The 144179-nt window shown below is 47.1% G+C and overlaps 1 protein-coding gene across 3 annotated transcripts; it reads right to left on the minus strand.

Annotated features, from left to right (window-relative positions):
• Positions 1–8944: 8944 nt before the first annotated feature.
• On the minus strand, positions 8945–97394 carry NTF4 (neurotrophin 4). 3 transcript variants are annotated; one of them, XM_083162259.1, is made up of 2 exons: positions 97231–97394; positions 8945–13473 (listed from the first exon to the last, which is right to left on the minus strand). In XM_083162259.1, the coding sequence occupies exon 2, from the start codon at positions 13450–13452 to the stop codon at positions 12745–12747; it is 708 nt and encodes a 235-aa protein (XP_083018385.1). In that variant the 5' UTR covers positions 13453–13473; positions 97231–97394; the 3' UTR covers positions 8945–12744. The 3 variants fall into 3 exon arrangements, with proteins under 3 accessions (XP_083018385.1, XP_083018383.1, XP_083018384.1); XM_083162257.1 differs by lacking the exon at positions 97231–97394 and adding an exon at positions 94751–95279; XM_083162258.1 differs by lacking the exon at positions 97231–97394 and adding an exon at positions 23718–24421.
• Between the last annotated feature and the right edge of the window lie 46785 nt (positions 97395–144179).

The following is a 144179-nucleotide window of genomic DNA, read 5'->3' on the forward strand; positions in this document are numbered from 1 at the left end:
TTAGGTCGACCCCGGAAGGTCGACTTGCTCTAAGGTCGACAGGGTTAAAGGTCGACATGTGTCAAGGTCGACATGACTTAAGGTCGACATGGGCCAATGTCGACATGGGTTTAGGTCGACAGTCATTAGGTTGACATGCGTTTTTCACCTTTTTTTTAGCCGACATGTGCCGACATGCAGTATTTCATGCCCTACCATCCACCAGGGCGTGGTGGGAGAATAAAATAGTGTGCCGAGCGTAGCGTGCCCGAATCATTGCGAGCGAAGTCCATGTCAGCTAAAAAAAAAGTGAAAAGCTCATGTAGACCTAATGACTGTCGACCTAAACCCATGTCGACCTTGGCCCATGTCTACCTTAAGTCATGTCGACCTTGACCCATGTCGACCTTTAACCCTGTCGACCTTGGGGCAAGTCGATCTTCTGGGGTCGACCAAATGACTGTAGACCTAAGTCTGTTCTGACAGATGTACCGCTTCCAGACAGACAAGGTTTAGCCGCAAAAAAGGACTACACCCATGTAAAGTCCTGCTTTGGGTGTCCGAACTCCTGTTTGGGTGCCCAAAGCGCAGACTTAGCCCACGTTTCTCTCACACCCAGGAGGCTGCGAGAACAAATGTGACCTCCGCAGCTGTCAGGCGTCTAAATGGAGGAACAAAAGAATTGCTCTGTTTTGCGCCCCCTAGTGGTAACTGCATATAAAAGCCATTGATTCTGACTTTTACCACCCAGGAGGTGTGACCACACATACAAAAAAGTAGGCGTTTCCAGGTGGCAGTGTAGGCACCTCGTGGTGACAATAACATTACCCGTCCATGATGTATGATGCGGTTACTGATGGCGAAAGGGTTCCCTCCAAACTGAAAGTAAGCCCTCTCAGGCTGCTCAATGAACAGTTAACTCCACCAGCGACTGCAGCGCCGTTAAGGTGGAGGTTAAGGCAGCGGGGCGCAGGAGTTAAGGTGCTCATACATTAGTCCGATTTGGACCGATTTCACAATATCAGGACGGATTGGCCCAAGAAATCGTCCAGAACCAGATGCATTTGACATCCGCCTTGGGTGCGATGTGTGGTCTGAGATCTGCTGCCCATCCAACCTCCGACTCGGCCCCCCTTGTGGCGGTGTGTGACGGGGTTACATGCCATACACCGCATTTGAAAAGACATATTACATATGATCCTGCCGCTCAAGAAGGTCCTGGGTGGCTCAGAGGTGGTCAGATGGCCACCTTTAGAGTTATGCACTAGTGGGGAGAGTTAGAGGGGGGGGGGACACACGGTCATTTGGTCTACAGCATGATGGTCGACAGTCATTAGGTCGACAGTCATTATGTCGACACCATTAGGTCGACATGGAAAAATGTCAACATTGGTCTAGGTCGACATAGGGAAAGGTCGACATGGTTTTAGGTCGAAAGGTCATTAGTTCGACAGGTCGTTAGTTCGACAGATCATTAGTTCGACAATGTCTAGGTCGACAGTCAAAAGGTTGACACAGTTTTTCACAGTTTTTTTGAGCCGACATGTGCCAACAGGCGGTATTTCATGCCCATGCGTGGTGGGAGAATAAAATAGTGTGCAGAGCGTAGCGAGGTACCGAGCCTGATGCATAGCGAGCGATGCGAGGGGATGTGGTACACTTGAAACTGTGTCCATGTCGACTGTGTTGACATTCAGGTAAAAAAACAGAGATAAAATGTCGACCTTTTGACTGTCGACCTAGACATTGTCGAACTAATGACCCGTCGAACTAACGACCTGTCCAACTAATGACCTTTCGACCTAGACTCATTTCGACCTTTTCCCATGTCGACCTTTTCCCATGTTGGGTACTTGTGTACTAGCACGGCGCCCATCGCATCGCAGACCATATCGGGTGCCTTTCGGGATTCGGAATACGGAGCCCCTGGTGGGATTCATAGAATTGTCCAGCATAATTATCGTATCGCCACTATAATATGTCTCCCGATGCTGCAATGCTGGCCGGGTGCGTCCTACAATATTGTTCTTTGCTAGACAGCTGACATCGGACAACATTTGGGTCACCAAGGTGCTCTCCGTATTTGGTGATGAAGGGGTTATGTGTGTCCCAGATGGACAACAACAACACAGGGTTAGAATCAAGAATCTCCTTAAATTAAACCGTCTGGATGCACTCGTTACATCCTAATGAGGGACACATTATTATCCCGTGGAAGGAATGCTGTAATGTGTTGCAGATTAATGGGCAAGGCATTGGGCGGGCATACACGGGCAACTTTTTCCATTCATAACACTGGCAGTGCCAAGTCCAGCATGGAGGATCAGTTATGTACTCATAGTAGGCTGGGCACTCAGGGACTGGCTTGTGGGCATCCAGGCAGTAGTTGCCCTTGCCATGCCACCCTCGCCACTGCTGCCCTGTTTACAGAAACCTCTGTATGTAATCAAGTTGGACAACAACATTTTAAACAAGAGTCCTCAGAAGGTATTTGGTATGGGACACCTCCAAATCTAAAATCGGGCCCAGTCCTCAAGAGCATCTGCAGAGCATATATATGGTTTGTTTTACGAGTCTGGGCTGTAACTAACCAGACTATTCGAAAAAGTGTTAAAACGGTCGTAAAATTCGCTGTTAAACTTGCAGAAAAGAAGTGAACATACCGGGAACTTCAAAGACCCTCCCTAGGTGCACACACCGGCTGGCACACGGCCACACACCAGTATCAACAGTGACAGCACCCTCCACCGCTGAAGCCGCAGGGAATAATCCAACAATCTTTGGCTAGTGCGATACAAAGTATGTAGACATCCTTCTGTTCCAAGGAGCAGAAATAAAATGCCCAGGTCTGTCTTTCTTGCTAAGCTTTGCCCCATAATTCATTCAAAATACTTTTCGGAATGTCTGCAGCGGGTTCTGAGAAGCCGATCGCATTCTGCGCCCTATAAAATCTTGTTTATATATTTGCTTGCTGCGTAAAAGATCCTGGCACCATTTAGTAAATACTATTAAACTGTTAATGATTAAACAATTTGGAGAGGTTTAAAAAAGGTGTTACATGCCAAGGGGCATTGTGGGCATGGTAATACCCCTTTCATTACCCTGAAAATAAATATGCAAATGTCTCTTCGGTGTGGTAAGACCTACAATGCATTCTGTGTTGTCGAAGATGTGAAATTGGAGCTTTTTTAATTAGAAACGCCAGAGCCGTTAAACAATTGTATTTTACTTCCGGTATACGACATGTATTGGGTTGACTACTGAAGGTTGACATGGCTTACGTCGACACATAAAAGTTTGCCATGGCTAAGGTCGACAGAGTTGGAAGGTTGACTAGCATTAACTCGACAATGGCTAGATCGACAGTCAAAAGGTCGACATGTGGGTTTCCATGGATTTTTTTAGCCGACATGTGCCGACAGGCGGTATTTCATGCCCTACCATACACATTACGGCGTGGCGGGAGAATAGAATAGTGTGCCGTGCGTATTGAGGCACCGTGCCCAACGCATGGAAAGCGCAGCGAGCCATGCGAGGGGACGTGGTCTACTTTGACGGTGTCCATGTTGACCATGTCGGCATTCGGGACCAAAAAAAGTGAAAAACCAATGACATTTTGACTGTCGATGATTGTGTCGGCGCCCCAACCCTGTCGACCGTAGCCATGTTGACAGATTCCAACTCCCCAATTTATCTCGGTCCCAACGTTGCTAAATCTCCCCCATTGTACTCTATCGTGTTTCTTGTGAAGTATTAATTAGCATTTTGTTTATTAACATTTTAGCAAGTTACTACACAAGTCTGTTCCAGCTTTAACATTGTTTAACTTACTGAGTCCAAGAAGATTACACAACTTGTGCTGGCATACACACTTGATGTTTTGTAACATGAATTATCATGACACGGTAGGAAACATGATAATTATCGTTATACAGGATGAGTCTCCAATATCCAAAATTCCAGAATCTGAGACTGTGACGCCTTTGCTTTCCATTGGTTTGGTGAACACAAACTTTATTTCATGCACAAAATCAGTAAAGATATTGGGGGTTATTCTGGTTGATTCGCAAAGCTGCGAATTCGCAGCCTTGCGAGTCCACCACACCGCACCTTGCGAACGGTGGCCGGGCCGCTACCCATTCGCAAGGGCGATTCCCTCGCAGGGCCTGCAAATGGCATGTTCTTACACAAAACATCACTTTCTGAACCAGAATAACCCCCATTGTACACAATGACCTTCAGGCTGGTGTATAAAGTGTATATGAAACATAGATGCATTTTGTGTTTAGATTTGGGTCCCAGTGGTGGATCTTGCTGGTGGTGAACCCATGAGCAAAAATATTATTTGGGCCCCCCTCATCCATCCCAAACCAGTGTGCAAGTTACAACCTTAGCGGAGAGGAACTGGGTAATTCCATACTTGAAAAGGATCTAGGAGTCCAAATAGACAGCAAACTGGGATGTAGTGACCATTGTAATGTAGCTACAAAAAAGGCCAACAAAATTCTGGCATGTATTAAGAGGGGAATGGAAACTAGGGACTCAAGAGTAATTATGCCACTATATAAAGCATTGGTGCGACCTCACCTAGAGTACGGAGTACAGTTCTGGGCCCCACACTATAAAAAGGACATCATAGAATTTGAAAAAATCCAAAGGCGAGCAACAAAGCTTATTAGGGGAATGGAGAATTTAAGCTACGGGGAGAGATTAAGCAATTTGGGACTATTTACATTAGAAAAGAGACGTTTAAGGGGGGACATGCTCAACATGTACAAGTACATCAAGGGCCAATATAAGGAACTGTCACACACCATCTTTTCTACTAGAAAGGAATCTAGGACACGAGGGCATGAGTATAGATTAGAAGAAAAAAGATTTCATTCAGCTAGTAGAAAGAATTTCTTTACAGTCAGAGCAGTCAAACACTGGAACTCTCTTCCCAGAGAGGTGGTAACGGCTGGCTCATTAAATGCGTTCAAGGCAAAGTTGGACAAACATTTACTGGATAAAAACATCCATGGGTACAAATAAGAAATATAATTTGTCTGTAAAATACCAGAACCTACCAAATCAGCAATGGATATCTATACCAGGTTGAACTAGATGGACGCAAGTCTTTTTTCAGCCTTACCTACTATGTAACTATGTAACAATACGCAACATGCCAGTGGGTGACAGGGAGAGGCAGAGGGAGGCAGAGTGTGACAGGGAAAAACAGTGGGTGGCAGGAAGAGGGGGACAGGGGCAGCAGTGGCCCCCTTAAGGGCCCAATATACCACAACAATTTAGCATGATTTCATGCGATTCCAAACTTTTGGGCCGAAATATTGATTGTAAAGTGTCAAATCTTATGTGGTTTCCATCCGATCCGATGCGCGGTCCTGTGGGTGTCAGTTCAGAGCCATTACATTGCTAGTGTTGCACTACTGATTTATCAGAATCGCACAACAGTACTAAATCGCATGGAATCGGATGGAAAAATGGAGAGTTCTTTTGTGTATGCATGAAGGTAGACTGTCATTCCCCCCCTATCTATGATGAGCCAGTGCTAGAGACGTGTTGGGTGGGTGGAGGCACACTAGCAGATGACCCTGGTCACCGGTTTTTGTCCCCCTTTTCCTTAATTCCGGATACGGGAATGGAGGACTAGGTTTTTTCTCACCTGTGGTGTTCAATTTTGGTTTTATGGATTGTTTTTGAACCGTATATTTTTATTATTTATTTATTATATTTTGTATGCTGTTTCTTTGGACATCTACGTTTGGAATAAGAAACATCTTTATGGATGGAGTGGTGATCTGAGCCCTTTCTTTTAGGCCTATCAAAGAAACCTTTGATAGGCCTAAGAGTACCCAAAACTCACCTCATATAGAGGTGAGTTTTGGGTACTCTTTACCTAGCACGGCGCCCACGATTTTAATCGTGGGCATCGCAGGTAAAAAAATCGCGGGCATTGAATGCACTAAAAATCGGGTGCGACGCGACCGACGCGATGCCCGCGATTTCCCATAGGGAACAATGTTAAATGTCTCAATTGACCCGATTTTCATGTTCAATGCCTCAATTGACCCGATTTTTCCATAGGAAACAATGTTAAATGGCCCACAGAGGCCAAATAGCCACCCTGAAGTGTGAAATGGCCCCCACAATTGTTAACGCCACCCCACGATCAACGTCAACCCGAAGCGTGGCGAGCGCAGCGAGCCCGCGAGGGGCGGCGGTACGCGTCCTACGACCTTTTCATACCCCCACTATCCACGTCGGCGTGGAGTTGAGAATAGAATAGTGTGGTGAGCGCAGCGAGCCATCGAGCACGAAGCGTGGCGAGCGCAGCGAGCCCCGCGAGGGGACGCGGATACCTTCACAGGTAAACGCGTCCCTTCGCGGGCTTCACAGGTATCCGCGTCCCCTCGCCACGCTTCGGGCTCGGTGGCTCGCTGCGCTCGCCACACTATTCTATTCTCAACTCCACGCCGACGTGGATAGTGGGGGTATGAAAAGGTCGTAGGACGCGTACCGCCGCCGCTCGCCACGCTTCAGGTTCACGTTTATCGTGTGGTGGCGTTAACAATTGTGGGGGCCATTTCACACTTCAGGGTGCCTATTTGGCCTCTGTGGGCCATTTAACATTGTTTCCTATGGGAAAATCGGGTCAATTGAGGCATTGAACAGGAAAATCGGGTCAATTCAGACATTTAACATTGTTCTTTATGGGAAATCGCGGGCATCGCGTCGGTCGCGTCACACCCGATTATTTAGTGCATTCAATGCCCGCGATGGGCGCCGTGCTAAGTAAAGAGTACCGAGTTTTGTTTTAAGGGGAATCCATAGAGAAGTATATAACCACCATTTGAAGTTTAAGGGAACCAGAGACACTATCAACCCCAAAGAAGCCTTTATGTGTCGACATAGGGCCTCATATAGAGGTGAGTTTTGTTTTAAGGGGAATCAATAGAGAAGTATATAACCACCATTTAAAGTTTAAGGGAACCAGAGACACTATCAACCCCAAAGAAACCTTTATGTATCGACATAGGGCCTCATATAGAGGTGAGTTTTGTTTTAAGGGGAATCCATAGAGAAGTATATAACCACCATTTGAAGTTTAAGGGAACCAGAGACACTATTAACCCCAAAGAAACCTGTATGTGCACATAGGGTTTATACCGAAGGTCAGGGTGGAATATTACCATTCTGTTTCACGTAGCAGGTTATGCATTGTATATACTAACAAGAAGGGTTTGCCGACAGGTCAGTCGGGCCCTAGTAAAATGAAGGGGGCATGGCATGGCAACCGGGTGTCCGCTGGGAGGCGGTGTGGCCACGCCCCACAACAAAAAATTGTAAACGAGGGGGCTAGAGAGGACAGGCTGCCGCTGCAGCTGCCTCTCCCCCAGTTCAGCACATGGCACTGAACAGCGTCTGCTGAGCTGGGGAGAGAGGCTGTGCTGCGGTGGCAGCTTGTCCTCTCTCTCTCTCTCTCTCCCCAACACCTGGCTCCCTGCAACAGGGGAGGGGGGAGCCCGACCTGAGACCCTACAGCATACCTGGGCAAACATACCCGCTACCCCCCTCTTGACGCCACCGCTAACAAGATACATCCTTAAGTCTCTTGCTGAGATAGAGACCATTGGGCGGACGGGGAACACAGTTGGATCAAGTAACCAGCTCCTCGCCTTTCATATTAGGACAGCACTTGTGAGTTTTATTCACTTGTATTGTTGTGATGGTGTTTTTAGGGTTAGTAACCCAAGGCTACACACATAGCTGCAGTCTGGGGGCGCAAGCATAATCTCCTATATTTTTTGTAATGTATCTTAATGTCCTGCATGAGGGCCTGAATCCCACCTCTGGTCCACCATCACTACCTCCAGAGGAGTGGTGTTTGTAACAGTAGCACTCTGTTCGTGTGAGCTAACACTTTGATCTGTCTCCCGACTGTCCTACACTCAGCCCAGCGTCCTGCTTCACTCGTTCCCATCAGCCCTGATCCAAAGTAAGCAGTAGAGAGGTTCTGCAGCAGCTGCTCTACCCGGTACACAGAAATGTGATACACCTCTTCCTGCTCCTTTAATAGCTGTCGCTTTGCTGTCATCAGCGTCTATGAATAATGATGACAAGGCTGTCACTGGCTCAGTACACTGAATAGTTCCAGCGTTTCAAGGCATTTTTAATGGACCTGCTTAAATTATGGGCGCTATAATGCTGGTCTTTATCACCCAGTATGGTGTGTGTGTGTGTGTGTGTGTGTGTGTGTGTGTGTAAATAACCACTAGGGTGAAATTCAATAGGATGAGAGATTCAGAAAGTGAGATATTAACAAGTCTCCAGTTTTTTTTTTACAAAACTGGAGATTTCTTACCAAATCTCTCACTTTCTGAATCTCTCATCCTATTACATTTCACCCCTAGTGTATGGTCTGGGCCTCTTCAGAAATATATAAAGATTAGATAGATAGATAGATAGATAACAGCAATGTACTGTAGGAATACACAATAGTCCTGTGCAGTTTAAGGTATTATACCGTATGCATGAGATATGATTCAATAACACAGTCTGGAATCTGATCCCCGGACAAGTAGTTGGGCCCCCAGGCTGGGGTGTACCCCTGTGGGCTAGTCCAGTAGTTGAGCCCCCAGGCTGGGGTGCACCCCTGTGGGCTAGTCCAGTAGTTGGGCCCCCAGGCTGGGGTGTACCCCTGTGGGCTAGTCCAGTAGTTGGGCCCCCAGGCTGGGGTGTACCCCTGTGGGCTAGTCCAGTAGTTGGGCCCCCAGGCTGGGGTGTACCCCTGTGGGCTAGTCCAGTAGTTGGGCCCCCAGGCTGGGGTTCACCCCTGTGGGCTAGTCCAGTACAGACTATAAAAGCTGTAGGTCCATAGTGGATGTCCCGAGGTTCCATCCGGATTTCATTGGTGCTCTACCTTCGTTGTTGGTCACAAGTAAATAAGAATAAAAACATGAAATATAGGAAAAAAGTGTTTTATTTGTTTCGTTTTCATTTGAAATTAGTTTCATAAAACAACAAAGAAACATATCAGACTATTTGTCATAGAAAATAGTAACACAAATAAGTTACGATGGAGGAAAGGAGGGGCGCGGAGTCTGTGGAACGCATACATTCAGGATTAATACAACTTTGGGTTTGTTATTGATGACATTTCCCTAATTAACGTTAATTCTTAAGTATTATTGCTAAGCGCTGATCATGAAGAACATGCACTTTATAAATCGCTATTTGGACAGTTGTAGGAACCAAGTGATACATTAAGGTGTTTGTAAAGGAATATTTTAGTGGTCTAATGGGAAATTCCCCGAGATGTCACACGACCGATAGCGCCAGCCCTTTTCCACCTAAGTACCAGGTCCGGACCGTGATTTGGAAAACATTTCCAAACAGGGTCAGACCCATTTCCACCACTCTGGGTGCCGTGCTGGACCTTGGAGAGGATATCATATACCTTCCCCCAGGATCTCCCCATGCCGTGAATGGGTCCCTGGGCGATCCGGATTACCTATTACACCGTTGGATACCCTGCTCACTGGACCAGGATGTACCCTTTTCCAGTGAGCAAAACCCGGGTTGATGCCCATTTATTTACAATAACCACGGAAGGGGTAATTAGTCATATGGTCGGAATAAATTCTATAATGTTCTGCATTTTTGCATTAATCAGTTCTGAGGAATTAATCTGTGCACCAAGATAACAAGAGAGCGTTCTTTATCAGCGGAGACCGCGGTGATAGATCGGTTATCACGGCAATATACTGTGCAAAATACCCTGCGGGGAAAATGTATAAAGAATATTATTATAGAAATCCTAAAGTCTTCTTTAGAATTGTACTGTATAATGTCTTATATTGGAAGTTATAAATGTTGAGGTTTTAGTTATAGCCCTTTTGCACCTACTCTAAGTTTTTGGAACTGGTATTGGCAACACAGTTCCAAACTCAGTCAAACCTAGGAAAGACCTCTTTCCACTGTTGCAGTGTTGCACTACACACGGATATAGTACCGGCTCTTAGATATGACATCATTTCCTTACATCGGGAAGGGGCTCTCCCAATGTGATGAATGGTCCTGATCGGACATCACTGGCTACCCGTATTCACTGCAGCTCTCCTTACTAGCTACTAGGGATGTAAATCCTGGGCATTTTTTAAATCCTGGGATTCGGGATTGAAAAATGCTCAATCCCGGCATTCCCCCCAAACCAGAATCCAGGGACATTTATTCACACGGCCAAGAGTAGGACGCACAGGAGCAGCGGTGGTGCGGAAGTAGCAGAGCAGTCGGGAGCGGCAATATGTGTAGGAGTGGTGCGGCTGTGCAAGAGAGCAGCGGAGACAGGAGCAGCAAGGCAGTGTCTGAGCAGGTGCCCAGCATTAGACTGCACATGCGTAATCTAATCCCAATTTCTCAGGACTAAAAACTAAAATTTCAAGATTGAAATCCCCACAATTTAAGGGCCAAATGCGGGATCCCGCCAATCCTGTAATTCGCCACCCTACTAGCTACCAGTAGGGAGAATAGCCCCTGTCAGCCGGGATCTCGACTGTTGGGCATATGAACAATCGGAATTCCAATGTCAGGCCTTTATCCAGCACCCACAGGAGGGGGACTACAATGGGTACATTTCTAAGGGCTGATCTAACCATGGGAGATTTTGTACATAAAATAAAATCACCCAAAATAAATTAATCGATTCCCTGAACTGCAATCTAAAGTCGATATTTAAAATCAAATGATTTTGTGAGATCTACAAATTTATTCCCAGTTTTTAGGATAGGCAATACATTTCCATCACAGTAAAATCCCATTAAAATGCACTGTGAATAGAAATCAATGGGAAAATCTTAGCCAATCACAAGCTATAAAGACACACTAGGTACTTTTGATTGGTTGGACTACAGGCATACCGCTGCAACAAAATACTACAGGGGAATTTCCAGATTATCCGGTCTCCAAGATTCCATGATGTCCATGATTTGTAGTCCCGCAATACTATTTTATCTTTAATTGTAATTGTATTTATTTATTTATTTACTTCACAGAGAACATTCCCATTTAGCCAGGTTTATATTTGTGATGCCCATTGTCATTGTGTAAAAGCAACCCCTAAAAGACACCCCTTGTTCTACAGAGATCTATGGCAGTTTCTTAAAGTGGGGATTTGTACGGTGAATTGCTATTGTTGTATTTGTGCTACAGAAATCAGATCACACTGTGATAGACCTACACTGCGTTCATCTTATAGACATCTTCCCTGGCAGCGACTGTGAGAACATCAGAAGGACTTACAGTACCTGACACACAGAAAGGGGGTGACATACCCAATACACTTAATAAAATATACATGATTATTTCTCCAATGAGGTAAATCCAAGTATACAGATGCAGGGGAGGCTCCTGAGGGGGAGCTGCAGCACAGTTCAAAATTCAAATAGGGCAGGGACAGCAACTGCCACCAACTGCCATTCCAAACTGACTCTCTGGTAGTTGGTGGGCTCCCTATTTGAATTTTGGACTGTGCTGCCGCTGATTGGATGTTTTACAGAGGAAGTTTGAATAATAATCCCGGGGATATACCCTTACCCCAAACCGGTTACTGACCATTAATAATGGAGACATATACACAGTGATATACAGTACGTGACAAAGACGGGGGAGGGGTACTCTGGCAGTGAGTAAGGGGTTAATAAATATGGGGCAGAAAGCAGCTTTGATGGGCGGGAAGCAATGATGGGGAGACAACGGTCACATGCGGTTTATAAAAAAGAAAATTACAATAAGTTATATTTCTCAATATATATACACATATATATATATTTATAGATATATAAAATTTACAAATAGAATAACAACTTTATAATAGCTGACAATGTAAACTGCCTAGTACCTGGGGACAGGGAAGATAAACACATTCTCCAACAGTTCCACAATCAATAATTAATAATCAAATGCAAATAGGTCTCTCATTGAAAACGTCGACATGGTCTGACCTTATGCATAACAACGATGTGTAAGTCGGATTTTCAGATGCAGGGGGGATTCAGTGTTGGTAGCAAAGTAAAAAAAGGAACAAGTGCTTTCCACCTGGGCAATACCATGCTGCACTGCAGGGGGGCAGATGTATAATGTGCAGAGATTTAGGAGGGACTCTAAATTGTGGTGTTGAAATGAAGCTTCCCAACATTCGTAGGCTACATGCAAAAGCAGCACATATTTCCCCTGCATGCAAAATATCTAAATGCATTTGCACCTCTTATATTCCAATATGGCTTGTTCTAGGTTGTAACGCTTGTTTTGCTTTGATCTCAACTCTGAATCAGCCCCTTTAACGGTAACCCGTAGGCGGTTGTCCAGAAGCCGCTTCTGAAGCAGTACCGGTTGATAGTATCCAACCACCGTCTCACTGTTGACTTTACTGTGCAATTCGAAGTGAAAAGGCACTAAACTGTAGAAAGCACGGAGAGGTGACGCCTTAGTCTCGGCTGCGCCGACGTGGGCAGCTTGTCTATTTGTATCCAGTTTTTGTGCTCCCTTCTGACATGGAAAAGTTACAACCACCCCAGGTGGCAGCTGTTGCGTCATATCTCGTCCATCCCCCAAACATATGTGTTTGTGGCGTGACTCAGGAATGTGTTGTGAAGGCCACTGTGCCGTATTGTAAACAGCTTAAGGAAAACCAAACAAGCTCCATCCGCTTGCCCTAACCACAGAAAACCACGGAGAGGACCACTCTCTGCCTTCCCCAATTTTTTTTTACGTCCTTCCACTTCTGCTCAACAGGGTGCAGACACATGCCGTATCTATCCGGATCCACCGCCAGCCAACCATCTTCTCATCCACGGTCAGTGCCCGGACATAGGATTGTTTAGGTTTGCACTCGGATATCCACTGTCTTTTATCCACCCCTCGGCAACCATTTGTGGTACCACCTGCGGGATTACACTTAGTTTCAAAAAAGTACTGCTTCAGGGGTCCTGTGACGGTCTGAATTTCAGACATGATCGTTACGGTCTTACCCCGAACATCCACAGCTGTGCGCTTGTCAGTAACCCAGACGTTCACGCTGTCACACACAGAAAGATCTCCCCTCCGAGTGGGGCTAATAGACTCCGACCCCTGTGCCCGTTTTACCCGAGAAGTTCTATTAGCCGCTTCTGAATGCGAAACTAGATCCTCAGCCAAGAACAATAGAGGGGGTCCTGATGGCTCCTGACTGGAGAGGGCCACTCTTGGGGAATAAAGGTTCCAATCTTTACCAGACATGTTGCCATGTGTGGTTGCCATGTCTGGGAAGATGCCTTCATGTAGACCTTCAGTGAGATTATAGGGTTCCTGTGGTCGGTCTGAGGTGTAGGTGGAATTGTCTGGGCCATAATCCCGGTCAGTGCTCTGGTTTTGGAAGGGGGCAGCGCTGATGGCACAAAGGTATGAGATCACCATGACATAAAGGCGGAGTAGCATTACTTAATCCACCTCAAACAACTGCAAAAGAGAAGAAAAAGACAGTTAGGAAATCTCAAATGTCACCGAAACAACTTTATTTGTCCAGATTTGCACAATACACAAGAGCACAAGACAGCAGGACAATAGACCTTACCACCACCAGAGGCATCTAATTCTACTGTATACCCTCCATAGCTGCCTGTGCATTTCACCTTTCCACTTGCTCCTCAATATTCCTATGAGGTCTACTCAGAGCATACCTCCCAACAGTCCCGATTTCAGCGGGACAGTCCCGATTATCAGGGCCTGTCCCGCTGTCCCTCCCGCGGCCGGCAGTGTCCCGCGGTGAGGGGGGCTGTTGGGAGTCCCCCCTGTCGGCTGCTAAGCAGCGGGGAATAAACGCTGTGCGCATGCATGGGCTAGTGGCATGGCTAGAGGCTCACAGAGCCTCTGGGTCATGCCCCCATAGCGTCAAAATGGGGGCATGGCCTCGCGGAGGAGCCGCAAGTATAGGCCACGCCCCCGGAATTAGGCCACGCCTACGGCGCGCAGCAACAGTGTCCCGGCTCAGGCACATCAAGAGTTGGGAGGTATGTACTCATACTCCTGTGGTGGAACATCACAGAGCCAACCAGATGCACGCAATAAAGCCTAAGGGCAGGCATGTCCAAACTATGGCCCCCCAGCTGTTGTGAAACTACACATCCCAGCATGCCTTGCCATAGTTTTAGCATTCCCTAATAGCAAAACTGTGGCAATGCATGATGGGGCTTGTAGTTTCACAACAGGTCTGTAACACCATCCATGTGGATAACATTTTGGGTATCTGGTGCCTAGAACTAGACCCATGACATACAGTAAGAGCATAGGGCTAGCTGACTACGGTATCCAGTCACTGGGTAGACAATGTCTAGGTTGACAGTCACTAGGTCGACCACTAATGGTCAACACCTAAAAAGGGTTAACATAACTTAGATCAACACTGCTTATGTTCAAGCTTATAGGCAAGGTCGACATTCAAAATGTCAACATGAGTCACTGTCGACCATTAGTGGTCAACCTCGTGACTGTCGACTTAGACATGATCTATCATCTATACCAGTGATGGCTAACCTTGTCACTCCAGCTGTTGTTGAACTACACATCCCAGCATGCCCTGCTACAGGTTTACTATTTGGCCATGCTAAAACTGATCCAGGGCATGCTGGGATGTGTAGTTCAACAACAGCTGGCAGTTAGCCATCATTGATCTATACCATAATTGCTGTGTGCCCCCCGAAAGGGTCAAATTAACCCACAAGGCTGACATCCATTCCATGAGCGGCCGACTAGGTGGGCACAATGATAGCAGAGAATGGTAACCAGAGGAACTTACAATTCAACATAAACCTTTAGCACCCTGCTCCTCTGGAGCTTACAATCTATATTGGGTTCCGCTAGAGTAGACACACAGTCTAGGGTTCATTTCATCCAGATAACCTACCAAGCATGTGTTGCAGAGTGGGAGGAAGCTACAGTACTTGGGATGAACCCATAAAAACAGGGGAGCACATACAAACACTACACATACGCCCCTTTATCCCCAGCGTTGTGGCAGTAATGCAGAAAGTGTGAACATACGGTATGACTGCATTTAGATGGGCAAACAATAAGAACACCCATGGTCAGAGTACTGTACTGTGCGTGTCCGCATGGTCAGAGTAATGTACTGTGCGTGTCCGCATGGTCAGAGTAATGTACTGTCTGCATGGTCAGAGTAATATACTGTGCATGTCCGCATGGTCAGAGTAATGTACTGTCCGCATGGTCAGAGTAATATACTGTGCATGTCCGCATGGTCAGAGTAATGTACTGTCCGCATGGTCAGAGTAATGTACTGTGCATGTCCGCATGGTCAGAGTACTATACTGTGCATGTCCGCATGGTCAGAGGAATGTACTGTGCATGTCCGCATGGTCAGAGTAATATACTGTGCATGTCCGCATGGTCAGAGTAATGTACTGTCCGCATGGTCAGAGTAATATACTGTGCATGTCCGCATGGTCAGAGTAATGTACTGTCCGCATGGTCAGAGTAATGTACTGTGCATGTCCGCATGGTCAGAGTACTATACTGTGCATGTCCGCATGGTCAGAGGAATGTACTGTGCATGTCCGCATGGTCAGAGTAATATACTGTGCATGTCCGCATGGTCAGAGTAATGTACTGTCCGCATGGTCAGAGTAATGTACTGTGCGTGTCCGCATGGTCAGAGTACTGTACTGTGCATGTCCGCATGGTCAGAGTACTGTACTGTGCGTGTCCGCATGGTCAGAGTACTGTACTGTGCGTGTCTGCATGGTCAGAGTACTGTACTGTGCGTGTCCGCATGGTCAGAGTACTGTACTGTGCGTGTCCGCATGGTCAGAGTACTGTACTGTGCGTGTCCGCATGGTCAGAGTACTGTACTGTGCGTGTCCACATGGTCAGAGTACTGTACTGTGCGTGTCCGCATGGTCACAGTAATGTACTGTGCGTGTCCGCATGGTCACAGTAATGTACTGTGCGTGTCCGCATAGTCAGAGGAATGTACTGTGCGTGTCCGCATGGTCAGAGGAATGTACTGTGCGTGTCCGCATGGTCAGAGGAATGTACTGTGCGTGTCCGCATGGTCAGAGGAATGTACTGTGCGTGTCCGCATGGTCAGAGGAATGTACTGTGCGTGTCCGCATGGTCAGAGGAATGTACTGTGCATGTCCGCATGGTCAGAGTAATGTACTGTCCGCATGGTCAGAGTAATGTACTGTGCATGTCCGCATGGTCAGAGTACTATACTGTGCGTGTCCGCATGGTCAGAGGAATGTACTGTGAGTGTCCGCATGGTCAGAGGAATGTACTGTGCGTGTCCGCATGGTCAGAGGAATGTACTGTGCGTGTCCGCATGGTCAGAGGAATGTACTGTGCGTGTCCGCATGGTCATAGGAATGTACTGTGCGTGTCCGCATGGTCAGAGGAATGTACTGTGCGTGTCCGCATGGTCAGAGGAATGTACTGTGTGTGTCCGCATGGTCAGAGGAATGTACTGTGCGTGTCAGCATGGTCAGAGGAATGTACCGTGCGTGTCCGCATGGTCAGAGTACTGTGCATGTCCGCATGGTCAGAGGAATGTACTGTGCATGTCCGCATAGTCAGAGGAATGTACTGTGCATGTCCGCATGGTCAGAGGAATGTACTGTGCATGTCCGCATGGTCAGAGGAATGTACTGTGCATGTCCGCATGGTCAGAGGAATGTACTGTGCATGTCCGCATGGTCAGGGTAATGTACTGTGCATGTCCGCATGGTCAGAGGAATGTACTGTGCATGTCCGCATGGTCAGGGTAATGTACTGTGCATGTCCGCATGGTCAGGGTGATGTACTGTGCATGTCCGCATTCTGCACGTGTATCAAATTGGAAGCTTTAAGCATTCTTATCTGAAACCGTGTTATACGGAAGCTGCTGAAAGATTGTCTCTAGTTAAAAATCGATTGTAGAGCAACCTTTAGCACCCTGCTCCTCTGGAGCTTACAATCTATATTGGGTTCCGCTAGAGTAGACACACAGTCTAGGGTTCATTTCATCCAGATAACCTACCAAGCATGTGTTGCAGAGTGAGAGGAAGCTACAGTACTTGGGATGAACCCATAAAAACAGGGGAGCACATACAAACACTACACATACGCCACTTTATCCCCAGCGTTGTGGCAGTAATGCAGAAAGTGTGAACATACGGTATGACTGCATTTAGATGGGAAAACAATAAGAACACCCATGGTCAGAGTACTGTACTGTGCGTGTCCGCATGGTCAGAGTAATGTACTGTGCGTGTCCGCATGGTCAGAGTAATGTACTGTCCGCATGGTCAGAGTAATATACTGTGTATGTCCGCATGGTCAGAGTAATGTACTGTCCGCATGGTCAGAGTAATGTACTGTGCATGTCCGCATGGTCAGAGTACTATACTGTGCATGTCCGCATGGTCAGAGGAATGTACTGTGCATGTCCGCATGGTCAGAGTAATATACTGTGCATGTCCGCATGGTCAGAGTAATGTACTGTCCGCATGGTCAGAGTACTGTACTGTGCGTGTCCGCATGGTCAGAGTACTGTACTGTGCGTGTCCGCATGGTCAGAGTACTGTACTGTGCGTGTCCGCATGGTCAGAGTACTGTACTGTGCGTGTCCGCATGGTCAGAGTACTGTACTGTGCGTGTCCGCATGGTCAGAGTACTGTAGTGTGCGTGTCCGCATGGTCAGAGTACTGTACTGTGCGTGTCCGCATGGTCAGAGTACTGTACTGTGCGTGTCCGCATGGTCACAGTAATGTACTGTGCGTGTCCGCATAGTCAGAGGAATGTACTGTGCGTGTCCGCATGGTCAGAGGAATGTACTGTGCGTGTCCGCATGGTCAGAGGAATGTACTGTGCGTGTCCGCATGGTCAGAGGAATGTACTGTGCCTGTCCGCATGGTCAGAGGAATGTACTGTGCGTGTCCGCATGGTCAGAGGAATGTACTGTGCATGTCCGCATGGTCAGAGTAATGTACTGTCCGCATGGTCAGAGTAATGTACTGTGCATGTCCGCATGGTCAGAGTACTATACTGTGCGTGTCCGCATGGTCAGAGGAATGTACTGTGCATGTCCGCATGGTCAGAGTAATGTACTGTCCGCATGGTCAGAGTAATGTACTGTGCATGTCCGCATGGTCAGAGTACTATACTGTGCGTGTCCGCATGGTCAGAGGAATGTACTGTGCGTGTCCGCATGGTCAGAGGAATATACTGTGCGTGTCTGCATGGTCAGAGGAATGTACTGTGCGTGTCCGCATGGTCAGAGGAATGTACTGTGCGTGTCCGCATGGTCAGAGGAATGTACTGTGCGTGTCCGCATGGTCAGAGGAATGTACTGTGCGTGTCCGCATGGTCAGAGGAATGTACAGTGCATGTCCGCATGGTCAGAGGAATGTACCGTGCGTGTCCGCATGGTCAGAGGAATGTACTGTGTGTGTCCGCATGGTCAGAGTACTGTGCATGTCCGCATGGTCAGAGGAATGTACTGTGAGTGTCCGCATGGTCAGAGGAATGTACTGTGCATGTCCGCATGGTCAGAGGAATGTACCGTGCGTGTCCGCATGGTCAGAGGAATGTACTGTGTGTGTCCGCATGGTCAGAGTACTGTGCATGTCCGCATGGTCAGAGGAATGTACTGTGCATGTCCGCATAGTCAGAGGAATGTACTGTGCATGTCCGCATGGTCAGAGGAATGTACTGTGCATGTCCGCATGGTCAGAGGAATGTACTGTGCATGTCTGTATGGTCATAGGAATGTACTGTGCATGTCCGCATGGTCAGGGTAATGTACTGTGCATGTCTGCATGGTCAGAGGAGTGTACTGTGCATGTCCGCATGGTCAGAGGAGTGTACTGTGCATGTCCGCATGGTCAGGGTAAAGTCCTGTGCATGTCCGCATGGTCAGGGTAATGTACTGTGCATGTCCGCATTCTGCACGTGTATCAAATTGGAAGCTTTAAGCATTCTTATCTGAAACCGTGTTATACGGAAGCTGCTGAAAGATTATCTCTAGTTAAAAATCGATTGTAGGGCAATTTACATTCCATATCCACCCATACAGTATGTCACTATGCTTGGTCAGAATGCCTGTTAAGTAGTTTGCCATTGATAACATTTGGCCTAATTCCGATGTACTGGAGTTCCTTGGAAGCAGCAGCGATAGCGCTGTATGCTGATGCAGCAGGAGGCGTCTATTACACGCAGGTGCCTCCCGCTGGACTAGTGATCCTCTCTGCATCGTCGGATCACTTTGGCACCATTGGGAATCTGACGGACCCTGTGGTACAGCACAAGCCACCCATCGCAGAGGCCAGAATGGCATTGACAAATAAAGGCGTTGCCACCCCTTCCCCCGCCACAAACTGCATAAGACTGTCAGTCAGATGCTGGGTTACTTGCTACATCGCAGGACCTGTTCATGAGTCGGCACCCTCCATTATCTTACACATCTCTTCCAGTCGTTGCGACCGGCTTTTGCAATACCATCTCGGCACACCCACGGTGTGACTAAACGCATACACAGTGGGAGCAACAATTGCTCCACAGGGTACAACATCCACATTGCGTCTTTGAATCAGGCCTTAGGGGGTTATTCAGACCTGAGCACACGGCTGCAAATATTTAGACCGGGCGATAATGTGTAGGGCCCTTAGTACGCATGAGCGAGGCATCCTGCAAGAAAATCCTGCTACTTTTTGCCGCTGGCCATACACAAGTTGATTGACAGGAAGACGGCGTTTGTGGCCATTTTCTGGGAGTGTCAGGGAAACTGCAGGCGTAACCAGGCATTTGAAGGGAAGTTGTGTGACAGCACTGGTCTCGATCAGCCTGTTTCTATCGCACACACACAGAGTAAGTCCTGGGCTACGCAAAAGCTGCACACAGTGGAAAAATCATTTGACTGTGAGAGATTGTGAATGGACAAAACTTTCACGGGACTGAGCATCGAATCAGAAGTAAAGGACATAAGACTTCACATTTTTCACACAATTTACCCAACCCGATGCATCAAATTTGTGTAAAATAGCACTAGGTTGCCTTTAGGGAATATGGAATATGCTACTATGTGGGAGATGCATAAAGAAGCGAAGAGTGGAGAAGTGGGTCGATGCAGACGTTACCGAAGGTAACCAATCAGCTTTGGCAGAACACCTATCAAGTGCATTCTAGAATATTCTGAGGGGTAAGGGGAGCGGCTGCCATGCTGGCTATGTCTAGCGATATCCCCAGTGGTCTCCTATGTACAGATGACGGAGGATGTCCTGACGCGTGGGTGCACGCAACGTCAGTGACACTAAACTACATTTACATTTTGTCTTTCCGACCTGTCGTCGCAAGTAGGATGGCCATCGACTGAGAGACCAGGCAGGCCACCACCAGTGCGCACACACGCACAAACTTCAAGACAGTCCCGACTCCCAGTGCCGCTGCGCCGCATGACATGATGCATTGATGACATCATTCATCAATTAAGAAAGAGTGTCACAGTCTAGGACTCGGAGAGGGTAGTATAGCTGGGCAGCTTGCCAGCAGGGGAAAAAAAAAATCGCCATCGGATGCCATCCATCGATGGCATCAAACTATTCAACCCTCGCCTATCGATGCCCAAAACATCAAGCACTAGGTCCCGACCATCAATGTTTTGGGAACATAGATAGTCGATGGCCATCCCTAGTCGCAATCGGAAAGTGATTTACAAACCCGTCCAGTGTGTACTCAGCTGAAGTCTATAACACCAAAGAAACACAAACGTGCTTCATATCATTCTGCCCTATTTTGCTGTCATTTTTTAAGTCCATCTATTGTGATCTCTCCGCTGAGGTAAAAAAAAAAAAGGATAATAAACGTAGAAATGTGACTTATCTGTGGACGCCACTCTCACTGACCCGTGTATAAGGGAGATGGCAAAATGTGAAATAATTCGCAGTAATTTTCTAGTAGTTTGGAAATGAAATCCTGCGTTTAGCGCGTTCCGCCGTCCACAGTCACAGGAGCTGAACTTCACAGGGTAAGGGGGGCCGGGGGGGAACATGTTCTTCTGCTTCTGACATAGTTGGATAATGTGTACAACAATTAAGTCAAATCCGTACTTGACTGGAGCTGCAGGGACTCAGCAAGCAATGCGGCTCTTTAGTACAGATCTGTAAGCCTGCTAATCCCGAAACACAGATGGGGAAAGCCTAAAGAGTGGGAAGGGAGGATCTCATGCCAAATAGGAATAGTCATTTTTCTGGGCTGTGCACAGGAGATATACTCTTTAACTACCTCAGAATATTCTGTAGTAACTAAGCACTACCGTATGTACAACCAGGCAGCAGCGGTGTGGGAATACAAGGCCTCCAACGTTAAATGGAGGGGGGGGGGGGCTACTTCTAGGGCGCAACAGAACTCTGGACAGGGCAGTAGTCAATTAAAAAAAGATCAGATGTCACTCATTGGTCAAGTGGATGAGCAGAAGACAGGACAGCAATCACCTTTATGTACTTCAGGGTTGAAAAACACTCCCTCTCAGTCCCCCTGATACCCAAACACGCCACCATTTTCCTCCTCCCCCCACCCCCACTCCGCCCAGTCAAAATTCAGCAGCTCAAGAAGGTGGATGGAGATAACCTATTAGGCCTATTTCACATGCTCTGACTCCTGCCAGGCGGGGAAACCCTGCACAGCCAAGCCGCCGTGCCACACTCAGAAGTTTTCAATGGTGGGGATGGTCACAGCCCGGCATCCATCCCTTCCAGTGGTGGGATCCGGCTGCAACGGGGCGGCCGGGCCGTGGCCGTCCCGTGTGAATGGACACAATTGTGTCCATTAACAACTACTGTGTGCGGCACGGCATTTGGCCGTACAGGTTATCGCCACCGGCAGGAGCCGGAGCGTGTGAAATAGTCCTTAGGCTGTGGCCACACATCGCGAAGCAGCAGATCCTGTTCAGCAGGATCGGCGGCGCTGCAATGAGACTGCACACAGGCTCTTATGTGGCTGGCCACACATAAGCGGTGCGGCTGCAGCATAATGCACATAAAGTGCAGGTTGAATTCTAGGGTTGGCCGACCGGGGTTCTTCACTTTGGTGCTTTCACACCGCACCTTGACCCAGGTTATAAGTGCAGTGCGAAAGAGATATAAAAAAAGAACAAAAAAAATATGTTCTAATACCCCTTTCACATCGCAAACGCCGAGTGGCTCGGGTCCGTCCCGGGAAGACGGGAGCGACCCGGCATTTGTGAGGTTACGCTCCCCTCAGCGACCCAGCAATAATCCGGGTCGCTGATCAGCTGGGGGCAGGGTGGAGCGACGGCACATCATCGGGGCAGGGGAGGAGGCAGCCCCAAAAACTGTGTAACCATAACTGTGTACGGCAGTGGTGTAACAATAGCCCCGCTGACCCCACAGTGGCGGGGAGGCGCAGAGTAAGTGTGGGCACCGGGGGTCTGCAGGGCTATTACTGCACTGCTGCCGGGACCTGCAGATCTACTTTGCCTGCGTTCCCAGCGCTCCTCCTGCTAATGAAAAATGTCCCCCCCTTACAGCAGACAGGTTCTGAGGATGTTATGGGAAGGCGGGACCACAGGCAAGTAGATCTGCAGATCCTGGCCACAGCGTGAGGGTTAACTGTACGGGGGGGGGGGGGGGGGGTTATACTGCTGCTTATAGGTACATGGGGGGGGGGTATACAATTAGCCCAGATAACTGCTATCTATTGGGGGTTAATGCCAGAGGCGGCTGCAGCGCTGACCAAGTAGTCCCACGTGGGATCGCTCGAAGCACATGTATTACATGCATGTTAACATGACGAAAACTATTTTTCAGCTAAAAAAGGGCTATAATTTAATAGCCTGATAATGACCATCTAGCAAAAATTGTGATAATTGTTTGGCCCAAAAAACGGGTTCTCGTTTATTTGTACACCTCGTACTTAATGTAAACCTTTCAAGAAAAGAACAATATGGGTCACCATCGTTAACATTTCAGGGTATACATTTTACAAAAGGATACCAGAATCTGTGTCGATGGTGAGCTGGGAAGGAACAAGTTGATCTGGTTCTCTAGTGAGGTTAGTAAATCATACAGGGTAAATGAATGGAAAGGACAATGAGTTTGGTGTGATCTAGCTGGAGTATGACAATTAAAGCAAATGTTTGTTTAGTTGCTAGGGGTTACTCGCATTTATACACCGTAATCAAAATGACCGACACTACCACAAATAAGATGAACAATGGAATAAATTTATAATGAAGATAAATAAACATTTTCCATTGGCCTTCCCTTTTTCTAGACATTTCTGTAATGTTGCACAAATGTGCCGAGTTCAATTCCGACACTTATTTTGGGTTCTGTTCTTGTTGAAGACAGCAGCACGATGAACAATGTAGGCCAGGCATGTCCAAACTGTTTCCCTCCGGCTGTTGTGAAACTAAACATCCCAGCATGCCTTGCCATAGTTTTAGCATTCCCTAATAGCAAAACTGTGGAAAGGTATGATGGGACTTGTAGTTTCACAACAGCTGGAGGGCCATAGTTTGGACATGCCTGATGTAGGATCACAACATGAAATACAGATGACGTGTTTAAAAATAGCCGCTTTGATATTGTTTTTCCCTTGTCAGTTGTCTGTAAAAGGTGAACCACAGTGTCCAGGGCTTGGTCTTCAACAAGATGGAGTCTACAGCAAGATGGAGTCATGTCAACTGGTACCTGGTAAACTCTGGTCATCTGCACTGGTCAATATGGCCAATGACGCGTACTCGCCAAAGCAATGGATGACATATTCGCCTCATACCACAGAGTAGCATTGTGTGTAGATGTACGAGACCTGCTGCTGAAACCAGTACGTATGTTTCAAATGATCTTCTCTCCCGTGATATTAAGAAACCGATACACACTTGCACACAGGCAGAGACTTTGGAAGAGATCACATTGCCTTTCATCCACACCAGCTTGGTCCTTGGCCAAAAACCTGAGCACACTCCTCCGGCACAGATCAAATAGACTTCTGTAATTCCACCCCAGGCTCAAGTTAATCCTCACGCGGGGACTGAAGAGCAGATCGGAACCCGCCCGCCTCTACTCTCAGGCAGATATTGCTGATAAGCGCCATGCCACCCAGCTGCTGCCTAGCTGGCGTGCTGACATGGACTGGCTCCCCCCCCGGGGACAGGCTTCTCCTCTAGCTGGGCCTCCAGCTGTTTTTACTGGCATGGATATGAGTGCAAGTGAGCTGTGCTGCCCTTCATGGCTCAGTCCTTCTATGTCGGGCATGCTGTGTTGTGTATACAGCGCTGTCTGTCAGTGTTAACCGTTTGCTTGTTCTTTGCAATGTAAGCTCTAGCAATCGACACCTCGGCCTCCGTTCTCACTGCATGTCCCTGTGTTGTGGGCACAGGACGTTCATTCGCTGCAAAGTATAATGGCAATGTACAAATTAATGATATTACTCTGAACACTCGGGTGGCTTGTAGCTTACATACGCTGGATACAGGATGTGACCATAGCGGCTAGCCTTGACCTTATCCCCTGGTTACTCTGAGCAGCTTTTTATGAAAATTAAATTGGAAAAACAAGGGTGCGCAGAAAGTAGGAGAACGCTGCTGGAAGTATACAGACATTGCACAAGGTCCATTAAGGTCCATACACACTGGGCGACTATGCCCAGCGTGTATGGATCACTGCGGGGAAAGCTGTTCAGTACATACACACTGAGCGCCTTCCCACCTGCCCGGCGGAGGACGGCGGTGCATAGCGCAGAGCTATGCAAAGTTGTCCTCAACGATCAGCAGATGAGCGGCTTTCCCGGCGATGATGCGGACGCACGCAGTTCCATACGCACTGGGCGGCTTTCCCCCTGCCCGGCGCCGACGGAGTGGGTGGGGGGTTGCGGCGTTGCATAACGCAGCGCTATGCAAAGCCGTCCTGAAAGACGCTCATCTGCTGGTATTACCAGCAGATGTACGGATTTCCCGGTGATGTTGCGGGAGCGCGCAGCACCACTCACCGCTCATTGCCGGGGCATACACACTGGGCGGCTTTGAGCTGAAAGCCGCTCAAACTGGGTGTTTTGAGCGACTTTCAGCTCAAAGTCGCCCAATGTGTGTATGGGCCTTAAGTCTGACTGCAATACAATGTGAGCCAATATGTTCTATTATTATTTTTGGTACTTGTTTCCTATCTGGGCGCCCAGGTTTTCAACGTACGGCACCGTAATGAAATCGTATCGCATCGCATCGGATTCGGTACGCGATGATGTACGATGGCATACGATGCTATCCGATCCGATTTCATTTTAAATCGGATCGCATCGCATGCGGTGACGCGATCAACCCCGATTTTTACATTGGAATCAATGTTAAATGGTCCCTGAGACCCGATTTTACATTGATTTCAATGTAATAACCCCGCAAACCCACGATTTGTATAGGAACCCCCCCCCCTGATGGTTTAAAATGCGCCTCTATTGTTAACGCCACGCCAGTATTGACGTCAACCCGAAGCGTGGCGAGCGCAGCGAGCCCCGCGAGGGGCGGCGGTACGCGTCCTCCGACTTTTTCATACCCCCACTATCCACGTCGGCGTGGAGTTGAGAATAGAATAGTGTGGCGAGCGCAGCGAGCCACCGAGCCCGAAGCGTGGCGAGCGCAGCGAGCCCCGCGAGGGGACGCGGATACCTGTGAAGCCCGCGAGGGGACACGGATACCTGTGAAGCCCGCGAGGGGACGCGGATACCTGTGAAGCCCGCGAGGGGACACGGATACCTGTGAAGCCCGCGAGGGGACACGGATACCTGTGAAGCCCGCGAGGGGACGCGGATACCTGTGAAGCCCGCGAGGGGACGCGGATACCTGTGAAGCCCGCGAGGGGACACGGATACCTGTGAAGTATCTGCGTCCCCTCGCCACGCTTCGGGCTCGGTTGCTCGCCACACTATTCTATTCTCAACTCCACGCCGCCGTGGATAGTGGGGGTATGAAAATGTCGGAGGACGCGTACCGCCGCCGCTCGCCACGCTTCGGGTTGACGTCAATACTGGGGTGGCGTTAACAATGGAGGCGCATTTTAAACCATCAGGGGGGGTTTCCTATATATCCTATGGGCCAACCATAAAAGCGGGAACGAAATCGGATCGCATCGCATCGCATCGTTCAATATCGTGTATGTGCATTTGTGGTATCCGATGCGATGCGATGCGATCCGATTTTTATACGGAGAATAGCATGGTGCGCTATTAACGTAGCGGGCGCCCAGATAGGAAACAAGTACCTTATTTTTAATATTATACTTTATTAAGAGTGCTACAATGTCACGCAGTAGTAGTTGGAAAGTTTTAAAAGTCTGGGATATATTTTTGGGGCCCCTTGGGACCTGCTGGTTGCATTGTGGATCATGTGCCTTTGATTGCAGTCCAGCCCCCTCCCTACAGGCTAAAGATTTATGGTATTATTTCCTCGGGTATGGATCATTGGGTAGCAGCAGGATGGTGGACAAGCATTAGGTCGACATGCATTAAGGTCGACATGGGAAAGGTCGACAGTCAAAAGGTTGACATGGGGTTTTTCACATAGCTTTTGTCCCGAATTTCTACACAGTCGACATGGACACTGGAACGTAGCACCGCGCCCCCCCCCCCCCGCATGGCTCGATACGTTCGGCACACTATTTTATTATCCCACCACGCCCTAGTGGATGGTAGGGCATGAAATACCGCCTGTCGGCACATGTCGGCTCAAAAAAATGAGGAAAACCCCATGTCTACCTAATGCTTGTGTCGACCTAATGGTGTTGACCTAATGCTTGCCGACCATCCTGCTGTAGACCTAGTGACCGTATCCCTATTCCCTGCCCTGCCTACTACACTAGGTGCACCCACAACTTCCAGTAGAACAGACAAGTATGGTAGTAATCTGTACCCTCTTGATGCACCAGCATGAACCTTCATCATTACATGCATGTCTGTCAGGAAGCAGTGAAAGTTACCCATGGCAACCAATCAGCCTTTTAGTAACATTTATACAATTATAAATAGTAGATGACCGGTTTCCAGAGGCAACTACCCCCTGGCTCACTCCTCCACTCTTTTTCACTGTGTCATGAATAAACTTCCTTATCTCCTTTAAAAAATATATATATATATTTTTTTAATAAAGACTGAAGAAATACAGTAGTTAGACCACGCAGAAATGACCGGTGACTGAACGGCCAATGCCGGTAGGCGAACAGTAGCTAACTTTAATAAAACAAAATGAGACACTTGTTGTGATTGGCTGAGAACCTTAAAGCTTATGCACTTGTGTTAATATATGAATATGTCTAAAACATGTTCATTCGTTCATCAAACACTAACCTGGAAGAGTTTTCCCATGTTTTTTAAAGCAGCAATCAATTACACTGCAAAACCAGGTTGATTTTGCCATGTAATTGATTGCTGCTTTAAAAAATCTGGGAAAACTCTCCCAAAATCTCTCACTTTCTAAAACTCTCACCCTATTACATTTGGCCCTAAATGGGACGGACGGTGATGTCATCAACAAAATTTGTGAGAGGGGCTAAAATTAGGCAAAATTATGCAATTTGCATAATTTTAGCCCCGCCCCTCGCTGCAGACCCGCAAAAAAAAAGTAAAGGGGGTGCGGGGGCTGCGTGGCCAATGCAAGAGGATTGCCCTCCTTCTCGGGGGGGCGGGAGGGGGACCCGATTTTTGTGAGCCTCCCGGCAATTCCGGCAGGCTAGGCAAGCCTGCGTTTACCTGATCGCTGATTTGCAGCCCAGCAATCAGGTCTGAATCAGGCCCTCTGTTCTGAGAGGCTGCCATCTTGAGACCCACTGCGGAAAGCTAATGGCTGCCGCACACAGCCAGATCACTAGGCTGCTTTTAAGTTTTTATTTGCAGCAGTCACCAGAGGGGAGCAGTAAACGAAACCAAATCCCATCAAACGACCGCCTTCAACTCCTATAAACAGCCTAAGCCTTGTAAATCTGGTGTTGGCAAAGTACAGGTTAACGCAGGATATTTCGGAGATCTGTGAGGAGCACAGTCCAGCAGGAAGTTAGGATCTTGATATAATTATATTTATTATTACTACACCGCTGGATTGCTTTTGTTTTTTTTTAATGCATCATTAACTTGAAGCATGTGTGCAGGGTGAAGCCAGCAGGTTTATATTGTTTAAACAATTTACCTTTGTCAATCCCTGGAAACGCTGGATCATCAAAGAAATACAGAGCCCACATTGAATACCCCACTCAGACTGTTACTTATAACAGCCACCACTAGCATCATGCATTTAGATCGAGCGACCAAGGTCCCGTTCACACTATAGGATGGAGTGTTTTCTCCAAGCGCTTCCCCCTGGATAATGCGCTGCTGCTCCACCCACTTTCTGATGTCCGACTCAGGGGCTAAACATCACAAATGCCGGTGGCTACTGGGGCAGACTCATGTCCAAATCCTGTGTGCGACCAGGCATTTGCAATGTGAAAGGGGTATAAGGTGCTCAGATCCCAGACAAGTATTTGTTTAAAGGAAAACCCTCCAAAACATTTCCCTTTGAAATTTCCCCCCAAAGTTTTGGGGCGGAATGTATTGCTGCCTGAGTTCAGCGGTGGTGTGAACTCTGACTTTTTTTTTAAAGGGGCCATTGTTTACAAGGCATGGTTTTGACCTGTAAGTGATTGCCCCTTTAAAAAAAAAAAAAAAACGTATTACATACCGCCCTTGGAGTGGAACTAATCCAACCAATAACATGGGGTCATTTATCTAGATCCCCATGTTTTTACGCAAAATGGCTTTAATCGCTATCTATCTTCGAATAAAGAGAATGCCAAGGGCAATGTGCAAAAAGACCCATATTTTTTAAAAGTTATATTATGACATTTTATTTTGGAGGCATCAAAAGTGGTTCACAGGGCCCTACATATATGGCAAAAGTAGGACAATTGATACTACACAAAACGTTACATTACAGTAACATCAACGGAGCACAGGTAACAATAAGCACCACGATTCTCAGTACACAATACAGCTTGGGAGCAAGCTGAGCGAGTGTGCAATTGGTGAAGGGTGGAACCGGTCTCCAATAGCGACGGCATGATAGGAGGAGCAGAGCCAATGGAACACCGGAACAGCTATGAGGAATTCTCAGCGAAATGGCCGCGGTGTAGGTGAAGGCTGTCATTAAGGGGCTTAAACACGGGGTGACTGCTCTCAGTGATGTAGATTGCTCAGTATGATCTCTCAGCACACAGCGCTGCACAGCAATGTGTCAGCGATGTGTGCTGAGCAATCTATCAGGGCGAGTGTCCTCCGTTGAGAACACTGGTCTTGACTGGCGATTAACTAGATTTATCCAGCATGCTGGGTATTAATCGCCAGGCGATAGTGATGTGCCAGGCCGCGCATTTCTATTGCTATGGCCCCTACACAAGGAGCGATGTAGGGGCATTTTCTAAGCAATCTAGGGAGATTACTTAGAAAGTGCCCTAAAATCACCCCGTGTGTAGGGCCCAATAGAGAAGAGGGCTGTGCGAACAGGAGGGAGGACCCTGCTCCAAGGAGCTTACAATCTAAGGGAGAGGGGAGACTGACAGATGACAGGAGGCATGAGAATATGGACAGGGACACGAGAGCAGGAAGTAGGCCAGAGATGACGGAGGTAGGAGGTTGGGGTGTATTCAGGGTACATTAGGAATTATGCCCCATGTGATTATTATTATTATGACACCACCTTTGGTAGTGATTTTTATATTGTAGTTTTTGTTTAGTGTTTATCAGTATAGTCTAGTACCTTGATGGCTAACCTTGACACTCCAGCTGTTGTTAAACTATACATCCCAGCATGCTCTGCATCAGATTTAGCGTGGCTAAATAGCAAAAGTGAAGCAGAGCATGCTGGGATATGTAGTTCAACAACAGCTAGCGTCTCAAGGTTAGCCATCATGGGTCTAGTATAACATATCTCACCTGGAAAAGGACATGACTCTTACATGTATTATCACCTGCCTGCCTCATAATGACTAATGTCAGACCATAGCTCCCATGCCAGGAACATAACATTAGTCTGGTTTGTTTTGGATAAGCTATCAGGGGAAGGTAATTGTCTGTGACTATTTGCTTCCCTAATACATCTGCTCACTGATATGCCGGCAGCCGCTGCACTCACGGACCTACACACTCTCATCACAATGTATAGGAACTATTTTATTTTTAACGTATTACAATAATGAACAATTTGTGTATATGGAAAAAAGATATACAGTATATTTGAAATAGATGCAAAGATTTCTACATATATATTGAATATACAAATGCAAATAAATAAAGTGCTGGTCAATGAATACAATTTTTAAGTGCAATTAATCGCATGATTTTTCTGCAATTATTCGTATTGTTGGTGCTGCTTACCTACATGCTCATTGCCAGGGTTCCATGCTCATTTCCAGGGGGATTACATGCTTTTTTCCAAGGGGGATTACATGCTCGTTGCCATAGGGGGGTTTACATGCTCATTACTCAGGGGAAGGTAAATGCACATTGCCCAGGGGAAGGTAAATGATTTTGTTGTGGGGGGGAGGGGGGAGCGGCACCATGGAGGCGCGGAGTCTCTGACAGCATTAAAGACCCTGCGTCCCTCCAAAAATGTCTGCCGCTGTGAAGGAGACAGCCGCTAGAGGTCCTCCTGCCCCTCTAGCATCTGCCAGAGTGACATACACTAGAAGTGCAGTAGTACCTCTATCGAAAATGTCTTCTCTGTGGCGGTGGCCATTTTCGGAGGGGAGCAGGGTCTTTGTAATGCTGTCAGAGAGACCGTGCCTCTGCGGCACCCCCCACAGCTCGTTACTGCATAAAAATTTTTTTGTAGGCGTTATAGTGCTGCAGCATTGCCGTGATAATAGCACATTATTTTGCTTTGCACTAAAATATATATATATATATATATATATATATACACATACATACACAAACACGCAGATACAAATAAACTGTATTTAAATACATAAATTAAATAAATTAAATAAAGTTTCTTACAAGTACGTCTAGTGGGGGGGGAGGGGGGGGTGGTGGTTTGTTGGAGGGAGATGCGGGCTCCAGGGGCGGGGGTAGAATCACTCACCATGCTCCCATGTGCTTTCCTCCTGGCTCCTGCTCTCCTCTGCACCGCAGGGCCCTTCCTGTTCCTGTTGCTGCTGCGCCTCTTGGCTTCTACAGCTCATTTCCACCCTCCAGTGGCCTGGCACTACCATTATATCTGATATTCGTGGAATCAAACGGTATCAGGACATTACCAAGGGACTGTCGCATAGCTAACGTAGAACCAATATGGGATAAAGGTAGCAAATCTAACCCTGAAAATTATAGACCGGTCAGCCTTACATCCAGTGTGCGGAAAATATTAGATGTAATAATAAGAGATAGTATCCAAAACAGGAGAAAGTGATAAGCATGCGTCCGTCAAAAATAGATCATGTCAGACTAATTTAATTAGCTTCTATAATGAAGTCAGTAGGGGGCTGGGCTCATAAAAAGGTTTTTTAATGAAACTAGGTAATTTAGAGTTAGGAGATAAAATTTGTAATTGGATAAAAAACTGGTTGCACAATAGGGGACAGAGAGTGGTGGTAAATGGCATACATTCCAGCTGGGGTAAGGTCCAAAGTGGAGTCCCACAAGGTTCAATATTGGGACCCACCTTGTTTAATATATTCATTAATGATATTTGAAGTGACATAGTGAATAAAATTGAAATATTTGCTGACGACACAAAATTGAGTAAGGAAATTAACTCAGGAGAGGATGTGGAAACACTACAAAGCGACTTAAATAAACTGGAAATGTGGGTGGAAAGGTGAAAAATGCAGTTTAATGTTAAAAAATGTCAAGTAATTCACTATGGGAACAAAAATGAACAAGCTACTGTACTTATAGGCTAAATCAAGTTATTATAGGGAATTCCGCTGTAGAGAAGGACTTGGGGGTCATCATAGATTAAAAAAATTGGGTAATAGTGCACACTGCTCAAGTGCAGCAGCAAAAGCAAACCAGACACTGGCATGCATTAAAAGGGGTATAAATTCAAGGGATGCCAATGTGATAGTGCCTCTTTACAAGGCATTGGTGAGACCGCACTTGGAATACTGTGTTCAGTTCTGGGCACCATACCTAAAAAATGACATAAATGAATTGGAATAGGTACAGAGAAGGGCGACAGCTAGTAAAAGGTCTCAAATCACTAGAATACAAAATAGGTTAACCAGGGTGAATAAGTTTTCACTGGAGAGACGGAGGTTGAGAGGTGATATGATCAGTATGTTTGAATACAGGATTGGGAATCATATGGAACTGGGAGATGATTTGTTCACGAACAGGCCTATACTTAGGACTTGCGGGCATGTACTGAGGCTCGAGGTAAATAAATTCCGTACTGAATTAACAAGAGGATTCTTTACCATTAGAGCAGTAACATTCTGGAACTCATTTCCGGTGGGGGTTGTTACAGCAACTACTGTTAATGAATTTAAATCAAAACTGGATGCATTTTTGGCCACTAAGGGAATCCTATAGATAGGACTTACTCAAGTCAGTAGTTACAAGTTAGATAGGTTGAACTCGATGGACTAACGTCTTTTTTCAGCCTTAATTACTATGTTACTGTTACTCGGCACACTATTTTATTCTCCCTCCATGCCCTAGTGCAGTGGTTCCCAACCCTGGTCCCCAAGTACCCCTAACAGTGCATGTTTTGCAGGTCTCCACACAGAATCACAGGTGACATAATTAGATCCACCTATGGATCTTTTAAAATGTGCCTGAATAATGAGTGCACCTGGAAACCTTCAGTGGTCGACCCATTTTTACATTATGTATTTTTTTTAGTAACCAGATCGAATTTGCCATATTACAATGGGAAATGTGATCTGGCCCAAATTTACTTACAAAAAAATAAAATAAAAAAAAGCTGAAAACAAAAATCACATTTGGCCCAGTGATAATAATGCCATCTTCAGCTGGCAAATCACAGGGCTCAGATGCAAATACTGAGCTTGCTTCTAGATCAAGGTTGCCTACCCTCCAAGAATGGTCGGTAGGGTCCCGTGCATCGGGTACCCCTCCCGGCCCCCCTGAATATGTACAGTCTCCCGTGACCCCCCCCCCACCACAATCGGCAGGGGGGGGGGGTCAGTGGGAGCAAATGCAGTGAATCACGTCTTTGTAGCCCTGCCTGAAGTACCGGCATTGCACGTCAGTGGGGGGTGTGGCCACAGAGTCACAGTTGTTCAGACCGTGCCCACTACGGACGATCTGCCATCCGCCCCGTCCCACCCCATCAGCGGCCCCTCCCCCCCTCGGCCTCATTGAACTGGCTGCCCTCTCCGGGAGCGGACAGCCAGAAAGTAGGCAACCCTGTTCTAGAGCCACAAGTTGCCTGAAAACAATTAACTGTTGGTAGACCTTGGACCCCTGAGTTTTGGTTGGCTCCCGCACTGGATGTTCCACCACGATTGCAAATATTTGTATCGTAATAATCAGGTGGAATAAATTTGGTTAATTCAAATCCTCAATTTATAGTCGGACAACCGTCAGTGTTCTATTATAGGAGGTTGGAGGTGGGATAACATAGGTTAATACAGAGAAAAAGAAAACTCATTTGTGGGGGCACACTAAAGGGTACTTGTTTCCTAGCACGGCGCCAGTCGGGGTTAATTGCATACCTTAAGTTAAGGTTCTTAAGGTATGCGATCAATGCGATTTTCTGTCAATTACCAGCCTTTATTGCCGGCAAAGAGAAAATCGCGTTGATTGAGTCCATCGCATGCCATTATAATGACATGCGATGCGACCAACACGATTTTACATAGGATACAATGTTAAATGGCCCCCAGACCCCATTTTTTATTGTATGCCCCCCATTGTTAACGCCACCCCCCTATTGACGCCAACCCGAAGCGTGGCGAGCGGTGGCGGTACGCGTCCTCCGACCTTTTCATACCCCCACTATCCACGTCGGCGTGGAGTTGATTTTATATAGTGTGGCGAGCGCAGCGAGCCACCGAGCCCGAAGCGTGGCGAGCCCTGCGAGGGGACGCCTAATACCTGTGAAGTAATGCGCGTGCGCTCGCCACGCTTCGGGCTCGGTGGCTCGCTGCGCTCGCCACACTATATACAGTAGACTCCACGCTGACGTGGATAGTGGGGGTATGAAAAGGTCGGAGGATGCGTACCGCCGCCCCTCGCGGGCTCGCTGCGCTCACCACGCTCATCGTGGGGTGGCGTTAACAATGGGGGACCCTTTCACCCATGAGGGGGGCTATGCAATTAGAATTGGGGTTTCGGGGGCTTTTAACATTGGGCCCAATGGTAAAATGGTCTCAGGGACCATTTTACATTGATTCCAATGTAAAAATCGCGATTTTTTTTGGACCCGATGCTTAAGATAAAATTTGCTGGCGCCGTGCTAGGAACAAGTACCCACTAAAGATATATATACATATTGATCAAAGAGGTGGTGAAAAGTATCAAGTCCTAAATAAAATGTAACTTTTAATAGTTATTTTTAAAATGGTAACAAATACACACAACAGAAATACAAGATTAAATGACTAAACAAACAGCCCTTTGTTACAGACAGTGGACGTATACCTATACCGATCGATAGAAAACCACAAAAAAGACACAAAAAAAGCCACATTATATCTACTCCCTAAAGTGCATACAAATCCTGTGACACCAAAACCATGTGCATTGCAGTTGGGGCAGATGTTACTTGTGCACAGAGAATTAGATTTGGGTGGGGTTCTACTTCAAAGTGAGATCTATATTGCAGTGTAAAAATAAAGCAGCCAGTATTTACCCTGCACAGAAACAAAATACCACCCAACCCAATTCTCTCTGCACATGTTACATCTGCCCCCCCTGCAGTTCACATGGTTTTGTCCATCTAAGAAGGAATTTGACAGAAAGAGTGAACTAGAATAAGGCCCATTGTCTCAGGTATCGGGTGCCTTTCGGAAAAAGCATATTTTCAGACTTACATCTGAGAAAACTCTTTTGAGTGTTGATTCATATTTTGATTCTATGATATCAAGTGGATTGAGCATTATGGGTCTATAGCAGTCTACGTTATTGAGTTGCTTGTATGACTCTGTGATGTATACATTTTTGGGGCACATCAACACATTACCCCCTTTATCTGAAGGTTTGATGACTACATCCGGCCATCCCTGAATATTTTTTAGGCCAAGCCATTCTTCCTTACAAAGATTCTAGGGGATCTTGTGATGTTTGCGGTTGATGTAGATTTTTATCAAATTCCTTAGAGACAAGGTTGATAAATATTCCCACTCATGGGCAGGTAGAATCTTGCGGGGTAAACGTAGATTTTTTTCTCACAGGTGGGTCTCCTGCCTGGGGTTGCAGTAGGTGTCTCCTCTGATTCTTCTAGGTCAGTGGTTCCCAACCCTGGTCCTCAAGTACCCCCAACAGTGCACATTTTCCAGGTCTCCTCACAGAATCACATGCAAAATAATTAGCTCCACTGGTGGGTCTGACCTGGAAAACGTGCACTGTTGGGGGTACTTGATTACCAGGGTTGGGAACCACTGTTCTAGGTGGTTAGTGCCATTATTTCCTCTTCCGAGAGGTCTGTACTGTTTATACTGTATTTCTCCAGTTTTGCGATTTGTTGGCAAAGAATTTCTTTAAAAGTCATTTGTGTCCAAATAGTTTTAAATCTTTCTCGATATTGGATTGGTTGAGATTATTCGTTGGTGAGAAGGAAAATCCCTTACTTAGGACATCCTTTTCTACATCTGTGAGGACATGGTCAGAGAGGTTGATTATTTGTAGGGCATCTTTTAAAGGTCCTTTCTCACCCAAAGTGGGTACCTGTTTGGGATGGGGGGTCCCCATCTTCCTCTTCGACCTCCTTGTCTTCCTTTTGCACCTTGTAAGAATTGCCAAGGATTTTGGGGGTTCTCTAAAAAAAAAACCCTGTTCTTTGTGCCTAGTTGGTGGTCGTGTTAGGGTTGGTGCTTTCTTCACCAGAGGATTCTAATTCTGAGGAGGAGTAATTGTACTCATATATATTGTCCAGTTTTCTTGTTTTTTTTTCGAGGAGCTGTTTTTCCAGATAAAGATCTGACCTGTTGAAAAAATCTTTTTTGTCTCTCTAGAATTTGTTTTTCTTCCATTCGGTCATGGTTTGTGCGTATTTATCGAACTCTTATACCTGGCGTAGTAACATGCAGTGTTCCCGCATCCCGGTACGCTTGTTCTTGCATAATGGGGGAGCCTGGGTGTCCTTTAATGACCTCCTGAATGAGAGTAAAAATGCAATACATTTTTCAGCTTAGCTTGTCTCTCTGTGAATTACACGGTGTAATTCAATTGTAACCCAAGACACGTGTATGTACGGTGCATGACTGATAACACAGAACTTAAATGCGTGTTTTCTGCATAAATACATGTTACAGGAGAAAGGGTTCCCGCTCTGAATGATCCTTAGCTCTGTTTACACGTCTCTCTTATTCACTTGTTATCACCATTGTAAATCCGTCCTACAGCAAACTCTGCAAACATTAATGCCCTTTTCATCTACGCTGCATTAATGCTTCCTTACAATGCTGGAACAAAATCTGCTGAAAGATCACAGGCAAGTGTCAGACAATGGGAGATTTCTGTATTCTTTACACTCATTCAGTGGCAGATGCTATTTAACTCAACCACAGACACACAGGAGTCACCTCGCAGGTGCTCGGGTCACATGACCACCGGTATCAGCTGCTCTCCCAGGGACAGAATGGTCACATGATCTTCCACAGCAGAGACACATCATCTGCAGAACCATCAGATGCAGCTATATACTCATTTAGAAAACTTACTATAGAACAGTGGTTCTCAAACTCGGTCCACAGTTCAAATTTTCCAGGTTACCCGGCCGGTGCACAGGTGCACTCATTACTCACTGACACATGTTAAAAGATCCACAGGTGGAGCTAATTATTTCACGTGCAAAACATGCACTGTGTGGGGTCCTGAGGACCGACTTTGAGACCATGTGCTATAGAAAATCTGCACAATTAGAGGCATACAACTAGAATGTTAGCTGTATGATTTTGTATTGTTTGCATGTCATCCTGTGCTCCACGCATGTTAATATGTCAGTTTGGTGCCCGTTGACATCCGGTGTTGATGAGGTCACACGCCTGCGATGTGATGTCATCAACACCCGATTGTAGTAGGGTGCAGTAAGGGAACCCTGCAGTGATCAGGGCTAATAACTTCCTGTGAGGTGTGACAGAGCTGCTTCAGCAGCTGCTTGCAGATTATACAGGTGGTGGTGTAAGCGCAGGTACGGGCGGAGCAGACACGGCGTGACAGGCGTTACACTTCCCCTGTCAGCGGAACATGATTGTAGTACAGGAAAGAAAAACAAAACAGATGACAGCTATGATTTAAAGATAATTAAGTGATTTGTACATAGTTTAAAATGATATACAGTACAACCATGGCTAAAAACAATATAAGGGATTACACTTCATTCATGTTAGCAGCAGTCTGACGGTTTATTCATCTCATACTAGTTCCCAGCACGTCATAAAGACGGGACAATATAACCGTAATATCAGCGCCATCGACTGTGCATCCCAGAATAGACCAACACTTAAGGTGCGTACACACCGGACAACAACCGCTAAGATTTTGCCGATTCCAACTAGAGAAAGCGGCAAAATAGAAATATCATCCAGTGTATACAGACAATGGCGCTGTCACCGCGCCCTCTTGCGCTTCATCAGCGACATCCTCAATCCATCCTGCAGGGCTGACAGGAGACCTTGCTAGCAGGGACCATGCTGTGGAATACAGCATGGCCCCCGCTTCCTCCCTGTTCCCATGCTACACACTTCATTTAGTGTGTACCGAGCTTTACTCAATACACACAAAGCCCCTTATTCAGATCTGATCGAAGTACAAATTTGTTTGGAAAATGGGCAAAACCATGTGCGCTGCAGTTGGGGCAGATGTAACATGCGCAGAGAGAGTTCAATTTGTGTGGGGGGTGCTGAAACTGATATCTTAATTGCAGTGTAAAAAAATGCAGCCAGTATTTACTCTGCACAGAAACAAAATAACTCACACAAACCTAACTCTATCTGCACATGTTACATCTGCCCCACCTGCAGTGCACATGGCGATTGGGAGGTGTTCCCTTTCTCCTTGTTACCTCTATGGTCTGCTTCGGCTGCAGCCCATAGAATCTGGGCACATGCACATTATCGAGGCCGATACTGCGCATGCGCTAGTCCCAGTGCCTGTCTTCTGCACAGTACAGGCGCTGGGACCATGATGTGGCTTTTATGGGCTGCAGCCGAAGCAGCCCAGAGAAGTTGGAGGTACTGTATGGGCATGCGCAGTACAAAGGTTGATACTGCACATGCACCGGTCTTTATGCCTGGCATCTGCATTCTACAGGCGCCTGGACCACGGTGGTGAGAGCAGCAAGTGATCAGCTGCGGGGAGGGGATTGTGGCCAGCGGCATCCCCCCTCCTGCAATCAGGCATAAGCTGCCGCTGCATATAGGTAATATAGGGAAAGAAACTACAATTATTTGGGGGTATTTTTTGCAATCCACCATATAGCAAATTTATTTGGTCATCTTGCAACAGATCTGTTACCGTGTAGCAATCATAACGCAGGGATACACTGTACACAATCTTATTTCATCCCTGTTCTTCTCTCTCTTTGGCCTCCACAATAATAATAGTGTATTTTACAGACCACCAGGTGACACCAGATTATTACTATAAAACTGTCGATATTGCTGTAGATATCCCTCAACAATGTCTTGTGTTAAAAAAACATTTCCATTTTAGACATTGTCAACTATTTTGAGATATTCGCGGATTACCCTCCGTACAGAGGTGTCTCTCTAATATATCTTTCACTGCCAATTGGCAGTTACAAAAGTGAACCCTGATCAAAAACTGGTTTATTTAAACACCAGACAAATTTGTACATTTACCGACAGCGTTCACCTAGTACCACTTGTTATATGTATATGTCTTGTGTGTTATGTATGTATTGTATTATGTCCAAAATACTTTTATAGATACTAATTAAACGTTAAGTTTTAAATAAGAGTGCCCCCAAAACAAAGAGAGTACTTTTTCTTCTCCCTTTTTTTTAACAGATCTGTCACCACAGCTGCAAATGTGTGCAAGATGGGTAACACAACTATTCTATTCTATTCAATGAAATATTACAGATGGGGATCAATAATAGCGCATAATCCCGAGGGGAAGACTATTTCCTTATGAAGCATGAAGATCTGCAATATGGTCACTGGACTCTGTGATATGTCCATTAAATCATGCAAAGCTGTTGGCCAACGGATGGGTGTATCAGGTCACTGGCCGGCCACATGCTGCTGACATGCTGTCTGCATAGGGCACTAATACACAGTGATCTGCTCTACGCACTAGCTTGGACCATGGCCTATGCACAAGCTGGTATGCAATGACATAACCGCTCAGAAACTATAATCTTATTGGTCACAGGTCTTAACTTTGCTCTGAATAATCAGTAGGAGCAGCAGGACAGATGTTTGCCATGGATGCCCGATGACAGGAGGATGATTAATTATATATTTATGCTTGGAAAATGCTTAGCTGGGAACAAAAAATAAAATAAAATAAACTTTTTAAATGTAACTTTTTGAAGCCGGTGCTGAGAATTTATGACGTGAATGGCTTCATGCCAACCTGTATTTCATTGCTGCCTCTATAACAATCGCAGGTAACTGGCCTCTGTCAAGCTTATGGTAAGAGTCTATACGGAAACGTATGCAAACCAGATGGTTTCAGGATATCTCCGATGGTGGGGAGAATGCTCAGAATGGCCCCTACGTTGTCACACACAGAGCCCTACCAAAACTGAGAGGTGTACTGCTGGGAGGGGAGAGGGTGGAGCTTGCAGAGTTCCCGAGAACAGGGCCCGTTTTCTGGGAGTGCAGAGGTCAGGGGGTTGTGTATTCCAAAGCCGAATTCCTGGCTGTGAGGGCCAGTTTGAGCCGAATTCCTGGCTGTGAGGACCAGTTTGAGCAAATTCATGATTGCAAAGATGGCTGCCGTATGAAAGTAGTAGCCACAGACATCATACTTCTCTGGTTTTACCCTACTTACCACACTGGTGAACTCTCAGGTTTATAGGGAATACAGTTTCACTGTATTTACCAAGTGGTTAAAAGCTCGTTTTGAGATTTACCTACCTAAACTCAGACTGTGGTCGACAAAAGGGACTGAGCATTTCTCATTGACACCCCCACCATCAGCAAATGCCAGAAGAGAACACTGCCAAAAAGGAGGACACCGCCACACTTTGCTGGACAGGTGCGTATATCAATATTCCGCGATGGAGAGCGTTTCTCGTATGTTTTCTTGCTGGCAATGCTCTGAAACTCTGCAGGCTAATTAGAGGCAATGCGGAGGCCAACGCATTTCGCACACATTTACACTTAGGTCTGTAATGCAACATTCTCACTTGTTCAAAGTTCAGTGATCGCATGTAGATTCAACCACTGTCTAGGGCAGGGGTGGCCAAACTTTCTGCGACGAGGGCCAGATATGGTGACGTGAAAATGTGTGGGGGCCGACCATTCAGCCTGACATTCTTTGAATCATTAATCACATCAGAATGGTCCCCCACTCACTCTATGTCCCCCAGCCTGCCCCTTCACTGTATTTCCCCCAGCCTGCCCCCGTTCACTGTATGTCCCCCAGCCTGCCCCTCCTTCACTGTATGTCCCACATTCACTGTATGTTCCCCACTCTGCACCCATTCTCTCTGTCCCCCAGCCTGCCCCCCTTCTCTTAATGTCCATCAGTGCCTCCATTCATTGTATGTCCCCAAGCCTGACCCTCCTTCACTGTATGACTCCCATTCACTGTATGACCCCCATTCACTATGTACCCCACTCTGCCCCCATTCACTCTATGTCCCCCAGCCTGCCCCTTCACTGTATTTCCCCCTGCCTGCCCCATTCACTGTATGTCCCCCAGACTGCCCCTCCTTCACTGTATGTTCCCCCATCTGCACCCATTCTCTTTGTCCCCCAGCCTGCCCCCCTTCTCTTAATGTCCATCAGTGCCTCCATTCATTGTATGTCCCCAAGCCTGACCATCCTTCACTGTATGACTCCCATTCACTGTATGACCCCCATTCACTATGTACCCCACTCTGACCCCATTCACTGTATGACCCCCAGCCTGCCCCTGCTCCTCCTTCTCTGAATGGCCATCACTGCTTTCATTCACTGTATGTCCCCCAGCCTGACCCTCCTTCACTATATGTCCCCCACTCTGCCCCCTCCCTTCTCTGTATGTTTACCAGCCCCTTGTGTGCGCCAGAGGGAGGAGAGGCAAAGCAGGCACTGCAAGGACAGGAGATGCTTGGGCCCCCACTGCTGCCCTCCTCCGCTCTGCATGTTATGGGAGCAAGCTTCCCCCTTGCTACCCCTCTCCCCAAACACTGCTGTCACTGTGATTGTGGAGTAGGGTGATATATGATTGCAGCAGCAGGGGTAGGATGCTAAACACAACTGACTCCTCACTGCAGCAGAAAGCAAGGTAAAGGCGCGCTCGCCGGGGCCCCAACTTTAGTGCCCTGTGCTGTGCTTCCCACATCTGATGCTCTGCCTGCTTCCAGCTGGAGGCTGTGGGCCGCTTGAAATGACAGCACGGGCCGCATTTGGCCCCCGGGCCTGACTTTGGACATGCCTAGTCTAGGGAAACCGTAATCCAGGCATTTTCGGGTAAAAACAAGACAGGAAAATATACCCAATGCCAGCAGATTTGCACAGGGACTGGTGCCTCATTTGCGCCAGGCCACTCACTTGACACGGCATAATGAGGCTGGTTGTATGAGGGCAGATCTGTAGACATTTTTGTTGCATTCAGTTTATTAACAAAATGTGAATTTGATTAGAATTGTTTTTATGGATTATTCATAGCATCATAGAATTTGAGCATTTATGATCATTGAACTACAGTAAGTAACTTTTCCAGGTATATTTATGTATCTACTTATACAACCAATTAAAAAAATAAACCTGCTCATATGATTAATAGATGACGTCTATTGAGGCATCGTCAAACAATCAAAGCTTTGGCAACCAGCCTACCAATGTATTCCTGCCTACACATGTTCCTTTGTTCTTAGGAATTACAAATTTAAAATGCTTATTTTAATTATATGCCTGGCGCTTAGGATGCACAGAATGGAAGGTGAGGTAGGCTACCATACACAGACATGGACTTCGCAAGGAGAATGGTGCTGTTGTGCACACTCCAGGACCCCCGGAGTGACGAAATGGGAGTTTGTGATATGTTGAGAAGCCACACCCCCTACATGTGATGTCACGCCCATTACCCGTTAAGCCAAGCCCTCTTTTTATCAGCACTTTTGTTTCAGAACACTGGGTGTCACCACTACGAGTTACATCCCTGAGAAGGAGAATGAAAAAAACATTTGGCGAGAGGATCTTAAAATGCGTGTTCCCAAGATAAAGCTTTCTAATAATATGACAGTAATCATAATAAGTAATCAGGATATCAGAAGGGACTTGCGATGCATTCCATTGCTACATGCCATAGAAGCAGGTGCCATCGCTGCGCTGCATAATAGATGGCATTTTAATGAAAAAACAAAATGGTGGCCTTTAGAGGTTTTCTAGACCTCTCAGATTACGAGTTATGGTCATATGCAAAGCGCACACACGCGCACACACACACACACACACACACACTGCTCTACTGTGTGCCGGGGAGATTACATGGGGACCAGCTCAGTGAGGAATATGCCCACAAACATACACACTCACACCGCATTAGCCCAACCAGATGACATCACAGTTTCACAGAAGATGGGATCGGGAGAGCATCAAGCAGAGTGTCTGGCAGCTCTCCAAGTTGCAAGCGCCTAGTTATGGCATGGGGCAAAGTTTCCACAGTGTACAGGATACTCCCTGCGATGTTCAGGGGTTCTTGAAAGGCTTATGTAATAACTGGGCTGGGGTGGGACATTCAGGTGATAAGCTAGACACATAGGGACAGTAGTGTTATATAGTACAGCTGTAACTAAGGGGTTAAGTGGGTTACATCGTCACAGCCCCATGGCCACTGCAACTGGCTTTTAGGGTACCTTGGACTGCTGCACTCCTTTGGACACTCCAGTCAGGCACACTGCAGCCTGTACAGCCCGCAACCTCAGCATGATGTCATGAGCTCAGGGGGTGTGGTCAGCACAGGGCGCTATGATGCTCTGTTATGGTTCTGTCCTAGAGACCTGTAGCCCCGTGCATCACTCTCGTATGACCCTGATAACAAAGCCCCCCAGGAGTGGGCAGCCGGGTCAACACAACAGGTGGCGGGGTACCAACATAGGTAGGTGGTGCGGGGGAATGAACAGGTCATCAAATCACTGCAAAGAAGGGGGTGGGGCCACGATGATGCCATTCAACGCTAATCAAATCATCGCCCTGTCCACTTTCCCTCAGCAAGCGGGCAGCTGGAGGCCAGCAGCTCCAGGTCCCTTGACTTGTATTCCGGCTCAGTCAGGAGTGCCACCCGTGTATGGTCTTATTTCGCTGTCTTAAAATCTTATTTGTAGCATATTTATCACTTTTATATAATTATTTATTTATTAACATTGTCTTATATAGCGCACTCATATTCCGCAGCGCTTTACGGAGAATAGTTAAACATTCACATCAGTCCCTGCCCCAGTGGAGCTAACGGGGCAGATGTATTATCGTGCACTTTTCGACTGTAAAATAATGTGTCCCGCTTCTCCTGCATCACAAGGAGAAGCGGGCACCTGTAGCGGGCGAATATATTAACCCCCTTGCAGCCAATAAGTAGAGCCGTTATGCCCAGCATTAACGGCTCTACTTATCGACACCCCCTCAGGCCTGCGCATGCGCATTTACAAATAAAAGTCCCTCTCTCCCCCCAGCCGGCTGTCTGGGCATGGCCTGGTGCGTGTTAAGGAGACACCAAGCTGTTATCAGCTGAAGGGAGAGGCAGAGGGTGACAAGGAGTGGCAGAGGGTGACAAGGAGTGGCAGAGGGTGACAAGGAGTGGCAGAGGGAAACACGGAGATTCAGGAGAGGGTGACAGGGAAAGACAGAGGGCAGTATTCAATGAGGCTGATTCGCCATGTTTTTATGGCGATTTTGTGCTGTAAGGCGAATTTTTGACTAAAACGGTGAATCACCCTATTCAATGACTAGATGGCGAATATATTTCAAGGTTTTTTTCACCATGATTCACCGAGTAGCAATCGCTATCTTTTTATGGTGAAGTGGAATGTGAACTTTTAAAATAAAGTGTTTTGTTTTTTACATTTGGTGTCAAAAAATCAGGAATTTTATTCAGAGGAGGGGCATGCTATTTTTATTCATGTATTTATTTATTATTATTATTATTTTTTTTTACACAGACCAGCCAGCAGGGGGCCGGAGCCGAGCCGCTCATTAGATATTCATATATTCACTGCACCCGATCATTACATATGCATGATCGGGTGTAGTGAATATACCCGGTCCCCTGCTGGCACCCCCGGGGGGCAGCCTGTGCTGCCTGGCACCCGGGGAGCCCACCTTCCCCTCCACAAACGTTCTGGGGCAGGCAGGGAGACTTCCATCTCCCTGTCTGCCTCCATCCTCGGGCTCCCTGCGGCATCGCCACAGGAGTTCAAATTCGCCAGTCAGGGGCAGCGAGCCTCTGACTCGTTGAATACTGGAGCCGGCGAGGCTCCGGAACGCAGCGAGCAGTGGCGAATGTGCAGCGAATCCTAAACAGGATTCGATACACATCGCCAAAATGCTCATTGAATACTGCCCAGAGGGTGACAGGGAAAGACAGAGGGTGACAGGGAAAGACAGAGGGTAACAGGAGAGGCTGGGGGAGGCAGAGTGCGACAGGGAGAGGCAGAGGGTAACAGGGAGAGGCAGAGGGTGACAGAGAGAGGCAGAGGGTGACAGGGAGTGGCAGAGGGTGACAGGGAGCGGCAGTGGGGGACAGGGAGCGGCAGTGGGGGACAGGGAGCGGGGGACAGGGAGTGGCAGTGGGGGACAGGGAGAGGCAGAGGGTAACAGGGAGAGGCAGAGGGTGACAGGGAGAGGCAGAGGGTGACAGGGAGAGGCAGAGGGTGACAGGGAGAGGCAGTGAGGAACAGGGAGAGGCAGTGAGGAACAGGGAGAGGCAGTGGGTAACAGGGAAAGGCAAAGTATGACAGGGAGAGACAGAGGGTGACAGGGAAAGACAGGGTAACAGGGAGAGGCAGTGGGGGACAGGGAGAGGCAGTGGGGGATAGGGAGAGGCAGTGGGGGACAGGGAGCGGCAGTGGGGGACAGGGAGCGGCAGTGGGGGGACAGGGAGCGGCAGGGGAGGCAGAGTATGTCAGGGAAAAACATTTGGGTGACAGGAAGAGGGTGACAGGGGCAGCAATGGGCCCATTAGTCCTCAGGGGCCCCGGTGCACCAATGGTAGTTCCGCCTCTGTATTCACTAACACGCTCATGCCTCAATAATAAATTATTATTATTATTCAATAAAATTATTATTCAGCAGAGGAAAGGCAAATTAAGTAGCAAGGAAGCTTTTCAGTACTTTCCCATTAACACGTATGTATAAGTAATCATATATTGCAGGATCTTGATTAATAATTCTTGTTCACAAAGTGATGTGAAGGGGGGGGGGGGGGGGGGGGGCTGCTGGAACCAAAAGTCAGTTCCGAGAGGCCTCTTCAGGCTGCTTCTCACGGGCCAAGAACTTGCCGAAACCCCAGCCAGACACAGTAAGTGAATGGGAAAGCATTTCATCCCCCAGGAGGAAATCGGAGTATAATAACCAACTATTTAACATTTCTTCTTTTCCCAAATGACAATATACTTCAAAAAAAGGTAATTACTATCAGAGAGAGTCGATGAAATGTCAGCGAACAATTACCAACAAAAGCAGACTCTCTCCCTTGGTATTCTGGTTTCGGGATATTCCGCAGGAGGAATCAGACACCCTGCGGTTTGTTGGTAATACAATAACAGCCCTTGACAGCTTGTATAATCACTTACAATAACGCCTGATGTGAAGGAGCCTTAATGCATCCAGTCTCATCGTGTCATTAAGTGCACAGTCTTTTATACCCCATGAAATTAGAGGGCAACCACCAAGCTGGCGGTTAATACTAAGCCTGCATTCACCTGTAACCGCGACGGCCCTGAAGGCAAATAAAACTAAATCGAAGAGATTCCATGGTTTTTAAATACATTAAATACTTATTTGCACTTATTTGTAAGTGCCTATCTCCCCTAAATGGTCACGTACACATTGAAAAATGACAGTTAAGCTGGGTAAGAACTAAGCGATATATCGAGTGTTCGATTGGCTGGATGATATACAGTACTGTGTGCAGGGCCGGTGCTAGGGTGTCCGGCGCCCTCCTGCAAACCATACATTTTGCGCCCTTTCACATTGCCATTGCAACAAGCTGCAGCCCAATTGTGGGAGCGTTTGCAACATGCGATCCTATGGAGGATCTCGGGTGCATGTACATGTATGCATACACCATCTCAGTGCTGTGTCCGCAAAATGTTGCAGGAACTAAAGGTGCCCATACACGCTGCGAGAATCGCATACGTTATGTGCTTGATCGCATCGCACGGCATGCATGCAATGTGTGTGCGATGCGATCCGAAAGCAGTACAAAAAGTATGTGCAGCACTAGTGACTGAGGGGGACAGGAGGGGAGAGAAGGAGGAGATGGAAGAAGAGGGGAGGAGATAGAGGGGGCGGAGTGTTGAGGACTGGCAGTGGCACAGCACACTGAGAAGAGGGAAGGAAGGGGAGGCGGCACTGCTGCCTGTTCGTCATTTGATAGACAGCTGACAGGCGCAAGGAGCAATGGGTAGGGGGCGGATCCGGACATGACATGTCATCCAGGTATTCACAGACAGTGCTACATGCCTCAGTGCAAGTGTCCGTGAGGAAGAGGGGGCAGGTCGCAGGAGGAGGACAGTGTGTGCGCGGTGCATGGAGCTGCTCAGCCTCTCCATACTGCCGCCCACTGTCAGACAGGCACTGTAGGAGGCAGTGATAGTGAGGGCCGAGGCAGCTTTAGCAGAGCAGGGAGGGAGACAGCGCCTTTTTTCAGCATGACGCCTCCCTGCTTTGCAGGAGCTGCTGAGTGGGTAGCGCCGGCCCTGATTGTGTGCCAACTCGAAGGGGTCGTAAGAGGGGTAATGCGCCCACTAGTCCGCTGCCAGATACAGGGGGCGATTCTCTAACACAGAAATGCGGTAAAATCCCTGTTATCGTTTTTTTTACTGCATTTCTGTATGCTCTAACCCCCCTCCGCAGTGTCAGCGCTGTAGAGGGAATCACCAGCAAAAGCTGGCAATTCCCTGCAGAAGCCTATGGGCTTCTTACAGCAGCGCTGTGTAAGGGATCCCTCCCAGCATACCCTGCGGCAGGCTCCGGCGCTCTGTGCATGCGCAGATGGACTCCCGGGTCACAGACCTGGAAGTCCAGCACCGGCACCGCATCGCAAGAGACAGCTCTTATTGCAAGACCTGTCCCTTGCGTTAATAACCGCATATGTTACAGCATATGCCGTTATTAACAATGCGATGCCCGGCGATAATGGGCAGAGGATGTTACAACATCCTGCCCGAAGTCCTCCCGGGTTTACCACACCCTCTGCACAAATTTACATCACAAATGGAGAAATTCGTCCGGCGCAGCTCTAAGTTCTTTTGGTGACCTTAAAAGACCCTTTCACTTACTGAAGAGAAACAATGTTCTTCAAATACAGTTTATTCTGGTCACCCCACAGATGATATAACTGACCTTTTGGCAAGACCCTATTTTCATATTAAAGGTTTCTTTTGAACCGGCTACCAATCAGCAATTCTTCACTGGATCCAATTCACAATATACAACTTTTAATAAAGTACTGACCTCCAACATAGGCCCTATTTTCATGTAAAGGTATCTTTACTAGAGATGAGCGGCGGGCACTTTTTGGGGTTTTGGATCTCGCTCTCCCTTCGTGTTTTGGATCTAGATTGGTTTTGGAAAAACCACCCTTGCGGGTTTTGGTTTTGGATCTGGTTTTTTTTTTGGAAAAATGCTAAAATAACAGATTTTGGGCCTGTTTTTGCCCCTAAAGTATTATTAAGCTCAACAACATTAATTTCCACTAATTTCTAGTCAATTTTGATCACTTCATATAGTCCGTCACACTGGACACTGGATATAGTCCGTCACACTGGACACTGGATATAGTCCGTCACACTGGACACTGGATATATGCCGTCACACTGGACACAGCCCCTGGACAATGGACACAGCCCCTGGACACAGCCCCTGACACACTGGACACAGCCCCTTGTATTATGGACACTGCAGCCCCTGTACACTGAGTGTACAGTCAGCAGCACTGCAGCCCCTGCGTGTGAGCACTGCAGCACCTAGTTTACAACAAAATAAAAAATCAGTCACTAAATAAATCACAGCACAGGGCACGGAGCATGGAGCAAAGATCCCAACCACCCTCTTCTATAATGGAGTGAAGATGGCGGGGCGCGCGTGCGTCTTATATAGAATCCAGATCCTGCGAGAATCCGACAGCGCGATGATGACGTTTTGCCTCGTTTTCAGTCCGGAATTCAGGCGGGAACTCCCGAGCCGGCTCGGATCCTGGCAAGGATCACCATATTCGGATCTGTCAGATCCCGGAGATCCGGACCAGCTCATCTCTAATCTTTACTGTTCTCAAACACGTAGAACCATCACAAGGATATTTTCAAATATTGCATCCACAACTCCCAGCCCCTTGGGGCTTCAACTCACCTACAACAGAGGCCCTAAGGTTTCTTTATTCTTCCCCACAGGATAACAGACTTCAGAGGCATCCATCCATAAAAAGATTTTAATTCACAGCAACGACAAAAATACAAAAAGCAATGTATCAAGTATACACGATTAAAAACAAAAGTAAAAAATCATTGAAGCCTGAGTCTACCACCTCCACTCCAAATCCGGATTGGGGTGAAAAAGTGGGTACCAGATGAAAAAAAGGGTATGATTCTTTCAGTGTTATGGCTTCTCTCCACAGACCAACATGTTTCGGGTTATAATAGCCCTTTTTCAAGGTGTGGAGATCTCAGCCTCTGGTCAGGTATTTATACCCGGTACATGATAAAACCCGGAATACACAGGAATAAAACAGACTTCATAGAAACATCCTACATCTACCCAATACATCATAAGAAAGCCTCTCTATCTTCTATACTATCTCTCTTCAGCTCCCATAAACATTACTGTGTCATCTATACCAAAGTGGACACCTGACACATCACAATCCATTTTGTGTATTATCTGTGCATATACAACACCATACCCTCCAACATTTCAGGGGCTGAAATCGGTACAAAACAAGAAAGGGGCGTGGCCACAGGTAAATGGGGGCGTGGCCACGGCGCCTTTCAGAATTTGTACGGGGGAGGTGGCCATCTATGGGGGGATGGAGGTGGCGGGACTGATGGGTATGAGTACACGCATAAGAATCACCCTGTCCCCCGCTGAGCTTGCATAACCAAAACAAAACCCCGCCAGTCCCTGTACCTAACAGCTGCTGCTAAGGTGGGTGTCGTAAGATGGCTGCCGGACCGGTGCGACGGAGCAGTGGCAGCAGCCTGGTCCATCGCTATTTTCACTTCTCCCGCTGGACGGACGCGAGCCAATAGGAGCTCGCGGTCCGGCAGCCAATAATGAGCGGCTGCCGCACCGCGAGCTCCTATTGGCTCGTGGCCGTCCAGACTAGGGAGAATTGATACAACAGCGTCAGACCAGGCTTCTGCCGCTTGTTTGACTACAAAGTATACTGTAAAAATTAGATCCAGCCGGGCAGCGCAGAGACAGCTCTCTGCCCGGCTGTCAATTCTTTAAAATCGGTACACTCGGTACAGATTTAATTTGCCGGTACAGACCGTTAAAAAAACGGTACTGTACCGGAAAATTCGGTACAGTTGAAGGGTATGCAACACAGCTGTATCCTATTAGCAGCGTATTTCGGCCGCTTCACCGGAAGTGATCACACGGACTTCTGCCCCACTTGGCTGCTTTCAGTTCAGGGTTTCAATCCCGCAGTCCGTATATCCGGAAGTGTGTCACCGGAAGTTTCCTCACTGAGGGCCTTATTCTAGTTCACTCTTTCGGACAAAATCCTTCTTAGATGGACAAAACCATGTGCACTGCAGGTGGGACAGATGTAAAATGTGCAGAGATGGATTTGGGTGAGTTATTTTGTTTCTGTGCAGGGTAAATACTGGCTGCTTTATTTTTACACTGCAATATAGACCTCACTTTGAAGTAAAACCCCACCCAAATCTAATTCTCTCTGCATAAGTAGCATCTGCCCCACCTGCAGTGCATATGGTGTTGTCCATCTAAGTTGGATTTTGTCAGAAAGAGTGAACCAGAATAAGGCCCTCAGTTCTTTGCCAGTCACTTCCTGCTTTCTGCCACGCACATTGGAACGCATTTCCGGGGCTTCCCCGCATCCTCTCTTATTCCAATAATTATAATAATGAGAGATGGTACCGAAATATACACCTTTATTAATGTCTAATTCATAAAGATGTTAAAAAATGATGGACCCACTTCCAGGTAATAAATAAAGCAGTCCGACAAAGATTTCTAAAAGGAAGGATGGAATAAGTGAGGACGCGGGGAAGACCCGGAAATGTGTTGATTGGAAAGATTGATTGAATTTTTTTTTTTTTTTTTTAATAATTACATTCACACAGATTTGTTAGTTCCCAATATTGTAATTTAATTTCTAGCACTCACAGCATTGGATAACGCAGTATGCAGGAATAACCGTTGTATTTACATAACAGACAGATCATCCTATGGCACATGCGGAACTGTCGGAAGGAATCCTTTGGATTCCTCTGTGTAGAGAAGCCAATAGGGGGAAATATACTAAAATGATAGTTCTATTTCAGATGTGATGTTGCTATAAGCAGCCAGATACTATCTATTATCTTCTAGAAGGTACTCAATAAATAAAAAGTAGATTCTGATTGGTTGCCCATAGCAACATCCTATCTTTGTGTCACCTATAGAAGCCTATTGGGGGAAGTTTACTATCTACATACCCTCCAACTGTACCTTTTTGACAGGTACAGTACAGTATGGCCTGTATTTTTTTTTCAGTCTCCAACTGCCCATTGAAAATATAGGAAAGGGGGCATGACCACGCCCCTTTTACCCATGGACACACCCCCTTTCTGCATTTGTACCAGTTTTCGCTCTTCAGATGTTGGAGGACCAGGTAAACTTTTGGGAGAGAATTCGATTTGGCGAAATTACCTCAAAATCACGTGGTTTTGGGGATTCCCATTTTAGCCTATGATATTTCACGAAAAGGCAAATTCCGGCCTTTTTTTTACCTGCCAAAAATTCTGGCTGGGATTGAATACCCCCCTAACCCTTTGATTGCCAACTTTGATGTGCTGTGAGGGATGTGCAAAATATCCGCTAAAAATGCCAGGGCCATAGTCGAGGAATATGAATCACTTTAGTTATTGCCGGCAAATGATCTGAAGTCAATTCATTGAAGTTATGTTAAAGATTACGCCAAAAAAAAGAACAGAACAGTTGCTGCGAGCGATGCCGGCATTTTTTGCAGATATTTTGCACATCTCTCACTGCAACTTTGGCACTCAAAGAGTTAATATATACTGGGAATGTGACAACATTTTACCCTTCGTACATCCTTACCGTAGAGTAAAAAAATGAAGCAGAATAAGGTGTTTTTTTTACCTGAAAATTCGAACTCTTCTGGACAAAACACAGATATACTTTGTGTGCTCACAGCATAAAACACCGGTGGTAGACGTAATCGCATGCTCCCGGAACAGGAGAAATCATTCGATGGTCAGAGACTGACTTAAATTAGCGATACAGGACGGGAGGTTGACGTCATGTAATGTCAGCTACCCACCCCTGGCACACTGCGTCACGGACGATATTTGCGTGGGAACGACCCCCGCGTTTTCATGGGGACGCTTATGAAACGCTGGGCGTTCCCATGTCCCAGCGCCGCCACCGCCCCCATCCTATGCGAACACCACACTGACTATGCAGGTCGGGAAGATGTCCACACAGGAGGGGGGGGGACAACTCTCCGGTGCTCACCCCCCCGGCCACTGTACAGGAGGGGGGGTTCTGGTGATTGCGCCGTGGTGCTCTGGGGGGAGGGGGAGAGCTCCGCTGGATGGCGCTCATCCGCCGCCGGTCGCTGCGGTGGCAGCCCACCGCAGCTTGTTCCGGGGCGCGTGTGCGGGGGGTGATGCCCGGTGTGATGCGGCGGCAGGCCGCCGCGTCATTTCCCGGGGTGGGGTGGCAAGGGGCATAGGAGGCCACAGGTGCCACTCCCCTCTCTGCTCCACACTGGCGCCCTCCAGTGGTCTGTGTACAACGATATGAGAAATGACCCTACAGGTGCCAGTTACCCCACACCTACAGTCAGTGGATATTGCAGCTGCACCTGTTTCCTAATCCACCCAACATGCACCAGTGCCCAGCTTGCCGTATCACTGGTGTTTTCCCAAAAGCCAATGAGCGACCAGCCTTATAAGGACATTCACATGCAAAAGCCTATTAGAACAGCAGGCATCTGCCATAAGGTCATTTTAATAAGCTCCGTATAGATCAGACAGCGATGGCTGATTGAGTCTGACACGCAGGTTGCAACCGATCAATGCATTCTGGACTGCGCAGGAGTTGGAGCTGCAGTGCGCCTATGTAGTGCCGTGGATACTGCAGCCTGATTGACAGGTGTATTGAGGCGAGATGGGAGGGCGTTGCAGAAAATTAAGGCATTCAGAGGGCAGTGACTGAAGGTTACTCAGATGTCCGATGCCGCAACCGAACGCAGCCACTCTCACATTTGTGGGATTATCAATACATCAATATCGATTGTGATAAAACAAAAGAAACAGCATGTACCTTCCTGTACTGGCAGCACGGCGCAGGGAATTCTGTCACGCACAGATTTATTTTGGGCCTGATTCACACCTAGTCGCAGGTAAACGCCACCCACCAGAATGCCCAACATCCCCTCTGCTGGCCGAACTCCCCAGCATGCACGTGGATGCGTTTGCAGAAACATCCGCTCACATGCGGACGAACGGGTGAAAAAAATCATTCGATGGCCGCTCAGTGTGAAAAATTTTTTGTCCCGTTCACTAATAAAAGTCGGTTGAGACTGATGATTATTCTGGTCGAATTCGGGGCAGACGCTGACGTCATGTGATACTCGCCAAAGGCGTTCGCTCTGGGGATTTGCCCATGCCCAAATCCCCCAAATGGTCCAGGGAAGCGAATTAGGCCAGCTGCGAGCGGGTGTGAATCACCCCCCATTGTTCTCAGACTATTCCTTACACGCTATAGACAGGTTGTCAGGTTCATTTTAAATGTTAATTCCAGTTTGCTTAATAATTTTGGATATGAGCCTCCTTAAAACTAATAAAATTCCCAGAGACTGAGTTACTTAACCCCAGGCAGCCTGCACAATGTATCCTGCAGGCAGCTGTGTCTGGAGAAGTTTGAGAGAAGGCAGGCGTCTGTGCAGGCTGTCAGGGGGTAGCGGGTGTCTTGTGCAAGCAGCAGCGACCTGCCCACTATCCTACAGCTGCCTTATATTACATTATACTGTATTTATGTACTGCAGCTCTAGAATATAGGAGGAGAAAGGGGGGGCGTCCTGTGGGGATAGGTCTCCCAAGGGGATTTATATGGCGGTAGGGATCCCGGTACTCAGGATACTGATGCTAGCATCCTTATGGGAGTTAGGTAAGTATACTTACCCTCCCCCTGTGTCGTCCCTTATCCTCCCTTCCCACAGCCTGACTCTAACATGCTAACGCCTAAATCTACCCCCCCCCCCCCCCACACCCTCTCAAACACACACCCACCCACACCAGGCTTGCCTACCTTCCCGGAATGGCCAATAGCCTCCCGAAAATCGGCTCTGTCTCCCGGCCCCCCTGGAAGGTGGGCAAATCTCCCGCTTTCTAGTGATAGACCCCACTGCCCCCTTGCCTGCTGGTTTAATTACCATAAATCGCGGGTCCGCGGTGAGGGGGCGTGGCTTAAATTATGCAATCGTGTCATTTAAGCCACGTCCCCTCACCGCGGCCCGCGAATCACTGCATTTTCCGGCATTGGGGGGCGGGGCCAAGTGATGTCAGCCCTGCCCCCTCCCCCCTGGCTTCTCCCGGAGAGGTGAAATCAAAAGCAGGCAAGTATGACACACACAGCCTGATCCTAAAGCTGCCCATATACTTGGCGACTTCTCCCCTCGTTTCCGCCCTTGAGTCACCTGGGGCAGGATGGCATGCGATATTTCCAATGTGGTCCTTTTGCAGGTGACATATTGCATGTGATCCCAAACAAGCCTGCCTGGCGCGGAAGCAATCTAGCAGTTAATGTAGCCGGTGTGACCTGCAGGCTCCATTGCAATGCTCACAGGCAGGGCAGCCGAGAGGTATGCCGGGCCCCGGTAAAATATTGGGCGCATGGCCGAATTGCGGGAGGCATGGCCATCTCCCTCGATTAGGCCATGCCTCCAACAAAATGTTTAGACAGGGGTTAAAATACACTCTAAAGTCGAGGGGGGGGGGGGGGTGTTATTGTCCCCCACCCCTCTCAACAGCAGCAGCAACAGCACACACCTCTACAGCGTGAGCTCTCACACTGTCAGTGAGACGCTCATGCTGAGCCTGCGGTCAGCACACCACATGCTGTAGGTGTGTGCTGCTGCCTGGGGGGGATGGAGGGGGAATGGTTGTTGTACCAGGCCCCCCGCCTGTGCCCCTCCAGCAAGCCCGGGCCTGGGTAATTAGAAGACAATATCCAGGTCAATACTGAAAAAGTGTCGACATACCTTAGATGGATGCTGCCAAAAGGTCGACACAAGTTCATGGCCGACAGTAAATGTACAGGAAAAGGGTTGGTGTCTATGTAATTGTATGTCTACATGGACAACGTATAGATGTACCGCTTCCTCTCGCATGGCTCGCTGCGCTTGGCACGCCGTTACATTCCCACTCTGTGCCCACTTGTATAGTAATGTATGACAAACAACCTTTTTTGGGAAAAAAAAAAATCATGGAAAAAACTCATGTCAGCCTTTTTGACTGTCGACATTGCCTATGTCAACCATAAGCTTGTGTTGACATTTTGGCAGTGTCGACCTACGGTATGTCGGCCCTTTTTAGGTGTTGACCTAGTGACTGTCAACCTAGACCTGCTCTATCCACTGGCTGCCGTATACAGCATGGGTCTTCAAACTGTGGCCCTCCAGATGTTGTGAAACTACAAATCCCAGCATACCTTGCCACAGTTTTAACACTCCCTTATAGCAAAACTGTGGCAAGGCATGCTGGGATTTGTAGTTTCACAACATCTGGAGGGCCGCAGTTTGAAGACCCATGGTATACAATGTCATGTATGTCATAGCTATTATTACCTATTATTATTATTATTATTACTACTACTATTAACAGTTTCTTATATAGCGCACACATATTCCGCAGCACTGTACAGAGTATAGTTGAACATTCACATCAGTCCCTGCCCCAGTGGAGCTTACAATCTATATTCCCTACCACATATGCACGCACACACAGACATTCTAGGGTTAATTTGTTGGGAGCCAATTAGCCTATTAGTATATTTTTGGATTGTGGGAGGAAACCCACGCAAGCACGGGGAGAATATACAAACTCCGCACAGTTAGGACCATGGTGGGTATCGAACCCATGACCTCAGTGCTGTGAGGCAGTAATGCTAACCATTACACCATCCGTACTGCCCATGTATGTATTACCTATACATACAGATGGAGACCCTCTCAGCCATGCTGGCAGCTCGCAATGGCAGTTTCTGGCGGGGGTGCGCGCACGTCTTACTTGCTTGAGCATCCAACTCAGCTGGGCAGCGGGGACAGGTTGCTTCCCTGCCCGTCTCCGCTTCAGGGAGACGGGCAGGGAGCAGACAGAGTGGGGAGACGGGGAGCTCTCTAATGACGGGCCGCTCCATCTCTATAATAATAGGCAAGTCCTGGACAGGGTTGACTACCCTCACGGAATGGCTGAGAGGCTCCTGAAAATGCCATCCCCCTCCCAGCCCCCTGGAAAGGCGGGCAACCCTCCCGGATACCGATCCACACCCCCGCGGCAACGTTAATTTCACGCGATTTGCGGCTTTTCAGGGGAAATGGGGGCTAAAGATGCAAATCGTGTCATTTAGCCCCACCCCTTCCTCAAAGATCCACGAATTGCGGGGTTTGCATTACTGGGGGCGGGGCTTCATGACGTCTACATCAGATGAAGTCTACACCGGGATTTGGCCCCAACATGTCCGGGATTTCAATCCTGGGATTAGAGTTTCCAATCCTGGGATTGCGGTGTTAGACTGTGCATGCCCGTTCAGGGAGGCCAGGAGAGAGTCTCAAATTTCCGGGACCCATATGCCACCCCCTTCCTAATCTAATGCATGTCGACCTTTTCAATATCGACCTAATGATTCCCACCCTTCAAGATCACATTATGAAAAATGAAGAAGGAACTTTGGATACAACATTTACTAGCAAACAGCTTATTGCACAAAACCCCACGTGAAATAATACAGTCATACAGATAAAGGGTGAAAGCTGGAACGTGGAAGGAATTTAAAGCAACCTGGGATCATGACCTTGAAACAGAGAATGACATTGCTGCAGCTCGCAGCAATGTCGTTCTCTGTTTCAAGGTCAGGAAACAGACAGGACCTTGTTGATGAATATTAACTATTTCACTTATATTTATTTATTAACAGTTTCTTATATCTGTAAATACCCAGTTTGTTGTATCACTGGGGCAGATGTATTAAGCCTTAACAAGAGATAAATGCAAGGGTGATAAGGAGAGATAAACGTCCAGCCAATCACCTGCTAACTGCCATGTTACAGGCTGTGTTTGAAAAAAGTCAGTAAGGAGCTGATTGGCTGGACGTTTATCTCTCATTATCACCCTTGCATTTATCTCTTGTTAATGCTTAATACATCTGCCCCACTGTCTCCAATTGTAAAGTGCAGCGGAATATGATGCACATCATATTCCGCTGCACTTTACAATTGGAGACCGTGATACAACAAACTGGGTATTTGCAGGTAAGCAAAACAGGTAGGAGGGCCCTGCTCGCAAGCTTACAATCTATAGATTTAAATAGATTTTATCGGGTTGTGAGCTCATCACTTTAAGTTGTATGTAAATAAATAATAACATTAAGTAGCGACCAGCCCGTCAAAATAACATAACATTAATATCAGCGGCTGCGGCTGTGCACGCCAGAACGGTCGCAACACTTAACTTGCTCCACAGATCGCAATCTATTGGCTGCTGATGCACAAAATACTTAAATCCCCCCCATAGAGGTAAGGAACTGTTTCTTTTTTTTTTATATAGGATTATAAGAGTTAAAAAAATAAAAAACAAATTGAGAATTTGTCAAAAACGATGTCACCTTTGTGCACCTCTTATCGTGTATGCATACCGCACATAATGGTATTTCAAGCAAGTTTAACCACATAGGCAAGTTCGGCAGGGATCACATAGGCAGACATATTTTTCATGCCTTGCTGTAATCGAACACTACTACCCCTCAGGGGTGATATAGTAACCTTATTCTTAGAAGTGGAGAGGCTTAAGGTACAGGATCTCTTCCCTGGGAGAGGCGGGAACTCTGCTGACCCTGCGTTATGCACCTCAGCCATTCGGCCTTCTACATTGTCGGCATGTTTCCCTGTAACACAGAACACGCTTTCCTGAGGTAAAACAGGGCTTCCCGGTACAATAATACTCCCAAGTGTGAGCTCGCAATGTGACAGAAACCGCACAAGGTGATGAAGTGGCAAATACGTCTCTGGATACAGTCAGACGCTGGAACAGGGGATATTGTGTGCGACGCAGCCAAGCTGTTTCTAGGGAATTTTAGAATGACTGAGGGGAAAACTTAAGTTGTGTACACATGGTTCGATTACCTTGCGAATCGGGATCGAATCAAATGGCAAGGAAAATGCATTCAATTTTGCCTGCACAGTCTAATTTTCTGTCTGATTTCCACTAAATGGGAGAGCGCATCGGGACCGAATCAGCATCGAAATGCGGCTGAAAACCATTTGATTTTGATTTCCAAGTTAAGGTCCATACACACTGGGCGACTATGTTCAGTGTGTATGGACAGCGATGATGACAATCACTGCTGGGGGGGGGGAAGCAGCTCAGTGCATACACACTCAGCAGCTTTCCCCCTGCCCGGTACCGACAGAGGGGGGGAGGATGGCGTTGCATAGCACAGTGCTATGAAAATCCGTCCTGAAAACCGCTCATCTGCTGGTATTACCAGCAGATGAGCGGCTTTCCCGGTGATGATGCGGGAGAGCGCAGCAGCGCTCATCGCCGGGGCATACACACTGAGCGGCTTTGAGCTGAAAGCCGCTCAAACCTGCTATTAAGCGCCCAGTGTGTATGGGCCTTTAGTCAGAATCGTAACAGGTGTACACTATATTACTAAAGCTTCTAGAACGGAAAGGAGGCAATGTTGTCCATAGCAACCAATCAGATTCTGGGCAGGATGCACTAAAGGAAAAATGCAGTAAAAAACCCTTATCAGGGTTTTTACTGTATTTTCATATGCAGGAAAACCCGCACACTGGGTTTTCGCTGTGGGGGGGGGGGGGATTCCCAGCTTATCGCGATCCGCCCGGATCCCTTTACCTGTGTGCGGGCAACCTCCTGCTGTGCTTCCCGGACCAGTGACCTCCTCCCTGCACCGTACTACATTCCTTTCCAGGTGCAGGGCTGAGGAGGTGGAGCCTTGCAGCAGCCAGGGACAGACGGAGAGGGGAGAGTCGCGGGGACCCGCTCATCTCCCACCGGCTGCTTCGCAAAGGACAGCTCTTATTGCGAAAGCTGCCCTTTGCGTTACTAATCGCATATGTTAGAGCATATGGGATTAGTATCGCTGTGGTATCTGGCGGAGGGGGGCAGAAATGGGCGGCGGATGTTCGTGCATGTAATTTTCTAGGATGCAACAGAGAAATGATAGACAGAACCTGATCGATTGCTATGGGTAACCTCTCTTTATAGTTAGAAGCTTTCTTACATTTAAGGTACTTGTGTAGTTTCACGGCGGCACACTACTCAGCATAGCCCAATGGCAGCCTAGCGTAGTTAGCGTATTGTCCCAGCGGCAGCCCTGCATAGTCAGCGTAGTGTCCCTGTCAGGCAGCGTAGTCACCGTACTGTCCCTGCGAGCTGCAGCTCTGTCCCCGGCGTCCCTGGCAAGCCTAGTGAGCGCCTCTCACACAGCGCCAGTAACCGGTGGAGAGGCGATCATGCGGGTGCTGCCGGAGAGGCGATCCATCTGCCTGAGACGTCTGCATCTCAGTAATTTGTGCGGCAGGGTACACCAACCCTGCCCGTGTCCGCTTCAGGAGATGTTCATGGTTAGGGGTTCGGTCGCGCATGCGTCTCGTGCACAAAGGGGGGTGCGGTGCATCTCATGCACAGTAAATAACGCATTATTATGCTCCATTTTACATACTGGCAAATGCCTCCGTTTCAAACCCCCACTATCCACATCAGCCCTAAGCGTGGCGAGCGGACGCGGCAAGCGTCCTCCCGACCTGTTCATACCCCCACTATCCACGTCGGCGTGGAGTCCCCTTGCGCAGCGAGCCCCGGTGTCCGTCCCCTGCACGCCCCCCCCTGGAGAGAATGGTTCAGTGGCTGTGAAACTCGCCAAAGCTGTTCGCTCCCGAATACGGCCCATTCCAAGTAAACTCGGATCTACCCCTCATTTTTATGTTGAACTCTGCGCGTCTCCATCAGATGTAGTGCCCAGGGGATCGCAGTCGCTGGCTGAGAGGCGCTGCATCTGATAGGGATGCGCAAGTGTCTCACTTGCATACGCATCCCCTTGAATCGGCGGCAGATGTCGAAATTCCCACCCGTCTCCGATTCAGGGCGACTGGCAAGGGATGCAGCGGGCTCTGTCAGAACGGGGTGCACGGCTGGCGACCGGGTGACGATTCTATTGCCAGGAGCAGCTCTAAGGAGAGCTGCTGCATCTTGTACCTACAGTAACATGAAGTAGACATTTCTGGGTGATATTATGATGCATAGCTGTGCCAGGTGGTGGTGATACATCCCAACATCTGTGCTTCAGTTAGATGTTTGGGCACAGTTGGGACACCTTTCATAACGGCTCTCTTGCACCAAGCACGGGGCTGGTAAAAGAATGAGGACTGAAAGATGGCAAAGAAAACAGTTGTTGGTGCAACCGGGGCACAGGAAATCACACGTCTGAACCAATAGCTAGCTATTGATTCATTTATTTTAATATGCGCAGCAAACATAGGACCTTATTCTGGTCCGTCCGCAGCCGGCGGTCATTCGCACGGAGACTGATGTTGCACGTATGTGCAGCTGCATCTCTGCGCATACCCCTGGTGCGTGCAGCACGCACCCAAGCTTGCGGGGGAGGGCGGCAGTGGATAATCGCGCCCATGGGAACGCCCAGTGTTTCGTGGACCTTCCCACGGAAATCGCCCGGTGATGTGGGCAGCAGGGGCGGGCATCTGACATCACCGGAGGTCAGCTGCCCGCCCACTTCCTCCCGATTGTCCAAGCAGATCTAAGGTTACCTCAGAGTAACCTTAGATGTACATGGGCCTTCAACATCATTCGATGGTCGGCGACCATTGAATGATGTGGGTGTTTCCCCCCATAGAACAGCAAATTTGACGCAATTTTGTAACTTAAAAAAAAAAAGAAGAAAATAATGAGATTTGTTTGGTGCGCTCTAGAATTTAAATGGCGAGGCCTCACTGAATCATTGGATGAATTTTTGTTTCTTAAAATATACCGTAACTTTTATTATAATTCCCATAAAAATGTAAATTATGACAGTGTTATTCTTAAAACATAGATAAAAAATATAGATTAAACATGAATTGAAGAATTGAAAAAAGTGATTAAAAATAAAAAGAATTTTCCGTGGTGTATATTTATTTCTATTTTTTGCTTCTTTCCTTAGGCTGTTAACTTATTGCCAATGTCGGCGGAGACACTGCGTGTCCCTGCCCGTCTCCGCTTCAGGGCGACGGGCAGGGTTAGGGGGGCGCTCAGGGTGGAGAGGAGTACCTGCGGTGACGGGCGGCGATACCGGGGGAGGAGGCAGGCTCCGTTGCCATGGGACGCGCGAGCGTCTCGTGCGCGCGCACCCCCTGGCGGGAATGGCGGGAATGGCGGGGCTGGTGTTAGAGACGCCAGCCCTGTAAAGATGGGCCAAGCCCAATCTGTATGCTGCGCTATATAAGAAACTGTAAATAAATAAATAAAAACTGTAAATATTAGTATATGTTTAATACTGTAATTACAATAATTTTATTACAATAAGGAATCATTGAACACATCAGCTTTAAAAAGGCAAATTACAGAAGGGATCCTAATGAATTTCAGGTGTCGATACCAAGGAACCACATAGGAAATTAGCAGATGGTTTCCACAATTGTAAGAAGCCGGTGTGGATTTCCTCACTGTAGAACTACAAGACGATAAATGAAAAATGTGAAAAGTGTTTTCTTACCGTCAACGTGTGGAATGTGTTTTAATCATATAGAAAGGAAGTGTGCTGTCCATCATGTACGATTAACCTGTCAGAAGGTGTTTAGATCAATAAGGCCCTCCCTTCAGAAGAACGTCAAAAAACTCTTCACACGGACATGTGGTCCGTGTAAAGGGGAAAGCTTGTAGATGTCTGCAAACATCTCAATTTATTTATTTTATTTTATTAGCAGTTTCTTATATAGCGCACACAGATTCCGCAGCGCTTTACAGAGAATATTTTGACCATTCACATCAGTCCCTGCCCCAGTGGAGCTTACAATCTATATTCCCTACCACATGTACACGCACACACAGACATTCTAGGGTTAATTTTGTTAGGAGCCAAATTAGCCTAGCAGTATATTTTTGGATTGTGGGAGGAAACCGGAGTACCCGGAGGAAACCCACGCAAGTACGGGGAGAATATACAAACTCCGCACAGTTAGGGCCATGGTGGGTATTGAACCCATGACCTCAGTGCTGTGAGGCAGTAATGCTAACCATTACACCATCCGTACTGGGAAAAGGCTTGGACAGTGTACTTATCTGGTTTCCAAATAACGGGACAAATATAATAGGGTGTGAGAATCAGAAAGTGAGAGATTTTGGGAGAGTTTTTCTATGTTTTATAAGCAGCAATCATTTATATTACAAAGCCAGGTTGATTTTGCCATGAAATTGATTGCCGCTTAAAAAAAAAAAAAAACAACTCTCCCAAATATTCTCTTAATCTCACCCCCTATTACATTTAGCCCAACATATTGAATGAGATAGTCTTCAACTAAAAGGCAACGGGCCTGCGGAAGATCCGGCCACAAGACAACGTGCCTGTCGAAGACCAAGCCACAAAACAACGAGCCTGTTGAAGACACGGCCACAAGACAACGGACCTGCCGAAGACCCGACCACAAGACAACAGTCCTGCCGAAGTGCCGGACACAAGACAATGGGTCTGCCGATGTGCCGGACACAAAACAACAAGCCTGCCGAAGACACGGCCACAAGACAACGGACCTGCCGAAGACCCGACCACAAGACAATGGGTCTGCCGATGTGCCGGACACAAAACAACTGCCAAAAAGCCAGGCAAAACAACAACAGGCCAAGATCGCTTAGACCGCTCAGCAAGATCGCGGTCAGAGCCAGCGTTTTCTGGTGAGAACACTGGCCCTAACTAGATTTATCCAGCATGCTGGATATTAATCGTCGGGCGATAGAGACACGTGGGGCTGTGCATCGCTACCACTATTATTCTACATATGGAGCGATGTAGGGGCATTTTCTAAGCGATCGCTTAGTAAACGCCCTGAAATTGCCTTGTGTGTGGGCTACATAAGGTCCCATGAGTATCTGTACAATGTTTATTTAACAGCTAGTAATAAAACGCGCACTAATTTGGCACCAGAAAGGTTTATCCTCAATTATTGGCCACAGATGTGTATCACTGTATCATCTTCTCCTTGTGATTGATGGGAAAAGCAAGGCTTGTTGGAACTTGTCAACATCTTGCCACGCCTACTGGTCTTTACCTGATAACAATGTGAGACAAGTGAAAAAAAAAAAGTCTCTGTCTAGGAATATTTTCGGTAATTGTGTAGTTTCACGGCGGCACTTCCCAGCGGATCACATGCAAATTGTATGCAAATATTTGCATACGTTTTTCATGTGATTTGCATACGATGGGATCCTCAGGGAAGTGCCGCTGTGAAACTAGACAAGTACCATATTTTCTAGTATTAGAAGGCTAAACTTTCTGGCATTACCCTTTGAAAAAGTTTTGAGACCCAAAAATTGGTAAGTAGTCAAACACGGGTGTGACGCTGGCAGCGGCTGCGCCTGAAGACGCAGTAGCGTTAACACAGGAGGCCATTTTCAGATGGTGACATTGCGTCTGAGATGCTGAGTGCTGGAGCAAGCTGGAGCAAGTGCACAGTGACAAAATTGTGCCATGCCAGAAGGCGACTCTGTACCTCTGAAAGTGCTTCACTAAGCGACAATGACGGCATTAAGCAACGTGCCACCTCTGCCAGAGGCCACACCCTCTCTCTGTAGGTATGCATGGTAGGAACGAGGTTTCACCGACCCCATTCCCGCAATATTTACTGGGGCGTTCAACACGAAACATGCCTGCGTCATCGTCCTGAAAGACGCAGTACTGCACAAATCCGGGAACAGAGAGTTTCGTCGTTTTCAGTCACTCCACTGTTTTATGTGCATCTTAATAACAGTTTGCACCATTTTATTACCCCCTGTATATCAAATGTCTCATACACACCATACTAGGTGCGATGTGAGGACTGACAACAAAGAAGGTTTATGCGTTATGACTAACATTTGGCACACCTATTCCTACACAACGCAAGCTGCTTTATTATCCAGGTTACAGAGCCCAAACTGGCAGATGTACAGTATTAGAATTAATTGTGGCCATTTATCATCATCTCTCAGGCCTTTCACTTCTGTGCAGACCCTGCCCTGGATCTGTAATACCAAATGGCTTCATCAGAAACGTAACATGTATTATATAACCCCCTTCTCACTCCACACCTGCAATATAAGGGATTTACAGCCTCAGCATATTTCTGATGATGGTTCCACAGAGAAGTGTCCTAGTTTTGTGTCATTTGGATACCCGGCGGGCAAGTGGCCTGCAGATAACTAATAAAGGCATGTGATGCCCTGCTTGGTGCATTCATTGATAAAATCATAACGTCAGCTCAAGATGGCGTTAGTACTGTACATTCATCCAGTCTTGTTGGAGTACCATCTACCATTAATGAGTAACTGCCATTGATGGTTGACCACCAATGGTAGATGTTTGGGCATCCGTAGCTGTGATCCAATGGTTCGTTACTATAAATGACTAATAGATTGGTGATTTTTTTTTCCCCATGGTGCCAGCACACAGTCAGGCTACACTCCCCAACATCACCCTCAAACCACCATCCACCTCCGCTGCTTTGCTGTCCTGGGACTAATACTGTAGACCAGGGATGAACATTATTTGCCAAAAATCATTGATGGTTCCGCCACCAATGGTGTGGTCAATGGCGGCCATCACTACTTGGCCCACAGATGGTCATCCCTATGTTAGAGGAGAAAAGCAAAGTGTGGTTTATTGGCTTTTCTTTAGAAGTTATTTTTTTATATTCAGTTCCTTTTACCTTCTCGATTATCTCCCTCTTGTGTCTCCCCACCGCCGCACAAAGCGTACAAGCTTTTCTCTGAAGAAAGACACCTTTTAGAGTTGAAACGCGTTGGATATATATGTACTCAGATACCATCTGGACTGGGACCACAAAAGTAAACATTCTTATTCTGAGTGCTGCAGATTCCTGATCCCGGGAGGTTTTGTCACAGAACATGCCTGTATAGGTGTTATCTTTACACCCAATGTATTTGGTAGGCCTTTAATTCTTACTTATGGTGGATTTTCTGTATGTTTTATATGTTGACCGCTGGGTCAGTTTGCTTGCTCCATGTTTCCCAAATAAACAATATATCACTATTTTGGACCTGGTCTCCCTCATTCGGGATGGTGGGAGGTCAAGGAGATCAGAAATTACTATAATGGCCCATAAACTCTAAACAATGCCCCCTGCCACCGACATTGGTGGCGTCGGGGACCCAGCGGGGAAGCAGGCATTGGCAAGTTCATGCACACTTTCCAATGCCTTGTCTCAGGTGAGCGGCAGAAGGGTTGACATTCTGCCGCAGCAACATAGCCATTGTTAACAATCACTTCCCTAGTCTGGACATGCTTGGACGAGGGGGGCATTAACAATGTGCGGGGTGCGCAATGTTAACGTCAGGGAGTATAAATACTAGGCCATATTGTCCACCAAAGGAACAGAATAAGAAGGACATACAGTATAAAGTGAAAAATGGAAAAGTGGACATGGTTACCCTTAAGGGGATATTCAATGCCAGCCTTTATTTCCACCGTTGGAAATATCGGATCCCGCCTATTCAATGCTGCCGTTTTCGACAGCATTGAAGGCAGTTTCTGACCAACTTTAAAACTAGTCGGATCTGTTTTGTCAGAAATGGCCGCGGATTGTCAAATTCGCAGTCGTTTTTCGACAATTGACGCCCATTTTGGTCAATCCTTGGACTTTAGGACACTTGACGGTCAGAACATTGAATTTCGACTGTCGAGATGCAGCAGAGAAAAACTATAATAGCTTGGGATTCGCACTGCCGCGAGGTTCCAGATTGAATACTACCCTAAGGGGCAGATTTATTAAGCTTGGAGAAGAGATAAACTGGAGATAAAGCGGAGAAAAGGTAAAAGGAGATAAAGCACCAGCCAATCAACTCCCAACTGTCTTTTTCAAACACAGTTGATTGGCTGGTGCTTTATCTCCTTTTAACTTTTCTCCGCTTTATCTCCAGTTTATCTCTTCTCCAAGCTTAATAAATTTGCCCCTAAATCTGTTTTCACATTCTAAAAAGGTATTGATTTGCCATAGGTTGTATATGAAAAGATCTTATATGAAGAGATTAATTATTATAACCTGATTGGTTAGCTCTAAATCAGGTGTAGCAAACTCCAGTCCTCGAGAGCTACCAACAGTTCACATTTTCCAGACAACCTAGCTGCTGTATAGGGGCACTCATTACTCACTAACACACTTTAACAGACCCACAGGTGGAGCCAATTACTTCACTTGTGATTCTGTGAGGAGATCAGCAAAAAACATTAACTGTTGGTAGCTCGCGAGGACTGGAGTTGGCTACCCCAGTTCTAGGTGATATTGGTTACTTGACATCTTTATACAAATAAAATGATATATATGCCAGCACAACATTTTAAAATGGTTAAGACATTAATTATTCCAATTCTCTTCTCCAATCTCTGGATATATATATTCAATAAAAGTGGAGACGTCCATTGTAAAATGTAGTTTTATTGATAAAGACACCCAACGCGTTTCGTCAACACGACTTCATCAGGGGTATTAACAACAACACTGATCGTCCTAGATGGACTTTTTGTGGTGTATATAAAATCAATCAGATTTGTACTCATATAGGTGAAATCTCTGCCTGCAGTTGGGATAAGTTGTATCCAGTTTTATTGTGGCTAGTAGGAGGCTTTCACTACACCAGCCCTCTCCAAACACATCTGGCGGTACTGCCAGCTTGCTCAGAGCACCGCGCAGTAACCTAAAGCTGCGCTTAATCTATTTGGCACAATATTTTTTATATATGCAATGTGATAAAGAATGATGTCAATGAAAACTATTTAATCATTCAAATGACCCAGTGCTAATCTCATGTGTCGAGTCGGTAGTAGGAAGGAGTAGAGGTTCTCACTATACTCAGCCCTCACCAAACACATCAGGAGGCATTGACCGTGTATTCAGAGCACAGTGCAGTAACCCTAAATTGTACTTAATCTATTTGGCATACAGATAAGGGAACCAGTATTTATTAGTGCTCTATAGAGGAGTCGTTTTAATGTCTGCAATACGCAATATATCTCCCATAGGATCTCAACACTGGCAACAGCCCCATGTACGTGTGATACGTCTACTTCAAGTTTAAACCAGAGCTATTTAAACAACTCTAGCGACCTAATGCCCGGTACACACCAGGACGATGGCGCACCTGAGCGGGTCGTCACAGAAACGTACGACCCGCTCACAAGCTGACGGTGCCGCCGACCCACCGCGAAAATGCCCCTAAAGTGATCGCACTCCGATCGTGACCCCCACCCACTACAATGGTCGTTTCTGAGATCCTACCTGCAGCAGGTCGGATCTCAGAAAAGACCGACCGACCCGCGGTGCCGCGCATCGGATCGGGATCGCATCAAAAAGGCAGCTAAATGGCCCAAAACACGGCCGATTTACATACAATCGGTCGAGATTGTATCTAAATTGGCTCGTTTTGGGCCATATCGTCCTGGTGTGTACGCAACATTAGATACAGCACTAAACTTGCATGAACACAGGTTGCAAAGACGCAGATTTCTGAAAGCAGTACATAGTTCAAAGCTGCACTCAATCTATTTGGCATACAGATTAGTGTTCATTCTAGCACCCGCTATCTTTGAAAACCCCTGCAGTTCCTGTTTCCTGCATGGGGTGTCACTGTCTGCTGTGGTGTTTCTAGCACAGATCTGGTTTGCATATCAGTGCTGATATACAGAGCACACTGTGCTAGAAGCACTACAGTAGACAGCGGCACCCCAGGCAGGGAAGAGGAACTGCAGGGGTTTTCAAAGATAGCGGGTGCTAGAATGAACACTACAGATAAGGCGTCTTGTCCACGATATTGCACGGTACACAGCTAGTTTAGCTTTCACAGTATACTACAGAATGAGACGCTCGTGCGTCTCATCTCCCTGAGAATATCGCTGTGGCTCCAAAACGGTGAACATTGGGAGTTCCCGAGACGCTCCCGTGACAACAGCGCCACGGCTGCCTGTGAATAGGAGCACTCTACAGACTATACACATCACCAGGTGGCGTAGGGCAGTGGATAACTGCGCCGCTCCACACACTGGTGGAAACCCGTTTTCGACTACCGTGTCTAATTTTTTTCTTTTTTTTTTTTGGGGAATATTTTCAATATATTATATTATAGAAATAATCCAAAACAGGTCACTATATTAAACTATTTACAAGATTAGTACAGCCAGAATTCCCTGAATGAACCATATAAACATTAGCAATATAAAAGTATGAGATAATAATACTTTAAAAACTGAAAGAAAGATACAGTTCCCAAATGCAACGATTTCAATAACAAAAGCAAACATAACATTTGAAGTGGTTACATAATAAACAGGGAATCAAGCAGAGGAATATACAGAATAGAAGTCACAAGAACCATAGAGGATGCAGTGTAATGTTTAGTACTATGCATTACGCACAATGGGGGTTATTCTGATTCACTCGGAAAGGCACAATCACTCTCTAATGGACAAAACCATATGCACTGCAGGTGGGGCAGATGTAACATTTGCAGAGGGATTAAGATTTGGGTGGGGTTTGTACGTCGAACTGATAATCTATATTGCAGCATAAAAATAAAGCGGTACTTGTTTAGTTTCACAGCAGCCGATATATCGATCAGATGCGATTTTTTTACCTGTTCATAACCCCACTATCCACTACGCATGGAGTGGATTTAATATAGTGTGGCGAGCGCAGTAACCCGCGTCCGCTTGCCACGCTTCGGGCTCGTTGGCTCGCTGCACTCGCCACACTATATAGCATCAACTCCATGCGTAGTGGATAGTGGGGTTATGAACAGGTAAAAATAAAAATCGCATTGGCCGATATCACATCCAATATATATATCGGCCGCCGTGAAACTAAACAAGTACCAATAAAGCAGCTAGTATTTACCCTGCACAGAAACAATAAAACACCCAAATCTAGAGCGGTACCTTAATGCTGGGGAGGCATGGCGGCTGTGTAGCGGGGACCGGAGCAGTGGCGGGGAACGGTACCTGGCTGGTGAGGCATGGCGGCTGTGTAGCGGGGACCGGAGTGGTGGAGCTTTCAGGCGGCGGGACTCGGCAGCGGCAGCAGATGACTGAAACACTGGACAGCCCTCTGATTGGCTGAGACCGCCCCTCTGATTGGCTGAGGCCGCTGAGAGAGAGCTCTCTCAGCCAATCAGAGGGCTGTCCAGTGTTTCAAAGTCACTGCTGCTACTGACAAGTCCCGCTGCTGACAAGCTCCGGTCCCGCCTACACAGCCCCACACCACCCCTCTTCCAACACCCGATGTCCATCGCAGGATGGCATGCGACATCAGGTGCTGCACTGGGCACCACTTGATGCGATCAGATGCGATGGGACATCGCATTGCGATGTCCCATCGTCGCATAAGTGTATGGGCATCATAACTCTCTCTGCAGATGTTACATCAGCCCCACCTGCAGTGCATATAGTTCTAGTCTAGTAGTTTATATGACATCAGTAAGGGAAGCGGCAAGCAACCATATGTAGGGTCCCCTCCAATTGTCATTCTAGCACATTACTACTGATTACCGCAAATAGGAAATACTGTATAAAGAGGCTAAACACAGTGTTTTGGCACCCAGGAACTTAGGGAGGAGCTTTTATGTCTCCCCATTATACTTATAGAGATATCACTTATAGCTGTAGCCATTACAGTACAATGCAATAAAAGCTGTTCGTGCCCGTGCAGACGCACAGAAAGCTTTATAGGGAGGCAGGATTTTTTGTGTGTTAAATATACAGTAACTGACTTACTGTAAATGTGTTGGAAAAAAAAAAGTTCCCTTTAACAACCAAACTCAGGCATACTGTACTTTATTGTACAACATGCAGAGCGGCGTGCTTATCCACTAGCCTACACACCTGATAAGAGCTGTCTATCTACAGTACTGTAGCTTACTGAACAGTACAGTAGTAGCAAAGTAGTTCCTGTGAAAAAGAGCTTTTTAATACTGTAGTCACTTCATGCACACGTTGCAGCACACATTTCACGCATGCACAGTGAAGATTTTAAAAAGTGACATCTGGTGGATGATCACTGGAATTCCACTCATCCGGCAACGCCACCACTAATTGCCAAGCTGTTAAAATGTATTGTGACGCCTTGTGCCATGAGCCGCCATGGCGGGCTGGCGGTATAACCGCCATAGGTAGACTGAATGAGCGGCGCTCCATCTGTACATCAATTGGCAAAACAAGACTTTAGTTTTCTGGGTAAGAATATTTCAGTGAGATAAAGGGTTGACGAAGGTGGATCTTGGGTAGTATTCTGCTCCTTTGTTTTTCTATCAAGTATCATAGGCAGCCCACTTCTCCTAACACTGTGCTTCATTCTATTCATCAATAAGATGTGTTTTCTACCACTTATGTGGGAAAGCATATCTTAGGCCCTCCTGAGCAAAGCTAAACAAACACAGGAAGTGGCAAATGTAATACAGGAAGTGACAAATGTAATACAGGAAGTGACAAATGTTGCCAATGTCCTCTCCCATTCATAATTAATATAAGCCATAACAACCTTTTACCAGGCAGTGTTATGAAAAATATAAAATGTGTAAATGATTGAAGAAAGATGGTGTGGTGTGCCGCACATGTAGAAGCAGTGCGATCTATGTTTTTTGAGGTAAAAAAATAACTTTTACCGTACAAGGGACAAATGTTTCATGTCGGAACGATTGTAGTGAAGGACAAAGCCCTCAGCGCGTCCCTCGGGGTGACAACGCTACACACAAAATGTATTTTTAGAAGCAGCCTGAACGCGCAGTCACTGTACCCTGTCACACATTATGTAATTAAACATTCCGAGAAGCTTGCTGTAAATGCATTATCATAGACTCCAGACTTCCCCTGCAAAGGAAGAGATGCACAGAAAATACAGGCTGCAATGACATGCAACAGAACAACTAGTCCTGACCCACAGCTCAACCCCACAACTACTGTAGAAGCAAGTGCCCAGGTTACATGGAAGCAGATCTCTGGGTGCTCCATGGGCAGGGTGCTGCACAAAGATGGCACCTGTAGAAAAGGTGGTTCTCCTTCCCGGCATTAAGTTAAATACATTTTTAAAAAAACAAGCTCCTCCCCCCGTTTCCCCAATTCTCAGTCAGTGACAGCTGCACTCACGGACAGACGTTAAACCATACCTTGTAAATAATTGCCCCTTCAAAAAAATGTCTGAGATCGGCTGGTATCCCACACGTAAGCAGAATTTGGGCATCATTACATCTAGCATTTTTGCCTACCCTCCTGCATTCTGCAGGAGACTCCCTGAAATATCAGCAACTTCCCTCTCTCCCTCATTAGTCTAGCAATCTCCCTCATGTCACCTAGCCCACATTACACTGTTCCATCATACTGTAGTTACCTTCCCTCCTGCATTCTGCAGGAGACTCCCTGACATAGCAGCAATCTCCCTCTTTCCCTCATTAGTCTAGCAATCTCCCTCATGTCACCTAGCCCACATTACACGGTTACATTTTTGGGAAACAAAGGAATGAGAGATCGATACATTTACAGTGAATCATCAGCGCCATTTCCCAGCACGTTACCAAGTATTGTATCTCTTACTAACTGCTTTGGGGATCATCTACATTTGGATATCAGTCATTTTAAAAGATTCCTCTCAGATGTAGCAGTACACACCAACTTTGGCGGGCCAGGCTCTTGGTAAGCTGCGATCTTACCGAGTCCACCAGAATGAGTCTCATAATGCACAGCGATTCCAAACAGTCAGTCTGGACCGTACAAAAGACGCGTCCATACATCTGACAAGCTATGAGAAGGCCGCAACCTCCGCATCCCCTGTAAGGTCACTGTCATATACCACTGAAATTTGACTGGGGCTTTAATGCTCTCAAATCTATTGTTTTAAATTGAGCAGTAATATAGGACCCCAAATTAGCTCTAGGCTACATGAAGAAGGGTGGGAGTCCAACGCTCTAACACGGTATTTGCAGCTTAGCACTGGGACAGGCTGCGACCTGCTTCCTTATACCGCAGGGCAAGTATCATCGCTTACAAGAAATTCCATGAAGACCAAAACTTCACACTCATTCCTATCATTCTAATTATTTATTTCACGGCAATGAGATTCTGCATCAGTTGTCTGGCGATATTGCAAAGCACAACTTTTACAGTACACAAAAAAAACACACGGCATCAAATATAAACACACCGTAATACCACTTTCACACTGCCTAATCGTTTTAAAAACCGGTATTTTGAAACGGTATTTAAAACGGGTCTGAGCCTTCACATTACAGTAAATTACCGTTTTAAATACCGTTTAAGTACCATTCACATCAGGCAACCAGTTTAATCCCCTGAACGCGTTTCAAGGCAGAACGCAGGGGACAGCCTATCACAGGTCTGTAATCTGTTGTTTTTACTAAATACCGTTTCAGAGCCATTCTCACTGCATAGAAAACGGCTCTGAAACGTGTAGGACTCTGCTTTTTAAACGTTTTGAAATACCGGTTATCTTTAACCGGTAAATCAACTCTGGCGCTTTCCCACTGCAGCCTTAACCGTTTTAAAATGGAAAAAAACGGCAATATACCGTTTAACAAATCCAGTGTGAAAGGGGTATCACACCACACACAAAAGCCACATGGCATTAAATATAAACACACTGTAAAAACAATAGAAACATAAAAATAGATACAACACAAACAACAAACATCCAAAGGTAAAATAAATAAGAAAACTATAGGACAAAGGTGTAGAATAATCCTGCAAGAAACTGAAGCAGAGAACTTGGACCAGGGCAGCCTGATAGAACGGTACACATGGAAAGTATGATAAGAAGGTTTCTGGCACAAGACAGCAGAGGTATGTGGGAAGGAGACGAGCCAGCGAGGTGAACAGAGGAATCCAGACACAAAGCAGAAGACAAATGAAGTATAAGAGAAGAATATTAGATTGGACGCCGAGTGATGAACCCAAGCCTGTATTCACCACTCACGGCGAGGAAAGACGGAAATATATTAAACGTTCTCTGCAGATAGAAGATACAGAATGACAGATATCTCAGTGTCGGGCAGAGGACTTATCTCCCAACCCCTCCTCAAACACGATTACCATTGGAACAAGGGATTTGGGAGTGAATCCCAGCATACTGTACTGTATATCTTTCCTTCTTTTTCCTAGATCGGAAAAGTACCAGTTAGGTCAGCGTCCATATTCACTATGTACAAATCCGCAGGCAAAATGTAACTACAGCTGAGCTATCTCCCCTTGTATTAGGGTGATATTGGGTGTCATTGTGCACTGGCAGTATCCCAGACGTGCCAGTGATTGTCGTAGAGGCCTCCGACACATATACATGTGGTCGTGCCGATCAGCGAGAGGACTAAAAGGGACTGATTCAGGTGTGTTAGCAAAGCAAAAAAGCACCCAACTGGGCAAAACCATGCTGCGCTGCAGGTGGGGCAGATGTAACAGGTGCTGAGAGAGTTAGATTTGGGTGGGGTGTGCTCAAACTGAAATCTAAATCTGAAGTTGCAAATTCGCTCATCAGCGATCGACGCTGAATTAGTCCCAATAAACAATATTGCTGAAAAGGGACAACATAAGTGATATCTGTTTATAATGTAATGGTTAGCATCTCCGCATGGACGTCATGGATTCGATTCCCACCACGGCCCTAACTGTGTGGAGTTTGTACATGCTCCCCGTGCTTGCGTGGGTTTATACTCTGGTTTCTGGAAACAATCCCAAAATATACTGGTAGGTTATTTGGCTCCCAACAACATTAACCCTAGAATGTCTGTGTGTGTGTGTACATGATGTAGGGAATATAGATTGTAAGCTCCACTGGGGCAGGGACTGAAGTGAATGTTCTAATATATTCTGTACAGCGCTGCGGGATATGGGGGTTATTCTGGTCCGTTCGCATGGGCCAGAACCTTTGCACGGGGACCGATGGTGTGCGTATGCACATGCGCAGGGTCATTTCTGCGCATTTGTATACACCGGGTGTGTGCGGCCACGGCAAACAGACTATTCGCTGGGTGCACGCACCCAAGGCTGCAGCCAGGGGGCGGGGGTCAGCAATGGATAGTCACACCCATGGGAACGCCCAGCGTGTCATGGTTGATCCCATGTAAATACATTCCCATGGCAATCGGGCCATAACATCTGTGCCGTGGGCGGCAGCTGACATTACCGGATGACAACTGTCCGTCCAATTCCTCCCGAGGGTGCAGGCAAATCTAAGTGACCTGAGAGTCACTTAGATATGCGAGCCGGTTCCACATCATACACATGGAGTGATGTTGGGGCATTTTCTAAGGGATCTAGGGCGGGATGTATTAATATACATCGCCGCCCTTCGCCGGCTGTCCGCCGCGATGCCATCGCATATGTGCTAACATATGCGGCTGGCATCGTGATGCGGTGCTCCTTCACCTCCCTGCCGCCTGGTTCTCCCCTCACGCCGGGGACAGCTAAGCAGGCTGTCCCCGGCACCTCCTCCTCCCCCCTGCAGCCGGAAGGACGTCCGTCTGCGTTACTAGGGGGAGGAAGGGCTTACCTTCCGGGTCCAGGAGGACCTGGACCAGGTAACCCAGAGGGAGGGTAAAGGAGGGTCGACGGGTTTACGGCGGAGGAGTCGGGTGGCAAAAAGAAGCCCATAGGCTTCAATAGGTATCGCCACCCAAAGGTGGCGATACCCTTTCCTGCCGTAACAAGGCGGCGGGGTTTTAATACATAGAAAAATGCGGTAAAACAAGGGGTTTTACCGCATTTTCCCCTTAGTACATCCCGCCCCTAGTGAGATTGCTTAGAAAATGTCCTGAAATCGTCCTGTGTGTAGGCCCCGTAAGACTGTCCTATATCTGCAGTAATAAGTATGCGGACACGTGTCGGTGCAGAGACACAGGGGGATAGGAATTCCAGAGCTATAGAGAAGGTAAAGAGCAGCAGGCAGGATGGGACACCTGAGGAAACACCAGCGCTGTATTAAGGCCCATTAACATGGGACGATTTAGGCCCTAAAGTGCGGATCCCTCCGTGTGTATACCCCAGGCGTCGGCAATGCGCAGCCCCGCACTCCTCCATCACTTGACTAGATTATGAGTGCATGCAGCCCAAATCTAGTCCTATCACCAGTGTTCTCAGCAGAGAACCCTGGTCAGCACAGGTCGCTCAGCATACACTGCTGGTGCACATCACGTGTGTCACGATGTGTGCTGTGCGCTGTGTGATCTGTGTTACACTACATCGCTCAGCACGGGGCTCAAATTACTAATGCTTATTAGCAGCATGGCAGGCATAGTGATTAACATTACCGCCTAATCGGGTTTTGGTTTAAATGCCGACCAAGGTGCTATCTGTGTGGAGTTTATATGCGCTACATTTAAGTGGGTTCCCTTCCATAATTAAAAAAAATATACTGATCATTTGTTTGGCTTCTGCAAAAGGAGGGACCCTTGTATAGGAAAAGGTTTGTACTATAGAAATAATATCATAGTAAATGTTTATACAATGGGGATCAAACACAGTAATAAAACTAGACTGGGTTGGGTTTCACAATGTAGAGTAACGCCAGCAAAAGCTGGCATTACCCAATAGAAGCCTATGGGTAGGATGGGCAATCTTGGTATCGGGATTTGGCAGGATTCTGGGATTTGGCCCCCAAAACGGTGGGATTTCAATCCCGGGATTGGAGTTTTCAATCCCAGGATTTCGGGACTACACTGCGCATGTGCAGTCTAATGCCGAGCAGCGTCTGAGCACCGCTGCTCTGCGCAGCATGATGATGTCAGAGGTCACACTGCTCAGGCCGCACAGCGTGCCTCGATCCTGTGCGCGCTACTCGCCCCGTTCTAGTGCATCCTGCCTGGCTCCCGCATAAACAGCCCGCCCACCCAGCTCCCGGCAACACCACCTAGCTCCTTACAGCGCCGCACATGTAAGTAAATATGCAGGGCGGCCGGGCAGGTTTTTTCTATTAGGAAAGCCAATCCCAGGATTTTGGGAATCACGGGATTGAGCATTTTTCAATCCAGAATCCCTGGATTGAAAAAATGCCCTGGGATTGGTTTCCCTACCTATGAGTTTCTTTTCGCGCCACTGGTTGAGGAATCTGTCACAGATCCCTCCCAGCATGCCCTGCAGCCAGCGCGGTCACACCAGAGCTGTCCTTTGCACCAATAATCGCATATATGTTAGTACATATGCTATTATTAAACATGCAAAAGCCTGCGATGTGTGGTGGCGGATATTAGAGCATCCGCCAAGCCAATTCGCTCCTCGAGCGATAACGTTAATGATATCGTCTGAGATCCAGGACAAACAATATAGCCCGGTGACATCACCCACCACTACTGCTAGCATGCATCGCTGACGATATACCCAACATTATCTGTGCAGCAGAGATGACGAGGGGGGGGGGGGCGTTAATAAAGCAAGGACTATACCATCGGCGTGGACTATGATTGGGAAGAGTACAGTGTGACGACGCAGCGTAGTGAGGCACCTAGGGAATGCGGAACACTAATTGTAGGTCAGTGGTCTTTCAGATAAAAACTGACACTTCAAAAATCTTTTTTTTGTTTTTTTAAATCACGTTGACCTTTACATGTGTCGACTATTTCATGTCAAGCTTTTCTCATGTTGACTTATTTCTCGGACAAATCTTTTTTTTTTGAGATTTGCTAACAGTGGTTCTGTTACTCCACCAAGCTTTATCGAAAGGGTACAAACCCAATGATTATGAAGAATGACATACCGCAAGGACAAGGAACAGCACAACACACTTAGGCATCCGTGCCCTTTCCGTATGAGCCAGTTTACATCCTGTGCGTATATACAGTCAGGAAAGTGTTCCATAACCTGTCCTTGATAATGTATAGTATATAGTGGAATGCATGATATGATCCCATATACAACACTGTCAGACCAATCTCTGTGAAATAAATGGGGTGGCAGACTGACGCACCTTGCAGAGCGCTGAACAGTTTGATAAAGAGAAAGGTATGGCAGGAATGGATCTGACCTTTCTATATACCATTAATCACTCTTAGCCTGGAACAGACAAGCGGATTAAGCAGGACATGAAATTACAGCCTTCCGCTCCCCACAGAACACAAGCTTGTCCTAACCAGCATCGCCTGCTATCCTCCCTCTTCTTACATCGTGTCAGCACTCAACCTGTCCCCGTCAGTGGATAGCAATCAGAAACCATGGTGCTCTGTGCCAGCTGTGGACCAGATGTTGCCCCATGTACAGCTGTCTGCCAGGATTACAATCAGACATGGGAAATGACACACAGCAATGTGTACCGTAACTGCCTACTAGGCCCGAGGTGCCCCCTGCTGGTGCACAGCTGCAAGGAACACAGCGTGGGGTAAATGAGGGGAGCCTTCAAGCGTTAGGACTATCACACCTCATTATATAGAAGGTAAACAGACACGTGTGAAGCTGTATATGGATTCAGAGACAGACTCTTGCTGGTACGGCGTTTCCAGCTATACCGGCTTGGTGGTGATGCATCTCCCCTCAACAGATGGAGAACATCACACTGGTCATAATAATAATATTCCTCTACCCACTCATGGGTGGGAGAACCTTTTAACCCAACCACAGAGGTACTGACGCTTGGAGGCCAAGTGACAATGAAAAATGCCTTGACCTCTGTCCCGCTACTTAGCACAATCACGGTTGGAAAAGCTACGCGTTTGGTTTAACATGACGTTACTGAGCAGAATCACTTATCTGTATAGATGGAAAAATAATGAGCTACATGTGCAACCAACAATTCCAAAACCTAGGTTATTACTGTCGGAAATCAATCAGAACGGCTGCGGAAAAGCAGCTCGAACGGCAAAAAGTGAGCATGGGCCTTTAAGGGTTCGGACAAATTGAATGCTTCATAATGATCTCTAGGATGAGACCAAATACGGAATAACCCTGGGGCTCCATTCAGCTCTAAAGAGTCATCATCAGGACTCCACTCGGAAGAAGGCTACTCCTGCACTCTACAGTACACTGATGCACAGTATTGTCTTTATCGTTAAGGTGCCCATACACTTGTCCGATTTGGGACGATTTTGTCAGATCAAGACGAGAAATCATCCCAAATTGGATGTGTTGGACTCCTCCTCCTACCCGATACGCGGTCCTGTGCGCATCAGGTCGGACCCTACAGATTGAACCTGCTGCAGGTGCAATCTGTCGGATCGGACCCATCAGCGGAACATCACGGGTTCTTTCTAGGACCCACGATGTGTTGGCCCGATCAGTAGGTGTGTGCCAGCGGTGAAGCACCGCTGGCACACACCTATGTGAAGGGTACGGGCAGCAGTGATCCGGGCAGCGGTGGCTGGGAAGCGGTGTCCAGGCAGCGGGGTCCGTGTGGCGGCTGGGAACTAAGTAGCACTATTTGCTGGGTGGCGGGAAGCGCTGCTGAGTTTGAAAAAATTTCAGCCAATTAGGGTCCGGCCAGTCTTTTCAAATTCAACAGCGCTTCCCACCCCGCCGCTCGGCAAATTAGTTCCCTGCCGCCGTACGGAACTCGTTGACTGCCCTGCACCACACAGACCCCACATTGTACGGACGCCGCTACCAGCTCCCCGGGGATAAACATGCAATAAATCCCATTGTATGTAATTTTGCACATCAAGTGCCAAATCGTAAGCGAGCCTCCCGGGGGGCTCTCAAGGGCAAACTGGTCCGACTAGTGTATGGGGGGCCTTAAGTCTATCATTCCCCCAATGCAGATGATCACATCAGAGGTTACACACACACTTATCCACCTTGCCCAATAAATACTGGCTGCCAGCGAGTCGCGTGCTACTGGTATCTTGAACAGGAGGACGCGGTAACAAAACAAAATATTTCCACGATGAGATTTTCGCACATCACATTCTAGACGTGTTCCAGACTTCTGTAATAAAACCGGTTATCCGTAGTTTTCAATAAACATGCAAATGATCTAATCTTGGCCCTGAGCTCCATGATATGCAATCAGACCGGGCCACTGTCCTGGGAGTGTGCGGATCTAGCGCTGTAGGACCATAGAAGGCCCGGACCAGACACTTGATGCTTCAATCGCGCAAGATGTACAGGTGTGACAGTTCTAATAGAGGAATGCAATGTAAGAGGATACATAACTGTACCTCACTGTAAATGTAAAGTGTGTATTCTGTTTGATATGCACGTGTTTGGAGTCAAGTTTTCTAACACCATCAAAAATATATAAATGGGTTTGCAAGGTAGCAGGCCCAATTTCCGGGAGCAGTTGGGAGAAGCGGAGGTAAGCTAGGGATAGGTCAGAGGGACATATGGGGAGGGTGATCATAGACACACATGTGGAGGAGTTTGGAGGCACAACTGGGGAAGCAGTTGCCAGCAGGGTTGCCAAGGGGGGGGTTACTAATTACCTGGGCCCAGGTCTGATGGAGGGGCTCAGTGGGACCCCCGTTACCACAGCATCCCTAACTCATTTGATGCCCTTGGCAAAATCTTGACTTGTGCCACCTAGCGCCGCCTCTAAAGATGAAGCCAGCATACCAGACCTTAAAACTACGTCCCACTTTAGAGACCAGAACCTCCTATAATAGACAAAAATGACTTTTTGTCTCCCTGATCTCCCAAATTGAAACAAAGATGACATTTCTATCGGTCTTGTTTCCATCGATTTGGTAATCGCTCATGTAGGCTGTTGGCAAATGTCTCGAAAGACCGGAGGCCTCCGTCAGTTATACAAGCCTTGCGAAAGCCTGGTGACTCCTTGGCGGTCACGGGCAATCTCAGATATCCTACACCAATTTTACTCAGACTTATATAAACATCCTCAGACTGACAGCTCTAGGAAACTTTCATTCTGGTCCACAATTTCTCTACCAAATTATCTTCTGACATATCTCAAAACACGATAATGCAATGGTTAAGGTCCTCTGAAGTCACAGATCCTCACGCCCTACTACCTCTTGGCGCTGAAAAGGCAGTTGACCTAGTCACTTGGGAACACCTTTTTGAAACCATCGGACGATATGGTTTTCTAGAGAAGTTTACACACATCATTAAAACATTAGACCTTGATTCATCATCACATATACTATATAATAACTTTCTTTCCACCCCGGCACAAATTCATAGAGGTACCAGGCAAGGATGCCTGTTGTCTCCCTTACGGCTTGCTCTAGGCCCTAGAACCCCTACCAATATCATTACGCTCTGCAGCTTCATACACAGGAATCAACATCTGTTCTCAGGAGACTAAATTAAGCTCGTTTGCAGGGGACATGCTGCTATTTATTTCCAATCACCCAAACTATTGCTCTTTTTGGCTCCTTCTCTGGTTTTAATGTAAATGATTATTTAAAAGACAGTTTAAATTGACTTTGTTTTCCGAAGGGGAAGAGAAATCTTTGGGTGGTCGGTGAGGAGGTGTTTACGAATAAATGCTGCCTAGCGAGCGGCTCGGAATCAGTTCTGCTAAATGGTACAATGCCGCGACCGTGGCATTTGTGTCAAGCAGAGGTTCCACAGAAGTTTCCTGTGGCTATGATAACGCAGAGGCAGCCGCCATAGGCCCTGGTACTGCCTACTTCGTAGTGTCTCACCTTCTCATGTTTTGTCACCCCTCTGAACTGCCGTTCTCTTTAGAGCGTACCTTGGGGGTTATTCAGACCTGATCGGTGGGCTGCTACTTTGCAGAACTCTCCAATCAGGTAATCGCCGCCCAGCCAAAGTGATAACCCGCCCTGTGCAAGCCTACAATAAGCTACAAATCCATTCGCGTTTTCCCTGACATTCCCAGAAAACGGGCGGTTACCACCCACAAACGGCAGATTCCTGCACATGCGCGCTACAATCTGTACGCATGTATAGTCTATCGATTATCGCCCGGATTGCGAATGCGCAGCCATACAATCAGATATGAATAACCCTGTTAGTGCAGATACTTTTTTATTTAGAACCATTTACGTTAAAGCAAGCCAAGTACCCTGCCATATGTCAGCCAGGGGTTAAATTAGGGGGACGGGTTAGAAATGCGTTCCACCCCCTGTAATGGTGAGGTGGAACAGTCATTGTAACAGAAAACCATTATAGCTTACAGGGGGTGCAAACATCCTACCACTGGCCCTGGCGCTGCTTATTGGAGCAGGGAAGGGGGGTTTAATTAGGTGGCAGAGGGAACGGAGTTCCACCACCTCTCCAGGATCACTTAAGACCTGATGTCACCCAATAGTTGCTAACAAGCCAGGAGGAGAACACAGGCAGAAGGAGAATGGGAGAGCGAAAAAGTACTAACCAATCAGCTCCTAACTGTCGTGTTACAGGCTGATTTTGAAAAATGCCAGGAGCTGATTGGTTGGTAATTTATCATATCAGTAACGCGTGTATCAGGTATTTGTAGTTCCATGAACAGTGTATGTAGATTGCCTTCATCAGGCTACCAAGGAACACTGCAGATGGTCAGCCACAAGAAGACTATACAGGCCTGGTTATTCTCTGTAGTCTTCTGAGATTATTTCTGTGCTAGATGATCTACATGTTTTAATCATGAGGATGGATTTGTTATTCTTCGGTGTGGACTCGTTGGATAATAACCACTTCTGTCTAAGATAAAATTCCGCACAGTTTAATTTGCATAGGGATCAAGGGTTCTCCACCGAGAAGCCACACTAATGAATTAATTGCTGTAAACCAGCCCTAATCAGTTAAAACGAGATGATAACAAGGGCTTCGGGCTGAACAAACGAAGTACCCGCAGCCAAGTTCCCCAGTGAATCAGACTCTTTTATCCAACAGACATTGCTGAGCATTTGTGCCTCGTGAAAATGGGGACAACGAGTCCTGGTAATGCAATCCCCATCTTTGTAGAAGACTTTTAGGCAGTCTCTCATCTCATTGCAGCTGTTTTCAATTGAACAAAAAAAAAAAAAGCTGAACGATGCCATCTGAGAGGGGAGAAAGCCAGGTCTCCAAATGGGATGAGAAACACAGAGTCTGCATAAGACATCACAGGAACGGTCTGCGGAACACGCAGCACAGATGTTATCCGTATACAAGCCTGGCATTATACAGAGCGCTGACCTCGGCTCTATACCTGTTGGGTCCTTCATTGCCTTTATGGAAGACTAAAATAGGTTATATCCCAAATGGACAAAAGATTAGTGTAATGCAGCCCATACACTTGTGGGTATATTCAATTAGAGTCGGATCCATTTGTCGGACAAGCCCTATTCAATGCAGCCAAATCCGACTTTCCGATTTGGCTGCTATTGCTGCTGCTCATCCGGCCCGGTGGTAGAAACAGGTGAGCAACAGGAGGCGGCGGGTGGGAGGATGGCGTACAGGAGGACGGCGCCGGTTAAGCTGCTGCTGATTACCCAGCACGGATTTATCTCCTCAATCCGACTTTTTTTCAAGTCGGATTGAGATTGCAGGAAATGGGGCCGCATTTCTGACAACAGCAAGTGGATTCGCGGCTATTCCACCAATCCTCGTGGTTTCCAACAGGTTGGAACATTCAGATCGGTCGGAAAAAAACAGCCCTTATTGAATAAGTCGTAACCCCTTCCAGTCTAAATCAGTTGGAAGCTGCCATCTATCTGGCAAGACAGCAGTTTTGACTGTAGTTGAATATACCCATAGTGTACAATCATGCAATTTCATTAAGTCGCAGTGAAAATTGCATGTGTCATACAACGCTGGCCGAATCACAAATTTCAAGATATTATCGCATGTGCGATCGCATGTGGTTTTTCAACAGATGCGATTTATCACAATGCGATGTGCGATCTTTCTATTTACATAGCCCCATATAGCCCAACACTCATTACATCACCTATTTCAGGTTGCAAGGAGCATGCGATTTGTTGCATTATTGTTTGCACATCGAATGCAAAAAAAACCTCACTTGAGATGCAATTTATCGCAAGGGGAACTTCGCACAAGTTTATGGGCCCCATAATCCATAGTATGTTCCTAGCCCTAAGAATAGATACACAAGGACAAGAACACATCTCAGTAGACACCACCCACATATAAAACACTATAAAAGTCAATAGTATAAAGTAAACAACCGACAATACCGACAATACAAAACACGACGACATAACAAGTTAAGTTGCCAAAAACAAACGTGGAAACAAGCAAGACAGTGCAGTCATTGACATATATGCGACCGATCGTAAAGTAAATAGGGGAGTAGACGGTGATAAGTAACGGGGAGCCAATCCTTTCCGACACATGAGCGGACGTATTCTATAATGTAAATCACCATAAATGTCCCAATTACCGAGAAGCCGGTGTGTATTAAATGACATGACTCAACACAAACGGACAAAACATATATCCTCCTGCTGACTGTAGAACTCTACAAAACAATAACCTGTAACCTGCGAGACAGCGACTATCACCCAGAGCCGGATCTACATACAAATTAATTTTTTTATTTATCTTTTTGAACCAGGGAACATTCTCGTCTGTGACGGCCCATCGCTGTTACGTCTTCATTGTCTGTCATGAAAAGAACAGGTGCACACCTAGAATAATCATCCGACGTTTAACAAGAAGAGTCCATTTTTATAACCCCAGAAAACACACAAAGGAATATGCCTTAGTGTTTGCCAATCCAAACATCACAATTGTCCATAAAGGAAGCGGACGTCACACACCGGACAATGCTAAATACACAATTACACCGCACCGTTCAGTGCAAGGACACAGGCGGACAATACCTTTATCGGCGACTATTCTGGGCCTTTGGAAGGTTCTCTCGTCTCCCTGGTCCGAAGGTCTCCCTGAGGATGCATCCCACCAGGTGTAAGGGGTCTTCTGTAATAAATTACTTTGCAGTTACAGTACGTTACAACACGCCAAATAACCGAAACAATGCAACCTCAAACACTGAGACTGTGAGAGGGTAGAGGCGGTCATGTAGAGTTTGGGAATTAAATCTATCCCCTCCAAGCACTATACCTGTAGGCTGCCTATCCACATCAAACCGTAGTGTAGGATGAATAGAGACGTGACCCCCCCCCCCCCCATCTCTCTCTTTTTCCCATCTATTCTGCTATCACCGAAGAGTAAAATAGAAGTCGTTTCATCTTTCTCATGAAAACTTAATAACGCTCCAACAAGAGGGAGATCAACTTTCCTGCCGCTATTCAAACACAAGGGGGGCGAGAGGAGAATAAAAGAAGAACCGGGAGAAGAAGAAGAAAGGAGTAGAAGAGTTTACTATGTAGCAAGACAGAAGCGAAGGGCACTTTGCGCGCTCCTGTCCTTTGATGTCGCAGATTGTGAGACCCTTTTTTTGCGTAAAAAAAGAAGAAAAAAAAAATCAAGAAAAGCCGTAAAAAAAAAGAAAAGAAAAAAAATGGATTGTAAAACAGATTGGGTAACACGTCACATCGTCGCAAGCCTTTCAGTAACACAATCTATAGATAAAGGGGCTCTAGAGTTACACGGACATATAGACTTTAGGACTTTTCTAACCCGGCGAGCCCTGCCTGTTTGCTTTCTATAATCTAATGGCTTAGTTTACACGTTTGAAGTCTTGCATGTCCCATCCACCAAATCAAGGAGCGGGGACAGATAAACCGGTAGCAGATTGCAGCTGGGTGTCTTTGCCTCTGCCAAATTAAAAGGGGTTGGCCACAAATCCCGGATCCTTATGAGGAATGACTTACAAATGAAAGAACGAGGGGAAAGTTTTCAAGCTTGCAGAGAGATAAAAGGGGAGAGAGCCAAAGTACCAAGCAATCGGCTCCGAACTCATTTTTCAATTGTGTAAGCGTATGTGTGAGCATCCCCATAAGCCCTTTGGGTGAGGCGTGTATTGGAAAACGATACCTTTATGTGTATGGTGCTTTTTTGGATGAAAGCGGAGTCTCTTTTGTGACACAACGGTGAGCCATCTCGACCTTTTGACTAGCCCATGTCGACCTAACGCATGTGTCAACCTAATGACCCTGTCGACCTAACCCCATGTCGACCTTCAGACATTGGTGCCGTCGACCTAACGACCATATACCTACCTGGGTGTGCCAGGTCCGGTGAGACTCTGCTAGATTGCGCTGATTCATTTGATATGTAATACTTGTATAGTGGCGATCGATGGAGTGTGACTCTGTATAGCACAGGGCTGGGCAACACCGGCCCTCCAGATGTTGATGAACTACACATCCCAGCATGCATTGTATCAGTTTCAGTATGGCCACATAGCAAAACTAATGCAAAGCATCCTGGGATGTGTAGTTCACTAACATCTGGAGGGCCGGTGTTGCCCAGCCCTGGTATAGCAGGTGCTACATTGCAGCATCCACAGCTTTTTCCACACCATGTTCCTTTGCGCTGAGACATCCTGACGCAGCTATTCTGTCGCACAGCAACTTAATCAGCACCGTCTCCTGGTGCGTCCTCGTCATCGCACTGACGCCCGATGATAGCAGAGGAACGGGCGGATCAGTCGCGCTGTGTGGTTTACGGAGGCTGGTTTAGAGGAACACATCCGTACATGGAAGTGCACGTGACAGCAAAACACACCTGACTGCTCACACTGGATTGATTTTGCCCCAATGGCCCTTATCACACGACTCCTCTTTGATAAGTTTCCCCCACTGGCCTGACAAAATATTTCTCTAATGGGCAAAACCATGCTGTACCATACCCTCCAACATGATCCATTCCATTAGGTACAAAATGCTCTGTTTCTGGATTTCCTTACCAGTGGCAGTTACAGAGATGGGGCTGCAGCACAGTCCAATATTCAAAAAGGGGAGCCACATACACTGCCACCCCAAACATCACTGTCCTGGACTCACTGGCAGTTGATGTGACCCTCCCTCTTTGAATTTTGGACTGTGCTGGAGTCCAACCTCTGTAACTACCACTGGCAGGGAAGTCCAGGAATAGAGAATTTTGTACCTAATGGAATGGGTTGTGTTGGAGGGTATGCTGTACTGCAGGTGGGGCAGAGAGAGTTAGATTTAGGGGAGTTATTTTGTTTCTGTGTAGGGTAAATACTGGCTGCATTATTTTTACACTACAATATATTTCAGTTTGAACAAACCCCACACAAATCTAACTCTCTCTGCACAAGTTACATCTGCCGGACCTGCAGAGCAGCATGGATATCAGCTGAATCAGGCCTTTAGTACAGAAAATCTATAGCTGGTATACGATGGGTGCGAGCATCGCTGATGTGCCCAACTGGAGAGAGAACAAGGCGCCTGCCAGTCATCTGGAGAGGATTATGCTTAGGAATAATCAGGTTTTATAGCACTGTGCATGTCATGTTTATTTGGTGTAAGTGCCTATTGCATTGTTATTCTTCCTTGCTGTGCATGTCCAAATGCTGTAAATACATACATACACATACTCTGAATACATACATATACTGTACCACCCAGAACGGCTTATTTTCCTATTAGCGCATTTCTTCTTTTTTTTCCCCACTTTCTAAGTGCCTTAGCCAATGTCACCATCAATTAACCAAGGCTATAAGAATACAAACGGAAGATTGGAAGTCAGATCTGCAGTGTTCATTTTGCACCCGGCATCCTCTAAAGCCTGTGCAGTTCCTCTTCCCTACCTGGGGTGTAGCTCTCTGCTGTGGTGCTTCTAGCACAGGCATGGTCTGCATATCAGTGCTGAAATACAGTCCACACTGTGCTAGAAGCAACACAGCAGAGAGTGACACCTCACGGCAGGGAAGAGGAACTGAAAGGCTTTTGGAAGATGCTGGGTGCTCGAATGACTATTAGTATGGGGCAGTCTGACCGTGGGAACATAAATGCGATTTTCCGTCCTAAGTTGTTACGCGATTCTTTGTTTTGTATCCATTTTGCTTTGATAGATAATAAAATAAAAATTGTGAGGTTCTAGCAAACAAAGATCAGTCAAAACAGACAATGTCTAGGTCCACACCAAAAAGGTCAACATGTACTAGTCCACGAGGATGGCTCAAAAAATGAATGAAAAAAAAAAAACCCTCATGTCGACCATAGTTGGTGTCAACCTTTCTCATGTCAATAATTTCACCATACGCTTGTCAACTTATAAACTGCATACGCTCTCCAACAATGCATGTTATCCTCCCATTAGTCTGCGTTGAAATCGTTGATTCAAACCAAATATTTGGAATGTAGTCATGTTTGCGACAATCACATCAGCAGAACATAAATGACCACATTATGGTGTCGACATAATGACTGCCGACATTTTGAGTGTCAAAAAAATATACCAAATACATAGAGTCAACTATGTTCCGGTCAGTCATCCATTAGCTTATAGAGAGGTACAGACTGGACGATAAACACAATAACGATATGGTTAATGATATATATAGCATGTTGTCCAGTGTGTACACTTAATATCGTTAACAATGCGCGCTCCAGCGGGTCTTTAACAATGCCTATTGTCGCAATGTTGAATAGATCTTCAATGACTGCATGTTCTGAGCGGGGACTGGATGCCGCTGCTGAACGAGATCGTTAAGATGTGTGAACTAGATTATTCGCTCGGTAGTTTACGGGAAATCGTTGAAGATATGGTCTAGTGCACCGGTTCTCAAACTCGGTTCTTTAGGACCCCACACGGTGCATGTTTTGCAGGTCTCCTCACAGAATCAAGTGAAATAATTATCTCCACCTGAAGATCTTTTAAAATGTGTCAGTGAGTAATGACTGCACCTGTGCACCTGCCGAGTGAGCTGCAAAACGTGAACAGGACTGAGTTTGAGAACCCCTGGTCTAGTGTGTACCCAGCATAGGACTGCACCAAAAATTGTTAAGCTGGCCATGCACTGAAGGCTGATGTACGACAGTGGTGAACAATTATCCTACAGTTTGTGGACATGAACGAAAATCGTTCAACACCTGAACTTTTGATTTGATTATCCAACGTGGCCGATACCAGATTTCAGCCAGTTCCTAGCAGTAAGGATCGTGCTCATACGCCGTGTAGTGTACGGCGGCATGGAGATTATCAGACCTTCACTCAGCCACACTTCTGATTGGCCAGACCTTCGCCTGCATCGTGCAGCCTCCCGTTAGCTTTAGGAGGATATTCAATGCTTTTTGCGAGCAGTGCTGATTGCTCGCCGTCACAGCTCACATGGTCAGTATTCAACAGACCCCCCTGACATTTGCACCTCACTGGGTTTTTACAGCGACGTGAAAACGGCGTGTGCGGCCACCAGAACAGCGAGGCTTGCGGCTAAATGCAAACTGTGAATACGGCCCTCAGTGTATGTTTAATTGCATGTGACAAATCCTACTAAAGAGTGGAGGACAAGTGGATCCCTGTGATATGAGCAACATAGTTCAAAAGTTTAATGTGTATAGCTGTTATCAGAGGCATCCATTGCTTACTGATCATAGGATTTGTCTCATGTGCGTAATTTGAAAGCATTTATCCCACCGCAAACCTCCAGCGTAGCTCCGGGCTTCAGTAGGCGCTGCCAGATATTTCAGCTGATAAACATTGGTCTTAAGTCATTCAAGATCCCTTAACACCTTCGTCCTCTCACGTTACATTTTCTCTCCCCTCCTTTTCTCTCTTGATAAGTTTAGTGAGACATTTTTTCCCCGAAATTTTATCAAGAATTCAGACCACGTAACGTGAGAAAATGCGACTGACAATGTTGACTTACAGGATGGAACTGGAAGTACTGGAAACATAGTTACCTCCCGTCCTGCATTCTTCTGGAGACTCCCTGACATAGCAGCAATCTCCCTCTCTCCCTCATTAGTCTAGCAATCTCCCTCATGTCACCTAGCCCACATTACACTGTTACATCATAGTTACCTCCCCTCCTGCATTCTGCAGGAGACTCCCTGACATAGCAGCAATCTCCCTCTCTCCCTCATTAGTCTAGCAATCTCCCTCATGTCACCTAGCCCACATTACACTGTTACATCATAGTTACCTCCTCTCCTGCATTCAGCAGGAGACTCCATGACATAGCAGCAATCTCCCTCTCTCACTCATTAGTCTGGCAATCTCCCTCATGTCACCTAGCCCACATTACACTGTTACATCATAGTTACCTCCCGTCCTGCATTCTTCTGGAGACTCCCTGACATAGCAGCAATCTCCCTCTCTCACTCATTAGTCTAGCAATCTCCCTCATGTCACCTAGCCCACATTACACTGTTACATCATAGTTACCTCCCCTCCTACATTCTGTAGGAGACTCCCTGACATAACAGCAATCTCCCTCATCAGTCTAGCAATCTCCCTCATGTCACCTAGCCCACATTACACTGTTACATCATAGTTACCTCCCCTCCTGCATTCTGCAGGAGACTCCCTGACATAGCCGCAATCTCCCTCTCTCCCTCATTAGTCTAGCAATCTCCCTCATGTCACCTAGCCCACATTACACTGTTACATTTTGGGGAAAATGAGGCAAGATAGACAGATACATTGAATCATCAGCCCCATTTCCCAGCACTTTACCAAGTATAGTCGCTCTTACTAACGGCTTTGGGGCTCATCTACATTTGGATACAAGTCATTTTAGAAGATTCCTCTCAGATGTAGCAGTGCACACCCATGTTTCTTGGATGCCACATTCACAATCTCTCCTTATATGGATCTAGACACGCCCTTTAAGCGGACCATAACACGCCCCCTCTATGGGGCGCTATGCAAAATTCTACTACCAACTATAATCTCCCTGAAACTAGTTATCAAAAGTAGGCAAGTATGACTGGAAGTAACAAAGGTCTTGCATTTAAGCAACAGTAAAAATGACATTGTGTGCAGCAGCGGTAGTCCTACTGTAGGGAGTACCACTGGTGAAATGAGACATTGTAAATGAAAACGGATATAAACACAAGTGGAATTCTCTTCTAGCACCGAAACAAACATTTACCTTCAGAGTGAATCATCAGCTAACAAATTAGCCCAAACTTCCTTCAAACACTGATTCCAAAAAAAACGACTGGAAACAGATTTCCTGAATATTGTTGCTTTGATGCCATATGATGACACAAACAAACATCGTTATGAGACCTTCATTTGGATTTACTAGAATATTGCGAACTGGCTTCAACAGTTTATGTAGCTCAAACAAACAGCCAGCAGCGGGTGGGCAGCTATAATTGGAAGCTCTCTGACATTAAAACGGTTTAGTCACCGCACTGGTAAATGGGCCATTAAAAAACCCAAGCCCTAGACAAACATATGAGTGATCTATGGAAACAAGGGGGGGATATCAACTAAAACAGATGGCTGGTTACAAAGGAGACGTACCGGACTCTCCCATGTGTTCGCTCCTAACGGAAGTCTTTTAGGTCTTAAACTATCAAACGCTGTGAGATTTATATTCCGCTGAGCACTACACGCACTGTGTTGTTCCCTGTGTACCGTATACTAAGTCAAAATATGAAAGTAATGATTTTTACAGGCTGATGAATATCAGTCGCCGAGAACGTAGGACACACTCGATCCGTAAACGTTAGCGTAAGACGTGCTTAAACTGGAAGCCAGATTGACTGAGCTTCAAAAGTGATAAAATGGTGCGTGATAAAGCTTCACTCGGTGGGCGCCAACCATCAAACCGTTTCTCTCCCCTTCGGATATAAAAGTCAATGAAAACTGACTTTTATTTCAGCCAGAGATGGCCAAAGAGGGGGCGGGTGCTGATGTCATGTGATCACTGCTGCCCGCCCCAAGCAGGTATCGGCCCGCCTGTGTTCCCAGGGGAATGGCCAGCATTTTCATGATGAGCGTTCCTCTGCTCCAGCACGTGTCTGCCCCCCTCCCCCGCTCCCTGGGTTTGCACATGTACATAAATGTGCATGCGCATAACCCCCCCCCCCCCACCACCACCACTACCACCATTGGAATGGGGCCAAATTCACTGCCTTCCGATCCAATTTGAATCACCCCCAAAGTACCAGCCAACCATCTCATAAAGCCCTATACACACTAGTGCAATGATTTTCAACCTTTTTACCTTGCGGCACACTAAATAAGACTTTAAAATTGCCAAGGCACACCATGAGATCCCCACAGGACAAAACACATTGGTCCCCACAAGAAAAGAAAAAAAAATCAAACCTATTGGCCACCATATAAAAAAACAATCACACTGGTCCCCACAGGTAACAAAAATAAAATACATTGCCCCTTTACATGAAAAAAAAAAAAGAGACCAATAAATATCAGTTTAACTGGTGGTGGCTGTAAATTGGTTTGGGCATCTCTAGATCTGGGGGCACACTTGAGAACAGCTCAAAGCACACTAGTGTGCCACGGCACTGTGGGTGAAAAACACTGACCTAGAGGATATAGTAAAAGATATCAATCAGAAAGGGCTTTTTAAGCTTTTACAGTGGGGTATATTCAATGGATCCCGGATCCATTCAGAAATTCTTTTGATGGAATGGATCCATCATCCTTTATTCAATGCAGCGGCCAAAGATTGATGCTCCCCGGCCGGCTTGGGGACAGGGTGAGCGCAGCGGCGGGAGGCAGCAGGAGCCAGGCTGGCTGAGCTGATCTCACCTGGCCCGGCAGCAGGACAGGTGAGAGCGACGGGTGTGTACGGGAGGCGGCAGACAGGAGGACGATGCCGTGTAAGCTGCTGCTCATCCGGCGCCGTCCTCCCTGCCTCAATCCGTCATCTTTTCATTTTGAATTGAGATTGCCGGAAACATGCCCCAAACCTTTCGGTTTTGGCGATGTTTCTGTCAAAAGCAGGTGGATTAGCAGCGATTCCGTCAATCCACCTGGTTTTCCGAATGTTCCGATCTGCCGAACAAAAAACAACCAGCACTGAATAGAATGTCTTCTATAGGAACAAGACTACAACACACGGCAGGCTTCCAAATCCTTTTGTAGTTCCAGGTCCCGAACCTCTCCAGACCAGCCCATCTCATAACTTGCATGATCACTCACGAGTTTGCGAAATGCAAAACAGCTGGCACGGAAAATCTAAAGGACCTTTTGCTGTAGACTAATCACACACCCTCGCCTGCTGGTGTGCCTGGTTTTATGAATGAAATAACCAAAGCTGAGAGCAATTCTGCATAGGATTACTTTAAATTACTTACAGCACAACCTGGCTACTTTTATCAAATAAAACCAAACCTCGCGATTTAACCCATTCATGAACTTCCACAGGAAAAAAAAGGGTACGATTAACCCTTTGAGTGCCATAATCACTGCGAGAGATAAAAATACCCGATAAAAATGCCCGCAGCGCTCACATTTGTTATATAAAGTCAAATACCAAATGTGTAAAAATAGATTATATTTCCTACATACAGTAAACATTACAGGTCATTATGATGAGTACTTGGCAAATTGTACACCTAGTTTGGCAAATTCACTTGGCATTAAAAGGGTTAATAAACACAGCTCAAATGACTAAAAGGCTGCCGCCATCTATAGAAATCGAAGACTGGCCTTGACCAGATTCTGCGGGCTGTGCTGCCAGGCATGGGACCGTCAGCAATGCCAACCACTGTACCACCCTGCTGCGTTATTCAAAAAAATAAAAGAACTACATCCAAAAAAAATTGGCTTCATTGATTGGATGTTTTTGGTCAGCTGATGAGACCTGTCTGTGGTCAAAGACCAACCACGCTGCCTGGGCCCACATACTGGTAACCGACCTGGTATTTGCCAAAACGCCAACTCTGTTAGAATAAATTGATTTTTTATTTGGTCAGCACCAGAGTCATAATAATATTAAACGCCTCACTGGTTGCTGTGGGTAACAGCCATTTTGTGCCACGGGAACCACGCCGTTAAGAAAAAAACAAATGTACCTCCCTGTTATGATTTCTAAAAAGAACACTAATTTTTTTTTATTTGATCTTCACTTCCGTAAAACATTCCTATTTTCAAAATAATCACACAAGTCGCTTTCTACAGCAGGAGACAATGGCCCTTATTCTGGTTCACTATCAAAGGCAACTTCCTTCTCAAATGGACAAAACCATGTGCACTGCAGGTGGGGCAGATGTAACGTGTGCAGAGAATTAGATTTGGGTGAGTTATTTTGTTTCTGTGCAGGGAAAATACTGACTGCTTTATTTTTACACTACAATATAGATCTCACTTTGAAGTAAAACCCCACCCAAATCTAATTCTCTCTGCACAAGTTACATCCGCCCCACCTGCAGTGCGCATGGTTTTGTCCATTTGAGAAGGAATTTGCCTTTGCGAGTGAACCAGAATAAGGGCCAATATCTGCCTCTGGGCAAGTCAGCAATGTGGCCCAAACAACATACTGTAGATACCGCCTTTGGTTTCCCTGTCATCAGGGCTAGCGCCTATGGAGAAAGGAGGCAGAGAGTCTCCTGTCATCCTCCTGTCAACATTTTCCACACCTCCACTTACCACGCGTTCAGGACAGGCTCATACCCATAATGATTTGCCGTGTCACTTAACGCAAGAGTTTTCAGCAGCTGAGGGTTAGCACCTCTGTTACGTTGCCTCATGTAACCTCTTCTTACAACTCTGTTTACATAATACAGTAACACCAAGTCATATAGGCAATCGCCAGGATTACATCTGACACAGTCATTCGTCTTGGATTTTACTAGCACAAAAAAAAAAATCCAGCTCATAACTAATAAATCTCGAAATTTCTGCATTATATCACTGAATATTCAACAGGTTATTTTCACTGGGGGCTTAAATAGAAACAATGTTTAGTAAATCTGTTCCAAAGACAGCCGGATACTCCTGCTGGGAAATGACTCCTGAACATATTATGGAAACTTTTGCATAGTTGGTTTATTTGCAAAACAATATAACAGGTATATATAAATCTATATCTATATATCATTTCTCAGCTTTTTGTGACGTTGATTTGTAACGTTGATCACTGTTGATTCCAATAGGAAACAAGGCTTTGACCCTTTCAGTGCCACGTGAATTTGTCAAAATAGGTGTGAAAATCGCCAAGCAAACATTTTTTGTTCATCGTAATGACCTGTAAATGTTTACCTTATAAAGGAAATATAATTATTATTATTTTTTTTTTATATTTGACTTTACATAACAAATGTGAGCGACGCTGGCATTTTTCGCGGATATCTTCAACGTCTATCACAGAGATGTTGGCACTCAAAGGGTTAAGGCCATTTTTTTTTTTTTTTGAAGGTAAAAGGCTTTCTTCCTACTTGCAATAACCTATAGACACAGCCTGCAATAAACAATGACCTATGCACATATTTGGAACAGAAGACTCCACCACACGCACACTCTCCCTTGCAGAAGGAGCTTGCACTCTACCATTGTCATAATCAGCTCACTGCCTACTACACAAACACAATAGTTTCTGCACAAGCAGACAGGCTGCAGTAACAATGCCAGTTTCCTCCAATATGACTGATTTAGCTACTACCAGTACAAGCCATGTCAGGGATCTGTCAGTGACATAAATACACCAGATGGGGATGAGATCCAGCCAGCAGGAATTTATCTAATAAACACATTGCTTCCAAGCTGGGGGGATAACAGGAGAAAAGTTGGAGTAAATTTGGAAAACTTACCGTCCCCCAGTAGTGAGTAACTCCTGCAGTCTCCCAGGCACACATGTGATCAGGGGAGAAGGTTGCTGCTTCTTTTGTGCCTCTTTTCTGTCACTCCAAATAAGAAAGAAAAAAAAACTGAAAAAGCAGAGTAGTGAATGCAATGTCAGGGCACTTAGCTGCACCCTTCTCCTCCTCAGGACACTTTACTGCCAAGACTAGCAGAGAGAACCTGTGTCCACATCAGGGAGAGAAAACTCATTCTTGCAGGTTCCTTCCTCTGGAGAGTAAAAGCAGTAGAGGGGGGGACAGTCTGCAAGAGAGACCCAAAGTAGACTAACCCCAGCTGGGTCTCTTGCTGCTTGTGCTGGTGGTGGTGGTATGGTCAGTGGGCACCTTCTTGCCTCCCATATAGCAGCAGCCAGATCAGTAACAGAGACCTCCCTGCTTGTTGTTGCTGCTGCTGCTGTCTCCTATGTACTATAACCTGATCCCTGCTGCTGTGATATTCCTAGCAGGAGGCAGATCCACTTTACTCATAGACAAATTCTCTCCTTCTCCCCTGGTGACGTGTCTCATCCTCCACTCCCCTTTTTCTAGATAATTTCACCCTGATAATAACACCCAGGCCACTAGGCAAAATACCTGGGTGGATCAACGTACATAACTAGGTCCCTCAGACTCCTGAAGTGCCTCCTACTGTCAGCTGCGGTGCATGGCTGTTGCTAATCATCCATGATTATAGATCAGAGGGATCTGGGTTAGTTACAGGGACATGTGTTGTACTGTAGTGTATGCTATATACAGTATACACATTTTATAAAGTTGGCATTGCATCCATAAAATATTAATATCGCTAAACAGGTGGGATTAATGGGATTGGGTGAAAGCCGGAACGGTCTGGACTCCGGAACGCCGGATCAGTTCCCTACGGCTCCGTGGTTGTTAGGTCGGCACAAGAATGGTTGACACTGGAAGGTGGACAGGAACTGAGGGTCAACAGGGTGCTTAGGTCGACAATGCAGAACGTCGACCTAAGAAATTTTGCGCCCCCCAGCCAAAAAAGTTTCCGGCGCGCCCCCCCCCCCCCCCAAAATATATGAATTCAATTTTTTTACCTATATGCTCGTTGCCGGGGGTACCCATGCTCATTGCCATGGGTTGCAGGCACTGTACGCACTGAGCTCCCCTGACAGAGAGAAGGGGGGAAATATGGTCAGAGAGGGGGGAGAGATGAAGGGCAAGGAGAGGGGAACAGATGGTGGGCAGGGAGAGGGGGATAGATGCTGGGCAAGGAGAGGATGATAGATGCTGGGCAGGGAGAGGGTGGTACATATGTGTGGAGAGAGAGTGGTGCAGATCAGAGCCGAATTTCCCATTAGGCACGTGAGGCACCGGCCTAGGGGCGGCACATGTTTGGGGGCGGCACTTGGATGCCTCTGATAGTACGGTCAGCCCAAAATGTACCAATAACTGCAAAATATCCACTGTACTGTACTATATTCCATCTTAAATCCATTATATTGGCTATTATCAAATGATGGCTTATAAGTAATCAATAAAAATAATACAATTAGGCGGGGGAGGGGTGCAAATATTATTGTTGTGCCTAGGTGCAGATATGGGGAGAGGGGGCAGAGGGTTGGGAGGAGACAGATGCTGGGAAGGTGGGGACAGGTGCTGGACAGAGAGGGATTGGGGGACAGATAATGGGCAGGAAGAGGGGGACAGATCCTGGGCAGAGAGGGATGGGGACAGATAATGGGCAGTGAGAGGGGGACATATGCTGGGCAGGGAGAGGAGGAGCAAAGAACTGCAAGTGCCACACGGATTCACCAGGCTAATCAACCTGGCACCTATTTGAATTCCCCGGGAAGTGTTCAGCATCATGGTGTTCAACATACCAATGCTGGCATCCCAGAACCAGAATCTTAACATTAATTAGGATGCCGACTACCGGGATGCCGAACATAAGTATAATGGGGCGGGTTAGAGTCCGGTTGAGGAAGGGGGTGTTATGTGTAGGCACTAGGGGGGCACTAAGGGTTGGGGTGGGTGGGGAAGGTTAGGGTTAGGCTGCAGGTGGGGGAAAATTTGAGTTAGGCTGCAGGGAGGGACGGTTAGGTTTAGGTGGTGAGGTACAGGGGTTAGGGTTAGGCAGTATTTGGGAGGGTTAGGACTAGACACATAGAAGGGGGCACTTAGGTTTAGGATGCAGGGGTGGGGGAGATTAGGTTTAGGCAGCATGTACAGGGGTAAGGGGAAGAATTAGGCTGCGGGGACAGGATTCCCTCCTTTGGGATGCTAGTGTCGGTATTCTGACTGCCGGCATCCCAGCTGCCGGCCATCTGTATGTATCCTGAATTTCGCCGTAGTCTACACATATTCTAAGCAAAATGACACAGTTTTTATATGTCACACTGACATATACTGATACACACTGATATTGTGCGATAGATAGATAGATAAGCCCCCCCCCCCCCCTTCCCCAAGACACTTACCTGATTAATGAAAAGGTGGAGTAGGCATGCAGCAGGGTCTTCTGCTCTCTAGAGTATCTTCACCCCTGACCTCTGTGTCTCTCATCCCTGCCTCAGGCTCCTGGGGTTCATTAAAACTTCTTCCTTCAGCTCCTCTGGCCAGCACAGCCACAGAGCAGTCTTCCGTTAGGCCCCGCCCCCTTTTCTTCTCTCTACCCGGCTCTAGTGTTTCAATGAAATGAAACTCTGGCTGCTAATTGGAGGACGGCGGCCATATTTTTGTAGCCGTATGGGGGCAGCCATTTTTATTAGCTCTGGCAACAGCAGCTACAAGAGCAGCAGGACCAGCCTCTGCCTAAAGGTGGCCATACATCAGAAAGATATTGTACCCAATCATACAATCTCAACTGATTGTAAGATGGATTGTATGCAGATTGTGTGCACATCTTATGTACATAATCATACAATCAATCAGCAGATGGATTGTATGACTGATTGTAAGATGGATTGTATGCAGATTGTGTGCAAATCTTGTGTACACAATCATGCAGTAGATGGATTGTATGATTGATTGTATGATCGATTGTGTGTAGATTGTGTGTCCAAAAACCACCAAGGACTGCCGGGGATTTCAAGGGAAATTGTACACAATCATGAGCGCAATCGATCTTAAGATCGATCTTTCTGATGTGTGGCCAGCTTTACATGCAGCAGCCACGATCGTGAGTGGGGGGGAGGGTTTTTTTTTTGACTGAGACAGACATACACACTGTCACACACCCGGCGCCCACGCAGCCCCCGCTCCTCCAAGCAGCAGCGGGGGCTGCCTTAAAGTATCTACGCCAGGGTTGCCGACTCTTTCTGTCTCCTCTCCGGGAGAAGCCCGAAGAGGAGACTACCAGCTGCAGTTCGGGGGGCGGGGCTTGAGCTTTACATCATTAAGCCCCGCGCCCCAGGATGGTAAATACCCCAATTCACAGATCTCCGTGGAGGGGGCGGGGCTAAAATGACGCGATTTTAGCTCCGCCCCCTCTTCTGAGACCCGCGGATTGATGCATTTCAATCCAAAGGTATGGGGGAAGACGCCGCAATCGGGGGGTGGCGTGGGGGTCCCCCGGAATCCGGGAGGGTTACCCACCTTTCCGGGGGGCCGGGAGGAGGACCCGATTTTCGGGATCCTCCCGGTAATTCCGGGAGGGTCGGCAACCCTGATCTACGCCACTGAGTCCGGAGCTTGTAGCGTCCGGTCCGGGGGGTGTTCTGTCCGGGGGTGTCCTGTCCGGGGAGGCTGACTGTGACACCTGTCACCAGGGGGAGAATAAAGCCTCCGTGTATGGTCCGGGCATGTAGCAAAAAACGGATGGTCCGGACTACGCGGGGAGGCTGCAATCTCCCCTTCCCCATGTCCCTGATGTTAGCTATCACAGGGACCCCCCCCCCAGACAGGAAAAAGCATTCATATCCACAAACATTACCTCATTTATGGACACTCAAACACTAGAGCTGGGCACTCATTAGCTGACCCACGCAAAAAATGCAATGTTGTCGAAGATTTCCCTTGAACTGCCTGGAACTCCCTGACAGCAATATAGTGCATACCAGCATCGTGTGCGCGTGCGTACAGATTAGACCAGTGATTTTCAACCTTTTTCAACTCGCTCCTGGAACTCCAAGCTAATTTTTTAAATTGCCAAGGCACACCATCAGACCCTCACAGGGAAAAACAAATCCATAGCTCTCCATATGAAAAAAACAGTCACACAGGTAACAAAAATAAAATACATTGGCCCTCACATGAAAATAAGAGATAAATGACAGTTGAACTGGTGGTGGCTGTAAACTGGTGTGTTCATCTCTAATACCCCTTTCACATTACCAGTTTCTTGCCAGTTTCGACCCGGTAATTGGCATGATGTGAAAGGGGTTATCGGGTCCCGCAAATGTGCCATGGCCCAGTGGTTGAAAAACGCTGCATTAGACATTGTGCACAAAAATATAATTAAAAACGGTTTTTTATTATGCACAACATTTAATTCATTGTTTACTGTTTACGCACATGATTTTTTCTACACAAAACCAGGTAGAGCCTTGTACTGCTTTCACATTGCAGAAATGGGTAATGACACGGTATTCTTAAATGGGACTTTAAAACAGGTCTGAGCCTTGAGACCTTTCACATTGCAGGTGAAAACCGTTTTAAAAATCATTTAATACCATTCAAACATTCAACCCGTTTAACCCCCAAGGGACACATTTCAAGCCATTGAAATAGAGCTGTTCAAACTGCCAAAAAAACGGCTTTAAAACGTGTAGGACTCTGCTTTTTAACCGTGTTGAAATACCGGTTAACTTTAACCGGTAAATCAACTTTGGCACTTTCACATTGCAGCCTTAAACGTTTTAAAATGGAAAAAAAAACGGCAATATACCGTTTTAAAAGTGCGATGTGAAAGGGGTATCAGAGGAAACCTAAGCAAACATGGGGAGAGTGTACAAACTCTGACAATGGCTGAGAGCTGAACTCAGGACCTCACTGCTATGGGGTTGTAATACTAACCACTATGCTATCCTAATATATTGCATAGATGTTTATAATGAAAAGACATTCCTTTCTCTTGTACATAATGTTATATGCATATGTTACACTGGTGCTAAAGGTTAAGTAGTTCAACAAAAAATCCTGCAAAAATCGCACAACATGCTTCCACTGCCGCACAAATCTGCCTGCGAGGGTATGTGAACGCCGACCACCGTAAAAGATTTTTTATTCCTGTTCGGAAATAACAGTCAACGGAGATGGCCGAATTCAGGCAGGCCTTGACATCATATGATGTCGGTGGCCTGCCCCACACAGGCATCGTTCCAATAAAACGCAGGGCGTTCCCCTGCCCCTCACACTTCTGCTGTTTATCTGAATGGGTGCACATGGGTATCTGGTGGAGGAGTCTCTCATTGCCCAGCCGCAGAACATGTCAGACTGCAGCTCAATGCATACCTCCCAACTTTCTAAGGTCTGGATGCGGGACGATACTCCTGCGCGCCGGAGGCGCGTTGACATTTTCGGGGCGTGGCCTAATTTGGGGGCGTGGTCTATACGCGCGGCTCTTCCGCGAGGCCGCTATGGGGGCATGACCCAGAGGCTCTGTGAGCCTCTAGCCATGCCCCCAGTCCCCTGGCTGCGGGAATAGACGCTGTGCGCATGCGCACAGCGTTTATTCCCCGCTGCTTAGCAGCTGACAGGGGGGACTCCCAACAGCCCCCCCACACCGCGGGACACTGCCGCCCGCGGGTGTGACATCGGGACAGGCCCTGACAATCGGGACTGTCCCGATAAAATCGGGACTGTCCCGATAAAATCGGGACTGTTGGGAGGTATGCAATGGGTTAATAGGTATGGTTGACCCCTCTGATTGCACGCCCTGTTTATTGACCCATTGCGGTGTGAGTCGCTCTTGTCATCATTACAGGGATAATTGAGCCCTTTTATAACGTTCTGCTTGAGCTGCCTTCAAACAGAGCATGGCTGACATGGAACCTGCACGCAACTTATGGAGGAGCACTGGGAACAATGGAACACATTTGCATTTGATTTCATTTCCAGTTTATGTTTCTTTGTACGCGCTCCATCGACACACAGCATTGTTCTGCCTGCTTTGCGTTGTTCGATGTAAAAGCCCAAAATCTGGGACGTCATTTAAAACAACAACTACAAAGAAAACTTGAGAAATATAATAACAGTACCTTGAATCTGTCTTTTTGTTGTATGGGGGTAATTCATACCTGCGAATTCGCAGCGGGCAGCATTCGGTGAAGCCGCCACCCCAGCTAGAGTGAAATCCCGCTTTGCGAATCAATTTACGCGCTTTGCGAATGGATGTATACGGCTACACATCCATTAGAAAATGTCCAAAGCCCATCATAACAGATCTGGCCTGGAGCTGCCATTACCGTAATATGCTTGCGCATGCCTGGCATTTTTGCCGATACTCCGAGCAGTTTTTTCTGGCACGCCTGCGTTTTTCTTAACACTCCCACTAAACGGCCATTTTCCTCCACCCCCACGCGCCTACTACCTGTGAATCACATTGCGAACTACGTGCAGTTATAAAAAGTTGCAGGATCTCATCACAGGACGGCCTTGTGCATTGAGAACCGTACGCATGTACAGTGTATGACTCAGGTTCGGGGCTGGGTCATTAGGTCACCAGCATGTTGGTCGACAGTCATAAGGTCGGCATGTAGAAAGATCGACATGACTAAAGGTCGACATGGGTTACGTCGACAGGGCCATTAGGTCAATAGGGTCATTAGGTCGACATGGGTACGGTCAACATGTTTTTTTTTTACACCCGAATGTCGACACAGTCAACATAAACAGTGAAGCGTAGCACCGTGTCCCCTCACATGGCTTGCCATGCTCCGGGCACGGTGTCTTGCTATACTCGGTACACTATTTTATTCTACCACCACGCCCTAGTGGATGGTAGGGCATGAAATACTGCCCGTCGGCACATGTCGGCTCAAAAAAACAGTAAAAATAACCCATGTTGACCGTTTGACTGTCGACCTAATGACTATGTCGAACTTATGACCTTGTTGACCTAATGACCCTGTCCAACCTAACCCATATCCACCTTCCTGCATGTTAACCTAAAGTCATGTCGACTTACCTGCATGTCAACCTAGTGGTGTCGACATGGTGTGGGAGGGGAGGTTAGGGTTAGGCTGCAGGAAGGGAAGTTAGGCTGCAGGAGCAGAGGTTAGGGTTAGGTTGTGGGAGGGGAGGTTAGGGTTAGGCTGCAGGAGGGCAGGTTAGGGTTAGGCTGCAGGCAGGGAGGTTAGGGTTAGGCTGCAGGCAGGGAGGTTAGGGTTAGGTTGTGGGAGGGGAGGTTAGGGTTAGGCTGCAGGAAGGTAGGTTAGGGTTAGGCTGCAGGCAGGGAGGTTAGGGTTAGGCTGCAGGAGGGGAGATTAGGGTTAGGCTGCAGGCAGGGAGGTTAGGGTTAGGCTGCAGGAGGGGAGGTTAGGGTTAGGCTGTGGGAGGAGAGGTTAGGCTGCAGGAAGGGAGGTTAGGGTTAGGCTGCAGGAGGGGAGATTAGGGTTAGGCTGCACGAGGGGAGGTTAGGGTTAGGCTGCAGGCAGGGAGGTTAGGGTTAGGCTGTAGGAGGGGAGGTTAGGGTTAGGCTGCGGGAGGGGAGGTTAGGGTTGGGCTGCGGGAGGGGAGGTTAGGGTTAGGCTGTAGGAGGGGAGGTTAGGGTTAGGCTGCACGAGGGGAGGTTAGGGTTAGGCTGCGGGGGGGGAGTTAGAGTTAGGCTGTAGGAAGGGAGGTTAGGGTTAGGCTGCAGGAGGGGAGGTTAGGGTTAGGCTGTAGGAGGGGAGGTTAGGGTTAGGCTGTAGGAGGGGAGAATAGGGTTAGGCTGTAGGAGGGGAGGTTAGGGTTAGGCTGTAGGAGGGGAGATTAGGGTTAGGCTGCAGGGGGAGGTTAGGGTTAGGATGCAGGAGGGGAAGGTTAGGGTTAGGCTGCAGGAGGGGAAGGTTAGGGTTAGGCTGCAGGAGGGGAGATTAGGGTTAGGCTGTGGGGGGGGAGTTAGAGTTAGGCTGCGGGAGGAGAGGTTAGGCTGCAGGAAGGGAGGTTAGGGTTAGGCTGCAGGAGGGGAGATTAGGGTTAGGCTGCACGAGGGGAGGTTAGGGTTAGGCTGCAGGCAGGGAGGTTAGGGTTAGGCTGTAGCAGGGGAGGTTAGGTTTAGGCTGTAGGAGGGGAGGTTAGGGTTAGGCTGCACGAGGGGAGGTTAGGGTTAGGCTGCAGGGGGGGAGTTAGAGTTAGGCTGCAGTAAGGGAGGTTAGGGTTAGGCTGCAGGAGGGGAGGTTAGGGTTAGGCTGTAGGAGGGGAGGTTAGGGTTAGGCTGTAGGAGGGGAGATTAGGGTTAGGCTGTAGGAGGGGAGGTTAGGGTTAGGCTGTAGGAGGGGAGATTAGGGTTAGGCTGCAGGGGGGAGGTTAGGGTTAGGATGCAGGAGGGGAAGGTTAGGGATAGGCTGCAGGAGGGGAAGGTTAGGGTTAGGCTGCAGGAGGGGAGGTTAGGGTTAGGCTGCAGGGGGGGAGGTTAGGGTTAGGCTGCAGGAGGGGAGGTTAGGGTTAGGCTGCAGGGGGCGAGGTCAGGGTTAGGCTGCAGGAGGGAGGTTACGTTTAGGCTGCATGGAATGAAGTCAGGGTTAGGTTGCAGGAGGGGAGGTTAGGTTAAGGCCACAGGCAAGGAGGTTAGGCTGCGTGAGGGGAAGTTATGGTTAGGCTGCAGGAGGGGAGGTTAGGGTTAAGGCTGCAGTCAGGTAGGTTGGGGTTGGGCTGCAGGAGGTAGGCAAGGGTTAGGCTGCGGGAGAGCCCCTCCCGCAGCCTAACCCTTGCCTACCTCCTGCAGCCCAACCCCAACCTTCCTGACTACAAGGTTAGGGTTAGGCTGCGGGAGGGGAGGTTAGGGTTAGGCTGCGAGAGGGGAGGTTAGGGTTAGGTTGTGGGAGCAGAGGTTAGGGTTAGGCTGTAGGAGGGGAGGTTAGGGTTAGGCTGTAGGAGAGGAGGTTAGGGTTAGGTTGTGGGAGCAGAGGTTAGGCAGCAGGAGGGGAGGTTAGGGTTAGGCTGCGAGAGGGGAGGTTAGGGTTAGGCTGTAGGAGGGGAGGTTAGGGTTAGGCTGTGGGAGGGGAGGTTAGGGTTAGGCTGTGGGAGGGGAGGTTAGGGTTAGGCTGTGGGAGGGAAGGTTAGGTTGTAGGAGGGGAGGTTAGGCTGTAGGAGGGGAGGTTAGGGTTAGGCTGTGGGAGGGGAGGTTAGGCTGTAGGAGGGGAGGTTAGGGTTAGGCTGTGGGAGGGGAGGTTAGGATTAGGCTGTAGGAGGGGAGGTTAGGGTTAGGCTGTAGGAGGGGAGGTTAGGGTTAGGCTGTGGGAGGGGAGGTTAGGGTTAGGCTGTGGGAGGGGAGGTTAGGCTGTAGGAGGGGAGGTTAGGGTTAGGCTGTAGGAGGGGAGGTTAGGGTTAGGCTGTGGGAGGGGAGGTTAGGCTGTAGGAGGGGAGGTTAGGGTTAGGCTGCGGGAGGGGAGGTTAGGGTTAGGCTATAGGAGGGGAGGTTAGGGTTAGGTTGTGGGAGCAGAGGTTAGGCAGCAGGAGAGTAGGTAAGGGTTGGGCTGCGGGAGGGGAGGTTAGGGTTAGGCTGTAGGAGGGGAGGTTAGGCTGTAGGAGGGGAGGGGAGGTTAGGCTGTAGGAGGGGAGGTTAGGGTTAGGCTGTAGGAGGGGAGGTTAGGGTTAGGCTGTGGGAGGGGAGGTAAGGGTTAGGCTGTAGGAGGGGAGGTTAGGGTTAGGCTGTGGGAGGGGAGGTTAGGGTTAGGCTGTAGGAGGGGAGGTTAGGGTTAGGTTGTGGGAGCAGAGGTTAGGCATCTGGAGAGTAGGTAAGGGTTGGGCTGCAGGCGGTCGGGGGTTAGAGTTAGGCTGAAGAAACGGACATTAGGATTAATGCCATACATCAGCGACAAATAGCCACAATTTCCCGTTCTCCTGGCAGCTGGGTCAGGGAATCTGGACTATTAAACGGTATCCGGACTATTGTTAGACAGCACTTACATCGACAGCCATTACATCGACACCATTAGTTCGACAGCTCAATAGGTCGACATGGTTTTAGGTCGACATACCATTAGGTCGACATGTCATTAGGTCGACAGCTCATTAGGTCGACAGCTCATTAGGTCGACAGCTCATTAGGTCGACATGTTTTAAGGTCGACACTGCCATTAGGTCGACAGTGTCTATGTCGACAGTCAAAAGGTCGACATGGGTTTTTTCACTGTTTTTTGAGCCGACATGTGCCGACAGGCGGTATTTCATGCCCTACTATCCACTAGGGCGTGCTGGGAGAATAAAATAGTGTGCCGAGCGCAGCGAGGCACCGTGCCCGAAGCATTGCGAGCGAAGCGAGCGATGCGAGGTACATCAAACTGTGTCCATGTCGACCTTTTGACTGTCGACATAGACACTGTCGACCTAATGGCAGTGTCGACCTAAAAACATGTCGACCTAATGAGCTGTCGACCTAATGAGCTGTCGACCTAATGAGCTGTCGACCTAATGAGCTGTCGACCTAATGGTATGTCGACCTAAAACCATGTCGACCTATTGAGCTGTCGAACTAATGGTGTCGATGTAATGGCTGTCGATGTAAGTGCTGTCTAATATCCGTCCCAGACCCCTATTAAACGTGTTTAAAAATCTAAATTCCTCAGTCTGGACCGAAAACTCATCCATTTGGTGGAAATGGGGAAATGGGTTCCAGATGTATGGAGGGAAGGATCGGGTTAGGTGCAGGGATAGGGGATTAGGGATACTCACTGCCACAAGTGCTGTTTAATCCACCGAAAATCATCAGCTGAGCGCAGGACCTGGAAGACATCACTGGAGAAGCCTAATATTGGTTCAGTGCACAACTAGCAGGCTCTGGTGTGTGTAGGGGACAAGTAGATTTCCGTAAGTGACAATAAACCCGATTTCTAAAGTCTATTTACTTGAGCACTGACGCAGATATTCTTATGTAAAGTCTGTGCAAGTAAAATCCTAATGACGAGCGATCTGGGCATGATAAATATAATACAGCGTCTCCCTGAACGCCAAACAGTTTATTTTTGTTGGTAGCTTATGTACAAATAGAGGATGACCCGTGGGAGGTCAGACTGACGCGAAGCCTCAATCTAGCACATGGTCACTTCATCACTGTCACTGTCGGCATATGGATTTGCCATCAGCTCCACAGATTTACGCTACTAGGTGCCAAAATCTGTCCCTGACATCCCTATGAGCTCAGCCATTTCACCTTGTGACCGCCTAGTGCCATTATCTCCTAATTATCTAATAGACAGTCTGGCACACACATCGTCCCTAAACAGGGATGGTGTAATGTTAGCATTACTACCACACAGCGCTGAGGTCATGGGTTCTATCCCCACCACATGGGTTTCCTCTGGGTACTCCGTCCCCCCTCCTCAATCCAAAAATATACTGGTATGTTAATTGGCTACATAAAATTAACCCTAGAATGTCTCTGTGTGTGTGCGTGTACATGTACATGTGGTAGGGAATATAGATTGTAAGCTCCACTGGTGCAGGGAATGTTCAAATATTCTATGTAAGGGTATGGGACAACAGGGTTGGAAGGCTGACACAAGCATTAGGTCGACAATGGCAACATCGACAGTTAAAATGTCAACATGAGCTTTTCATGGTTTTTTTTGTCCCGAAAGTCGCCATGGACACCGTCAAAGTGTACAGCTGTGCTCACCATGCTTCAGGCACGATGCATGGCAAGCGCAGCGGTACACCCCATTCTATTCTCCCTCCACGCCCTAGTGGATGTCGGCTCAATTTTTTTTGAAAAGCTCATGTCGACCTTTTGGCTGTTGACCTTGCCATTGTTGACCTTATGCTTGTGTCAACCTTTCAACCCTGTTGACCTTAGTCATGTCGACATATTTCAATATATATATATATATATATATATATATATATATATATATATATATATATATATATGTCTAGTGTCCATGAGTCTCTGAAACACTGCCATCTGCTGACAGAGAGTGAAACTACATCTCTCTCTCATACATGCACAAACACAGAAGGTGGCAGACTAGCCTTCGAAGCTTTTGCTTCAAGCAGGCTTACTAATATATATATATATAGAAAATGGAGAAGGCCTGGCACTCCCGCAGCTGGGTCCAAATACCCCGGTGCCTTCCAGGACAGGTAGGTAGAGGAATGGAAGAGGCGGCACTCAAATGGGATTTTTCAAAAGTGTATTGTGGCAAAAGAAAAAACCAACGTTTCGGGGTCTTAATCACCCCTTTGTCAAGGTGCAACTTGCACCTTGACAAAAGGGTGATTAAGACCCCGAAACGTTGTTTTTTTCTTTTGCCACAATACACTTTTGAAAAATCCCATTTGAGTGCCGCCTCTTCCATTCCTATATATATATATATATATATATATATATATATATATATATATATATATATATATATATATCCATAGTAACGGCACTCCATCCACTTGAAATGAAAAATTTATCCCACAGCCAAACACAGCAACGTTTCAATACATAAAAAGTATTTTCATCAGGCTCCAGTTTCATCATGGAGCCTGATGAAAATACTTTTTATGTATTGAAACGTTGCTGTGTTTGGCTGTGGAATACATTTTTCGTTTCAAGTGGATGGAGTGCCGTTACTATAGATTTCTATGTGACTACTGGATTGCAGGCACCCTCCCCCATAATAGTTTAAGTGGATGTGCTGGACCATGTGGAATATATATATATATATATATATATATATATATATATATATATTCCAAATAAGTAGAGCGGCACTCCATCCATAAGAAAATGTGATTTAGTCGCTGACACAAGCTTATTTACATAATACTCTTGGAAACACCTAATAAGGTTGGATATAAAGAAACAGGGTCTGTGGCTAAATATATAAGTGTATAAGTAAATAAATAGGGGCTGTATAAAATATATTACTTCAATAAAAAAAAAATAATAATAATAATTTAGGTAATAACACCGGTCAACCCGAATATTGAGTCTGGTTTCCGCATATCTGATTTTTATTTCTTCCACATTACTAATTATAGAAAAAATAGTTTTACCCGAAAAAGTTTGCTTTTGTAGCTATCAGAATGAAATGACGGATTTTAAGAAAATTTCCCTATTTTCAGACCTTTATTGTAGGTAAAAATAAAATAAACTTTTTGAATTTGAATTACTTTTATTTACAAAAACAAATGTAAAACAAACATCTACAGTAACAGAATATATATATAAAAAAAAAAGTTTAGAAATTAATATTTGTTGTATTCTGTCTAATTGTATTGCCCCTGATAACGAAGTTCAAAGTCCATCACATCTTAATGAAAACCGCGCTCTTCCGAATTGTCACCCATGTCATCTTTAAATTAGTACAAGTGAGCATGTAACATATGTATGATTGTAATGATCATTGAAAAAAGGACAAAAGCAACGTTTTTCAAAAATAAACAAAGGTTTTAGTTATTTTTCGATATAGGGAATCTAGAAATAGTCATTAAAATAAAGACTTAAAAATATATGATTTTTTTTGTTGCCTGGTTGACCGGTGTAATCAAGGGGGTTATTCTAGTCCATTCTTTCTGACAAAATCCTTCTTAGATGGACAAAGCCATGTGCACTGCGGGTGGGGCAGATGTAACTTGTGCAGAGAGAATTAGATTTGGGTGGGGTTTTTCTTCAAAGTGAGATCTATATTGAAGTGTAAAATCATGCAGTCAGTATTTTCCCTGCACAGAAACAAAATAACTCACCCAAATCTAATTCTCTCTGCACATGTTACATCTGCCCCCCTGCAGTGCACATGGTTTTGTCCATCTAAGAAGGATTTTGTCAGAAAGAATGAACTAGAATAAACCCCCAAGTGATTTAAAAACATATTGTTATTTTTTTAAGAAACAAAGCAGTTGTGTGCCCTACACACCTTTGTTTACCTGCCATCGGTAAGAATTATGTATTTAGAGGGACCACAGTTACAGTATGTTGTATATTGTCAATTGAATTCTGCTTTGTTTCTTAAAATACTAACATTTTGTTATTAAATCAGTTGATTTTTAGCTAAATTATTAATATTATTTTTTTATTAAATTATTATATTTTATACGGCCCCTATCTGTCACACCAGGGGTCTGAGTCGACGAGACTGAGACCTCTGGTGGGGACCTGGACCGGTACCTGAACCGGGGAGGTTGGAGAGGACCCTTACGCATAGAATGCGTGACAGTGCACCCAAAGCCAATGAACAGTCAGTAATAAAATACAACCGAGTTTTATTAGCAGATGGTTGTAAATAGACAGGCAGTAAAGTATGCAGGAGATATGATACAGTCTATGCAGATAGCGATACTTTACAGCTGGATGATGATGGTATGGTATCGATGGTGGAACATCGGATCCGGAATATCGGATATGGAGTGGAGACTGTGGGTCCGGAATGACGGACGGAAACTGGAAACAGGAGATCCGGAATATCGGACTTTACAGATGATGATGAAACATCGATGGTGAGCGATGATGGAACATCGGAAGGACCAGAGTCCCAGAGCTAGGCTTGAGTGCTGGGCTGTAGAAGCAGGATCACAGGAGATGGAATAACCTGGACTTCACAGGAGATGGAATACCTGGAATACACTGCAGCATAGAGGAGACAACACCAGCAGGAATACGCTTGCACGGAGACAAGGACAGCTGAACACACACTGGAGACAACTGAAGCACTAGCAATGGTTCTGAGAGCTCCCTGCATACTTATACCCACTGGGTGGCCAGGATTGGCCGGGCAGGTATGACAGGGAGATCAGAACCATCAGGATTGGACAGAGCAAACATGTGACTGGGAAAAACATGGCAGCCCCCATGTCTGCTATGGCGGGAAAGAGTGTTTGTGCACGCCATGCTTGTGACTGGGAGCAATGGCGGCGGACAGACGGATTGCCGTGCACTGAGTACTGTCACTGGGGATCAGGAGAGCGGTGCGCCGCGCAGCCGCGGACTCAGCAGCGCTGAGAGGACTGGAGGATGGCAGCGGTGATGGCGCACGGCAGACAGGACGCCGGCAGGGATGACACTTGAACCGCAAGCTGAGCCTGCGGAGGCACTTAGCCTGTAAGATAGTCTGTCTGAGAGCTCAGATCGTGACACTATCTATTTATTTATACACTAAGATATTTAGCTAAGCCCCTGGGTGACATTTAATAGGGAGCGTATTGCGTTTTTTGGCGATGTTGTGGTCGGAAAATGGCGAATTTGCATGTTTTTTGCAAATCGCCAACTTAATAGGCAGCGATTTACTGCTATATTCGCATGTTTTGGTGTCTAATTCGCACATGGCTGTAAAGCAATTTAATATCGCATTTTTTTTTTTGCATCCAGATGTTTTCCTATTGAAAAGTATATAATTTGCAGATTTAATGGGTGGCGATTTTGGAAATCGCCATCCGAATGCAAATCGTAATCGGCCAAAAAATAGACCATGTTGAGGCTGGTGATTTATGTTAAAAAAAAAACATGCGAAAAACTCCTAAATGGTTAAATCCCTCACATGTGACCCACATTGCAAACATGAACTCCCCTACATATACCTCAACAAGATTATGGACACCTCTGTGAGGGTGTTTGAGATGGAGGTTTTGCAGTGGAGGTGCTAGTGTGTGAGCTGGGATTTTTTAGAGGAGCTACGCAGGAGGAGGGACTATGCTGCCCACCAGATCCAGGTACCCCGACCACTTCATGCTTCTCATAGGTACTGTGCTAGGGTGTGCCTGGACTCCCTCTCTGATCAACAGGTGGTGGAGATGTTTAGGCTGAACCGCAATAACCTGTTGAACTTATATGAGCAGTTGAGAGATGATTTGGACCCTTACGGGGGGGGGGGGGGGGGGCAACTATTCAGTGTCTGGGCTGCAGAAATTAATGTGTGCCCTCCACTTCTTTGCCACAGGTTCATCCCAGTCTGTGAGCTCATGGTCGTTGGGGGTGTCACAAGCCACTTTCTCTAAACATTTATCTCAGGTGTTAAATGCATTAAAGAAGCTGTGGCGCATATATATCACATTCCCACGTTGTGAGTCCGAGTGGCAGGACCTGAAGGTGGCATTCTATCGGCTCTCAGCATTTCCAAATGTGCTGGGAGCCATAGACTGCACCCACATTGGGATACGGGCCCCGCACGTGAGGGAGCATGTCTATGTGAATCGCAGGGGCCGCCACTCCATCAATGTTCAGGTGGTATGCGATGCTAACCTCAAAATTCTCAGTGTGGTTGCAGGCTACCCCGGGAACTGCCATGATGCCTATATCCTGCTTTACTCAGCTCTCTGGGACCGCTTCCAGGACCACAACATGCCGGAGGGCTGGCTAATTGGTAAGTTAGTTATCTGTGTTTTCCTTATTTTTTCAAAAGTATGTGTTGCCCTTTACAAGCCATTTAGGATTTCTTATGTTGAACATAGGAATAATGCCATTTATGGTTTTTTTTTTTTTTTTATTAAAACCAATAAAGTGTGCACTGCTATTATTACTTTCTAAATACCCACATGATATGTGCCCAACAAAACACATTAGTATTTCATTTGTAGGATATGGGTGTCATCCGTGGCTCATGACACCTCTGTGGAACCCACACATCCCTGCACAGCACCGCTACAATGCTGAAAGGCCGATTCAGGTGTTTGGACAGATCAGCAGGTACACTGCTTTACCACCCTACCAAAGTAGTACTGATCGTCCAGGCTTGCTGCATGCGACATAACATAGCTCTGGGCCAACCTAATTATGCTGATGTTGCCAATGCAGCAGTCGTGCAGGAAGCTGAAGCTACACAACATGTAGTAGTTAGGAGTACGCGGAGGGGGAATGTGGTTCGTTCAGAGATGATACAGCAGCATTTCACAGGTAATTGTGCTTGCAAACATTGACAGTAAAGAAAAACCCATATCACCCTGACATGGTGTACCTTACAAAACAACCCACTGTTTTTTTTTAACATTGCACAGGGTCAATTGGGGACTAATGCACCCCCCCCCCCCCCCCCCCGCAAGGTCTCCCATACCTGCTTTACCATTTCCTTGAAACATGGTGGTACCTATGACCTTGTAAGTAATCCTAACATGGTTGATGTATAAAATTCATTGTTGAAGCTACAAAACATAGGTGCAAGGGGTGGAGCTGCCATGGAGGCCTGAGCTGAGGGGATTCAAATGTGATGGTTAAATTACATGGTACTTACACTCTGCAGTGGTAAATGCTGGACCCTTTTCAAACTTCTGTAAAAGTCCCTAATGAAATCTCATTAAATCTCATTAATCCCCTGGTAAGAGACACTTTTCTAATTTGCTGACCAATGCTTTGCACATACCCCTTAATGTGTTCAATTTGGAGGCTCTGGGACTCCATAAAAAAATTTTTTTCTTTAAATGTGTGAATGGATCTGGCCAAATCATTGGCATTAGTAGGAGTATTGGTGGCTTGTAGGAGTGGGGGCTGCTGCCCATGTGACTGAGTATAGGGCGGAACATTGATTGGCTTTGTTCTTGGTTGTGTAGGTTTCAATGTGCTAACAGGTTCCAGGATTATTTTCCTCATAGCATCCAGCATCTGTATGGGATCTATTGGCTCTGGTATCGGTTGTGATGTTTCTACAAAAAAGATTTCAGAGGTAAGTATGCGAAGCGGAATGTTGGTTTGTGGATAAAGGGAAGGTAGTTATAATGCTGAGGTCTGGCAGATGCATATTGCATCTATGTGGTGGGTTACTACTTCCACCATAAAGGAACTATTGGTGATGTTGTTTTACAATCCTTTGTATGGTTTCCTTAATTAACAAATGGCACGTTCCATTGCACTGTATTTGTTGGGTAAACATTTCGAACACTATCAACGACCATGGCAATGTCATGTGCTGTCAAAACACACGTCACTCATAGTTGACAAGTGCATGTGTTCGGTACAACACATGCATCACTAAATATTAATGTACATCAGGATGTGCAAATTATTTTAAAATCCCACTCATGGTTGTGTAGTTGTACAGTGCAGGGTGTAGGTTTCAGCCATGTGTGATGTGTAAAAATGCGTAGGTTAACACTCTTAAGGAGCCCATACACGGTCCGTTGTGTACGGCTCCGTTCTGTACTATGCGATGCGCGCTCACGCGCATCACATAGTACGGTACAAAAAGTATGTGCTGCACATACTTTTTGTACTAGGTACACATCGGATCGGATCGCAGTGCATGCACACTGCATGCACTAGGGATTCGATGCGATTCGATGTGTGCTAATTAAGTCCCAAACGGATCCGTTAAATGGACCGTGTATGGGCTGCATTACATCTCACCTGCAGGGTCCAAATCTATTGGCAGAGTGTCTATAAATACGTGCAGTGTGGTTGTTAGACGACACACTTAGAAGATATAACCAACTTGAGGTTTATTCAAGTGACAGGCTTGCAAAGTATAACAGTACTTTGGTAGTTAACTTCAGGCAGTATACAACTGATTGCATGGGAATCACAGTTCCTGGTGTTACTTAGCTGTAGCGTTTAGCCTGTGCAGGGTTGATGGCAATTAGCTGGTTTACGCTGCGGTATCTCTCCCAGTCGTCGCTGCTGCCAATGATGATGGATGTCCCTGTGCAAAGGTCACGCTTGTAACGGGATTACAGCGGGGCTCTGTCTTGTGCGCTCCGGTGCACGTGGAGCTACAAACAGCATGGAGGATGTCACACACGCTCTCTCTGAGGCACACACTATCACGCGGGGACTTCCTTACAGGAAAGGAAACGCTGCCAGCAGGGTCAGGGGTCTCTGCCCTGCTATACGCTTAAGCGAGCTGTCACTCAGGGTGACGTCTGACTACAGTGGTTGCAAGGGGACAAAGCAGTCTGTTAGGCTGCACACTAAACCAGTGTATGGAGACAGACGCCGGGCGCTGCATTCTAACACTCCCCCTCGCTCAAGGCTGTCTTCGGCTACATAAAAGAACTCAATACAATACTTTGTCCTTTTGTAATACCTGTAACCGAAAATATGGTTAGAGAGAAAAGACATTCAGAACATCAAAACTTCAAATCAACATTTTGAACTTAGACAAGTCCACAGTCCTTCACGAACTTAATAAGCAAGTTTGTCGACAGTCCTTTTGTAAGCATGTCAGCGACATTCTGTTCACTTGCAATGTATTCAACATCGATGGACTTGTTCTCCACTAGTTCTCTGATGAAGTGGTGTCTGATCGCGATGTGTTTCGACCTTTTAGGTATCTCAGAATCCTCTTCACTGCGATCCAGTGTTGTCTTCCAGGATTTATTGCAAATTGGCTCACCCGACTGACTGCATGAGTGATGTCTGGACGGGTTCCAATACTTGCATACATAAGACTTCCAACCACGTTCTTGTAAGGAACATCTTGCATTTCCTCTACTTCTTCTCGTGTAGTTGGTGACATGCCTTTTGTAATCTTGATGCTTTTGTCAATTGGTGTATTTACTGACTTGGAGTCCGCCATCCCATTCTTCAAGATTGTTGCCTCGATGTACATTTGTTGGTCGACTGTGACTGTTCCCTTTTGCAAGTTTTGAACAATTCTCATTCCCAACAAATGATTGGCTGGACCTAAGTCTTTCAACTTGAATCTCTGTTTTAGTTGATCTCTCACACTTGTGATGTGATCTTCGTGACCTGCTATAAGTATATCATCCACATAGACTGCTATGATGAACAACTTTTCTCCCAGAGTTTTGTGGTAAAGGCAGTGGTCAGTCTCTGATCTAATAAAATTTATTTCAAGTAGTACTGTGTCCAATTTTATGTACCAGCAACGACCACTCTGTTTTAGGCCGTATATGGATTTCTTCAGAAGACACACCTTCTCTGTCTGAAGTTCATCCTCATTATAGTGATCTGGTGTTTCCATATAGATTTCTTCAAGTAACTCTCCATTTAGGAATGCTGAGTCGAAGTCTAGTTGATATAGCAGTAAGTCTTGTAAGGTGGCGACTGCAATTACTAATCTTAGAGTGTTGTATCTCGCAACAGGTGAGTATATCTCCCCATAGTCAATTCCGGATCTCTGTGTGTATCCCTTAGCAACAAGACGGGCTTTGTAACGGCCAACTTCTCCGTCTGAATTTAACTTCTTGCAGAAGACCCACTTGTTCTTGACTGTCTTGCGGTTGCTTGGCCTATCTACTATGGTCCAAGTATCATTCTCTTTCAGTGCTGATAGCTCTGTATCTATTGCAGATTTCCATTTCACCCAATCACTGCACGCTTTCGCTTCTTGAATACTCTGAGGTTCACTGAAGGCAATATTCGCATATTCTTCCTCATATCTTCTGGCTGGTATGCCCTTGTTCCTTCTTACGTAAGCTCTGTTCGTTGGTTCGCTTCCCTCTTCAGTATTTTCTGTTTCAGGTATGCTTTCTATTTCACACACCTCTACTAGTGCTTGCTTTTCTTGCTCTTTGGCTTTTGTGGGTGATGCTGTTTCTTGAAATATCACATCTCTTGATTTTAGAAGACGTCTGTTCTCTGCATCCCAGAGTCTGTACCCTTTACTCTCCTCACAATAGCCTAGCAATATGCACTGTCTTGATTTCGGGTCAAGTTTCTTTCTCTTCTCCTTTGGTATATGCGCATAAGCTCTGCTCCCAAAGACACGGAGATGACTGATGTCTGGCTTCTTCCCAGACCAGGCCTCTAAGGGGGTTTTTCCCTTCACGGCCACTGTGGGTGTTCTGTTTTTCAGGTATACTGCGGTAGATACAGCTTCTGCCCAAAAACTCTTCTCCAGGCCAGCATCGTTCACCATCGCTCGTGCTCTTTCAACGATTGTTCGATTCGCCCTTTCACTTACGCCATTCTGTTCAGGCGTATAGGCCATCGTCAGCTGATGCTTTATGCCATGCCTTTTGAGAAAGTCGGTTAGCTCTTCATTTTCGTACTCTCCCCCATTGTCGGATCTCAGGACCTTTAGCTTTAGGCCCGTCTGAGTTTCCACTAGGTTCTTGTACTCCACAATTTTCTTGACCACCTCACTTTTCTTCCTTATGAAGTATACGTGTGTCATTCTTGTGGCGTCATCGATGAGAGTCATGAAGTACTTGTAACCACTGGTTGACTCCTCTTCCATTGGTCCGCACACATCTGTGTGCACCAGAGCTAACTGTGTTTCTGCTCTGCTCGCTGACTTGGGAAATGGGTTGCGGGTCTGCTTGCCTTTTATGCAACTCTCGCACACAGGTCTTCCGGTGTCTTTCACTGTGATCCCTGTTGCCATCCCATCAGCTAATTTCTGGACATTATCATATCCTAAGTGTCCCAAACGTCTGTGCCAGAGTTCCATCGACTCATTTTCAGCAGAGGCTGCCAAAGCTACATATTCATCTGTGTCTAGGACGTATAGTTGGTTGCATCGGGTTGCTGAAGCAATTACAGTCCCTCTTTCATTATGCACCATACACCTGCCCTTTGCAAACTGAACTCTGTAGCCTTTTGCCTCGAGTACACTGATAGCGATGAGGTTACTTCCCAATTCTGGTACATACAGGACGTCTTGGATATCTGTGACTACTGTCTGTCCCTCAATTCTTAGTCTCACTGTGATTGTCCCAACATTTGAAGCAGTAAGGACCTTTTCACCAATCCCGGTAACTGTTGTGGGTGTACACTGTGTTAAAGAATTGAACCACTCCTTGCTGCAGCTGAAGTGTCTAGAGGCTCCCGAGTCCATGTACCAGAGATCCCTCCTTGGCTTGTCTGTTACATTTAGTGCTGACTCGTTCTTCTTGTCATGCCGCTTGTGCATGCCACTAGTGTTCTTCATCCTGCATTCTGAAGCCTTGTGCCCTACTTTGTGGCACACATAACATTTGAATGTGCATTTCTTGGGTTTTGCACCCTTTGCTACTAAGGCAGAACCCTCAGCTATGGCATCCTTGTGGATTCTCTCTTGGAACTGTAGTAGCTTGGCTCTCACAACTTCAGTTGTAAGCTTGGTTTCATTTGACTCTAGTGCGACAACTAGGAAGTCAAATTCTTCTGTCAAGTTCTGCAGCATTACCATCGCCACTTCTTCCTCATCCACTTTTGCTCCTACACATGCCAATTGCTGAGCTATCGATAGTATCTTATCAATGTAATCGTTCATGTCCTTGCATGCATTCAACTTTGTTCCATACAGTGTGCGTCTCAGACTTATCCTTCTCATTAAGCCTTTATTCTCATAAGCACCTTGTAGAGTTGTCCACATGTCCTTAGCGGACTCTTTCCCACAGATTGTAGAATAAACATGCTGCTCCACAGCCAGGCCTATTGTGCCAATGGCCTTGTCTACCTCTTCTGGGTTTGGACTATCTCCTGGGGCTATTGTGACTTTCCATAGCTTCTCCCTTTTAAGCTGCATTTCCATAGCGAACTTCCATGTAGTATAATTCTCTGAGCCTTTAAGTTTTGGAAAGTTCATGCTATGCCCTGTACTGTGCATTCTCGTTAACTCTTCCACAAATGACAATTTAGAAATAATTCCTTTGTGTTCTTTTATGTACTGCGCTAGCACTTGGTCTTTAGGGGGTTAATCTTCGCGCACGTGACGTGCTGGGCCCATAACCTATTGGCAGAGTGTCTATAAATACGTGCAGTGTGGTTGTTAGACAACACACTTAGAAGATATAACCAACTTGAGGTTTATTCAAGTGACAGGCTTGCAAAGTATAACAGTACTTTGGTAGTTAACTTCAGGCAGTATACAACTGATTGCATGGGAATCACAGTTTCTGGTGTTACTTAGCTGTAGCGTTTAGCCTGTGGCAATTAGCTGGTTTACGCTGCGGTATCTCTCCCAGTCGTCGCTGCTGCCAATGATGATGGATGTCCCTGTGCAAAGGTCACGCTTGTAACGGGATTACAGCGGGGCTCTGTCTTGTGCGCTCCGGTGCACGTGGAGCTACAAACAGCATGGAGGATGTCACACACGCTCTCTCTGAGGCACACACTATCACGCGGGGACTTCCTTACAGGAAAGGAAACGCTGCCAGCAGGGTCAGGGGTCTCTGCCCTGCTATACGCTTAAGCGAGCTGTCACTCAGGGTGACGTCTGACTACAGTGGCTGCAAGGGGACAAAGCAGTCTGTTAGGCTGCACACTAAACCAGTGTATGGAGACAGACGCCGGGCGCTGCATTCTAACAAAATCCCCAACATTGGGATGAGATGGATGAACCACAACAGCAGGCTGGGAGTCTGGAGCTGTGACAACAAAATGGCAGATTTAGCAATATGGACATTACCACTTAAAGTGCATTTCCCTATCTGGTTAATGTAAAGATTGTTTAAACTATGTATGGTAGCCTTATACCCCTTTTACACCAAAATCCCTGGTCGGACCCTGGTCTTTGAACACAGGAGTTTCCAGGGTTGAACCCAGCTTGATACCCCAGCACTGTGACCCAGGTCTGTGCCGTTTACACTGAACCTGGGTCAGCCCTGCTTTTCCCTATGGATGACATTAAAAATGTCCATTTTAGGACAATGATTTAAAGTAAAAATTAAAAGACATGACTAGTTAGCATTGAAGAATGTTGGTTTGTTTATTTTGTAGAATATTTTTCAAAAAGTTTTATTCAGTGCCCTTCCCCTGCAGTAGCAGACCGAATGTCCCATGTGCTCCCCCAGCCCCCCCCCCCCCCCCCAAAAAAAAAAGATAACATAAATGATACTGCATCCAATTATGATTTCTGTGTGCACTGCCCGTATCCTTCCTGGCTGCTGTCTTTTTTGCCACTGCAGTGCACTATGGAAATGCATCCAGCACTTCCCAGATGACCATTTACACTGCCCACGACCCAGGTCCAACCAGTGTTCAACCCTGGTCAGGACCTGGGTAGGAGACCAGTGTTACTGGACCTGGGTTGACCCCTTTTACACCAAAGCTGACCTGGGTCCAACCTGGGTTTTCCCTTGGTGTAAAAGGGGTATTAGTTACCTTGATGATTGTAAAATTATGCAAATATTATGCTACCATCATGTTTCATGTAAATTATACATGCGCACATTGCAGTATATCATGGCTGCCATCTTAATTCACCACATACATCATCATGTTGAACATGTCAAAGTTTCACTGAAATGCTTCAAAAACTCACCAGTGTCTAGGTGGACAGTCACAGGAACAACCAGTACAGGCCGACAGTGATAAGGTCAACACACAGTAATTGGTTTTGTGGAACTACATGACTCAGATAAACCTACCATGCATTAATTACCAACCAACACATTCATAAGGGCATCTTTCTGGGATATGTAGTTCCACAAAAACACTTCAATTGGACACACAAAACAATACAGCATAATTTCAGGTGAACATTACAATGAAAAGTTGATGTGTTGACACTTACCAGTTTGCGGTGGTGTGGGGGGTCTGTCTGTGTCCGCAATGTGGACGCCTGGAAGCACCTCGGGTGGTATTATTCTGCGTAACAGCCTCTCATATGTCTTGAATGTGACATGCTGCCTCTTTCTGTTCCAGGTCGAGCTTGGATTTGAGGAGGCGCTTAAGGGCAGCCGAGAGGTATGCCAGGCCCTGGTAAAACTTTGGGGGGGGGGGGGTGGCCTAATCGTGGGAGGCTTGGACACCTCCCGCGATTAGCCCACACCTCCAAAATGTTTAGGGTGGCAAAAAAACACTCTAAAGTCGAGGGGGAAAGTGTTATTGTCCATCCCCCCCCCCACAGCAGCAGCATGTTCTGTGCTGATAGCAGGCTCAGCATGAACCCTCACACTGTCAGTGTGAGAGTTCAAGCCTGAGCCCGGATAATTAGTACCCACCCTCCCCCCTCTCGGTAGCCCTGGTGGTGGGCAGGGACGTGTAGTCAGGGGAGGCAGTGGAGGCAGAGCCTCCCCTGTCATTAATGTTTAATATAATAATACAATACAAAGAAAATACTTATGACACATATTATGTGTCATAAGTATATGCTTTGTATTATTACAATCATTTTTACTGTTTTTTTTTTTTTTTTTTTATTAGCTTAGGAGGCACCAAGAGCGGTGCCTCCCGCTGTCTATATAAAAGTAAGAGACACAGGGGCGGGCAGTGGGCAGAGCTGAGAACCGAGCTGTAAAAGCTTGTTTAAAAAAGATGCATAGGCGGCACCTATAGCGTTGCCTCGGTGACAGGGAGTGCTTTTCTGCCTATATGAAAGCACGCCCCTGTCACTGAGGCAGAAGTGATTGGGCACAGTGGCGCTGTCTCAGTGACAGGGGCAGCTTTCATAAAGGCAGAAAGCATGTCCCTGAACCCTGGCTGTCCTTTAGGTGAGGTGCCGCTTATAGTACACAGTGTGTTTTTAAAGGTGGACGAGCCGTGCAACCACTGCACAGCTCGTCTTCTGACTTGTATTGCCGGGTGTGGGGGGCGGAGCTGGGCTGAGCCGAGCCGAGCCGCCATCTCCCGCTGTTATCTGGCCCGCTCTGCTCCCCATTACTGTCAGTCTGGGGACTCAGAATCACTGCCCGGCGCTCGGTCCTGTGCCTGGGTGCCTGTCCCTGGACTGGAAGCCGCCGTCACTGCTGCCGTGCAGTCTGCTGCCTGGGTATCCATAAGCGGTGCCTGGGCTAAACGGTAGTTTGTGTTTGTGTTTGGAGGGTGGGGGCTGATGATATCTGATGAAGCCGCTGATACCTACACAGGAGGCGGAGAAACGCGTCATACAGCTTTTTAAAATACCTCCTCTACACTTTCTGGAGCTCCAGAACCGGATTCCCCACCTGCCTGTCGAATAACCCAAAAAGCAAGTACTGGTTTATTTTTAAGCTAATTACTGCCTCAAATATAGCAGTACGACAGTAGCAGTTTGGAACCCAGAGACTTTTATCCATTATTGACTTTCAATATATATATATTTTTTTCCTTTACTTCGTTTTTTGCATTTTTAAACATTTTTTTCACTTTTTGTTCATTTCTGTCTGGCCAGACATCAGCTAATAAGAAACTACTTTGGAGTATCAAAACGAGTCTGCCTAGACATGATTATCCTATGTTTTTAAAATGTGCAGCCCTTAATATGTTTTGTATTTACTTATAATTTTTATATTTAATTGTCATTTTTACTCATCAAATGTCACTGGCCAGTGCAATATACATATCTATATATATATAAAATTAAAACTTTTTTACATATTATATATCTTTTATTTCTTTATATACATTGATTCTAGCGCGTGTATCCCCCTTTCTTGCAATAGGTTAGGAGGTTGTATGGCCTGGTCAGGGGGATTTTTGTAATTTGCATTCTGGTTGGCCACAAATACGCACATGACCTAACCCGGAAATCTCACTTTTATCATGGTGTTTTATTTTGACTCCATTCGCACCATATCGCCCATTAACGCACTTTTTCAGCGCTAATTCGCAAACCATTAAGAGAGAGCGAGGGCTGCCTAGGCATGAGGGAATATAAGAGTCGGTGCAGTTTGGGATGGTATGACAAAGATATAAATCAGAGTGTCAATTACCCATAGAAGTGCAGTGTAGATGGGGTAGCCAATCAGGTGTAGATGGGGTGGTAGCTTAGGTAGAGGTATATAAGAGGTAGTCAGGTGATCCATCTTCCTCTTGAGTCTGGATTCCCACCCTCCCTCCCTTGTGCTAACCTACCACATGGCCTTTCGGCCGTCACCCAAATTTGGCTCTCATCAATTTTTAATATTAATTGGCGGGAGGGCGCTCTCGATCAGCAGTCCAGTTTGAAGTACAGGTGGTCACTGTGAGGTATTGCCACCCTCTGCCAGGAAGGCTGGTGAGTTCTGCCCCCGAGGGGGGACGCAGGACACTTTTAGAACTGTCCTCATTAGGCCCTAGGAGGGGCGGCAAGACAGTCACAGCGCAGGCTGGCTTTGAATTCAATGGGGGCGGTTCCTCGCCCTAGTTACAAGTTGGGGCGTTGTAGTCGCCGCCATTGCTAACGGTTATGACTGGCTGGTCTCCAGGCGCCCTCTAGGCCATCCCTTTCAATAGGGTCATACCACAATAAATACCCTTTACCTTTTTTAAACTTATGCAGTGGTTGTCTGTGTCGTTATTTCAGGTCACGTGTCCGTGTGAGTTATTTCAGGTCATGTGTCCGTGTGATTTACTGCTAGGGGTAATCAAGGTTTAGGTTGAAAGAAAAGGTTCATCTCAATAATGCATTAGACGCCTTAATACCCTAATTGGGACTAAAAATGTGATTTAGAAAAAGTGCGATAAATGGCGATTTGCAAACAATTCACACTTTGCAAAAAAATCGCCATTCAATAAATCTCACCCTTTGTTTCTTTATATCCATTCAATTTTGGGTATATACTAAGCACCTATATTGTATCATCTTATTAGGTGTTTCCAAGATTACCAAATATGATCCTCACACCTGGCTGGTTGGATATTATGTTTTTTAGGCCTATCGGCATAGAAGCATCCTTTGGTATATTTCCTAACTATAGGGCCTTATTTTAGTTCACTCTTTCTGACAAAATCCTTCTTAGATGGACAAAACCATGTGCACTGCAGGTGGGGCAGATGTAAAATGTGCAGAGAGAGTTAGATTTGGGTGAGTTATTTTGTTTCTGTGCAGGTTAAATACTGGCTGCTTTATTTTTACACTGCAATATAGATCTCACTTTGAAGTAAAACCCCACCCAAATCTAATTCTCTCTGCACAAGTACCATCTGCCCCCCTGCAGTGCACATGGTTTTGTCCATCTAAGAAGGATTTTGTCAGAAAGAGTGAACTAGAATAAGGCCCACTGAGAGCTTTATCTAAAGCTTTATATAAATGTACTAATTTAATTATAGTTCCATGTTTTCATATTTCCATTTTTCCAATAGGTGACTGTTAATAAGGGTCCATATTTTTATATAATCTTTTACAACCTTAACTACATGTATTGTACTATAATTAGATATATACACCATTTTTCCTGTTCAGTTATGTGTATAGATTGGATTGCTCAAATGATTTCTTCATTTCTGGAATTTTTGTTTGTTCTCCTCTACCTGTTGTTTATTTTGCTGGCAATTGTATGCATGTTAAACAATGCTTATTTATGTTTTATATATTTAAAATAATATGTGTCCTACATTTGTAGGTCCTTACCCCTGATGAAGTCTCTGTGAGATGAAACTCATTGGTTATTGCTGGTTGTCTGTCTGTTCATCTATACTGAATATGGCATTTGTTGTGAATCAAACACAATAATTATTGCCATCGTTGTCTTGAATTAAGGACTTTTTAAGTTAATAAAAGAACCCCCGGATATGAAAAACAGTATTGCATGTATATTTACAAAGGTGTTGCACCACTGTGCGTTCTAAATTTTGTCATAGGACGTGAACTCACTATTGCTATTTAAAAAATAAATTATATATATATATATATATATATGTACTTGTATCCTAACACGGCGCCTGCGATTTTGATTGTATTGATCGCGGCCGCAAAAATCGCGGCGATCGCATTGCATGTCAACCAAATTGCATGCGTTGTGATTGACGCGATCAACACGATTTTTGCATTGGAATCAATGTAAAATGGTCCCTGAGACCAAATTTAACATTGATTCCAATGTAAAAAGCCTCCAAAACCCCCATTTTCATTGCAAACCCCCCCCCTCATGGGTGAAATGGCCGCCCATTGTTAACGCCACCCCACTATTGATGCCAACCCGAAGCTGGCGAGCCCGCGAGGGGCGGCGGTATGCGTCCTCCGACCTTTTCATACCCCCACTATCTACGTCAGTGCAGAGTTAATTTTATAAAGTGTGGTGAGCGCAGCGAGCCTCCGAGCATGAAGCGTGGCGAGCGCAGCGAGCCCCGCGAGGGGACGCACATAACTTCACAGGTATATGCATCCCCTCGCAGGGCACGCTGCGCTCGCCACGCTTCGGGCTCGGTGGCTCGCTGCGCTCGCCACACTTTATAAAATCAACTCCACACCGATGTGGATAGTGGGGGTATGAAAAGGTCGGTCGCATCGCGTCGGTCGCATCGCATGCCATTATAATGGCACGCGATGGATGCGATCAAAGCTGCTAATTGACAGAAAATCGCGTCCATCGCATGCCTTAAGTACCTTAACTTAAGGCATGCGATCAACCCCAACGGGCGCCGTGCTAGGAAACAAGTACCTATATATATACTGTATATCTATATATATATATATATATATATATATATATATATATATATATACTGTATATATATATGTATAGATACAAGGTTTATATAGAGTGCGCCTATCAGTGTGCCACCACCAGCTCAAAGACCAATATTATTATTATTATTATTATTATTACAATTTTATTTATAAGGCGCCACAAGTGTTTCGCAGCGCTGTACAAAGGAACAATACAGGGAGACAAAACTTGGCATAACATTGAATAAATAACAAAAGTAGAGTACAAATAAAGAGCGCCACAGATCAATACACATTACAGCTTAACTATAAGTAGAGAGGACTCAATCAACATACAACTAGAGGCTTGAGGCCAATGATGGAGATAAGTATGCGGACGTAGATGGTCACTGAGTGTTTGAGTATAGGAGAGCTGTGAGTGACATGTGAAGAGGGCTTTGACAACAGAAGGGAAGAGGGCCCTGCTCGGAGGAGCTTACAATCTAGTAGGAAGTGGAGACAAACAAATTACAAGAGGTGCAAGCAAGTGGGTGGTGGCTAGATAGTAAATAAGGTACTTGTTTCCTAGCACGGCGCCCCCGATTTTGATCGTAGTACATCTTATACAATCGCATTGCATCGCATCGCAATATAGCGGCATGCGATGCATGCAATGCAATGCAATTTTTTATTGTACAAGCACCCTGATGGGTGCTTACAGTGTTAAATGCATCCCCATTGTGAACGCCACCCCCACTATCAACGCCAACCCGAAGCGTGGCGAGCACAGCAAGCCCGCGAGGGTCAGCGGTACCTATCCTCCGACCTTTTCATAACCCCACTATCCACGTGGAGTTGATTTTAGATAGTGTGGTGAGCGTAGCGAGCCACCGAGCCCGCAGCGCGGCGAGCACAGCAAGCCCTGCGAGGGGACACGGATTACTCGCCACACTTCGGGCTCGTATTCCGCATCCCCTCGCGGTGCTCGCCACACTATCTAAAATCAACTCCACACCAACGTGTATAGTGGGGGTATGAAAAGGTCAGAGGACGCGTACCGCCGCCCCTCGCGGGCTCGCTGCGCTCGCCACGCTTCGGGTTGGCGTTGATAGTGGGGGTGGCATTCACAATGGGGGTGCATTTAACATTGTACAATTAAAAATCGCATCACATGCCATTTGCTGGTATGCAATGCTATGCGATATTTTATTGTACAAGTACTCCTGTTAATTTAACAGAAATATCGCATGCATCGCACACCACTAAGTACGGTATGCGATGGGCGCCGTGCTAGGAAACAAGTACCGTAAATAAGAATATGACAATTAGCTGGATAGAATAGAACGTTAAACATTTTTAATGAAATCTTCTTAAAAATCAATCGTAGACATTCTCTTGACAGCGTAATCAAGTCCAGTGATTGTAGATTCATACATTGATCAACAGAAACCCCCATATATATATATATATATATATATATATATATATATATACACACAACACATTAAGCATATTGACATGGGAAGTGATGTAGAAGGAGTGCGGCAGTAAATCTGACCGTTGGGTTATTACTAGATGAGACTTTGAGACATTTTGATTATTCTTTCTGTAGATGTTGTAAGATGAGAGAAGTGGTCTCCTTATTAGGACACGCTGTAGATTGTTCAGCTTCTTGATTCATGTTGTCTTAAACAAACTTTAGTGCTGAAGAGAAGCATGTGTACCAATAAAGGAAGGGTGCACCAGGGTTCGCTGGGAGACGTGTCCTTAAAATTAATATGCTCAGTGCTAAAATAGGTATCACAGCCCAGCGACTGAGCTATCACATCTCAAGCCCAGGGACGTAACTAGTACATTGTGGGCCCCATAGCAAAATTTTGAAAAGCCCCCCCCCCCCCCCACCATTGCCACTACAATGCCTATTGGGTGTATCAATTTAAGTCAGCACACTATGAAAAGCGCTAGGAGAGAGCTCCCATGCAGCGGCGTTACTATAGCACCGCAGCCCCCGCCACCGCGGGGGGGCACTGTGCATGTGGGGGCGCCGAGGGCTGCGGTGCTATAGTTACACCCCCCCCCCCAATCCCCCGCAGACTTACCTATCTCGCTGGTCCCGGCGGCTCCGTTCTTCTGCTGAGGACCACCACAAAATGGCCGCCCCCATATAGCACACAGTTCTCTGAAACTGTCTGCTGTATGGGGGCGGCCATTTTGTGGTGGTCCTAAGCAGAAGAAGAACGGAGCCGCCGGGACCAGCGCTATAGGTAAGGCTGCAGGGGATTGGGGGGGGGGGGGGTTTGCATGGGCGGCGGGGGATTGGGGGGGGGGGGTTTGCATGGGCGGCGGGGGATTGGGGGTGCTTGGCGGGGCAGCGGCGGGGGGGGGGCCTAACGGCGGGGGGGGGGCGCCCAAAACTTAGTTACGCCACTGCTCCCATGGCTAGTCGAATCAGCATGCTGTTATGTCGGAGGATGCCGGTACTCACGGGTGTTTAGTCGCAAGTACTGGCGTTCTCCAACTAATGTGCCATGCTGTTTACACCGCGCTAGAGCAGCTTCGCTGAGAAAGAAGAGGAAGAGTGAGTGTCAGACAGAGAAAGTGAGAGACATGGATAGAGAGGTTCCCAGGGAGAGACAATGAGCGATAGAGGGTGCCAGGGAGAGAAAGTGGTAGAGGCGGAGTGAGAGAGGGTGCCAGGGAGAAAGAGGTGTAGAGACGGTGTGAGAGAGGGTGCCAGGGAGAGAGAGGGGGACAGAGGTTGTCAGGGAGAGACAGGGGAGAGACAGGGGGTGTTAGGAGGGGGGTAGAAGATGAGAGGAGGTGGAGGATAAGGGGGAAAGGGTAGTTCAGGGTAAAAGGGTAAAGGACAAGGGGGGTAGAGAATGAGAGTGTGAGGAGAGGGTAGAGGATGAGAGGGGGAGGGTGTGTAGAGGATGGCAGGAGGGTAGAGGATGAGAGGGGGAGGGGGCATAGAGGATGGCAGGAGGGTAGAGGATGAGTGGGGGAGGGGGTGTAGAGGATGGCAGGAGGGTAGAGGATGAGAGGGGTAGGGGGCATAGAGGGTGGCAGGAGGGTAGAGGATGAGTGGAGGAGGAGGTGTAGAGGATGGCAGGAGGGTAGAGGATGAGAGGGGGAGGGGGCATAGAGGATGGCAGGAGGGTAGAGGATGAGAGGGGAGGGGGTGTAGAGGATGGCAGGAGGGGTAGAGGATGAGAGGGGGACTGGGTGTAGAGGATGGCAGGGGGGTGGAGGATGAGAGGAGGAGGGGGGTAGACGATGGTAGGAGGTGTAGAGGATGAGAGAGGGGTTGTAGAGGTCAAGGGGGGCTCTGTCCACAGTCCAAGCAGCAGGAGATGTACCTTCAGAAGCACATGGCTCCCATCTCCAGTGACGGGTCTTCAGCTCCTGATGCCCTGACGCCAGCACAAAACTTCTTATCCCCGGCATCACAGAGCTCCCATCTCCAACATGGGGTCTCCATTTCTGTATCCCTGTCCAGCAGCTCAAACTTTGCAGCCCGGCTGGCTGACGGGTCCCTTTCACTGGCGCCAGGTTTTCAACTCCTGATCCCCGGTGCCAGCAGCACCAAACTGCTTCTCCTGACTCCCGGCATCGCAGGGCTGACTGAGGGTGAGGGCTCCCTCACCTGCTGGGATGCCAGCACCCGAACGCTGGCAGCACTGATCTTCCTCTCCCCGGAATCACAGGGCTGACTGAGGGCTCCCTGACCTGCCGGGTGCCAGCCCACTGATCGCAGACAGCGCTGATCTCCCTCTCCTCGGGGGCTCCCATTTTCAGCGCTCTTAAACCCTAGCGCTGGCGAATAATGTGCACTGAAAGGAGCACAACACAGTGTTCCCCAACAATAAAAAAAAAACATGAATAAAAAATAATGTAAAAAGGGTGCAGGGGATGTCCTGCTGGGACCTCGGGCCCCCCAGTCGCCGGGCCCCATAGCAGTTGCATCCCCTGCACCCTCGGTAGTTACGCCACTGCTCAAGCCCCATACACACTAGACGATATTGTGAATTATGGCTCAGAAAGGGCCTAGTGTGTAGACTCAATATAGTTCCAGATGCACGCTCCCAAGACCACCTCCCTTATCCTGCTTGTTCAGACGAGGGAGGTCCTCGTTAATGATGGTCTTACTGTATGTGTGTATGCACTTGCAGATGCCGGCACCCCGCCACCGCTGCCATTATCAATGTCATCGAGGATGAGCTAGTGTGTAGGGGGCTTCAGGCTGAGTGAATGGATTCAATTAGCCAGGTTACGATAGGTGCCTCCGGTGTTGAAGTGTAGAGTCTAGTGGACCCCCCCAGTACCCACCAAGAACTGCTGTAAGGTGGCATAGGCTTCGCTGCTGAGAACCCACAGATTGCAGCTCTCTAAATGCCACCTTCATGTGACTATCAGGGAGGGAGGGCTGTGATACTAAAGTGATCTGCAGATAATAATCCAAAATAAATGGTCAAATACGGCCAAAGGAAAGGATTCAGCTTAGTATGCCGACAGAGTGTCAGAGGCACAGACAAAAGTCCGAGATTTGTGTGCAGACAAAAGTTCTGGGGTCATACTTGCTTAGAGTGCTTGGAATGGTAACCCGTAGTCCAAGGCAGTCCCAACACAGTGTACAGGGTATGGCAGAGGTCCGAAGATGCGTTTTGCGCTGAATTGCCTCATAGTAGCCACCCAATGCCAGTACTACCAGCATCGTGAGTCAGGATGCGTGGCAATGATGATGCAATCAGGCTGTCACATCCCAGTGCCCAACCCCTATCCCAACCCCTAAGTTAATGATTCTGATACTGGTGCCGGTGTGAAATAAGTACATTTCAGTGAGAGGTCCAGGGGGCGGGATCTTCACTGGCCGCGGGAGCGGACATTTTTGGCAACCATATGGACAGATTGTCATCAGAAGATTAAAAAAAACCACAGCGGCGTACGATTTTCCTGCAGCCACTGGATTTTGCCTGCGGCCCCTGGCCGTGCACACAGAGTAGATGGTTCTGAGGGCCAAGCGACAGGGCACACACACAGTAGATGGCAGTGGCAGACAGTGACTCAGCCAGTGGCGTAACTACTGTAAGGCAGCCCCAGCTACCGCTTGGGGGAGCAAGCCACAGTGAGGTCTATGTGGGCGCCAGCACCTGCTGGACGCACTGACATGCTGCTGCCTGCCACTGGCTTAGCACCGGAGGCGAGTCAGCCACAGCGCGGGTGCGGCCATGGCAGAGACGACAAATCCCCACCCCCTACTGATTCAATTGACTGTACACAGAGCTGCCTATTGGCTACTATGTACAGGATGGGCGTGCTGGTGCAGCCTGGGATACGTCGGAGCCAAGGCAATCAGGAGTGTCTGCTGGTTTCTCTTCTTCTATCCTGCTTCAGCTTCTCCGTTATGCGTGTGAAGTCATCACGTCACACGCTGGGGCAACACGCTGGAGAGGAGACATGGAGGGGGTGGCGGCGGGGGGGGGGAGGGCGCCATAAACTTTTTGGCAGGGGGAGCAAAATTTATAGTTACGCCACTGGACTCAGCCACACACAGAGGGTGCACAGTAGATGGCTGGGCCGCGAGGGTCACTGACAGGCCAGCTAGTACAAGCGGTGGCCGTGTCAGGGCATGGAAGCTCTGGGGCCCTTCAGATCGCTGGGGCCCGTCCCTCTTGACCCCCCTATCGCTGGCCCTGCCCCCTCCCCCTGTTGTGTTGGGTGTATATCCCTCCGGAAACATCCGCTCTGAGAATTACATCTCCCAGTAGTCCTTTCACCTTCCAGCACCCCTGGAGTTCCCAGCAGCCTCCTCCCAGTGTAAAGATGGAGGGTAAACCCTGATAAGCCTGCACGAGCCTCCAGCTTGGCAGCTCATGCTGTCCTGGCAGTTCCGCCTCCTGTTCAAATGACCCACGCATGACCAGGTCACAGCATGGGTAATAGGTAAGAGTGCCATCTCCTAAGTGCCTTCCCTGGTGCTCCCGCCTGCTGCGCCTGCTGCTACTGTCTTGAAAAAGGTGTTTTACACCGAAACGCGTCGACAGCCAGTGTGGAGAGTGAGCAGCCATCACACCTTTATGCCCAACATTGGATGTATGTATAAGATTTTCTATTATTTTTTCAAATTTTTTTATTTTTTTGTTTTTTTCTGGATTTGGTTATATATTTTGGGGGACATTTACCAAAATGGATTCGTAGAAAAAAGGTGTATTCGTAGGGAGAAATACACCTTTTTTTTACGAATTTGTATTTTCGGGATTTACAATCCCAAAAATACAACAATTCGTAGTCCTAAAGATGGAACATTCGTATTTGTAGTTACAAATACAAATGCCCTACACCACCGATAGGATACGACAGAAATCACCATTCAAAAGAATGGTGATTCCTGATTTACTAAGCAGCCGTACTGATAATACGGCTGCTTAGTGGTGTAAAACACCCACGCAAATACGACAGGAAAATAGAACACCATTTTCCTGTTCTATTTGCGTTTTAGCCTGCACGGATCAGTCAGATCCGTGCAGGCTTCAGTGAAAAAAAATAGAAAAATAAATATTTTTTTTTAAAAAACGGCGTGGGGTCCCCCCCACAGCTATAACCAGCACCAGGCTGAAGGATCCGGGGCCGGTAATTAAAAATCAGGGAACCCGACAAATAGGGGTTCCCCGATTTTTAACAACCAGCCCCAGGCTCCAGGTCCGGGGCTGGTTCCCAAAATACGGGGGACAAAATGACTAGGGGTCCCCCGTATTTCAAGAACCAGTCCCAGGCACAACCAGCCGGCAGGGTAATGCCACAGCCGGGGGGAGACTTTTTATGCAAGTCCCCCCGGCCAAAGCATTAACCCTACCGACCAGTCAGCCTGGCCAGGGGCCCTGGGGGAGTGGGGACCCCCCCAATGAAGGGGTCCCCCCCCTCCAGGACTTACCTGACCAGGCTGAAGCCTGGTACTGTCCCCGATGCCCCTGGGCGGTGGGCATCGGGCTGATAGTGGTGTAAAAATAAGGTTAAACTATTGTTTTTTACAGTGGCACTACAAGTGCCAGCAAGCCTCCCCAGCAAGCTGGGACTTGGAGAACCACAAGTCCCAGCCTGCTGGGCATTAAAGGGCCCGCTGGCACTTGTAGTTCCACAGTTAAAAAAATAGTGCACAAAACACACTGACACACTTTTAAAATAAAATTTTATTACATACAAAGCCCACACATACTAATACTTACCTATCTTCTTCCCATAGGTCGCCCTGGTCCTGTGTCGTCATCTTCTGGTCCTGTGTCGTCTTCTTCCTCCATGTCGACCGTCGCTGTCGCCGTCCGGATCCGACGAAATCCATTTGGGAAGCTGTGGAAGGAAACCATACTCACCTGTCCCAGCGCGACGTAGTCCAGGTAAGGGTCTTGGCAAAAAAACAAACCGACACCCGAATCCAAGCGGACACGACGGAGACGCACGGTGTTTGTTTACATCGTGCGGCTCCGCCTCCCGAATGCCGCTATTGGCCGCCTTGCAGTCGTATCTGACTGCTTTGTAACTGATCCTCCGGAACACGAGTTTGCATACGACTTAAACAGTCGTATGCAACCGTAGGGAAAATACGAATACGAAAAACTAGGTTTTTCATATTGGTAAATTTCCCCCTTTGTGTCTGACCGCTGTGGGTCTTACAAACTGTCGATTTTTAACTGTGGTATCCTACCGTCATGGGGACAGAGGATTTTTAAAGTGAAAATAAATATTTTTTTATGTCTGTCTGTCCTGAAATTGTTGAAAAAATCCCATGTTTTGGGATAGGATTCTGAGCAGGGCCGTCTTAACATTAGGAAGGGCCCCTGGGCAACCTAGTTCACTGGACCCCCCCCCCCCCAAATTAGTTTGCCCAGGAGCCCACAGTCACCTCCCCAACCCTCACCTCTCTGGCTCCGTGCGGCAGCCAGTCAGCTTCCGGCGTAATGTCCCTTACACATAATTCCCCTCGTAGTGCCCCTTAAACATTGCCCATATTACTGCCCCTTACAGAATTCCCATACTGATTCCATATAAGAGGAGAGACCTCATTGCCACGTCCCTCTATCCCCACCACAAACACCCTGTCCCCCAACATACACCCCATAACCCTCTATCCCCACCACAAACACCCTGTTCCACCCACAGACCCCCTATAAAGCTTTACTCACATATACACCCTAGTCCCCCTGTTTGTGCCACATTCACTCCCTATTCCTCTACACCACTCCCAATTACACACCCTACTCTTTCACTGTCCCCAACATACCCATACCATCCAACACCAGGGTGGTGAGTCTGGACCTCTTTTAGGTTTGTTATACTGGAGCTCGAGCATGGTCCCCCTTCTGATGGCCACAACTTACCAGCACATTGGGAGCCGGGTGGGCGGGATGATGATGTTAGCTGCGGCGGCTGACCCAGTCTGCACTCCCTGCGCAGGCTGCTCAATCAAGTCAGACTCAGCCGTCACAGCCTGCACTGAATCTGCAGCGGCTGTGATGGCTGTCACAAGAGGGGAGCAGTGCCGCGGATCGCCCCTGCGCGTGACATCTGACAGTGGGGACCCCCCAGCTGTCCGCTGCCCAGGCGCTCCCAGTCCCCGCTGTAACAGTGCACTAGTGTGTGCTGCTGCGCCTGCTATTTAAGATTCACATATCCCGCTGGACCGCGCTAGCCAATAGGCGCTCGCGGTCCAGCAGCCACCAGTTGATTGGCTGCTGGACCGCAAGCGCCTATTGGCTGGCGGTCCAGAGGGAGACGTGAATTTTAAATAGCATCACGTCTCCCGCACACAGCGAGCCGCGGTGGGAGCTAGCGGGGGAAATGGAGCGGGCGAGCTGGCGGTGCTGGGACGGCTCCGGCGCCAGGATAGCTTCCATCGCCCGGAGCTGGTGCTCCACCGTCACCTCCCTCGCTACGCCTCTGCCGCCACCGCCCTGATCCCCCTGCCCGGATCCCCCAGCGAGTGTGAGCGGATTCCCGGACCCCGGCCACCATCTTTCCCATTGGGCTGGGCCGGGGGCCCCTAGGTCCTAGGGCCCCCGGGCAACTGCCCATCGTGCCCAATGGGAAAGACGGCACTGATTCTGAGATACACATCTTTTTTCTTTTTGCTCTGTACATACCGGCTATACATCTGGAAGAATAATTCCCAATAAATGACCAGTGGTACAGAGCTAAAGAAAACGCTATAGGAGTATAAAGACTTACTCAACCGTAAGTCGGGGTACGCTACCATCATTGTACAGATCATCCCACCACTACGGGGTACAATTTTGTCTCACTTGGTGAAGGATAAAGATTCACGGATTTATGAGCACCTAAAAGATACCTTTACGCACTTGTAAAAAGCACCACCCAGTGTGAGTCCAGGTACGGAAGTACATTGAGATCACCACATTCCCCTGGTAGAAAATTCACTACCTTATGGGTCTATAATAGACATATAGGGAGTTGTGACGAGACATTGTTTTTTTATTTGTATTTTTTATATACACTCTGGATGGAGAAATCCTGAATATCACAAATATCTGAAAAGAACACTAAAAGGCAAAGAACCCGCTACGGGCTTAGAATTCTTCATACTAACCGTGAGTGGAGTACGCCTACTATTCTCTTCACATATATATTGGATATATTATTTAGAGAAAGAAACCTTTATATGTGTGCCCCTCTCTTGTTACAAGTGAGTGAGGTGCGCCTACAGGATTCTGTTTCCACAAATACACTTTAAAAGATTTGATTATCAGTAAATAGAGTCACACATTGTTGTTCACTTTTTATTTTCACGGTACACACAACACTGGGAGTCAAGAAGGAGGCCGTAGAGGATTCACCAACAGGACAAGTTCCCGCTACGTGCACATACAGTGCCAGTCACACTGTGAGTAGGGTACGCCCATCTATGCCCTCCTACTTCACTCCAAATAGCAGAATTTAAATTATTCTTCATTGAGTCTGTATCTAATTGGTGGTTTTCTTTGATTTGTTTCCTGAGAACTATCGGATAAATCAACGGAAAGACTGAACAAAGTTCTGACGGTCTGAAAAACATCTGGACTGGTTGCGCCTTAGAAAGTTTGGAAAGTCCATTCTTGTATTTTCTTGCTATTGTTTTTGGTTATTTGGTGATAACTGGGGATTAGTACGAACTAAAGGAAGCATTGCGCCAAGGAAAGGTCATATCCTATATCTGTTTTTACACAGAAGCTGCACACTGTCCTCCACCGTCCGTTTTAGTCCCCCGTATGCCCACACACCCCTATCACTACCCAGCCTCCTGTTTTCCTGTGTCGTGACCTCCGCCAGTGGGGAGCCGCTGACTCAAAAACACCCTACTATACTATTGCACACACACACACACACACACCTAAACAACACGCACACACACCCCCACACCCACAAATGTCACTGTACCCTCCACACTATCAATGTACATCTTAAGCTGGGTACACATATATACAATTGTCAGGCCGTTCTTCCGTTCTGGGTCGGACAGCCGTTCAATTGTATATGTGTGTAAGCTGTCCCATACAAGCGATAAACGGCAAAAATTTGTCCTGACCGTCCATACTCGGTCGGTCGACGGTTCTTTGCTGTTTAATTTTCATCCGACAGGACGGCCCCATATCGGTACAAAAGTGCAGTGTGTAGGCACGTTCGACCGATATGCTGCCGTCCTTGCGACTATACTGCCAAAGCTGGAAAGACCATGTGGGCGTTCCATAGCTGCATCCTCTCTGGCAGGGTGACTAAAAAAAAAAAACAGGCGTGGGGTCCCCTCCACAGCCTTAACCAGCACCAGGCTGAAAGAGCAGGGGCTGGTATTAAAAAATCAGGAAACACGACAAATAGGGCTTCGCTGATTTTTTAAAACCAGCCCCAGGCTCCAGGTCCGGGGCTGGTTCCCAAAATACGGGGGACAAAATGACTAGGGGTCCCCCGTATTTTACGAACCAGCCCCAGGCCAAACCAGCCAGCAGGGTAATGCCACAGCCGGGGGACACTTATTATATAAGGTCCCGAGGCCAAAGCATTCAGCCCTCTGACCGGTCAGCCTGGCCAGGGGTCCTGGGGGAGTGGGGACCCCCCCAATAAAGGGGTCCCCCCCCTCCAGAACTTACCTGACCAGGCTGAAGCCTGGTGCTGTCCCCGGTGGCCCTGTGCGGTTGCCACCGGGCTGATTCAGTGTAAAAAAAAAAATGACTTTCTTGGCTCCTGATTGGCCAGAAATCATTCTAAGTAGAGACGCCAAGGAAGAAGGATCTCTGCGTCTCTATTGTACAGCGGAGCAGGTACCACTGCAGCCGGGAGCAGCGCGACTTCAACAGCAGATGCCGGGGTGGTCGCCACAGGAGCAGGTGAGTAGGATTTCCTTCCCCAGGTACCCCTTTGGATTACTATGGATCCAGGACCCCGGACTCTTCAGCCCTGGAGCCGCGGACCCGGACCAGCCCCGGAACCAAGGCCCCGGAACCAAGCCACTGGACCGTATCCTGGGACCTACCGACGGGCTCAAGATAGGTAAGTATCAGTATGTGTGTGTAATGTATGTATTAAATTTATTTTTCTAATGTGTCAGTGTGTATTTATTTAACTATTTTTTTTCCTGTGGAACTACAAGTGCCAGCGGGCCCTTTAATGCCCCGCATGCTGGGACTTGTGGTTCTCCAAGTCCCAGCATGCGGGGGAGGCTTGCTGGGACTCATAGTTCCACAGGAAAAGACAATAGTTTTTATTCTATTTTTTTTACACTGAATCAGCCCGGTGGCCACCGCACAGGGCCACCGGGGACAGCACCAGGCTTCAGCCTGGTCAGGTAAGTCCTGGAGGGGGGGGACCCCTTTATTGGGGGGGTCCCCACTTCCCCAGGAACCCTGCCCAGGCTGACCGGTCAGAGGGCTGAATGCTTTGGCCGTGGGACCTTATATAACTACAAGACCCAGCGGGCCCTTTAATGCCCCGCAGGCTGGGACTTGTGGTTCTCCAAGTCCCAGCTTGCGGGGTAGGCTTGCTGGGACTCATAGTTCCACAGTTTAAAACAATAGTTTTTTCATCTATTTTTTTACACAAAGATCAGCTCGATGCCCACCGCACAGGGGCATCGAAGACAGCACCAGGCTTCAGCCTGGTCAGGTAAATCCTGGAGGGGGGACCCCTTAATTGGGGGGGTCCCTACTCCCCCAGGACCCCTGGCCAGGCTGACCGGTCAGAGGGCTGAATGCTGACTTGTATAAAAAGTCTCCCCCCGGCTGTGGCATTACCCTGCTGGCTGGTTTGGCCTGGGGCTGGTTCGTAAAATACGGGGGACCCCTGGTCATTTTGTCCCCCGTATTTTGGGAACCAGCCCCGGACCTGGAGCCTGGGGCTGGTTTTAAAAAATCAGGGAAGCCCTATTTGTCGGGTTTCCTGATTTTTTAATACCAGCCCTGGGTCTTTCAGCCTGGTGCTGGTTACGGCCGGGGGGACCCCACGCCGTTTTTTTTTTAATAGGTAAAAGGGTGACAGCTATAATTATGCCCTAACCCAGCCCATTATGATAATTTTGGTCACATGTGACGTGTCAATAGCCCAAATCAAGACAGTGTGTACGGTGGTACAATCTTTTTCTTGCGACTGTTTGGACAGGAGTAAGTAAAATTGTACAGGTGTGTACGCGCGTGTCGGCTGTTGTTTGTGGACGGTCCGACGGGAGTACGGTCGGCCGAACGGCTGCAAGAAATAGGGATTGTATAGATGTGTACCCAGCTTTACTCTGTAACCGCTTTTTAATTAAACAAAACAATACACACCCCCTTCCAAATCATATGCTCTCTATTTAACACATTTCACCTATAACTCAAGTTGCAATACAGGCATCTTACATACAATTCTAACCATATGTCTCACAATACAAACATTCACAAATTAAGGGGCGCAGCCCCTTACGACGGTGTGAAGAGCGCCTGTAGGGCGCAATGAATCACCTAGTACTGTACATGTGTTTGTTCAGTAAATTTCTTCTGTTTATTGACTTTAAACGATTTGTATAATTACCAGTCCCGCAATCATTACTTTCCCTTCATCGTCTCCCTGGAAGTCGTTACATACAATTCAGACACAAGAGAAGTTGCGACATTCACGCGGCACAGAACAGCCCAGAGACAGAGACTGCTGTAAAAGTGGTTCTTCAAGTCTATGAAGATAATTGCAGCCGGTGAGATGGATTTGCAGCATACTTGTCAGCCTGCACCCTACTGTACTTAAGGCTTGTCCTGCAATTTTCTGTCATTTTATTCATTCTGGGACCATTTAACATTTAATTGTGTCCTGTTTTTCTCCGGGAATGTTTTATATAGGTAGCCAGGTGCGATTTTCATCACTTTGACTTGTGACATGTCCACAATCAGAAGTTTGTGTAAACACTACAATAACCTATATCAACAAAACTACCATGAGCCCAAACTTGCTGCAATGGGGTCCTCATTCTTTACCTCAGGGTCCAAACAACCAGATCCTGGGTGGGATGCAGGGGCGGATCCAGGATAAAATGACAGGGGAGGCACCATGATAAAAAAGGTTTTGGGTGGGGGAGGGGCGGTGTTAGTGGTGCCAGTGTACATGCTAAGAGAGCGGCAGGAGAGGGTGGGAATGGGATTAAAAATAGGCCCTGGCATTTAAAGTACGCAGGCTCACCATGGCGACAAAATTGAAGGATGCAGTTGTGCGCGCCGAAGGTGCGCTCCGGAAAAAGGGGTGTGGCCACTCAACAAGGGCCGTGTCCTTGAGTGTAGTTTACAACACTATATACAACTTCTACGCATTATGCAACAAAATACTAGACCCCATTATACTTGCCCCTACACATGATGCCAAATGGAATGAGCCAAAATTCACATAATGCCACACGGATTGAGCCAAAATTCACATAATACCACATGGATTAAGCCAAAATTCACATAATGCCAAATAAATTGAGCCAAAATTCACATAATGCCACATGGATTGTGTCAAAATTCACATAATGCCACACAGATTGAGCCAAATTTAAAAAATGCCACACGGATTGAGCCAAAATTCACATAATGCCACACGGATTGAGCCAAAATTCACATAATGCCTCATGCATTGAGCCAGAATTCACATAATGCCACATGGATTGAGCCAGAATTCACATAATGCCACACAGATTAAGCCAAAATTCCCAATACGCTTCATAAACAGGGACATTGTCCATCAAAGGCGCGCATTAAACATTTACACCATAATGTCCATTACACGTTAAGTTACACGCCATTATGTCCATTATGTATTATGCCAAACACCATAATGCCTATTAAAAATTATGCTACATAAGTGCTGCTTATCTACATGCTCATTGCCAAGGGTTCCATGCTCATTGCCAGAGGTTCCATGCTCGTTGCCATGTGGGATTACATGCTCATTGCCAAGGGAGAATACATGCTCGCGGTAAATGGGGGACAGCCGCCGCCAGGCAGAAGTGATAGCCACTGATAGTGACAGAGCCTGGCTGTATTCAGAGCACTGCAGGTCCCGGCTATTTGAAATAATACCCCTTTCACACCAGAAAATGCATTCCCAGGTTGGCCCCCTTTACACCAGCCTAGTCCCTGCATTTTCTGGTGTGAGGGGGAGAGAAAACCACCCCTCCCCCTCTTTAACCAGTTATCTCATTTAACCGGCTATATCTTCGGAACCAACTGACCCATTTACATGAGACAAGTATCATATTGATTTGAATGGGCTTTGAATGATTTTGGTCCAGTGAAACTGAAACGTTTGGTTCCAGAGTAATCTGCCATCAAAGAACATTAACAGCCATGAAATTACATTTTAAAAAATAAATGTTTACATGCAATATTTCTGGAACCAAATGACCGATATGGACCAAACTGGTATCATATTGAAGGCCCAGCGATTTGGAATTGAATGAGATCATCCACAAGCTTCTGTGATGCCAGGGAGGGAACTGGCAGCCGTCGGAACTAGGTGGGGGTCCCATATTATCCTATGGGGAAAAACGTTACAGTTTTGCCAGGCGATATCTTTGGTTCCCGGGGGGCTAGAGACACGGGGCTGGGCTCGTTGGAAAGCCCTGGTCCTCAGCTACAAAATAAATGACAGGGGGGCACGTGCCCAGGTGCCCCCCCCCCTGAATCTGCCACTGGTGGGATGCACTAACGTGAAAATGCAGAAAAACGCCCATTTTTATTAGCGTGCACTAAAGCCCGCACGCTAGGGCACAGCTGCGGGGGGTATCACCAGATAAATATGGCGATACCCTATAGAAGCCTATGGACGTATCTCTGCAGCGCTGTGTAATGAAATCAGTCACGGATACCTCCCAGCATGCCCTGTGGCCGGCACTCGGACCCGGAAGTCAAGGGATGGCGCCGCATCTCAAAGGACAGCTCTTATCGGAAGAGCCCTCCTTTGCAATAATAACCGCATATGTTAGAGCATAAGCGATTATTATGGATGTGGTAGCTGGCGAATGCCGGTGATGTGGGTCCGCGAATTTAGAGAATCCCACCCCCGTCTCCTTTAGCAGCACTGATTGATACAAATTTAAGTAGCAAAATCCTCCTTTGTGTGGCCAGCTATATAGCTGTAGGTCTAGGGTTGCCCATCAACCAACAATGGTTGGCATGTCCAACCAGGTCTGCATTTCAGAGTGTACCCCGTATTGAAATACTATGACGTATTATACAGTATTTATGCATTTTTATTAATCTCACATCAATCACTCCTTTATGCTAGGTACACACCTATACAACGGTGGAACCTAGCGATGCAATGTAACACTACATCACATTCGGTCAACACTATTAGGTCGACATGGGTCTAGGACGACATGGGTCAAGGTCGACATGGGTCTTGGTCGACAGTCAAAAGGTCGACATGGGGTTTTTCACTGGGTTTTTTTAGCCTACATGTGCCGACAGGCAGTATTTCATGCCCTAAGCATTCCGTGCCCGAAGCATTGCGAGCGAAGCGAGGGGATGTGGCGCACTTTAAACTGTGTCCATGTCAACTGTGTCGACATTCAGGTAAAAAAATCTGTGCAAAGTCCCATGTTGACCTTTTGACTGTCAACCTAGACACTGTCAACCTAACGCTTGTGTCGACCTAATGACCTGTCGACCTAGATCCATGTCGACCTTGCCCCATGTGGATATAGACCCATGTTGACCTTGCCTCATGTTGACCTAGTGGTGTCGACCTAATGCTTGTGGACCATCATGCTGTAGACCAAATGATCCCAACCCCGTGCTACATGTCATGAAATAATAGCGTAACGTCCATAGATTTGTGCCAGTGGATGTGTAGAACATGCAATGGGAGGATGTAACCACCCAGTTGGGTGGATTCAAGGGTGCACGTTACACAAAGGAATTTGCCTCCTCGGCTGTTTTACTTATCCCAGTTTCCTTTACTCTGTCTCCTCTCATGTTCTTCTAGTTTGTTGACTGTCCAAGACTTTATTGTGAGCAGGACCGCCGACAGGGGGGTGCCGTGGGTACAGCTGCCCACATTGGCATGGCTAACCCCCCCCCCCCCCGCACCCTGCCTCTGGGCCTCCCCCACACGGCAGACCCCAGCCGGGCACGCACAATAGCAGCCTGGAGAGCGCCAAGCCTAGGACACAGAGGGGCTCGGGGTTCTGCAGGCTGCACTGTGCGCTCCGGACTGTGAAGGAGGGAGACGGCGATGCCGCCACTGCTGCTGGATGCTGGTAAGTAATGGGGGCGGGGTGTACGTGGGTGCGGTGCGGGGAGCCTGGACTGAAGGTCCTGATTGTGAGTACAATGTACATGCTCTTAAGTTGCCCATACACATATGCAAGGTATTGCATGCCACCCTCGCTGGCTCCCAGGAGGTAGGATCACATAGGATATATTGCATGCGGTCCTTTTGCATATGATATAAGGACTGAGGGATCCGACAAATCCTACCAGCAATCATTGTGATCTCTAGTCGGAGGTTAGGCAAATACGATTTGGGCACTTTTCACCTGATTTCTCGGTCCGATCCGTCGGAATCGGGTGAACGCACGTGACAAAGGTTGCGCACGTGCAAAAATGCCAGGGACGATTCACCAGTCCATCGCTGCTTGTGGGGTCCGGGGATTAAGTTGGTATTCTCTAGAAGTACCCTTATTGTGAGAACTGCCATTGCTGTAACCTGTAACCCGCCGACCATCGAATGATTCCAACTGGCCACGCAAATATAAGACAGTGGAGACTGACTTATATTTGCAGCCATTTCCCCGAAGACAGGGCAGGGGCGGCTGATGTCATGTGCCGTCAACCGCCCGCCCCTGGCACCCCGTGTCAGGGCCGAACTACCATGGGAACGTCCAGCGTTTCCATGGGAACGCCCATGAAATGCTTTGAATTACTGTAAGTCCTAAATGTCACGACCACTGGGTGAGATACCCTTCCCACATGGGCGCCACCGCCTCATCTCAGCCCACCGAAACTCAGATGCCTCTGGACGGTCGTCTGGATTATAAAAGAACAAGCAGCCGCTGATTATCTCCTGATCTGCTTTGCTGTAATTTAGAGATTTTGGGGGAAATTTACTATGCTATGGGCAACCAATCAGATCCTGTCTACTATCTTTTAGAGGGTGAAAAATAAATAAGTAGTAGCTTCTGATTGGTTGCCCATAGCAACAAGACCTGTGAAGTGTATTTCACATCTTAGTAAATTTCCCCCTTTATTACTTGATGGACAAAGAATGTGGGTGGTAGGTCACCTTTATATAACAATTTATTTCCAGGAAAGCAATGCTGTCATTTGAATTCTTTGCAGAATAATTATACCGTTACCTACAACTTTGGAACATAATGGAAAAAATATATACATTTTTCACATATAGGAGACAGTGCATATAATAATAATATTAATAATAATATTATTAATAATAATAATAATAATAGGACTCAATAACGCAATGTGTTTCCGCAGCCTTAAGCACTATCAGCTGTTTTCGTGTATGGGGTTGACCAATTTAGTGTCGACCTATAATCCGGGACCCCCCTCAAGGCACACTAAGGGGTACATTTTCTAAAGGTCCTAAAAATTAAAAGAGGTGATGTTGCCCATAGCAACCAGACTATGTCTATCATTTCTCTGTTGCATCCTAGAAAATGATAGTCAGAATCTTATTGGTTGCTATGTCAACAGCCCCTCTTTTCATTTTTAGAACATTTAGTAAATTTACCACTAAGAGTCCAGGTTTTAAGGATATCCAGATTTAGGCAAATTAAATCAAATCAACTGAGTTACTAATACTTCTCTCCGGTGGCGATGCCAGGTCGGAACTGGGATCTCGATCCCGGGTCCGACCCGGTTCCAGCACTTTCACATTAAACCTGGGATGCCCATTATGCACAGCGTGACCCGAGTTTAACCCTTCTTATAACCCGGATCAGTTTGCTGGGTTGGCCGACCCGGGTTATAGCTTTGGTGCTTTCACATCACATCTGGGTCAAAACTGTCAGCAGCCCAGCAACTACCCGGGTCCGAGGTGCCGTGTGAAAAGGGGTATGTGCTCAAACATGGATATTCTGAAAACCTGGAGTGTTAGAGTGCATTGATGTCAATGTTTGGGAACCACTAACAGATCTCGGGCAGATCCCTTGCACCAGCTATAGGGCTAGTGGCAATGCCACATGACGGTCATGATGGCTACTTTCACCAGACGTAAGCCAACTCTGAACACAACCAAAGATCTGCATTTATCTGGCTACATACTCAGACCCGCAGCTCCCAAAGACTCGTTTGTATTTAAAATACACTTAAACTTTTGCAAAAATATTTTTACGCACTCATTTTTTTTCTTTCATAGAAAAGTTTACATGTTAAGTGTTGGTTGTGTCATTTTGTTCTGTATTATGTCTCTACGTTCGCCTCCTTCCTTGACATGCCACTTTGCCGTAACACCGTAATTAGGGAATTGATAGGGATTTAGCTGGATTACTCTTTTTCTCATAGATGACTGAATCTGGATTTTCTTTACACCCCTCGTCCTTTCTCAGATAAATGTTAATGTAAACAAAATTAAAGGATTGAGCTATCTGAAGATTTGCCAGACCTGCAACACGAAAACGAATGTACCAACGTGTGAGCCCTCTGGCCAAACTGATACTGCGCTAATCTGATAATTTCCCGCCACTTGTGTTATACGAAGCATCTAATCGTTCTTTTGTAATAGTCAGCTATCTGACGCGGGAACGCTGTACAGAAGGCAACATACATCTACATTGTCAGTATGACTAAAGTCCACCTGGAAATGGACGCATAGAATTTCTTCTGAGCTGAAATACTCTGTACCACTGGTCCATACCCTCCAACATGACCCATTCCATTAGGTACAAAACGCTCTGTTCCTGGACTTCCCTGCCAGTGGCAGTTACAGAGTTTGGACTCCAGCACAGTCCAAAATTCAAAGAGGGGGGGGTCACATCAACTGTCAGTGAGTGCAGGACAGTGGTGTTTGGAGTGGCTCCCCTATTTGAATATTGGACTGTGCTGCAGCCCCACCTCTGCAAATGCCACTGGCAGGAAGTCCAGCAACAGAGCATTTTGTACTTAATGGAATGGGCCATGTTGGAGGGTATGCTGGTTGTATTCTAATGCTCTCATTGGCAGAAGGCCAATGAGAGGCTAAATTTACTAAAATGGGCGTTCTATTGAAGATGGGATCTTGCCCATAGCAACTAGATTCTATTTATTATCTTCTAAAGTGCTAAATAAATAAGAAGTTGGATCTGATTGGTTGCTATGGCCAACATCCCATCTTCAATAGAACTCCTATCTTAGTAAATGTATCCCTCCATCTTTTGAAACACTAGTTTTGGAGAATGAATACAATAAAGGTAAGTTACAGCCACCCATAGGACAAAAGGGCCCATACTACAGCCCTATGGGTTGTTCTCAGGTAAGCAAGATGCGGTGTATTGGGACAATACCCTGATACACTCTGGGCCGGTGCTAGGGTGTGGGTGCCCCACAGTAGTGCCACTTTTACATATTGGGCCAGGTAGAGCCCATTAGATACACTGTGCCAAAATTATGCACTGCCACACATCATAATACCCATTACACATTAATCATAATGCCCATTACACAATATACCACACCGTAATGCCCATTACAATATACCACACACCGTAATTCCCATTACACAATTTACCACAC

This window comes from Crinia signifera, chromosome 19, assembly GCF_055691185.1.
Source record: "Crinia signifera chromosome 19, ASM5569118v1, whole genome shotgun sequence".
In the NCBI taxonomy this organism is placed as follows: Eukaryota; Metazoa; Chordata; class Amphibia; order Anura; family Myobatrachidae; genus Crinia; species Crinia signifera.

Bases quoted from the DNA above. Each gene is read 5' to 3' on its own strand.
- NTF4 (XM_083162259.1), bottom strand. From the start codon at position 13,452: ATGCTACTCCGCCTTTATGTCATGGTGATCTCATACCTTTGTGCCATC.